At 40.9% G+C, this 144,179-nt stretch overlaps 1 protein-coding gene across 2 annotated transcripts; it reads right to left on the reverse strand.

The window, feature by feature from the left end:
- Positions 1–45,101: 45,101 nt before the first annotated feature.
- Positions 45,102–118,113, reverse strand: Slc12a2 (solute carrier family 12 member 2). 2 transcript variants are annotated; one of them, XM_052155267.1, is made up of 27 exons: positions 117,292–118,113; positions 98,987–99,106; positions 97,975–98,050; positions 97,261–97,356; positions 95,941–96,080; positions 95,181–95,291; positions 93,838–93,946; positions 91,256–91,383; positions 91,072–91,156; positions 89,669–89,820; positions 86,655–86,762; positions 85,313–85,436; positions 84,418–84,519; positions 83,087–83,242; positions 81,850–81,949; positions 77,602–77,713; positions 75,466–75,606; positions 70,893–70,999; positions 61,514–61,593; positions 60,158–60,283; positions 57,751–57,798; positions 56,397–56,519; positions 55,017–55,128; positions 52,021–52,107; positions 51,080–51,215; positions 50,591–50,658; positions 45,102–47,953 (listed from the first exon to the last, which is right to left on the reverse strand). In XM_052155267.1, exons 1-27 carry the CDS (start codon positions 118,018–118,020, stop codon positions 47,818–47,820), a joined length of 3,612 nt encoding a protein of 1,203 aa, XP_052011227.1. In that variant the 5' UTR covers positions 118,021–118,113; the 3' UTR covers positions 45,102–47,817. The 2 variants fall into 2 exon arrangements, with proteins under 2 accessions (XP_052011227.1, XP_052011226.1); XM_052155266.1 differs by having other exon boundaries at positions 45,102–47,976; positions 117,292–118,104.
- Positions 118,114–144,179: the final 26,066 nt, after the last annotated feature.

Consider the following 144,179-nt stretch of genomic DNA (forward strand, 5'->3'; position numbering starts at 1 on the left):
AAAATATTGTCCTCCTGCCAGGCAGTGGTGGCGCACGCCTGTAATCCCAGCACTCTGGGAGGCAGAGGCAGACAGATTTCGGAGTTCAAGGCCAGCCTGGTCTACAGAGTGAGCTCCAGGACAGCCAGGGCTATACAGAGAAACCCTGTCTCAAAAAAACCAAGTCAAAAAAAAAAAAAAAAGAAAGAAAGAAAGAAAGAAAGAAAGAAAGAAAGAAAGAAAGAAAGAAAGAAAGAAAGAAAGAAAGAAAAAAAAAAAAAAGAAAAATATTGTTCTCCTAAGGTTAGTACATTGTCACCAGGAGAAAGATTTCAACACTCAGGAGTAAGAGGCAGGCAGATCTTTGTGAGTTCAAGGCCAGTAAGGGTTCTGTGGTTGAAAGTATCTGGAAAGTGGCCGGGAACTATAATAAAGGCATAATTGGCCTGGGAGATGTCTCGGTGAGTAATAGCTATGGCTATGAGAGCCTGGGGATCTGAGTTCAAAGCCCCCTGTAAAAGCCAGACATGGCTGCACATGCCTGTAACCCCAGACATGGCTGCACATACCTGTAACCCAGAAGGTGAAGACAGACAGATCCTGGAAGCTCACTGGCAACTTAACAGAGACAATGGGCTTCATGTTCAGTGAGAGACCGTGGAGAGCAATAGAGGGAGGCACCTGAAACCCTCTCTGCCTTCCAAATGCGTGTGCACAGATACATGAACACGTACATGCATATACCACACACATGCAACACATACCTTACGCGCGCACACACCCAGCTAGCTGTTACATCTTATTTACTCATTTAACTATGTCTTTCTCGATGCCGCCATTATATGAGAAAAATAAAGCTCCACAGAGTCATTTCTAGGAATAGTCACTTTTATGATTTTTCAAGCTTCAGGCATAAATTTTGTTCACTACATGATTATATGCAAACAGAGATGCCCTTACCCATGGAAACTTAGGTCCTACACCCTGAAGCTTTAAGAGAGAAGAGGTCACGAGAGTTGCCCACGTGGTCGCACGCACGGAGCATGGTCTTGGTCTATCACTGCTTTGGTGATTTTATTCTTGATTTTCTCTTGTCCATGTGGCCTCATGAGCAGATATCCCCGCTCCTTGGGTCCCGTTCCGGGCCTTCCTACCTAGCAGCAGGACTTCTGAAACTGTAGGCTCTCCCTTGTGATATTTGTCATATAACTACTAGAGTTAGTTGAGAGCCGTGCCCTACCACCAGCTCCTCGTTGGGTCAGGCTGGGCTTGCTAGAGCTTCCAAGGACTTCCGGGTTCGCCTTGTATAGCTCCCAGTGCACATCCAGTTCCTTCCCAAGGAACTAAGTCACAGCATCACATTGTTTTAGCACCACCAAAGCCATCATGTACTTATTATTGTTGGGGGTGGGGAGAGAGGGCCTTTTTTTTATGCATGTCACCTCGTGGGTATTCTCCTAAGCTCTCTGACATAGAATATACCAGGATCTGGATTCAGATATTCTTCTTTATAAATACACAGCCCTAACTCTTTTTTATTCTTATTTAAACCCTTTGTTCTTCTACTGCAAACTCAGGTTAGGTAAGGATACATTAATCTTGTAGAGTAGGGGATGAGGTGAGTCAGGGCTGGTTGCCCTGTTGCTTAAGGTGCCTATCTATGATTGAAAGACCACAGGGCTGAGTTCTAAAGGCAGAGTGCACTGTCTTTGTTACTTGGTTTCTTATGGACATTCCCTCGCTTTTTTCCAGACAATGTCTGGCTCTGGTCTCAGCCCAGCTGGCAGGGATGTGGGAGTTCAGGAAGGTGGGAAAGGCCTGTCGATACTTCATATGCCCCTCTGCTACATTCGTTTTACATGACATACACCCTAGGTGTGACCTGCAGTGTTCCAATTTTCATTAAAACTTGCCTGCCTAACAGTCTGATTACGTTTGGCCCTGAGTCATCTTCCAGCCACGGTGTTGTGGGCACAAGCTATCTGAGCACAGTAAAGCTGACTGGGAAGCAACAGGCACAGGCCACACACCCCTGGCCTGAGGCAAACTACTTAGCTCCCCCCCCCCCCCAGAGTCTCAGAAACCCAAGCCTTCCTGCACAGCAGGGGAGCAAGAATGGAGACCAAGAGCCAAGTGGGAGGCTGGCCCTCCCCATGGCCTGTCCACATCAGGATGGAAACCCTGCCAGGATCAACAGTGTGGCTCCTGGCAAGAGCCCTGCTCAGTTCCCTCAGCTTTGGTCACCAAGAGCCTTGTGCTTTTTCTGAGGTGTGGGTTTAAAAACTGATCTCCTGAGGCTTGGCACATAGCTGAAGTTCTTACAGAAGAAGAGATGGGAAGCTGACGCCTTTCTTCCAGGGGGTTAGGAAAACAGAGCCGCCCAGTACTCCTGGGAAGGATTCTGGGATAACTCACACACCTGTGCATCTATCTCCAAACACAACCGTCGGGGATGTGGAATGAGTCTTGGAAATGTCTGCTCTGGATGGTCTCTCGAGGACCTACCAAATGGAGCCTTTCACCCCACAGTAAGTCCAACGGAGAGCTGCCCCAGTGATGCGCTCATCATTTCTGTTGTGCATTCTGCTTTCCTCTAAGTTAGAAAAGACATTGTGGGCAGGATTGATCTGGGCTTAGAAAATCTAAATAAATAATGATCTAGGTCTATCCGACCTGATGGAAATACAGGTGTAGAATCTTACGCAGATGACGTGAATCGATTTTCATAATTTTTATCACAATAGTTTGCGTTTGCAGTTAATTGTTCCATTATATGATAACTATTTGTTATGGTTGAAGGTAAGAAGAGAGAGAGCTGGGGAGACAGCTCAGGAGTCAAGTGCAGATTGTTTCTGTAGAGGACTGGAGTTTGGTTCCCAGCACTCACATTAGAAGGCTCACAACCACCTGTAACTCCAACTCCAGGGGATCTGCTGGCCACTTCTGCTTTCTACTGCTACCTGCATCCACAAGTGCATACGTATACACAGACACATGGGGTAGAAAAGAACTTGACCCTGAAGAACCTTTACCTCCTTTCCATTGAAATATGACCATGCTGCCCCTCCCTCTGACGGCTTTGCAGGAAAATTCCAGAGCCCACCCTTGCTTCTTCACTGGGTCTCACTAAGTCTGTCAGGTCACGATGCTATTCTATCAACCACAGGTTCTGGTGTTGCCCTTAACAACTCTGTTAAATCTAGGGACTGGAGAGATGATTCATTAGTTAGGAACATTTGTTCTTCCAGAGGATCGGGGTTTGATTCCCAGCACCCACATGGTGGCTCATAACCATCTATAACTGCAGTTTCAAGAGAACCAATGCTCTCTTCCTGGCACTGATACACATAGTGCACAAACATACATGTAAAATAAACATAAAAGTTAAATTTAAAAACAAAGGCGTGGAATTGAAAAAAAAAAGGAACAGAAAAGAAAAGGAAAGGGAAAGAAAAAGAAAAAAAGAAAAGAAAACCTCAGACCTCATGGCTTATGGCTCTCAGGTCTGGATTAGTCACGGTTATCTTGGGCAGGCATACTTAGGAAGGGAACTAGATCCTTGAAGCAGGTTAAGGAGAGGCAAGTGGACAAGAGAGCATAGACAGTCTTCTGTGCTATGGTGGATTTAAGGGTGCCTCCTAACCACCTTCTGCACCAGAGTACTTTGGGGGACACAGCGATATTTTGTGATCCAACAGCACGCATCACACTGGGTAAGGTCGTCTGTTCTGAGAGGCCTGTCTGTAGGGCACAGGGGAGGACCCTGAGTGTGATGGAAGAAAGACAGTGAAACCTTAGACTGGAGGGGCCGTGGCTGTTGGATTATGAGAATAAACAATTCCGGAAGCATCCTGGATCCAGTTGAGCAGCAGAGAGAGTCTCATAGGCCACTGTGGAGGCTGCCTGACTTTTTCTTTAAAAAGGAGACAATAGTTCAAAATGGCCTCCAATGGACCATCTTCCCATCTTCGCTTCCTGAGCACTGGGATTCCAGGGGTGCTCCCCCACGCTTAGCTTTTAGTTCCTTCCTTCTCACTACATGTACCTAAGAGATATCCAGCCATCATAGTTGAATCTTGGGGGACACCCTGCCATCACAGCTGAATCTTGGTATCCCAACATCAAAATTGCAGCGTGACTGTAACCCATGTTTCCCATAACCCAGATATTAATGTCTGTGGCACCAGGGCTTTGCCTTATGGTAATGCCAGTCTTTCTAAATGGCCACAATTTTCTCCTAAAATACTGGACCCACCCTTCAGGGTTCTGTCTGCCTGGGCCTGAGCCATGCAGCCTAAGCCTATCACCCTGTCTTTCACCTCTGCTGGGGAATGTTCTCCCAACACTTCTCTCAGCCTTCCTGTTCTTGCATCTGTCTCCTGTTGTGACCTCCTCTTCTACAGAAAAGCCAAGTTTTAAAGACACTTTGAAACTTTATAGACATTTGAGCCTCCAAAGGGGACCTTAGCCAAGCCTGTGTTCTCTGTGCTGGGCCCTGGCCAGCCTCGCCTGTCTCCCTCTCTGTAGAATGGAAACTCTATGGGGTAAAAAGACCTTGACCCTGAGGAACTTAACCTCCTTTCCATAGAAATACGACCATGTTGCCCTTCCCTCTGACAGCTTTGCAGGAAGCTTCCAGGACCCGTCCTTGCTTCTTAACTGGGTCTTAACTGAGTCTGTCAGGTCACAATGCTATTGTATCAATCACAGGTTCTGGTGTTGGGGAGCAGAACACAGACATATGGATCAGACATCCCCACAGTGTTCTGCAGTGGAAGTCTGAAGACTCCAAGAATCCAGATTCATTCTGAGTCTTTAAGAAAGTATATTTGAGCTGGGCAGTGGTGGCAAATGCCTTTAATCCCAGGAGTTGGGAGGTAGAGGCAGGCATATTTCTGAGTTCAAGGCCAGCCTGGTCTACAGAGTGAGTTCCAGGACAGTCAGGGCTACACAGAGAAACCCTGTCTCGAAAAGAGAGAGAGAGAGAGAGAGAGAGAGAGAGAGAGAGAGAGAGAGCAAAAAGAAAAAAGAAAAGAAAAGAAAAGAAAAGGAAAGAGAAAGGAAGGAAGGAAGGAAGGAAGGAAGGAAGGAAGGAAGGAAGGAAGGAAGGAAGGAAGGAAGGAAGGATATTTGAGGCTGGAGAGATGGCTCAGAGGTTAAGAGACTCTTCTAGAGGTCCTGGGTTCAATCGCAAGCAACCACATGGTGACTTATAACCATCTATAATGAGATCTGTTGCCCTCTTCTGGCATGGAGGCATACATGCAGGCAGAGCATGATATAGATAGTATTTTTTTAAATAAAAGGAAAATGTATTTGCTGACCTCAGAAAACAGAGCATTTACCTCTCAGTATCCATTCAACTTTTAGCTTAGTTTATAATTTTAAAATAAAGTATAACTGGTGTCCAAAGTGTTACAGTCAAGGGGATAATCTGAGGTTGAGTACCACGTTGGGAGTTTTATTCATCTAGATTGGTCCATTCTTGTCTTATAGACTCATGAAGCCCTCGAAGATAAATTGAGAAAGGTGTTAGCACTTTGATTGGCTTGGAGAGTCAAGAGACTTCACGGGGCAGCAGCCCTGTGGCTTTGTTTGTCTTCTACAGCTCTTCAAACCCATGCTGTCCAGATGTTTGCAGACTTTTTCTGTATCCATCAAACTCAAGTTCTCGGAGCCAACAAAACTCAAAAGCTTTTCGAGAGCTTCTTTAATCTTCACCCACTGCTCTTAACCAACTTCACAAGTGTGTGCTTGAAGAATTCCTAGCTTATTGACATTGAGGAAGGTTGGGCGGCTGTACTGAGTTCTTTTGGTTTCCAAAGATACGTGGATGAGTTTCCTTGTATAGCCCTTCCTCCTCCCATGGAGGGGAGGCCTGCTGGTTTCTACTGGCACACACCACTGTGCACTCACAATAAAAAGTTATTTGCCTACAAGAAGATGCTGCTAAAAAAAAGAAGTGTTTCTCTGACAGGAACTTACACTTAAGGAATGCGTATTAAGCAAAGCTCAGTGGTGCATACTGGTAATTCTAGACACGTGGGAGGCAGAGGTAGGGAAGTCTGTCACGTATGGGTTTAATACCAGCCTGGAGAGTGGTTTTTAAAAGTGACCATTAATTCTCATATGGTGCAAGTTTCTAAGAACTAATTTTCAGACTACAAATATGATTTAAATTTACACTAACATCTTAAAAAGAATAGACAGACTGTACAATGTATGCACCATTATTTTACACTGTACATACATACACACATATATGCACACACAAGTACATTTAATATGTTATTTTGGGTAGGGTATAGAAGGGTTCCTTCTTCCTTGTTTGTGAAATTTGTGTGCTTCATACGTAGACTCTGAAATTCCTTCTGAAATGGTAAGCTGCCTTTGTTGTGACTGTCTTTAGCAAAACATAATAATTTTTCTTTGTAATCTGAGGGCAGGAAAGAGGCCACTGACAGCCTGAACACTCTGAAAGTCAGTGTCCTTATCTGTAAAATGGGGATAATGGTTCCTACTGCATGATGTCAGGTGTTGGGACCCACCGGGCACAGAACCTGGCTCTTCATAAACGCAAGTAAGGGAAGGATGAATCAAAAATAGTACTCACTTTGCTGTGATTATTAGTTCCCCAAACTTGCTACTCTTGAAACTCTTTTGTTTTTTATTTCTTGTTTGTTGTCTTTCCCTCTCCCTGTCCCCAATGCAAAATCTGGAGCAGTTTTTCAAGAGAAGTGTTTCTTTCTTTCCTGCCTCCTCTGTTGAGTTCGTTAGATAAAGCAAATGCTGTTGGTTAGCAAGAGATTCCTCAGCAGCCTCAACGCTACAGAAAAGCGCGGTGAGGGGGCTCATGAGAAGCACAGCGGATTCCTCTGCTTTCGGTGGGATCCAGTATGAATTTTTCCAACCCAATAGAATGGCTATTTAGCCAGACACTGTCTTTGCTCAACAGCAATAGCGGCTGTTTCCCCAAAGACAGGAGCAACACTGCCATCTACTGTTCACATTAGCAATTGCCGAGCAGAAACGACCTCCCCCCCCCCGCCCCGCCCCCATAAAAACCAGTAATTCCAGTTCTATTTGTATTCCAGAGTAAGTCCTGCTGTACAGAAACTCCGTGCTTAAAAATTCCATGGAAGTCCCTCCGCTGGCTCTACATTAAGTATAGACAGTGATTCCATCTGGTCAAATGTCTCCCAAGTTGTCTAAAGTGTATCTAACCTCAAATACCTGCCTTTAACTTCGGTGCACTTTGTATCGAATGGCCATTTGAATGTGTTGTGCTGCCTCTACTCCGCAAGTTGGGGAGTCAGGGGGTGTCGGGGAGGTGGAGAGAGAGATACTGAGAAGGGAACATTGGTGACCCTAGCTCAGAAGGGAATCGTCATTCTTGAATAGAAATAAGAGCCTGTAAAGATGGGCTCAGTCCCCTGACTCAGTCCCGTGGGGTCCCAGGACAGCTAGATGACAGCAGTGACATCAACTAGAATGCTCTCCTCTGCCTTCGAGGTGATCTACTAATGCATACTAACAACTGGCAGGCGCTGGACTTTTGGGTTTTTATTTTTGTTGAAGCAGAATTCCATTGTCTTGGGATGGCCTCCTCTGCGCTACGTAGCCTAGGATGACTTCAAACTTCTAGTCCTCCTTTGTCCGTCTCCCAAGGAATCGGGATTACAGGTGTGCTCCCATACACCCATTTTATATGGTGCTAAGCGTTGAACTCAGGGCTTCGTGCAGCCAGGACAAGGCATCGTCCAACTCCGCTACATTCCCAGCCCCAAGCCGAGCTTTTTATTAACTGTAAAGTGGTTTTGGAAGCATTTTTCATGAAAGGCACTTTGCAAAGTCAAGCGCTGTACTAAGGAAGAGGGAGGCTCCGTTCTGTGTTGGTCTGCGTGCATACTTGTCCAGCATGTTATTTTTCCATCACCTCACGCTGCCCAGGAAAGTATCTTTCATCTTGGTATGGCTCCCTTCCACGCTTCAGTGCTAGATGGGTCCTTGGTGGGCTGTTCTGGCCGTGGGCTGTGTTCCTCATATACTAAGCAAAACTATAGGAATTCTATATAATCTGGGAGGCGTCAGCTCATTTTGCACAGACAATAAAATAATATAAAGTGCCTTTAGCTCATCCCGGAATGGACTGCACACCCTCTCACCAAGAACAAGGCCCCCTTTCAGTCCACAGGCTTGAAGCAAGGTGACTTGCTCAGAGTGGGAATTCTCACATCTCTGAAACTGTGTTTGTCTCCACTGCAGGACCAGATGGCAGCCCTGAGAGATTCCAGCTTCTTTTGGGGTCATTTCCCTCCAGGAATCGGCATCAAAGTGGTCAGGGTACACTCTCCAGAGAGGTGGCATCGTTTCCTTTAGACCCGCACGGGGGACTTTCCAAATCAGAATTATTAGGGAAAACAGGGAAGGGAACACCAGGGGGAAGTGCTGCTAACACCTGATCCACACATTCCCTCCTCCTCCTCCTCCTCCTCCTCCTCCTCCTCCTCCTCCTCCTCCTCCTCCTCCTCCTCCTCCTCTTCTGCTCATAATCACTCACAGACTTGGACCTTGTGGGAACCGAGGGGCCGCTTCGACTCACACAGCCCGGGGAGCAGAAAACCACAGAAGCCTCATCCAGACCCTGCTTCTAGTATGATGGAAATTACATTTTTAAATCTGGGAAAATAATTTGAGAACTGAAGTCAAACACAATCTTACCAGTATTTTCTGATCTGCATTTTTTTTTTGCTTTTGTTTTTGTTTCGTTCTTTTGTTTGTTTGCAATTTTATGCTTTTTTTCCCCTGCTGATAGCAAACGGAGGTCTATTAAAAATCTCAGGTTGTGGAGCTATAGACAGTTCAGAGTGCTGGAAAAGGGGCTTGTGTTCCATCCTGTCTCCAGAGCCACCACAAATAATCTTCGCAAACTATCCATATGGCAGGGAATTCATTTAAAATATACAAAGAACTCCAAAAATTAAACACCTAAACTCATCCACTCAATAAATGAATAGTTTTCAAAAGAAAAAATCCAATTTGATGGAGGCTAAACAGTCTTAACTACTTTTGAGGTACTTGAGGCCCAGTAGTGGGTTTGATTACCAGCACCCACACAATAGCTTACAACTCTCTGTAATCTTAATCCCAGGGGATCAATGCCTTCTTCTGATTTCTCCTGGCACTGCACACATATGAGACATGGCCTGTTGCATGCAGAAAAAAAAACACCCATATACTAAAAATTAATGTATTAAATTAATTAAAATAAAACCACAATTCAAAAAAAAAACTTCTTTGAGATCCCATGTCACCCCAATCAGAATAGCTAATGTCAGGAAAATAACTGAAAACAAATGTTGTTCAAGATATGAGGAAAGATGAACACGCACACGCACACACACATGCACACAGACATGCACACACACCATGAAAGTTGATGGGGACTATGAGGGAGCAGAAAGATTTAAAAGTAGACAAGAGCGGGTCATTAAGGAAGAAAGACAAACTATCACATTTCCTCTCATAAGTGACATATGGATTTAATTGTATCTATGGGGAGGATATGTATACATTTACATATAAGACTTGAGAGTAGAGGGGAACAGTTGGAGTCAGGAAGGAACCTGAAAGAGGAGTAGGAGGGACGTGGCATGGTGGGATAGGAGCGAATATGAGAAATATACATTTATTAAAATTTCATGATGAAACTAATTACTTATTCCATGTGTCAATCAAATACTAAGAAAAATTTAAAAGCACTTCTTTAATCTTTGTGCCTGTCTATGCTTAGGATTTAGTTAGATCGGTTGGCTTCTGCTTTTTACTTTATTTGTTTTGAAGCTATGCTATTTAATGCACGTACATTCTAGTTATGTCCTTATTTATGCAGTTGTTAGTCTCATGGGGCATACTTATTTTCCAGCTTCTGAGAAGCATCAACACATAACACTGCAAGACGCACCTCTGGCGTACAGACATAAAAAACATCTGCATAGTAAGTTAGGGAGACTGTCCATCACCCAGGTTAGTTAGCATGTGTGGGTGTCTGTGGTGGGAACACATAGGAGTGTTGTCTCAGCAGACATCACACCACAGTGCAGTACAGAGAACATATTCCCATGCCATGTCATGCCCCGGGACCCACTCATCGAACACCTGTGTGTTTATACACTTTGACAAACACTTCTCTCTCCCCCTGACTTTTGCGTTATGAGTCACCATTTTTGATGTTTCTGTGACTTTTGCTTACTTTTAAATTCCACAGATAAGTTAGATAATACAGTACTGGGTTGTTTTTTTCTGTCTGATTTATTTCAGTTAGCATAATGTCCTTAAGTTGTCACAAAAGGGCTTTCTTTTTAAATGTCTGAATATTTCGTTGTATATGCCACAGCTTCATTGTCTGTTCATGTGTCAACAAACCCCCAGAACGTGTCCTTACCCCGGCCACTGTGAGCCATGCTGCCTTCATCATTACAACATCATTACCATGAGTCGTCTCTCATTACACATCATATGACTGAGTTTACATGTGTCCTAGCCAGCACACGCTCTACTTTTAGCTGGAATACAGACATCTCTTGAAGATAACCATTTGCTTTGGAAATGCATGCTGTTGGGTGCATGGGAAGTTTGGGGTTGCTGGATGTTGAAGAAATCGAATCTTCTATGAAGACCAAGCTGCTTAATTAATTACTCATGCTTCATCCCCGACAGCTTTGGTATCTGACAGTACCGGGCTATGGAAGACGCTTTCTTCCGACTCTGAGCTAGACTCTTCCTCCCTTTTACTTTGAGCATCTTCCATTGTGATGATGAATGTCATCTCTGGTTAGACGATACTTCCTTAAGAGCTTCTTTCTCCAGGTTTGCTTGTTGGTTGGTTGTTTTCTTTTGACTGGAGGAGTCTATCTATTGAGATTTTGTATAACTGCAGCCCGGTGGGTGTTTCCTATCTGTCCCCCCACGGTTCTTTTTGCCCTTCTTTTACTTTAAAGCTTCCTCGACTACTTTTCGGATTTAATTTGTTTCTTTTCTTTTCTAATTCAGAAGCTGTCCTTTATTTTAAAGGTTTAAGTAAACTCGGTATTTTCTTAAAAAAAAAAAAAAAAAAAAACACAAGACAGAGAAACAAAACAAACAAAAAAACCCACTCAACATCAGTGCTATCGGTGAGGTGACCAGGTCTTGGTTCTTTATTCAGATCTAAGCCATTCTTTCTGTGTTCTTCCTTCTGTCTTGAAAACACTCCAGAATTTTCTTTTGTGAAGACTGCTGATGGGAGACTTTCTTTTCTTTTAGTCTGTTAGTGCCTGTACTTCATCCCTATCCTTAAAAGGTGTTTTGACTATGTATAGATTCTAGGCTAGCACCTTTTTCTTAACACATTAAATATAGTCAATTATATGTGTCTGTGGCGGCTGTGAAATCATTGCTCCTTTCCAGGTTGGCTCCCTTCCTCCCTGTCCCCAAGCTGCTTCCTTCTTCTATTTCTCTCTTTTTGTCTTCCCCTTTAACCTCATCTTCTTTCTTCTTCCTCAATTTAAAAACCCTTTAAACTCATTTTCTTACTCTGCTTTGCATTTTTGAATGCCACGACTCTTTGCTGACCGACCCTGTCCTCTCCAACCCCGTTTCCTGCTATTTCAACACTCCTAACAATGTGTCTGGCTTCCCCATTCTCCCCTCCAAGTCTGGCAGTCTTTGTCATTATTTCTATCTCTTGTCTCTGCCCTGGGCTCTGCATATATATGTATGTATATGTATATGTATATGTATATGTATATGTATATGTATATGTATATGTATATGTATATGATGTATATGTATATATGTGTGTGTATGTATGTGTATGTGTGTGTATATGTATATATAGCATATATACATATATATGTAATATATATGATATTTTTGGACCTGTCCTGCAGGTTACTAACTGTGCTCCCCCTTCCCCCACCCCACCCCCCCCACCCCCTTTGCCCCCACACTCCCCTCCCCCCTTGATCCCACCATCTTTGATGGATCTTCAGTAGCACCTACTACCCTACTTAAAAGTCTAAAGCAGTTTAGTAATTCAAGAAGTTCTGTTCTTTATGAACTTCTTTTCCTAAAGTTTTCTGTTCCCTGGAGGCTGTCTTAGATTATCTTTTTTGTTCAAAAAAAAAAAAAAACCACAAAACAATAAAAAGCTTTCCTATTCTAAGTCTGAAACTTCTGCAGGAGATTCCGATGCGGTTCCATGTCCTTTGTTTCTTGAAGCTCTAGCTGGTGGGCCAGGGTGTAGTCAGTGTTCTCGGGAGAGCCGTGTATCTGTAATCCACGGAGCGGTAAAACTGAACAGCCGCCTTTTCCTAGCATTCGTGGTATCAATATTCTGACATAATGGTAAACAAGTTCACAGATGGAGACTTTTAGACCACGTGGATATTGTACGTTTGGATTGCAAAACCTTGTAAAGATGGCTTTTAGCCTGTAATTTGGATTTTGTTTCTCGTTCACTCTGGCCAAGCAGTTGTCTTTCCACAGTTAGCAGTTGGGAAGCTTCCTTCCCGCTTGTGCTCTCTGAGGTCTAAGCCGCCTCTACGCCAGACTCCTGTTCTGAATGAGATTCGAGCAGCATCTGCCATCCCGTGTACTGTGTGTGCCCCTGAAAACTGGAGCTCTGGCTGAGCCTGCGCCTTTTTCAGATAAGCAACCACAACCACAATCTCTAAACTACATCCTACTGTTTAATCTCTCTCTCTCTCTCTCTCTCTCTCTCTCTCTCTCTCTCTCTCTCTCTCTCTCTCTCTCTCCCTCTCTCTCTCTCCTTTATATATATTTTTCTTGTTTTTTGGATTTGGTTTTTTCGAGACAGGGTTTCTCTATATAGTCCTGGCTGTCCTGGAACTCACTCTGTAGACCAAGCTGGCCTCGAACTCAGAAATCCGCCTGCCTCTGCCTCCCAGAGTGCTGGGAATACAGGCGTACGCCACCACCGCCCAGCCGCTTAGTTGCTCTTACATGAACTCAGTGTGTATAGGAAGTTCTAACGTTCTAGCGTTACGTTTTATAATCTTAGCTATATTAATGCATGAAGTGCTAGCCCTCTTATTACAATTTGTGTCACGGTTTGTCTCTTCTTTTGAGACATTTGGTTTTATTTTAAAAAATTATTTTTAAATAAAAATAGATTTTCTTTCATACAATACATTCTGATTATGGTTCCCTTCCCCTGACTTCTCCCAGATCCAACCCACCTCCTCACCCACCCAAATCCAAATCCTCTCTTTGTCTTTCTCATCAGAAAATAAAGAGGCATGTAAAAATAAAAGAAGATAAAATAAAAACAAACAAACCCTAATAGGACAAAACAAACAAACAAAAAGTCAAAGAAAAAGCACGGGGAAAACCCTACACATAGATACAGAAACACACGCATGAGCATGCTCAGAAAGACAGCCCATAAAAACACAAAACTGGAAACCATAATACCTGTAGGGTAAGAAAAAAATGTGAGAACCTCCTCCCTCAAAAAACTCCAAAAATACTATTGAGTTCATGGTGGGTTGCCAATCTACCATTGGACATGCTGGTCTAAGAGTGTCTGTTATACCCAGTGAGACCATGTTGGAGAAAACAAAGTTTTCATTTGTGAGTGGTTATCACTTGTAAATAGTTTCTGAGTTAGAGATGAGAGCTCATCTCCACTGCCCCTCTCAGCACTGGGACCCGAATGGCATAGACCTGTGCAGGCCCCGTGCTCACTGCCACCATTTCTGTGAGTTCGTATGTGCATCAGCCCTGCTGTATCTAGAAGGACTTGTTTTCCTGGTACTCACCACCCTCTCTGGCTCTTACAATCTTTCCGAGTCTTCTTCCATGGGATTTCCTGAGGCCTGATGGGAGAAATTTGATGGAGACAATCCATTATAGACCAAGTGTTCCAAGGTCTCTCTCTGTCCATTGTCCATTTGTGGGTCTCTATCTATTGCAGGGGGGTGCTTCTCCAAGGATGACTGGGTGAGCACTGATCTATGAGTGTAGCAGCATAGCACTGGGCGGGTGGGGGGGGTATTGTTTTGTTGCTACGGTTCTTTAACAGAAGAGTAGTTTGAGGTGTTTGTAATGGTTTTAAGTTTTCGGGTGACCAAGGTTCAAGGTTACACTATTGCCAGGAGCTGAAGCCCTCAGCATCTTTACTTAAAGCTCTTGACTTCTTTTGTACATTGTCCTTCAGAAAGAAAAATCGCTGAGACAGATTATAAGATAGTAGCTTTCGTTCCCACACAGAGCCAATGCTTAGAACGTGCCTAAACTATTGGTAGACACTGTTAGCACTGTCATGTGGCTATCAAGATAGCTATACAAACAAATCAGACTCAGTAGGAGAACGTTAGCATATATTATTTTCATATTGAGATATTTTCTAACCAACTTGCGAAGAACGCCTTCAATTTGATTTGTTTTTCTTTGAATTTGTACCAGGGAAACCCTCCGTGTTTGCTTACTGGCATGAATTGGTGTTTAAATTCCTTTGCTATCTCTAAATTGACTCAATGCTTGGTGATTTCTCAGGAAAAATCAGCATTCTTGTATGCAATAAGCATCTCACAATAGCCAAAGAAATTCCTAGTAAATGTTCAGGAATTGGGTTACAGAAGGCAAGAAATGACCTTTCCCTTTTTCAGAAGCAATAGCAGGGTGTGAAGGGTTAAATGAAGGGAACCACAAACCTGCCTTGTCTATGTCACTAAACAGAATCAAGCATGTGCTAAGTTGAATTTGAGGGTTAATCCATGGCAGTAAGGTTAACTGAGAACTACATGCAGGGGACTATGGGATAGTGGTGCAGAAAGCAAGGAGCCTGCACTCTTGGGCCTGCATCAGGAAGAATGGAGGATTACCTCCCTGAGAACAGAGCCTGTCGTGTGTCTCAGGCCCATGGGACAAATGATAGGAAAAACAGTGCCCCTCCTACACATACACACACACACACCACACACACATATACACACATACCACACACCACACACCACACCACACACACACACACACACACACATACACACACCACACACCACACACACACACATATACACACACACCACACACCACACACCACACACATATACACACATACCATACACCACACACATACACACACATACACACACACATACACACGTACCAACTTTTCATTCACAAGAAGCTAGCTGCCTCCCCTGGGAGTGGCAAAGGCATGAATTCCTACAGGGGCCTGTGGCTATCAGTTGTTCTTGGACCTAACTCAGCAGTGGGGACTCCTTGCCACAGAGCTGCCTTCCAAGGGTGAGCTGTGGAGCCCGACCTTGCAGAAAGCTCTTAACTTAGTTGGTTGTCACGGTGACCGGAAATGCTTGCCAGCCTCTGGACTTAGCATGAGTGTCTTTCTGAATGCCCTCCTGCTCTGAACTCTGGACCTCCTTGCTTAGTAGCAGACGGTGCTCTGAAGACCATGTGCAGTTTGGCTTTCCCCCAGGAACTAAACTCTGCTTCCTCTGCCCTCTCTTTCTCTCCTCTCTGCCCTCACTGTACGTGCCGTAGAGAGGAGAATGTGGGAGAGTTTTCCTCTTTTAATCTACAAGCACCAAAGTCCGTAGACAGGTGCAGGGCTTCTATTCCTGCACAAACATCATGACCAAGAAGCAAGTTGGGGAGGAAAGGGTTTATTCAGCTTACAGTTCCAAATTGCTGTTTATCACCAAAGGAAGTCAGGACTGGAACTCAAGCAGGTCAGGAAGCAGGAGCTGATGCAGAGGCCATGGAGGGATGTTTCTTACTGGCTTGCTTCCTCTGGCTTGCTCAGCTTGCTTTCTTATAGAACCCAAAACTACCAGCCCAGGGCGGGCACCACACACAAGAGGCCCTCCCTCCTTGATCACTAAGAAAATACCTTACAGCTGGATCTCATGGAGGCAATTCCTAAACTGAAGCTCCTTTCTCTGTGATAACTCCAGCCTGTGTCAAGTTAACACACAAAACCAGTCGGTACAACAGGAATGGGTTTCTGCTTATCAAATAGACATTACAAAATTTTGTCAGCTGTGTTGTAGTCATGTGACAGCTCTAATAAAATGGAGTTTCCTAACCGCATACATTGTTATAAATGGCTACACAGCATCTGTCCTCCGTCTCTCCCACGACCTCCGCTCCTTTCCGTGAGCCCAGCCACTCACAGTCTGAGAGCCCAACTCCTTGGCTTGCCCCATTCTGCTTGCTTATGCTCCGTCACCCTCCAGCGCGGGCACGTGAGGAAGAGTTAAAAGAGCATGCATTTGCTTTCCAGTCTGAAGCAGAACTGAGGGTGTGGCTCCTGTTCCTCGGTGCACAGGACTGAGACGCCATCTATAACCCTTCTTCCTTCCACGTGAAGCAGGTGCTTACACACTGGGCATAGTGTCCTAACCCAACTGGCCTGTGAAATGTGGCTGAGACAGTATTTAGGGCCAGAGAAATAATGACCTACAGCAGAGAACAATCACAAGGAAAAATTTCAACATTCTGAGGCAAAAAAAAATATTAATAGACCTCCCTCCTGGGAACGGCTGCACTTAGGAGTCTGCCAAGGACACCACACACTGCTCCATTTCCTTTGACTCAGCTTTCATAATTATATTTAAAATACAATATCGAACTGGGCATCATAGCTGGGCTGGGCTGCCAACCTCTCATCACTGGGGCTGCTGCTTACCTTCTGGTTGCGACTGACAATGCATTTTCTCCTGAGGATTATACGGTTGTCATTGCAGCTATGGACTATCTAAGATTGTCTATGTATTCTCCTTTCTGCTTCTCTTGCTTTCAGTTGTCCTAACACTTCTTGGTTCTCCTTTTTCTTCTATGTTCTTTCCTGAGAACATAATTTCCAGCCCCGCTGACTCTTCTCATTCACAGAGAGGCAAGGAGGAAGCTTCTAATCCCCCATCGTAGCCTCTGGGGAGAGTCATTGCTTCTTCATATTTAAAATGCATGTTTAAAACTTAAAGAAAAACAAACCATCTTTGCAGATGACTTAGCTGCCCGGCCTGGGCCTGACAATCTGAGTTTGGTCTCTGAGGTCCACATGGTGGGAGGAGTCTACTCCCAAGGGTCCACCCTGCAGCCATGGTACACACACACCCCCACCCCCACAAATGAATAAGTGAAAGCACATAAAATACTCAGTGTGCACATCTCCCAGTGTGAAAGCTCTTTATAAACAGTAACAGAAGCATTTCTTCTCTCTAACATTGGGTGAAGCCATTTATAACACAGGCTAGTATTGTTTAGCATTCCTTCAATTCCCAAACCATAAATCCAGCAGAATTAATGGAGAAGAATATTGGTTGGTTCTACAAAAGTTCATCTGAGAGAGGAGAGAGAGGAGAGAGAGAGAGAGAGAGAGAGAGAGAGAGAGAATGTGCGTGTGCAACTAGAAATGAATTGTGCTAACCATTTTATTCAACATGAATAAATACTTCTAAGCAAATGTTAACAACCACAAAATTCTAAGCTTTTATCACCCAAATCACAGCATGCCATTTAAACAAGGTAGAGATTCTAAATAAATGGAAAAAGAATCCATGCTGTAGTTGGAGATCTAGGTTCTGATGGTGTCATATTGCACTGGCTTCTGCTAATTACGTTTTTGCAATTGCCTTTAACCATCTGGTTGTTTCTGGTGTTGGCAGGCCTCTGGGGACTAGTTACCCCATCCCCACCCCCCTCAAGAGCAGGCCTCTCGTTGATTCTGGACTTAATGTGGTTAAAAGGTAAAATTCCCTAAACTGGTCCACACACAGATCAATGCGATCTTTATCTGAATCTGGTTAACATCTGCAGAAACTGACACAGTCTAAAGTTTAGTAGGAACTTCAAAATAGCAACAATAGCAAGAAACCGTCTTTAAGAGAACAAACCGAGTAGGCACACTCATACTCACATTTCCTGATTCCAAAGCTCATGACCGTGAGCTCTGGCTCCCCGGGACAGAGTATTGAGAACACAAGATGGGAACACCATCCAGAACCAAAATTTACTTAGGCTTTGGTGTTTAGAAGGGAGTTGTTGGCAGCAGGGGGTAGGAGTGGTGGAGTGGTTCACCTTGATCATTTGACAAATTTCTAAAAAGTGGTTTTTAGAGATGTGCACAAAACAGCTTGAGATGAAAGAAATAAGGATGTCCCACGAGTGGGCCTGGAAAGACCCATTTGTCAGTTCCACAAAAGGTTTTAGCATGTGGCGTTATCTCCCTCAGACTTGTTTTATGAGGAAATTGTCAATGAGAAATAATCTCGTAGGACTGTCACCTACATAAATGTGAAAATGTAGCAGAGACTCTCCCCTCTATCTGCAGAGTCCTAGGCTTGTGGCCTCTGGAGGCAGCATGTGACGATCTGAACCCTGGTCTCTCAGAATGCCCCACCTTCAGTAAAAATGGCAATTCCTTGGGTTGGGTTAGATTGTGAGACTGCACTACCAGGAAAGCTTGGCACCCAGCATACATCCACTCATCCATATCTCTTCCCCTCCATTCATTTGAATGGTAAGGAGTAGCCAGGCATCCTATGGTAAGTTCACCCCAAGTGGTCTTTTAAGCAGAAGCAGGATATCTCTTGAAGTTAGGTGACACTGATGTCCAGGGAAACTGGACAATGTTTCTACTCTAAGGAAGACAGATGGGTTAGGACCAGGGAAGAATGGGGATGACAAGAAGGAATGGAAGAAGAGAAGGAAGAACTTCTAGTCCACACCTCTACCTGCCATCACAGATCTGTACCCCACTCCCCAGCCCACAGGAATGGGCTGCCACTTGGGAGGCCTGTTCCCACCTGGGACAACGAGGTGAGATACCCACACCCCAATCCCCAGCCTACAGCGGTCGTGGAGTCTGCCCCATCATTTCTGTGCTCCATCTTCCAATCCAAACCTCTACCCATAATTGAGGATCTGTATTCCCTGGGCTACAGCTCTGCCTACTTCCCAGGAGACCTGCTCTCTTAGGGGGTGGGGTAACTAGACCTCAGAGGCTTGCTACTCAAAGAGACTACCAGGCCAGCAAACACCAGAAACAACCAGATGGTTAATAACAATGCAAAAACATAATCAGCAGAAACCAGTGTGATATGGTACCATCAGAGCCTAGCTCTTCTACTACAGCCCAAGTTATCCTAACATCCCTGAAGAGCAAGGCTGTGAGCTAACATACCTGAAGATCAGAGAATGGTACCCATCACCTACCAAGAACATATCAAAAATATCATTCATCATGATCAAGTAGGGTTCATCCCAAGGATCCAGGAACAATTCAATGTATGAAAATCCATTCAATATAATTCACCAGATAAGCAAACTAAAAGAACAAAATCATATGATCATCTCATTAGATGCTGAAAAGGCCTTTGACAAAGTCTCACACCCCTTCATATTAAAAGTCTTGGAGAGATCAGGGATACAAGGCACATACCTAAATATAATAAAAGAAATATCCAGCAAGCCAGTAGCCAATATGAAATTAAATGGAGATAAACGTAAAGCAATTCCACTAAAATCAGAGACAAGGTTTCCCACTCTCTTCCTATCTATCCAATATTTTATGTGAAGTTCTAGCAAGAGCAATAAGATAACAAAAGGAGATCAAGGAGACACAAATTGAAAAAGAAAAGGTCAGAGTTTCACTATTTGCAGATGATATGACAGTATACAGAAGCGACCCCAAAATTGTATCAGAGAACTCCTACAGTTGACAAACACCTTCAGCAAAGTTGCTGGATAAAAAATTAACTTGAAGAAATTAGTAACCCTCATTTATTCAAATTATAAATGGACTGAGAAAGAAATTAAGGAAGCAACACCCTTCACAATAGCCACAAATAATATAAAATATCTTGGTGTAAGTCTAATAAAGCAAGTGAAAGACCTGTATGTCAAGAACTTCAAGTTTCTGAAGAACGAGATTTAGGAAGATATCAGAAGATTGAAAGATCTCCCCTGCTCATGGATAGGTAGGATTAACATGGTAAAAATGGCCATCTAACCAAAAACAATATACACTTTAAATACAATTCCCATCAAAATTCCAACACAATTTTTTTACAGACCTTGAAGGAGCAATTCTCAACTTCATATGAAAAAACAGAAATCCCAGGATAGCTAAAAAACAATCCTGAACAATAAAAGAAGCTCTGAAGGAATCACCATTCCTGATCTCAAGCTGTACTACAGAGCAACAATAATAAAAACTGCAGAGTTGGTACAGAAACAGACAAGGTAATCAATGGAATAAAATCAAAGACCCAGAAATAAACTCACACAACTTCGGATACTTGATCTTTGACAAAGAAGCCAAAACCATACAATGGGGAAAAAAAGAAAGCATCTTCAACAAATGGTACTGGTCTACCTGGATATCTGCATATAGAAGAATGTAGATTAATCCATATGTATCACCCTGCACAAAATTCAAGTCCAGGTGGATCAAAGACTTCGATGTAAAACTGGATACACTAAATCTAGTGGAAGAGCAAGTGGGGAACAGCCTTGAACTCACTGGTACAGGAGACACCTTCCTGAACAACACCCATGGCTCAGGCTCTAAGATAAACAACTGATAAATGAGACCTCATGCAGCTGACTGAAACAGATGCAGAGACCCATAGCCAAACATTGGACAGAGCCGGGGAACTCTTATGGAAGAGCTGGTAGGAAGATTGAGGACCCTGAAGGGAATATGAACTCCACAGGAAGACCAACTGAGTCAACTAACCTGCATCCTCCAGGGTTCTCAGAGACTGAGCCACCAAACAAAGAGCCCACACAGGCTGGACTGAGCCCCAACCCCACCCCACCCTACTCCACCGCAGCAGATACATAGAAGATGTATCTATGCAGCTCCATCTTCGTGTTGGTCCCAACAACCGGAGCAAGGGGTGTCCCTGAGGCTGTGGTCTGTCTCTGGAACCTGTTCCCCTAACTTGGATGCTTTGTCTGGCCACAGCTAAGATAGTACGTGCCTAAGCCTGCAGAGACCTGCTGTGCCAAGGTCGTGGAGTATCCACCCTCTCACAGGAGAAGAGGAAGATGGGGGAGGGACTGTGTTAAAGAGGACTGTGAGGCAGGGTAGCGATCACGATGTATAATAGATAGATGATAGATAGTAGGAAGGGGGAAGGGGAGAAAGATGAAGAGGGGAAAGGGAGAGGGAGAAGTCAGAGATGGGGAAACAGAAAGGTGGAGGGGTGGATGAAAGGGAGAGGGGGTAAAGAGGAATGAAAAGAAGAGGATAGAGGGAGAGAAAGAACGGAAAGAAAGAGATAAATGAAAAAACGAGAAAGTGAGAGGAAAGAAACAAAAGAAAAAGAAGAGAGGAGTATTAGACAGGGAGGAGGGACAGAAGAACAAAGAGAAGTAGATAGGAGAAGGAGGGAGGAAGGGAAGGAGGGAGGGAGGGAGGAATGGACGAAGGGACAGAGGGACAGAGGGACGCAGAGGGGAGAAATTATACCAGAAAGTCTTCTATTTGTATTGATGTAAATCCCTTGGTCCCCTGGACAACTTTCAAGATGCAGAGTTAATATTCTCTGGCGCCACACGGGGGCGCCCCTAGCAGCGATTCAGAGCTCTTGGTCCTCTAAACTGGTGGGTAGAGATTTGCAACCCAGAGAGCCTGTGAGACCTGGTGGTCAAGTCCACACTCTGCAAGCTCCGTTTGGCCAAACTAAAGACAAAATGGGAAACAAAAAGATGCTTTTAAAATTTTAAGACAAGGGGATGAAGAGATGTGTCAGTCAGCGGTTAATAGTGAATAATGCTCTTCCAGAGGACTGGAATTTAGTTCATAGCCCACATCTGACAGGTCACAACTGCCTGTGACTCCAGCTCCAGGGGATCTGACACTCCCTTCTGGACTCTGCAAGCATCAGTACCCATGTGCACATATCCACATGCAAACACACTTATGTACTAAATATATATATATAGTAATTTAAAGTAATTTTAAAAGTAAATTTTTAAAGTAATTAAAAATAAACTTGAAAACATTTTAAGTCATGCACATACCCCCAAAACATGCTGTGTGCCTCAAACCATGAAACTTAAGAACTATCACAGAGAAGGCAGAGAGAAAAATTTAGAATTACAGCTATAGTAACCCGAAAATAGTGATGTGAACAGGAAAGAAAAGGGAAAGATGGAGAAGAGAAAAGAAAAAAGAGGAGAGAGGGAGGGGGAGGGAGGAAGGGAGGAAGGAAAAGAGGGGGGAGGGAGAGAGGGGGAGGTGCATTTTGCTGGTGTGAACCTGTGTTGGGGGCCACAACAGATTTAGCAACAATGTCCCTGGGACTGTGTCAAACCTCTGGATCAGCCAGCCTCCTTGCCTTACTGCATCTGTTTTTTTCCAGTTTATCTGTGGTCTTGGCAGCCTACTCTCTTCTGGAGATGAATCCAAGGAGAAAGAGTGGATCTGGGGGGAGAGGGAAAGTGGGGAGGGGAGCTAGGAGGAGTGGAGGGAGAGGAACCTGCAGTCTGGATGTGTATTTTATGAAAGACAAATCTATTTTCAATTAAGAAAAGAAGAGAAAAAAAAAGAAAAGAAAAGAAAAGAAAGAAAAGAAAAGAAGGCAGGTTGAACAGTAACTGAGGATTTGCTTGTTTGCCTTTTAACACAAAGTTTTCTCAGAGAAGTAGGGACTTTTAGGGCTGGATTATCCAATAATCCTCAAAGAACAAAAGCCACCCAGACGCCTTTGAAGGCACCCAAACTTGGACAAGCAGGTAGCTAATTCCTTAAGCAAACACTCAGGCGCCTAACTAAATACTACCTGCCTTCCTTCTTGGCTTGAAGCACTTCAAACCAGGTCCTGGTGTTACTGGAGTTTGGGGAGTCAACGCCCTGCCCAGGGAACCCCAACAAGCAAGGCGAGGTCCTTATACCAGATGCTAAGACAACAACCAAAGATACAAGCAATAGAGAAAGGCGTAGGAAGGAGCCATCCTCAACGAGGATGTTCTGAGAAGGCAAACAAGGAGGTCCAGTGGCCCCCAAGTCCGTTAGGGGTATCAACATGAAATGTGTGTTTAACTAGGGGGCAGGAGGTGTGTATATCTCAGCAGTCGTGATCCTACAAACCACTGAGCAGCCATTGTCTCAGTTCCAGGCTCTCCTGCAAAGTAGCCTAAGTTGTTGGAACTGAGTTAAATCTTTCCCCAGCACAGTTCCTGCTCTGGCTGAAACCTTCGGGCTGCCTATCCACTGGGAGAGGACTTCTGGGGAATGTTTAGTCACCCAGGGTCCATTGATTCAATAGCCTGGCAGCTGAAGAGGGGCTTGAGTGTCTCTTTAGAATATCTACTCTCCTGTCTGAGTAGTTACACCTGCACCTTTCCCTCCTGGGGTCCTCGAGGTCCTGGGAACACCTGGGAACACTTAACTCCACAGACATTGGCTTTACAGAAGCTGGGGCCTGGGGCCCTGTCCTATCTCCCTGACCCAGCCCTATCTTCTCAATTCTCTTAGCCTCTTTTCTGTTCCTCCCAGTTCCTCTGCCCCCTCCCCTGTGTTCTCTCCCCAGCTACTCCCCCCATCCCCCATCTCTGTTCTCCTATTTAGTTCCTTCCCTGCTCTCCCCCATTCTACTGACCTCTCCACCTCTCTGCTCATCTCTGCCCTAGCTCTTCTCTAGTCTTTGAGATCTGGACCAGACAGGGAAAGGGGTTCAAAACCACCCCTACCTTGGGATTCGTTTTGATTTTTTTTTATGATGTGGTGTGTGTGTGTGTGTGTGTGTGTGTGTGTGTGTGTATACAGGTTCTCACTATGTAGCTGTAGCTGTCCTCCCTCATGTGCCATGTAGACAAGGCCAGCCCTGACCTCACAGAGATCCTCCTTGTCTGCCTTCTGAGTGTTGGGATTGAAGGTGTCCGTCATCACGAATAACTCCACCCCTATCTTTTATCGAAACATAAGAAATTGCCTTGGCCCAGCTGGTCTCTGTCTCAGACAGGCCAGCCTGTCCTCCTCAACCTAAATCCTTAAGCACTTGGGTGTTCCCAAGCCCAGGACACTAGAACCGGGGGCACCTGGCAGCATTATTCTTAGATTTTCCTGAGATAGAAGGAAGGGCACCACCAATTCTGGAAGCTCTGCTTTCTCTGTGCGAAACCAGGTAGTGACACAGTGATAGTACTTGGAGGTCAGGGGCTTCCAGGAAGTAATACATGAAACCAGCAGCTGGCTGTTTCCGAGTCCCCGTGTCCATGTCTAGCAGCCTGCAGAGCTTTCTGTCCCAGCCTTGTGAACCTGGTAAACAGAAGAGTTAATCTGAATTCCTAAGGTCCTTCTGTGCTTCTCCGAGTCAAGAGTTCTGACCTTTTCCTCCAACAAGTCTTTTTCAACCAAAACCTTGCTGTGCTGAACCGGGATGTCGACATTACTCGTGGCTATTTATAACCAGGAGGTCGTGACTTTCTCAGAGATGGGACAGTGCCCTGTTCCCTTCCCAGCTTTGACAAGTGACGACGTGACATTTGTGATGTGGCAGTTTTGTAAATCTTTGCGATATTAATTGAACTGATGATTTAGGTAGGTCATATACACAATTAATTACCTATGAGCAGAATGTGAAGCTGCAAATGGGGAACAATGAACCCTGGTAGACAGCCGGTGCCCAGCCCAACGTGCCTTCTCTTGAGCTCCTTGTCCAAAAGCTAACAACTTCTGGGAAATGACGCAAATGAGTTGCTTCTGGCCTTGGCGGTTTACAGTCCCTTCTTCAGACTCTTGTGGGACAGAGTAGGAAAAGAGATTCCGTTTGTTTCTTTTATGTGCATTAGCATTCTGGCTGTATGTGTATCTGTGTGAAGGGGTCAAAAATCCTGGAGTGGCCCCTTGTTCTGGAAAGACTCAGTGAAGCAGTATAGGGCAAAACCAGAACAGGGAAGTGGGAAGGGTTGGGTGGGAAAACAGGGGGAGGGAAGGGGGCTGATGGGACTTTCAGGGAGTGGGGGTCTAGAAAAGGGGAAATCATTTGAAATGTAAATAAAAAATATATCGAATTAAAAAAAAAAATCCTGGAGCTGGAACAACTGACAACTGTGAGCTGTCACGTGGGTGCTGAGAATTGAACCCAGGTCCTCTGGAAGGGCAGCCAGACTGCTGAGCTGTTTCTCCAGCCCCCTCTTTTTAAAATGAGTTGATTTTGTTCATTACTCCAAAAACATGTTTACAGAGTGCCTACTGTATACCAGATACTGTCAGGAACATGAGGGACACCAAGCGAGTGAGCATTCACTAGGTTGTGGTTTATTAGACAGCCCCTTCTTGAACTAGCAGTGTCCTATTCAAGGCTAACATAAATGGCGTATGCTACCACTTAGACACCTTAAATCTGATTCTTTGAAAGCCGACCCATCAAGGTGTTTATCACATTAGGATCCTTAGTTAACCAGACCAGAATAAACAAATGGACCATCACTCAACACAGGGAGGTCCAGAGCCTGAACTCAGTGGGTCCATGCAGGTACCTAGCTTCCATTCTGGAAAGAAAAAAAAAAGTAGGGGAGCAACCCAACCTCATGTGTTTGGAAAGGTCACCTTGCTTTAGCGGCAAAAGAGTTCAGAATGGGAGCAGAATGGGAAGATAGCAGCAGATTCATTAAAAACTGTTTATGCTCACATGAGAAAAATATTGAAACTGGTCAACCTACAAAGCCTCCTCCAGAATTGGAGAGCTAAGATAACTGATGCTTAGTTTCTTGGGTCCACACTTGGGTTTGCTGAATGACCAGCAAAGGGACAACTGTGGAGGGTTCACGGTATAAGGCAGGGTTGGCAGACACAGCTCTGAAGTGTACCCAGCAGGTAGTTGGAAGGCTCTAGGGAGGGAGGTGCCAGATAAATGCTCCAAATGGCACAGCCAGTCTCTGGATTTGATACCTGATATGAAGGTGTGGCTCAGACGATGAATAAAGGAAGAAAGAAATCGGGTGAGGCACTGCACCTGGCTGTAAATTAGAAGTCAGAGTCCACAGAGTGCCCAGTGTGGTCAAGAACTCCCAATTTCCTGTAATTTTCAGAGACATGGGAATGGGGAAGAGGAAAAACGGAAGCTAATAGCAATCACCACTGACTATATCAGTCACATTGGCCTATTTCAACCTATTGAACCACGCCCCCCCACACACACACACAAGAGCCCTCTAAAGGGGAGATAGCATCCTCATGCTAGAATTGAAGAGCAAAGTGCACGAAGGCCAGGGAGCATGTTCGGGTCATTAGGGATTAGTGGGAACAGCATGAGACTGAGGCCAGCTTCCTGCAAAGCTAGCCCAGACTCCGCCTTCTCTCCCAGGTGGGTTCTGGGGTATTCTAATGCCCCACCCCTTACTGCCTTCAGAGGAAGAATGGATGGCCTCGGGTTACAACAGAAAGCAGCACACAGATCTAGGTTGGTGCACTTTATCCTCCTCAGTCCTAAAAGCTTACAAGCCAACTCTAATAATTAGTTCGTCTGCATCCAACAGAACATGGGCCCTCCCAGCATGACCCGAGCCTGATCCGCGGCCTGCTGCCGAGCAGTTGACTTGTGCCATCCCTTTGGAGATAGGCTTAACTTTGATGTTTTGAAATAACTAAGCCTGTTCACGATGTGCAAGACAGTGGGGGACTCTGGGAAAGCAACGGTTATCTCCAGAGTTCTATTGTCATGTGTAGTCATGGGCTTTTTCTGGGATGAGGTGAATAATCATATCCCATGTAGTTTGCATAATTTCGGATAAGTGAGGAACCACAGTAGAAAGCCTCTGATATTCACAGCTGCCATCACAACTGAGAAAAGCAGGGATCGATACAAAATTCTCTCTTTCAGAAAACAGAATCAGATCTTACCAATAAATGGGAAAATGAGTGTGTACCTGGTAAACATGAACATGAAAACACAGTGTCTATGGCTGCATGCTCTACCCAATTACTTCGTGTTTTAACTTTTAGAAAATTTTCATTTTGACAATAAAGATAAGCATTGGAACCATCTCTCCTGCTCCTTTCACACCCTGAGTAACACAACCAGATGTCATCTTCCACAACCCAACAATAATCAGATGATGTTTTCTCTTTCTTTTACCAGTTCCTCCCCACCTCCCCACAGTCTTCTCTAGCACGAATCCTGTTTTCTTTCATTATCAAATGTTTGGTGATCAACATGAGGGCCTTTGGCCCAATAACTCCTGTCACCTGTATGTCTCTCTCTCTCTCTCTCTCTCTCTCTCTCTCTCTGTGTGTGTGTGTGTGTGTGTGTTTGTGTGTGTGTATGTATGTGTGTGTGTATGTGTGTGTGTGTGTGTGTGTGTTATGTCAAGAACTGCAGGAGGATAACTCCAGTGTCAAGAGTGGCCTGGGGCTGAGATGCATCACTTGGCCACAAACCTCCACCCATGAAGAAATGCAAAGCAGGCTAGAGTCACCCTTGTCCTGCACAACAGGTTGCATTGGATTCAACCTGTGAAGATGGCCCTGTCTGAACTAGACTTCCGGCAATGGCCTGCTCTTAATCTCTACTCTGGCAGCTTAGGTACGTGGCCTCTACTGTGTGGTGGGTAAAACTTCCCTTTCCATGGTAACAGCATACTTTTGGCTGTTCTGGAGATCCTACCAGTTTTGTGTAAGCACAGGTGAAGGTTGGGTTTTGTGCAATACAAAGGCCAGGAGGTGATTTTGCCAAGAGCTCCTCACTGAGCAAACATAAGTGGATGATATCAAACAAACGTTTCTCAGTATTCAAAATTCCAGGGGCAAGTTGTGGTCCAAAGTAAAGACTGGAAACTCAAAACATGGGCAGAATCAGAAGGTGCCTGAGACTGGGGACTTCTGGCCATCTCTCCTTCTGGGTAGCCTGCGCTGCAAGCCCCTCTAACCAAAGCAGAACAATCTGGTTGCAACTGGTGGGAACTGTCTGGAAGCTCAGGTGTTTGGCTGGAAGGCAATGCTGTTGTGGATGATCTCTCTAGACCTGAAGAGGGAGATGAGAGGCTTCAAGCCTTCAGATCCTGCCGGGACATGGGATTCCTCACTGTGGAAACTTGGGGTTTACGTATCATTTGAACAATACGATCCCCAAAGTGAGCATCCAGGCAAGAACACCACTCCTATCTCAAGAGGAATTGAGATTGTTACTTCTAGAGCCATATGAATGGCCAGGGTTGGATCCTAGACTCAGTTCTCAGTAGCCACATGAGGGCTCGCATCCATCTGTAACTCTCTCTCCAAGGGATCCAATACCTTCCTCTGGCCTCTATGGATACCCACACTCTCATGCACACACAGTCACCTTCCCACCCACATTCAAATTTTTAAAAAAGATTTTGCTTTAATGTTTAAATTATTTGTGTTTGTGTGTGATATGTGTGTGTGTGTGTGTGTGTGTGTGTGTGTTTTCTGTGTGTCTGTGTATGGGTATGATGATCAGAAAATATTAAAACTCTTTTCCCATGATACAACTGCCGTATTTCTAGCAGAAGAGAAAACATTGTATGTAAACTAAAAATGCTGACTTTATGAGATTTGGCAGTCTTGAATCTGAACTGAAGGGCTTCGGGCAGCATCTCTTGGCGCTATGTAGCGTGGTGGCAAGGCACACACAGTGCACAGCACAGCCGCACCCTGTGTGGTCAGTAGCAAGGCTGCACGGGGCAGTGAGATCCAATGATACAACTGGAGGCCTGAGAGGCAGTATGTGCTTGAGGAGTTAATCTTCAGTGCTTGTGCACGCAGAAATCTTCTGATGTTGCCAAATTTCCCATGATATTGTGTGACATCCGGTGAGGATTGCAATTCAGAGTTTTAGATAGGTATTGCAGAACTGGTCCCTTGAGGGGGCAGGGAACGCAGTTACAACCTCTGAGCTTTGAGTCATTGCTGTGCACACTTGACCAAGCAATTCTGTTAGACATTTCCTTTGGTGCTAGGCATAGATGTGTGGGTTTAGTTATTGTATTGCTGGATATATTAAAGTTACTTTGGTAGCTTCTTTCTACATTATCTATAAACTTGTAGAGCGTCCTTTTAGCATTTGGTGTTTTTGTGTTTTGTTTGGTTGTTTGGCTGGTTTTGGTTTTGTGAGACAGTATCTCATTACATAGCTCCTGCTACCCTGAAATTTACTCTGTAGAACAGGCCTTGAACTCACATAGACTTGCTTGCCTCTGCTTCCTCAGTGCTGGGATTAAAGGCATGTGCCTCCGTTTGCCCACATTCTTAAAGGCACTTTATGCCGGGTTTTATTGACATGAGTTAAGTCTATGTACTCATCTCAACAGTGATACAAATGAAGTCTGCTTCTCCTCACTGCCTCTTTCTCATCACTGTTCATGAGGGATTAGACTGTCTGATGCCGGCTCCTCTTTCTGACCTTCACAAGTTGTGAGGCATACAATATATATAATTGTATTAGAAATCAGTCAAATGGCCAGGACCAAATATATGTGTTGCTGGAATTTAAAAAACAAAACAAACAAAAATAAACCACCTTGACCTTTTCTGTGTGTAGTTTTAATTACTAAGCATTGTCAACTATGTGGGAAAAGTTAAATATACTTTGTGGGAGTTGGGCTAAAACCTGCTCCTAGTTGAAGTAGTAATTAAAATTTTAAAACTCAAATCTAGAATAACATTCCTTGGAGAGAAAATAAAAGATGCTATTTAGGTACGACATTAGTGTTGGGGAATCTTTTTAGTAACTTCACAAAGAAAAAATAAAAAGCTGAGAAGTTTGGAAGCTGTCTAAAGCTTTCGAGTCTTCAAAGCTGGTTTAATTAAGAGTTAGGCTAACATCTGTGGCTGATTGGGTTGTAAATCGATTTCATATTTACGGAATTAGCCTCAACTAATGAATATATAGAGTTTTTCTGGTTTTGGGGCGGGGTTGGAAAGAATAAAAGCCTGGGATTACAGTAATACGTGAGTTTATTAGTGATACTTTTAGAGATGTGAGGAAATGTGGAGGTGTGAAGAGATGGTGTGTAAATGCATCTGGGCATGAAGATGTGCATTTGCATGTGTGCATGTTGCATGCGTGTGATACAGTGCAGCTGTGCATCATAAGACTGTGTTATCTATCAAGCACCTTTTGATTTATATGTAATTTTCTGAATGTTCAGTGAAGTTCAGTTTCAGGGTAATTGACAGCATCAAAGCTGGATCCTAGCAGCCGCCCCGCCCCGCCCCACCCCGCCCCACCCGCAAAAGTTAAGAACTTGCTCAAGTGCATAGTAGCACATACATCTGTGATAATGGGTTGATCTGTCATCAGTCTACCAGGACGCCTCACTTAGGGCCAGTGAGTAGGTAGTGACCCTTTGTCACAATGCCGGTTGCCATGGCTCAACATGAGAAAAGTGTTTCCACAGCAGGCTGCTGCTATCTGACTGAGATCCGTAAGCAGGGTGGCAAGAATTTATTAGACTTAGCGTGTGCAAGTGATAATGTTATATCCTATGTAAGATTACAAATTAGGCTGGCCACAGTGGCTTCTGCCTTCATTTCAACTTTTGGGAGGCTGAGCCAAAAGGATCATCCATAAATTTGAGGCTAGCCTAGGCTACACAGTGAGTTCTAGGCTAACCTGGGATACAGAATGAGACCCTACCTCAAAACAAAAACAAAAACAAAAACTAAAAGTAACACTCACCTAAAATATGAGACATGATTAAGTAGTTTATGGACCACATATACTTTCTATAGGATTATGCACATGCTTATTTGAATAGAGTTGTAGATGTTAGGTCCATTTCTTTTTTTAAATTTTTTTTATCAGATATATTCTTTATTTAAATTTCAAATGTTGTCCTATTTCCTGGTTGTCACCCCCCCCCCCCGAAAATCCCATAAGCCATCTCCCCTTCCCCAATCAACCCTCCCCCACTTCCCCTACACTACAGCATCAAGTCTTTCCAGGCCAAGGGCCTCTCCTTCCTTTGGTGTCTAACAAGGCCATCCTCTGCTGCCTGTGCATCTGGAGCCATGGGTAACTCCATGTGTACTCTCTGGCTGATGGTTTTGTCCCTGAGAGCGCTGGGAGTACTGGGTGCCTCATATTGTTGTTCTTCCTATGGCGTGTTAGGTCCATTTCTACCTCTGGGTCTCCTGTTCCCACAAATAAGACTCAAACTCAAAATATATTTACAAATACCTTGGCCATATAGCTAGGCTCTACTCTGACTAGATGATAACTTAATTTTTTTTTAAACCTACATTCCTCCATGTGGCTGGTCACCTGTGTTCAAGTACTGTACCTCCGTCTCCTCACATCTTCCCAGGCTGATCTCCTTCCTGGCTCTATCCCAGAATTCTCTCTCCTTCCAGATGCTCCACCTTCGATTTCTTGCCTATGCCATGAGCCATGGGCTATTTATTTATTTATTTATTTATTTGAGACAGGGTTTCTCTGTGTAGCCCTGGCTGTCCTGGAACTCACTCTGTAGACCAGGCTGGCCTCGAACTCAGAAATCCACCTGCCTCTGCCTCCCAAGTGCTGGGATTACAGTCGTGTGCCACCACTGCCCAGCCTGGCCATAGGTTTTTTAATTGATGGGTAATGCATTCATACAAATCACAAGATAATCTCTCTACAGGGAACAGATCTGAAATTCAATTAAACATTAACGTATGATTACTTGCACACATAAACTGTTCCTGAGGTAAGGTGCAAGACAGAAGACATTTGTAGAGCTTGTTAACTTATAATATAAATAGAATTTATGTTATAATGTAGTAATGCTCACAGAGTACTCAGGGAGTAACTGGAGATGCATCCTTGATTTGGAAAGGCAATGAACGGGCTTCCTCCTTGACTGACCTACAGAAGTTATTTTTCCACTTTGCTTAATAATACCCAAGTGTTTGCTTCTTTTTGTTTGAGAGTTTTCAGGTGTACTTTTATTTTTTTAATTTCTATTTTTATTATATAATCACAATAAACATAGCTAAAGTCGAAATCAAAGGACAGTAGTGACATGCTCACTTGTGATGTGCAATTATTAATAACTTCACACAGTTTTCAGATCTGAGCTTTCCCAGTGCTAGTGCAAACAAAAGCACAAAATCTAAATTCACTTTATGTTCAAAGGAAACCTAAACTTTTTGGCATCCAAAGCTAAGGAAAAATTTTCTAGTTTATCAACAAAATAAAAAAATCTTCTAAGATATATACAAAATAAAATATCAAATAATGCCACCAATGGGAGATTCATCCCGTTGTTTAGTATGGTTTAATGTAACTAGATAATTCTATAGGAGATCAAAATAATGTAATCAACACCTGGGGTACCCAGGATTTTACTTTGATCCAGGACCAGAATATGAACAATGAAAGAATTGTGATGTGAAAGTTTGTTTCATGTGTATTTTTAAACAGTTAGTATGAGAACTCTTCAGTTTATTGTCAGTGTGAGGCAGTGGCTGTGGAGTCTGCTGTCCCATGCCAATGATTAAATACATGGATTTGATGAAAAATCCTATGTGAAAGCAAAGCGTTTAAAGGAAAAGTGAGAAACCAAGGAATAGAAAAAGTTAATCCAAGAGGAAGGACTTAAGTCACATGTCCATAGGGATCATATCTCTGCCTCTGCCTCTGCCATCTATCTATCTATCTATCTATCTATCTATCTATCTATCTATCTATCTATCTAAACTTAAGATGGAAGAAACTGGTCAAATATTGAGGTAATTTCTATGGGACTGGGTTTATCCCAGGACATGCCGATTAAAGAGTCCCTGCAGGTTCTTCTGGGTCACCCATGGAGCTGCTGCTGTGCTGTTAGTGCTCTGCTCACCCTGCCCATCTCTGCCGTTACTGTCAGCTGCTGGCTGAAGCCACCTGCTTTGCTGGCCACCTGGCCAGCATTGCTGCTGGTGACCTTCCAAGGCATAGCTTTTGAACTATGTCCTTTGTTCTGTTTTGTGGCCTGCTCACGGGTTCATACATACCTAAATTAAACTACTGCCCCTTTAGGTGTTAGAGAAATGTTAAATCAAGAACCTGACTTCTGGGGCTAGACACACGTGGCTCAATAGTGAGAGCACAGGGAGACTAGAGTTCAATTCCCAACACCCACAGCAGGTGGCTCACAACCACCTGTAACTCCAACTCCGTGGGATCCAACTCTCCTGGTCTGCACAGTCACCTGTCCACACAGGCACATAGCCATGACACCCACACATTCCCACACAACCCTGTGCCTCCCACCACCACCATTAAAAATGATATATTTTTTTAAAGGATCTGACTTCAGTTCATAGAGTTGCCCTGCAATTCCCAAAGGGTCAGTATCTGGAAAAGTTGAAAGCATTGCTTACCAGAAAAAGACCAGCCTGTGACTGAGAGTTTACGACTTCCTTAGAGCACTTCTCTGACCCATGGCTCACAGGAGTAGGCCAGGGGGAACCCAGGTTCACACAGATATGGAAGACAATAATGAGAGGGAAGAAAACAGACTGGCACAGCCAACCATGGACTCGCACGAACAGCAGCTTTTCCTCTTGTTCATGAGTTGTTGTTGTTGTTGTTGTTGTTGTTGTTGTTGTTGTTGGTGGTGGTGGTGGTGGTGGTAGTGGTGTTTCAATACGTAGGCTGGGAGCCGGGTGGCTGGGTGGTTCAGCCACACAACCTTTATCTGGAGCCTAGCACTGAACCATGACCAGCTTGAACCTGATCAGAATCCAGATCACATCTGTGAAAGACTAGATGAAAGAAGACATCTAACAGAGACATTTACTAACACCAGTCACTATAAGGTATAACAGGGGGAAAATACCAGTTAGTCACTCCTGGTTTGCTTGCTTCTAAAGAACCACACTCTAAAGTGAATATCCTAAAGACTGCATTCAGGTAAGTCCTGGCAACTAGACTCAGCTTCTTGCTCAGATTTGGTTGAACAAGAACCATTCTTATTTAAAGCAGTAACACATCACAAGATCTATTACTTTCCTCTTTCCAGTCTCTTCCTCATTTTTATAGAGCGCCCCCTACAGGTCAGGCAGGCAAATGATTCATGCCTAACCAATGCCATGAGCAAATCAGAGGGACCACACTTGCTCAGCAGAGCTCACTAATTTCTTCCTTCTTCTCTTCTCTTCGTCACCTCTCACTGCAGGTGTGCCTAACTTCCTTCACTATCAGCAACTTTTAGATTCTGATCCAGCCACAGATGAAGAACTAATACAAGTTTTAATAATTTAATCCATAGTTGTTCTTAAGAGGGAGATATTAGGAATATATGTGTCCATAGAAAAACTACTGAAATGACTCCACATGGGGGGAGAACTGTAAGAAGGAATGATATGTAGGCCTTCCTCTTTGCTAGCCATGATGCACCAGGGATGCAGCATGATTATGCGTGGGGCTGGTCATAACCAACTTGGTTGGCAGCTTAAGTAAGCTTTCCTGGTAGATTCTGGTGTTACCTGGGAACCTTTGTTGGCATCAGTGTTTGAATACATAACACATCTGTGCTGTGTGTTTACTGGGCCGGGTGGGGATCAACTTTGATATTTATGTTAATAATACTAAAATCCCAGGTGTGAGAACATAAACAAAGATAACCTCCACGGATGCATCCAGGAAGCAGGCCACGGGGATAATGGAGACTGTTGTGCTGAGCCTGGGATCATGGAGCTAACAGGAGATGCTGATTGGATCTGCCTATCTTCAAAACAAAATCAGGAAATGAAGTTACCCTCATTCTTCACAATTCTCTGTTTTCCAGAGCAAAATGCAATTGTGAATGCTTAAATTAAAAAAAAAAAAAAAAGGCAAATCTTTGACTATGAACTTCTTGGAGTGAGTGTGTCTTTCCATCCTACTGTCACCGGTGTCCTTTCCCCATTCTCAAATTGTCCTTATCATCTTCTAAATATCTTAGTAGAACATGTTAGGAACTCAAAGAGTAGTCATGGTTCAAGTAATCAGTTTCATTTCCTGCTGGGTGTGATTCCACCTGGATTCAGGGTCCCATGAGCTCTCTCTGGCTGCCTCTCTCAGCCTTCCCTTCCATCCCATCGTCCTATCTTTGCTTCACTCACTAAAGTTCAGAAACACTTCCTATCCTACTTCATGTACTTGGCTGGGGGGCGGGGGCATGATGATTTACATTATCCTTCCTGAGCTCCATTCTGGCCTATCCAGATAGTACTGTTGCAGCCTGCTAGCAGGAACCCCTCCTCTCTCCTCACCTTTATTCCCCGGGGACTTTGCCTCTTGGTGCAGACCTAAGGTCTCCCTATCTACTGCCCCTGTCCCTCTCAGCCTTTCCTACAAGTCTACCTCCATTCCTTTGTGTCACCTGCTGACTCTACAGGGACTTCACAGCCACCACACTTGCCTAGAGTCCAGAGTGGGCAACAGCAATGCAACACAAGATTCACCCGTATTAACGAGAAGCCTGGATAGCCACACTGAGAAGTAATCCAAACACCACAAGTCCAAATGCCGAGATCCCAGGACAACAAACACAACACAAGCCGGAACAGCCAAAACATGTGCATCATCCAGAAGCCAGAAACTTTATTGGAATAATAGGCCCAGAGAAAAGTTACTCAGCTGTAGCACGGGACAGTGACTTCAAAGTAGTTAATTACTAGTATGTTCAAGAATCTTAAAGAGGATAGGAATAAATGCCTCAATGAAGACCATGGACACACAGTTGAGTGAAACAAAAATAATTCAAGGCATGAAAGTATCATTTAACAGAAAAACATAATTACACCAGTAAACAACACTAAAATAAACTAGAAATGAAAATCTTAGGCTGTCAAAGCACAATCTCCCAGGTAGGTCTTGCCAACAGATTAAAAGGCATGGAAAAGAGATGCCCTGGTCTTAAAGATTTGAAGAAATAGATAGCTCACTCACAGAAAATGTTAAATTTAAAAAATAAAAATCCAGTCACAATAATGTCCAGGAAATCTAGAATACAATGCAAAAACCAAACTCACAAATCACAGGTAGAGGAAGGAGAAGAAATCCATACAAAAAAGACGCTGAAAATATTTTAAAGAAGATCATAGAGGAAAATTTCCCCAGCCTAAAGAAAGAGATGTTTAGTGTGTTACAAGAGGCATAGAGAATACTAAACAGAACCAAAAAGACATTGCCCATGAAACATAATAACCCAAACACTAAATGTACAGAACAGCAAAAAGATTCTTAAAAGCTGCAAGGGGAAAAAGATCAAGTAGCAGAAAAGCAGGCCCGTCAGATAATACCTGACTTCTTAAAGGAGACTTTGAAAGCCAGAAGGGAGTGGATGAATGTTTCTGTGAGCTAAAGGACCAGAGATGGCAACTCAAACTATACCAAGCAAAACTATCTGTCATAAAAAATGGGAAAGAAAATACCCTATGATATAACCAAATATACACACTATTAATCCAGCTCTACAAAAGGCACAAGAAAGAAGACTGCAGCCTGAAGAGGTTACATACACTTCAAAAGGATTCAAGGAGTAAATAACCTAAGAACAGAAAATCAAGAGGGGGGAAATACCCATATCACATCAATAAAATAGCAGGAATGTTATAGAAATATTAGCAAATATGGCTTTGGTACTGAACTTGGTCCAAATACGGTCACATGACTCCATCTACCTGCTAAGAGGGATGAGCAATGCAATCATTATTCTGTACTCAGCTAGACGCTGGAGCTGCCCAGTGGAAATAGATGGAAAAGCCATAGCTTTGTAAAAAATAATCAGGAACCAATAGATACTCTTCATTAACGACTTTCAATATTAATTGCTCCAATTTTCTAAGGAAAATATAGACTAACAAATTTGATTAGAAAATAGGATCCATTTCTCTTCTTGAAGAAACACACATCCAAGAAACACACCTCACCAACAAGGATATATATCACCTCAGGGTAAACGTGAAAGAGGTATTCCAAGCAAATGAGCCCAAGAAGCAAGCAGGTGTAGCTATTTTCAAATGTGGCAAAATGGATTTTAAATCTTATCAGAAGAGACCAAGAAGGATGCTACACACCAGTAAAGGAAAATTTCACAGAGAACATTACAACTTTTCATTTACGTACTAAACACGAGGGCACCAAAGTTCATAAAAGAAATACTAATACAGCTAAAATCATTAACTGACCCTCACATAGTGATAGTGGATGACCTCAATACCCTAGACTTACCAATAGACAGGTCATCCAGACAAATGATGGAGTTAAATAAACCCATAAATCAAATGGACCTAAAGTTATCTATAGAACATTCCACCAAACACTAAAGATTATACTTTCTCCTCAGCAACTCATGGAATTGAGCACCTATCAGGACATAAAACAATACTCACCAGATGTAAGAGAACTGACATAACATCCAGAAACCTATCTGACCACCATGGATTAAAGCTGGATATCAATAACAATCAAGGTATACAAAGTATAGAAACTCATGGAAGCTCAACGGGTCATTGTAAAATGAAACCTGGGTCAAGACAAAAGTCAAGAAGAAAGTTAAAAACACTTTAGAATTGGATGAAAATGAAAACACAGAAAACCAATGGGACAGAGAGAAGGTAAGTTCATAGCACTAACTGCCTACATCAGAAAATGAAAGACCTCATAGTAATAATTTAAGAGTATACTTGACAGCCATAGAATACAAAGAAACCTAAAAATAGGACACAGGAAGAAATAACCAAACTTAGCAATAGAATCAATGAAATACAAGCAGTAACCACAAAATAGAAAGAATCAATGAAACAAAAAAACTGGTTCTTTGGAAAAAACAACAAGATTGACAAACCCTAGCCCAATTAAGGAAAAGATGGAGAAAAAGAAGATCTAAATTAGCAAAATTTGAAATGAATAGAGCAATATTACAACAAACAAGGAAATTCAGAGAACCATAAAGACATGCTTTAAAACGCCATATTCTAAACTAGAGAACCTTTCTTAAAAAATGATTTTTTTATATCTATGACCTTCCAAAGTTAAATCATGATGAAATAGACTATTTAAAATCCCATAGTAAAGTAGAAGCAATGATTAAAAATCTCTCAGTTGGAAAAAAAAAAAAAAAGCCCAGGGCCAGATGGATTCTACCAGACATTCAAAGAAGTATTAATGTCAATGCATCTTAGACTACTCTACAAAAATAACTGGCAGGATATTTCCTAATTCTTCTTATAAACCTAGTATTATCATGGTGCCAAAACCATATAAAAGCCAAATCACAGACCAATCTACCTCATAAACAGAGATGAAAAAATTCTCAATAAAATACATGAAAAATTAAATCCCAGAACACATGGAGCAATTATTTACCATCATCAAGTTAGCTTCATCCCAGAGAATCCCAGGTATGGTTCAATATACATAAACCAATAAATATTATTCAGCACATAAGCTGTTTTAAAGACAGAAAACGTACGATCATCTCATTAAATACAGAAAAGACATTTGACAAAACCCAACAACATACCTTCTTGATAAACATCCTGGACAAACTGAGACATACCTCAATATAATAAAATAATTTCTAGCAAGCCTACAACCAACATGAACAAAAACCAGAGAAACTCAAAGCAATTTCACTAAAATTAGGAACAAGACAAAGCTGTCTACTCTTTCCATACCTATTCGATATAGTACTTCAAGATTTAACTAGAGGAATAAGACAACTGAAGATTAGGGGACGAAAATAGGAAAGAAATCAATTACCTTTATTTACAGATGATACTATTTTATACATAAAATATCATAAAATCCACCAGGAACCTTTACATCTAATAAATATTTTCAGCAAAGTAGCGGGACACAAAATTAACTCACAAAAATCAGTAACCTTCCTATACACAAATGACTGACTGAGAAAGAAGTCAGAGAAACAGTACCTTTCACAATAGCCTCGAAAAATACAATAACCTTGGGATAACTCTAAGCAAATCAAAGACTTGCATAATAACAAATTTAACATGTTAAAGGAAGAAGTCAAAGAAGATATCAGAAGATGGCAAGCTCCTCTGTGCTTATCAGTAGGATTAGTAGTGTGAAAATGGCCATCTAACAAAAGCAATCTACAGATTCAATGCAACCCCATCAAAATTACAATGAAAAAAATCTTTATAATTTTTTTTAAAAAAATTAAAATCTTTAATTTTATATAACACATACACGATAGGTAAAATGATCTTGAATAATAACAGACTTGTTGGAGGTATTTTTATGCCATGAAGTAACATCTACAGTGTAAAGAGTGAGTTCTATCTTGTTAAGTAGGTAGCCAAAGGACTCCCAAGGAGCCTCCAAATACAACATGGTATTCTCAAAGCTACTAATTCCTCTGTAGAACCTGATGAAAAGCCCTATCACTGGAAGCAAGTTATCAAACACAGAAGTAGAACTGGCGCCTAAGAAGCAGCTTCACCTCACTGACTAGCACTGAACTCTTGGCACTACTGTAGAATGCTAATCACTATATCACCTAGCTAGCAAATACTGACACCTACGACAGCAACCTGCCTGCAAGATACACTGGTATAGTAATGGCAAAAGTGTTATGGGAATGATCAGTCACTTGATTGGATTTAAAGCCCACTCAGTGAGATGAAATCTATACCCTGACACTCCTAAAGTGGCCAAGAACCTGAGACTAGATAGGTCATGAGCCTAGGAGAAAGCCTAAGACTATTACTTTGCTAAAGGAACACACCAATAAAGCAACTAATGACATACTGCTGTGCCCATGGGTCAGTGTCTCCTTCAACCCTCATCAGTGAAGTGTCTTCTTGCAGTAGATGGGAAATGACACAGAGAAGCTTCTTGCAGTGAATACTAAATAACAGAGACCCACTACTAGGAAAAAGTGCAGAGAACTCGGCCCTAAATGAGATGCCTTTATCAAACCCTACCCTTCAGGTCTCCAGAATCTATGCACAAGATGGGGCAGAAAGATTTTAACAGCCAGAGGTGATGGATGACTCAAAAGAAACACTGTCTTCCAAATACAACTGGTGCAAAAATGAACTTATAAACTGTGGTAGCACACACAAGCCCTGCATAGGTTCAAGCCAGATGTGATCCCAGCACTGAGGAGGAAAAGCAGACATGAGGTCCCATTCCTAACAAAGAAGTTATTTGCAATTGATAACCGAAAGGGAAGAACAGTTTCCTCTAATAGATCACAGTATATCAATCACACTCCAGAACAGAGGTTCTGGCCAGCACAAAACAAGCTCTGGATTTGTGTGCGTGCTCGTGCGTGTGCGTGTGTGTTTTCAATTTATTTATTTATCCTGCTGTTCTGTTCATTGTTTTGATGTTTGTTTTTAATGGGTATTTTGTTTTGAAAGAGAAAAATAATGTTGGGTTAGTAGAATTGTAAGAATCTGGGAGGAGTTGGAGGGCAGAAAAACAAAATACTAAAAAAGAAAAAAGAACCTTGGGCTTTTTGGATATTCAGCATACCCAGTGGTTTTCAGCCTTCCTAATGCTGTGACACTTTAATGCAGTTCCTCAGGTTGTGCTGATCCCAACCATAAAAACATTTCCATCACTACTCCATCACTATAATTTTGCTATTGTTATGAATTGTAACTATCTGACAGGCAGGACCGATCCCAAAGGGGCTGCAACCTACGGCTTGAGAACTGCTGCCCCTAAATGCTGCTCATTTTCAAAACCAGATTACTGCTTTTACAACTGGTTTCATTGGATTTAAAATGTAAAAAGGCAAGCACGCCTTCAATCTTCTTCCATGCCATTCTGTAAATATGAAAACTGCCTTTTTAACTTTAATATTATCTTTCTGTATGTCTGTTATTAAAGATGAGAAAGTTGACTCTAAAGTTAGCCTATGAAATGATTTTTCTTTAGACAAAAGTACATCTTCTTCCAGGGCAGAAATCTTAAACAATTTTCTTTTTTTTTAATTTATTCGATATATTTTTTATTTACATTTCAAATGATTTCCCCTTTCCTAGCACCCCCACTCCCAGAAAGTCCTTAAGTCCCCTTCTTTCCCCCTGTCCTCCCACCCACCCCTTCCCACTTCCCTGTTCTGGTTTTGCCCTATACTGCTTCACTGAGTCTTTCCAGAACAAGGGGCCACTCTTCCTTTCTTCTTGTACCTCATTTGATGTGTGGATTATGTTTTGGGTATTCCAGGTTTCTAGGTTAATATCCACTTATTAGTGAGTGTATACCATGATTCACCTTTTGAGTCTGGGTTACCTCACTTGGTATGATGTTCTCTAGCTCCATCCATTTTCCTAAGAATTTCATGAATTCATTGTTTCTAATGGCTGAATAGTACTCCATTGTGTAAATGTACCACATTTTTTGCATCCACTCTTCTGTTGAGGGATACCTGGGTTCTTTCCAGCATCTGGCAATTATAAATAGGGCTGCTATGAACATAGTAGAGCATGTATCCTTATTACATGGTGGGGAATCCTCTGGGTATATGCCCAGGAGTGGTATAGCAGGATCTTCCAGAAGTGAGGTGCCCAGTTTTCGGAGGAACTGCCAGACTGATTTCCAAAGTGGTTGTACCAATTTGCAACCGCACCAGCAGTGGAGGAGTGTTCCTCTTTCTCCACACCCTCTCCAACACCTGCTGTCTCCTGAATTTTTAATCTTAGCCATTCTTACTGGTGTAAGGTGAAATCTCAGGGTTGTTTTGATTTGCATTTCCCTAATGACTAATGAAGTTGAGCATTTTTTAAGATGCTTCTCCGCCATCCGAAGTTCTTCAGGTGAGAATTCTTTGTTTAACTCTGTACCCCATTTTTTAATAGGGTTGTTTGGTTTTCTGGAGTCTAACTTCTTGAGTTCTTTATATATATTGGATATTAGCCCTCTATCTGATGTAGGATTGGTGAAGATCTTTTCCCAATTTGTTGGTTGCCGATCTGTCCTCTTGATGGTGTCCTTTGCCTTACAGAAATTTTGTAATTTTATAAGGTCCCATTTGTCAATTCTTGCTCTTAGAGCACATGCTATTGGTGTTCTGTTCAGAAACTTTCTCCCTGTACCGATATCCTCAAGGGTCTTCCCCAGTTTCTTTTCTATTAGCTTCAGAGTGTCTGGCTTTATGTGGAGGTCCTTGATCCATTTGGATTTGAGCTTAGTACAAGGAGACAAGGACGGATCAATTTGCATTCTTCTGCATGCTGACCTCTAGTTGAACCAGCACCATTTGTTGAAAAGGCTATCTTTTTTCCATTGGATGTTTTCAGTCCCTTTGTCGAGGATCAAGTGGCCATAGGTGTGTGGGTTCATTTCTGGATCTTCAATCCTGTTCCATTGATCCTCCTGCCTGTCACTGTACCAATACCACAACAGAAAACCCACATACACGTGGAAATTGAACAATATTCTACTTAATGATACCTTGGTCAAGGAAGAAATAAAGAAAGAAATTAAAGACTTTTTAGAACACAATGAAAATGAAGACACAACATACCCAAATCTATGGGACACAATGAAAGCAGTGCTAAGAGGAAAACTCATAGCCCTGAGTGCCTCCAAAAAGAGAATGGAGAGAGCATACACTACCAGGTTAATGACACACCTGAAAGCCCTGGAACAAAAAGAAGCTATTTCACCCAGGAGGAGTAGAAGGCAGGAAATCATCAAACTCAGGGCTGAAATCAATCAAGTAGAAACAAAGAGAACCATAAAAAGAATCAACAAAACCAGGAGCTTGTTCTTTGAGAAAATCAACAAGATAGATAAACCCTTAGCCAGACTGACCAAAGGGCACAGAGAAAGTATCCAAATTAACAAACTTAGAACTGAAAAGGGAGATATAACAACAGAAACTGAGGAAATCCAAAAAATCATCAGATCCTACTACAAGAGCCTGTACTCAACACAACTGGAGAATCTGGAGGAAATGGACAATTTCCTTGACAGATACCAAATACCAAAATTAAATCAGGACCTATTAGATCATCTAAACAGTCCCATAATGCCTAAAGAAATAGAAGGAGTCATAGAAAGTCTTCCAACCAAAAAAAGTACAGGACCAGATGGTTTCAGTGCAGAATTCTATCAGACCTTCAAAGAAGAGTTAACACCAATAATCTTCAAATTATTCCACAAAATAGAAACAGAAGGAACACTACCCAATTCCTTCTATGAAGCCACAATTACGCTGATACCAAAACCACACAAAGATCCAACAAAGAAAGAGAACTTCAGACCAATTTCCCTTATGAACATCGATGCAAAAATACTCAATAAAATTCTTGCCAACCGAATCCAAGAACACATCAAAACGATCATCCATCATGATCAAGTAGGCTTTATCCCGGGAATGCAGGGTTGGTTCAATATACGGAAATCCATCAATGCAATCCACTACATAAACAAACTCAAAGAAAAAAACCACATGGTCATTTCATTGGATGCTGAAAAAGCATTTGACAAAATTCAGCATCCTTTCATGCTTAAAGTCTTGGAAAGAACAAGAATTCAAGGCCCATACCTAAACATAGTAAAAGCAATATACAGCAAACTGGTAGCCAGCATCAAACTAAATGGAGAGAAACTTGAAGCAATCCCACTTAAATCAGGGACTAGACAGGGCTGCCCCCTTTCTCCTTATCTTTTCAATATTGTACTTGAGGTACTAGCTCGGGCAATTCGACAACATAAGGAGGTCAAAGGGATACAAATTGGAAAGGAAGAAGTCAAACTATCATTATTTGCAGATGACATGATAGTCTACCTAAGTGACCCAAAAAACTCCACTAGAGAGCTCCTACAGCTGATAAACAACTTCAGCAAAGTGGCAGGTTATAAAATCAACTCAAGCAAATCAGTGGCCTTCCTATACTCAAAGAATAAACAATTTTCTAACAAATGCTTCAGCAATATTTTGATACAATTTTACTGAGAAATCAGTCAGGCTTTTAATCCAAGGATCACTCACCCTATTTTGTGGATCAAAAACAGTTTTAGCTTTTAGTTGTGGGTAGAGCATATTGGACATTTGGACTCATATGCAAAAAGCTGGGAAATGGGTCCCAGCATTTCAGGGACATGCAAGGACAGCAGCCTGAGTTAAACCTACACACCGAGGATGCGACAAGTCCACATCTTCTCTAGAATGATTCTGAAGTCTTATTTTGCCATCAGATTTATGAAAACAATTAGACTGATTCACATGCTCCACCCAGTCACACAGCTTAGCTGTTAACACACCTTGTCTATTTACTGTCTGAACTACCTTAACAAGACAGAATTAGCACATCTAAGGACGAATGGCATGGCCTTTACCATGGGCTGCTTCGGGTTCTAACTATCTCCTGGTATATATTAACAAGTGCATACCAACTGTAACTTCCCCTCAGCAAGAATGAGTTTCTACTGGTTTCTGTTTAAAATGTCATAGTGACTTTTGAATCCTTAAGTTCCCAAAGATCCGAGTAAAGGGACACAAATGGGAGCGTACTTGAAATAAAGACCGTAAGTGGATGCTTATACTTGGTCTCAGATCTTTGATGCAAACTGGAACAAGCATCTCTCTGCAGCTGTAATGTGAATGCTAGACAGCCTTGAAGGGCAGGGTGGGAGGGGACTTTGCAAGGCCTGCTCTGTCTCAGATGTCTCACTGAACAGCAGTGAATGCACAAACCCCCAGTTTTGACCAATGTCTTTAGCAACTTCTAGAACCTTTAACAAACTTCGTAACTGCTCTAAGTTGCTTTCTTAGAAGCATGTGTGACACACTGAAGAGTCCAAATGAGCAAGGGGAAATGCTTTGTAAAACTGTAAATTAGTTTACCAAAATAAAAAAACAAACAAAAAAATCCCAGGAGGAAAAAAAAATCAACTTAAACTTAAGGAACATGACTCCCTTTCAACTGTTTAGTTTCCCCCTGAAAAGTATGGCCCCAAATTAGGAATCAGGAAAGCTACAGCATGTTAAAAGCAATCATACCGTGCTATAAACAATTCAGTGAAAAGTCAGAAGCAGCAGTCAGCCTTTGAGGACCAGAGGTAGCAGAGCTCACTCCACGTCCCCAAGGCCACTTCAGACTCAGACATGGAGTGTTAGTCACCTAAGTGACATGAAATCATAGGGCTGGCAGAGACGGGGAGAACCAAGAGCAGATATTAAAGTTTTAATGACTCCACCTCCTTTATTGCAGTAACTTCTATACAAAGCAGAACTGCAATACTCAGGGTTAAAACATTACAAAAGCATTTGTGACAGGTACAGTACAGTATTATCAAAATATTACATTTTCAAACTTAGCAGATGATCACCAGAGCTCAACTCTTTAAATTATTTCCATAGTCTTAAAAAAAAAAAACACACACACACACACACACATCAGAAAGCAATATGAAGAGTGTAAAGAAAACTTAAAGCACAAAGGAAAAGATGTAACAAATAAATATCTGATTTAGTTACCTGTTAATAATCAACACCAACATTCTCTTTGAACCCACTGAATTTTTTACCTATTGTAATAATGAGCTCAAAGGCCACTGCATGATTATTTTTAAGTTATTATCAATGATTAGGACTAAAAAATAATTTGGCATCAAAATAATCAAAACTCAACATAAAATAAAAATAGCTTTAATACTAGCTAGCATCTCTAAGAATTAATCGTTGAGAGTTTTCACTTTGGAGTACTACTGCAACCTTGAGAATGTCTGACCGGCAGCTAGTGTTAGCCAACGTAATGCAGTTTTTAAAAGTGGAAAGCTGCTGACGTTATTTCACAGAGTCTCACCCTCCCCGGTAGGTGCATCGAGATCCATTTTGTGTACTTTAAACACGAGTATGATGTATGACATTTAGTTTCTGTAGTACAGATCACAATGAAGTTTCCTGAATGGGGGGAAAAAAACCTTTAAAAGTAAAAGGCAAGTCAGTGTACCTGTGCACATTTCAAGATGGCAGCGTTCATCCCAGGCCCTGGCATCCATCCAGAAAATGCACACACGATATGGTTCTCTAATGTGACTCTTCTATACTGCCCTAAACTCTGCAAAATTTACAATAAATGGAATATCATATTATGCTGTAAGAAAAACCTTTTTTTTTTTTTAAAAAAAAATCACTTTACCTTGTTTTCTTAATATTCTGAATGGAAGTAAGAAGATATCTGGCTGGTATTGGTTCAGTCTGCTGTCACGCAGCACAAATACCGTATGCGCTACTGAGAATGCTTTTCTGACACTTCCCTTAAGATGATTAAAGTCTGTGAACGTTCCCCACCAAAACTTACAGACCATCTACTTGTCAGCCCTTCACCTAACTGGATAACTGTATGAAGTTACACTATAGTCTTCAAATGGTCTTTGTCCTCCGTGAAATCTGTAATGTCTTGATCTGACTTAAAAGTTTACTTAAAAAAAGAAAACTAAGGAAAAACTAAAACAACAACGAAAAATCTGTAACCTACCAAATCATGATCACTTTAAAATCTGAAACACTGGCAACATAAATTTCATTACATATACACATATGCACCTGTGTATGCATAACATACACACATACAGACATGTAGACATGAATCCCTTGAAATGTTTGTAGAAAATCCTTCCTTGAAAACTGAGAAACTTCACATTGACAACTGTAGATAAAGCTTTCAGGCAGCACATGTGCACATGCGCACTGTCAAGTGCACGCACAGACAAGGTCAAACGCACAAACTGGCAGTTTTCTTTAACACAAGTTTTAAAGTATTAAGAATGGATTAAATTTCAATGTTCAGAATAATCTGTTCAAACCTGAGTGTAGTAAGACTAAACGTACTTGATACTTGAATAAATTAAGCCTAAAACCATTTCACTAAGAAAACAGTGGTCCATTTAACCATTGATACAATTTTAATCTTTTTTTTTAAATAAAGGATAGCATAGGACAGTGAAATCCCCATAGTGTTTATTGAAATGTTCTATTAAATGACATTGCTTTGTCTAAATTTCCTCTAAAAATACCTGTTAGCATGTCTTAAAAGTCCCTCACATTTGAGAGAAAATTCTAAATTAAAAGAGATCTTTTAAAAATAATACAAATGATCTCAAGGTTTTGCTATCAAAAAAAAATGTGATTTTTTTTTTAAAGCATCATACATGAAGTACTGGGTAAATCCTCAGTAATCTCTACAATTTAAAAAAAAACATAATTCTAATTGAAAGTTAGAAATGGTGGTATGGGCCTCTTTTTCTTAGCTCTACATATATATATAATATATATATATATATTCATAAGCCTAACCTTGGGCTCCATTTTTTGGATATTTTCCCCACATACTTTATTAGTTTGTCCTAATCCTCTTCAGTATCTAACAGATACTTTTACAAAAGTAATACAAAACACACAGTTCTCAACACTAACTGGTTGATGGGAAGAGAAAAGCAGTGTCTACTTAGGATGACAGAGATTAGAAATAAAAATAATATCTGAAGGCAGAGTTTAACATTCTATAAATTTACAAAAGACGATAGATCTATGGATGAAATTTGGTTAATTTCAGAAGGCACCTCAAGGCTAAAGGCTTTTTGTACTCCTTTCAGCAATCAAAAAATAACACACTCTTATTGCTTTCAAGTAGCAAAGGAAAACTTTACTCTCATGAACTTCAGTCCAACAAGAAAGAATTAGCAGTCATTAAGATTGAGATCTGGAGTAGACTAAAACTGAAGTCTCCGTGTATCTATCAATGGAGCAACTTTCCATGTGCTTTCAAATAATGAAGTGTAGTGAAACAGTCCCAGTTCGCCACTGTGGTGTTGCGGTGTTACTGATGATTTAGTCACTTTGACGAGGCACTGAAGTACCATTCTTAGAGAAGTCCATGGTGCAGAACAGTTAAGAGTAGAAGGTGAGGACGCTCTGATGATTCCCACGAACTAGGAGGATTGGTGGCAGGTCCTTAGAGAGAGCTTCCAACCAAGCCATGTACAGAGCACTGGACACAGCACCCTTCCGTGCAACTGGAAGACTCCTAGGATCAGAGCGAGAAAGATGCTGAGGAGAGAATGAAGCCATTACTGATTAGGTCCCAGTCCCTGTGATGCTGTATTTCTGAATGGAGAGACGCCACATAAATGCAGCAGTGACTTCTTACACACTATCATCTCACTGTTTCCCGGTTTCCAGGTCTGAAAAGATTTTCAAACATTTGTCCATAAGACTTAAGAATCTGTTTGAACTTCAATACCTAAAATGCATATTTAGTATTAATTTCAAACTTTCCCTCCAGTAAGGATTCTTTAGAAGAAAGATGTATAACTCAGAAAATGGAAGTTATAGATGAAAAATGAACTATAATTCTATTAACTTTACCTTTTCTTGTGAATTTTAATTTCTATCTATAGAGCATGGTAGTGACGTTTTGACCTATAAGGATTCATTCTAAATTTCTATGGTTTTCTGTCTCTTTCATTACAGAAATCTACTTACCAACAACATAAATTGAAAATGTGCTTGGTTACCCTAACAGTTCTTTAGTGTTATAGAATTTTACCATTTGTCTTGGTTTCTAGGTGCCTGAGCTTTTCTTTTCTTTTCTTTTCTTTTCTTTTCTTTTCTTTTCTTTTCTTTTCTTTTCTTTTCTTTCCTATTAAGGAACACAGGATTCGGAGCCGAAGAACTCCAGGTTTAAGTCATCTCTACTTAACACAGTCCGTAGAGGAACAAAGACTCAGCAGGCACTGACACTTACATCTAATTCAAAGACAGCATCTGAACAGAAAGCAGCTGCAAGGGAAACATGGGGGCAGACTCAGACATGGACTGCTACCCCAAGTTACCCTTCTAAATAACGAAGAGTTATCTTTACGAGAAAGTTGTCTGGGATCCACATTCTACTACGAGGGCCCTTTCCCGTGCCACTCACACCTGTGGCCTTGCCAGGAAATTAAATATGAACATGAAAGTTCAGAATAATCAAAAAAATTACTTAGATTAATTCAAGGGTATAGTGAGCTCCTTATCCATGCATAAATTGCTAGCTCTACATCAAGAAAGCAATTATATTTTAAAGTTTGGGTTTTTCGTTGTGCAGATCATGTCCTTCTGATTAACTCCAAGCACTTACTAGCCAGGCCTTGCAGACTGACAGGCAAAGGCCGAGAGCTGCTCCAAGGTTAAGATCAGCCAGAACTATCGATGAAAACAAAGCACAGCAGAAGATACACACACCAGCAGTGGTGTGATCATATGGTGGGAACCGCCACACCGACTGATCTAAGGCCTGCTCCAAGGGAGGGAAAGCGTACTGGAGCTGTGAACAGGGTTAGAAACAAGGCTGGGGATGTCACTGGTCCTAGTGGGGTACCTGCTTCTATTGTTTTGTTAAATAATCATGTAGTCCATCTGCCTTCTAAGCATGTTTACACCCGCAGTTGGTGCCACCCTCAGCTTTGGTCAGGGGTCTTTGCAGAGGGCAGTATTTAACGCAGACTCACAATTTATCAAAGTGCCTAGTGAGTGACCGGGTTCTCAGGCATAAATGGCATCTCTTAGCAGAGTGTGCCCTCCATGCTCTATCCAGGACTTGGAGAGCACTGAGGAAGATGGGGCAGAAGGATGGTAAGAACCAAGGGACAGAGAGGAATGCTGTACAATGTTACTTTCTGGAAACAACAAGGTCATGTGCGCACACTCACGCTGCTGTCCTCATCTGAGTAGTCAAAACTCTAGCCTCAATTGTGGAGGGACTCGCAAGGCCCACCCCATCTCAGAAGCTACTGGCAATTAAGGGCTGCTTTAGAAGAGAGTCTGTGGAAGGTTGTTCATTAAGAGTAGCAGTAATTGGACTCAGTGTCTTATTTGAAAAATGCTCACACCTCATAGAGCTTAGAAGAGAATTTACTACCACTATTTTTATAAACCAGTCAATTTCTAACTACATCCTAAATACTTATGCAACTCACTTATGAAAAATGAAGTTTCTATTTGTAGCACATAAAAAGCATTACAGGAATTTACAACTGCTCATAGTGTGTAGAAGAACTGAATTTGGGGTACTCAATGCCACTTGATACATCTGCTCAGGGAACATGGCTAGGGAGGGATAGAAGATTGTAAATGCTAGAGGCCCTGGATGACCGCTGTGAGCGAGTGTATCTGACAGGGACAGGGAAGCTGTGTCAGGACATCAGCCCCGACGGCGCTAGCTGGCCGGCCAGTGTGGATGGGAGGAGTTTCATGAGCCATCACCCCAGATGAAGAGGCGAAAAGGCTAGAAGCTAAAAGATCAGTCTTCTCGGGAATAAGCCCCTTATTCATTAGCCAATTGCAAGTGGTCAGCCTTAAAAACATGCATCTGCATGACACTAAATGGACTCAGCAGTGTATGTGATAACAACTTTTATAACAACTATTATTTAATTTATCATAACAATAATAATTAAAGAAAAGGTCACAAATCTGAGGGGAAGCAAGCTGGACATGTGAGAGTTAAGAGGGAAGAGAGGGAAGAAGAGAATAGTATAAACACGATACTCAATATATTAAAATCTAAAAAGAGCCTCTGAAGAGCCACTAAGTACTATTACCACAGTACTTATTCATAGCAAACACAGACACACAAATGCTCCTTCATAAATAGCCTAAACCTTATTCCAATAATACTTACATGACAATTATATTAGCTGTGCTTGAATGCTCCTTTAATAATTCATTTAACCTGATCTGTCGATATGTCTGAAATAAAAAATGACAGAATGATTTCTAAATATCCTGCAATTAGAATTTTGAACAGTGTAAGGCAGATTATAACTTAGTGTACAGTGTGTACGTCTATGTAGCTATGGGCTAGATCTTTAGCACTACCAAAGAAGAAGAAGGAGTAAAAGAGAAAGAAGAAAAAGAGGAAGAGGAGGAGGAAGAGAAGAAGCAGCAGCAGCTGCTGTTACCACTATGGTTTATAAAACAAACGGCAAAAACAAAAATAATTTTCTGTAATAAAATAACATTTAGAAATATACTGGATGCTGCTTCATTCATATATTAAATGACCTTAATGGAAGTTTAATTTACAAAGAAAGCTATATTAAAACACAGCGCTTGGAATTCACAGCAGCAGTAACTGTACTGAATTCTATGTACGATTAGTGAAGAGTACCTTAGTCTTATAAAGCTCAAGCTCGTTGTCTGTGATCCGCCAAGGCTCATCCTCTTTCATCTTATCTGCGATGTCCTGTTCTTTATCATCTTCATGAAGCCTGTACGGCTCGACCATGTCATCAAAAGCAACAATACTTTAAAGAGTAGAGAGAGTACCAACAAGCTTATTTTGCATTATGTATCAAGGATATCTTAAATAGTAAACATATCTTGTATACAAGATATCTTGTAACAATCTGTATAATTTAGGTAAAAAGCAGTAATTCCCAATCTCACACTGAGCAGACAGCTCTGGCCTGTGTCAGCCCCTCAACCTAAACAGTGTCACCTTAGCCAAAATGATTCCTCCGAATGATACATCAAATACAACTTTGCTCAAATAGCAAATCATTTCCAAATCAATGGAAAACATAATTCTCATTCTAACTCTGTAACTTATTCAACATATGCCTAAAACTAATTACAATTATATCTAATAAAATATGCACAGACTAACTGCCTCTTTGTGTTATTTTGCAGGAAGCCAATCCTAGGAGTACAAACTTTCAATAAAAGACTCTTAACAACGACGACGACGACGATGACTATAGGAAAACTCTCAGATTTTCAGAGCAAAGGTAAAGAGTGGAAGCTCATGTGAGAAGCCGCAGTCGGACGTTCTCACTGACTGTGGGCAGGACATACCTGAAACCTAAACCTATCCAGAACTTCTGTGGCACTAACAATTTTCAGAAAGCAGTAAAGAAGTGAAATCCCCTCTGAAAACTAAGAATTCCTAAAAGCTTGCTCTGGTTTCACTGGCAAGCCAATTACCATGTGGTTTCAATGTAACTCAGGGCAGAGAAAAAGCACAGGTAATCATTTTAAGTCAAATTATCTGCATCTGCACAGGCCACTGGAATTGGAAATGTATACAGAATAATTTATCCAACAACTTACTTTTCTTTTTTTGGTTTGGTGTTGATATCTCCTAGGACCATAATATCAGAGAAGTCTATTCGGAACTTACTCAGTAAAGTAGCCATCCTATGATAAGAAGAACAGAAACAGACATGGAAATGATGTTCACTAGCATCCCCACTCCCTACATATGTGCTAAGTTGAGTCAGATGGACAGTCTATCAGCTGCTTCACAAATTTCCTGAATTAGCTCTTACTTTGCATTAAAAAAAACAAAACATTGCAATTGCCCAAGTAGAGATGACTATAGTCTAGTCATCTCCCTGCTTACTATACATGTGGCTAATCTTCACTGCATTGGGAATCACTTAGGAGACATACTTTTGGCTGTGTCACTAAGCAAATTTCCAGAAAAACTGAGCAGCGATGCTTCTGTTTCCTGGCTGCAGAAACAATCAGCCCAACTGCTGCATACTGCAGCCCACGTACCTTTCTCCTGTGATGGGCAGTCTCCTTGGACTGTGCGCCATCACAAGCCCTCCCTTTTCTCAAGGTGACATCCAGGCACCTCCTGGCAATGAGAAAGTAACTAATACAGCACCTAACCGTGGGTGCGTAAAGAAGGCTATCCATGACGACATACGCCAGCCAGCCAGCTTGATGAGGCATAGCCAAAGCATACTGAAAACACACTTAATAACAAGAAAGCCTTGTTTAAGTTATTTTTGGGTTATTACTTATTAGATTTATCTTAAAGCCCAAATAAAACCTTCAAAGCCATGTTTAAGCTTCAGTTCATAAAAGAGAAAAAGTTCGTGGTATTGTCTTTGGTGACGGTCAGGGAAAGTACACCAAGCCTGACACTTGGTAAATAAAGACCATGAACAAGGTCTGGGTCGGGAGTCATGGAATCCTAGGAGTAACAACAAGCTGAAGCACCCAAGCAAAGCCATCAACAACAAAAGGCCCCATGTTTAATAAAAAGCTTTAAAAAGGAAAGAATGACAAGTATTTCCTACACAAGTCATTGTTGAAGTGAAAATACCTAACTGAATTCTAGTATATCTTAACTACAGTCTGCTAAGTGTTACAGAACCTACAAGACTAAACTTTAAGAAAAGTGAGATGAGTAGTCTCTGTGCCCTCCCTCCAGCCCATGAGCTGGAAATTCAGACCCAGGTGCTAGCCAAGACCGCCCACCTAGGGTAGAGCGCGACCAAGGTGAAGTCCATCATTCTCCAAGGACCTGCAGTTGCCAGAGAGGAGCCAGCCACCTGCTGAGCAATCAGACAGGTTTTGGGAGGAGTTCCCAGCCTTTGGGGGGAAGGGTTTTCCCCCACCTTTAAAATTGGTTGGACAGATGGCTCAGTAGTTAAGAGTACTGACTGTTCTTTCAGAGGTCATGAGTTCAAATCCCAGCAACCCCATGGTGGCTCACAACCATCTGTAATGAGATCTGATGGCCTCTTCTGGTGTGTCTGAAGACAGCTATGGTGTACTTAGATATAATAAATAAATCTTTAAAAAAAAAATTTGGAGCCTTGATTAGAAATACATAGTCTTGGCTCGTTATTTCTTTCACCCATCCATTCTGTTTCAGCCTCAGCTTTCCTTCCAGGTGACCTTGGCTACAGGCTCAACTAGTTAGTTAATTCAGGAAAGAAATGTGCTGAAGAGAGGAAAGGGGGAGACACACTCATGCCTAGTGCTGAGAACGGAGCTAGGTTCAAAACAATGAAGCACTTTGTTGTGTAACAGTCTCCTCCCACCTTGATATACTCTATCTTACAGAGAAGTGTTACCTTAAGCAGGAAGGTAACCCAATAACTTTAGGAAGTTCCTGAAACTGACCATATTCACTGGGTTCCTCTCCCAAAGGAAGCAATAAAGTCACTAGAGTCACCCTCAGACAAGCCAAGCTGCAAAGAATACTCTGAGACCAGAGAGCCAGTTGTTTGGAAGCAGAAAGCAGCTAAGCTGCCAGGATGAGGTTTAGACCTGAGTTTCTTGCAAAAGGCACAAAAAAGGCCACTCTTCAGCCACTGACTGCCTGCAGGCTGTGCAATGTGCTCTAGGTTTCACAGCTTCTGTGAGTTGTCACCATGCTGGAGTGGGCTTTGGCAATGAAGCCATCTTTGAATCACTTCTCTTGCCCTGCAAGTAACCCTTCACCTATACTCCTGTAAGTAACCCCAATAAAACACACTGGATCACCAAGTTGGACTTTGGTGGTATCTGTGTGGCCATATAATGGAATTGCTATATGGAGTGAGTAGATGTGTGTGTGTGTGTGTGTGTGTGTGTGTGTGTGTGTGTCTCCCCAGGGAAAGTCTTGGTGCACAACACATTTACATAGATGAATGAGGCAAATAAAGAGATATATACACAAGAGATAAAACAAGTTGACCAAAATACCTGAAATCCCCAAGATGAGAACAGCATAAAAAACATATTTGGAGTGGGGACAAGATGGAAGGAAAGGAGGCAAACCATCAGAAACCCCCACAGCCACAATGCAGCACTCACACTGTCTAGAAGCGGTTACAGGGTTGTGGGAAGATCAGTCAAAACTCTCAGACTTTCTACACGAAACTGGGAGCAATGTGGGGTAATACCCTGTGGGAAAACGGTCAGGAGAGAAGCACCAGAGACCACTCATGGCAGTGCAGACTGACAGGCACATGAAACAGTACGCTGAACTCCTGGCATCTCCAAGTCCATACAATTTCTCCATATATAAAAAGGCAATTTCCATATACTTTCTCTCAAAAGATTAAAGATCTGCTTCCAACATCTGACAGAGTAGGTATTAGTAAAGACTTTCTAAAATGCCAATGTGTTAAAATATAACATGTAGGGAAAAGTATGTATTTATAACTTAAAGCATGCAGGTTAAATTAAAGAGAATGATGTTCCATTTAATGAGACTTTTGCAGTGTGATAATTACTTCAGGGGCCGTGTAGTTTTTATTTTATCATATCTATATCATGATATGACTATTTGATTAATGTTCTCTAACTTAAAACAAACTTACGCTCTCCGGTCATGGTCTATTCTGTTTATTTTTCCACCAATGAATACTCGGATCTTACAATCTTTCCACTTTTTCTTGGTAGTCAGAAGATAGGGTATCAACAATGTCAAACCTGAATTATAAAAATATAGTAAGTCCTTTTTGAAATGCTAATATTGCAAACAAAAGAATTAGTTTCAACTTGGTCTCATAAAACTACAATTCAAAATAAAATTCTTTTTCTGTCTTCCCTTGACAAGTGTGTCAGGAAGGGATGTCCAAGAGTTGAGGTTCAGTCCAAGAACTATAGTTCTTTATGTAAGCAATCAAATCAGAGGGTGGCCTAGGCAGTCAGAAAATTAGCTGCATATAGAAAGGGAAAGGAAATGAATACAGCCTAATACAAGCAAATTTCACACTGAAATGAGAAAGAGGAAAATAGAAAAGGTTGGAATTGACTTTGAAGCTCTATATAGTACATATACATTATATATTTTCCCCAGCTTTGTCCACTGAGGAAGCCTGGTAACAAAGTATTACCCAAGAAGCCAGAAGCATCTTGCTTCTTCTAAATACTACTATTGACTAAAAGGAACCAAGAATTCTTGGATAAAAAGTTCTTTCCAGGACAAGGAAGGGATAAGCCTAGCATGCCATCTTATTTCAGGAGGAAACTCCCAAAATGCATACCTTTTGACAAACGAACACATTAAGTCAGCCTAGGGAAGACAGGGAAGATCCTGCTGGATAGATGTGAAAGCCAAACAAGTGAAATGATGACAACACATTATATCCTTTTGGATAAAGTAAGAATCAAACTTAAAATGAAGAGACAAGCTCTTCGTTACAATGAATGCCAGCAGCTGATGAGGAAGGACTAATGGGAGTGAAAATGTACCATGCAGAGCCACAAGAGTCAATTCAGAAGCGCGAGTGAGAAGAATGGTTTATCTGCAGAACCTCCAAGAAGCCCTACCACATCTGTAATCATAAAGAGGGTAAAGCAACTTTTCAGGGGATAAGCCTGAAAAAAATACACTTAACTCAACATGACACTCTTGGTGAGACAAAGACAGAAAAGCACAGTACTACTTCTCTGTCACAGATTCATAACCTGAAGCTGACTGTGACCAATCTAACTGCATTCCAAATTGAATGACATTCCATAAACTGGTCTATAATAGTTAATAAACGGCATAGTCATAAAGTTCAAGGAAGAGCTAAAGCATCTGCTACATGAAGGACCCTGAAGAGACATAATTCTCACACTGATTCTTATGCTGTTTGAGAATGCTAGTAAAACCTGAATGGGCCAAACACATGAAAAACGCATGACATTTCTTAGCACTATTCTTACATTTTCAGTAGTTCTTTATAAAATAAATACATTAATGGCCTTACCTCCATCATCAAAAAGCCACCAGACATCTATAGTATTCTTCCCTTGTTTTTTCTGAAACTGTGTGCTAGCTTCAAGAAGCTTTTGGTCAGCTACATTTAAAGGCACAATGGGGCCTTTGGATTCTGAAGGATTAAGCAAAAAATTATGATATAAGGAAGTAAATGTTAAATCTCTTTTCACCTTATTTGTAGAATTTCATAGCATTTTAAAATTCAGATATTTATATGCAGATAGCTGTATATGGCTTCCATCACAAGCCTGAAAGAGCTTATAACAGATAATGTGAGTATAAGAAAGTTCTTTTTGTTTTACAGTAGGCAAATTCATCCAAATTATCCTAATGTCTAATATTTTGGTGAATATGCAGGAATCCTAAATACCAAACAATTACTAAAAAGGCTTAATTTTTTTTTTTTTTGGAAAATTATTTTAGGCTAACAAACCAAGCTTTACACTTGGAGAAATGCTAGCCACTCTTAGCAGGGAAATGTGTTCATTTATCATCTGTCCCCTCAATATGGGATGCCCAATTTTAAAGCCATATAACTACATCTTTCTCTGAGTAACAGAAAGATGGTGGGAACTCCTTAGAAAGGATACAAACTTGCTGCATGTCTGAAAGAAGTTCCCAGTTACATTTCTAGGAATTAAAAAAAAAAATCAGCATTGACTCTGTGAGCAAGCAAATGACTGTTATGAAACTCCACTAGCACAAGTTTAAAAACAGAAAGTCACAGAAGGAACTCTGGTCATCTTCCAGAAGTCCATCATTCACTTTTCATGCTGCCATGATGTAAGAAACATGACAAATGATTTTGCATGATGAAATATGGCTACCAAACCACACTGCTCCATAACTCTCACCTCTCTCTCCTTCTCATAAAATTCATGTACGCTGACATGACTGTATCTCCCAAACGCAGCATGACTGTGAGAAATATCGCAATTTTTGAAACAAAAAATATATTAGTATCAAAATCGAGAATTTGGCTGGGTACAACTGATGGTGAAGAATGCGAGTGACACTGCGCAGAGACCTCCTCCAGTGTCTGCTCCTCCTCTCAACCATGCAGTGTGATCACAGAAAACCAAAGCAAAAACCCTGCCTTTCCAGGCTTGAGTGTTTCAGAAACACTATGATGGTTCAAAGACCGAAACCACAGCTTGTCCCAGTGATATTTAATGCTTTAGATTGAACAATATTAATTTTGCTAATCTGCATTTAATAGATAACTGTAATATCACCTCACCATGGAAATTAAAACTAAATTAAAATAAAAGGAAAATAACAGGGTTGAATTAAAGAGTTAACAATATGAAAAAGAATAAAATAAAATGATGAACAATGCCTGCCTTTTTTCAACAGTGGCTGAGTTGGAGTCTTGCCATCCTCTTCCTCATCTAGATTATGTTTGAAAAACACAAAATATGAAGTTAATTGCCTGTATAATCATAAAGTTTGGAAATGTAAATAGAGCACATTATAAACAAGACAGTGTGAAGCAACAGTCCATGAGAAATAATTAAGACTGAAAATCAGTTATTTTTTCATACTGAGTGTTTAATATTTTAAAAACATATTTTCTATAAACCACACAGAGTGAGTGATTAACACCCACTCTGAACTTTTATTTCTGCAAAACTATTCAAAAAAGCCAGCAGATTTTGTAAACTTTAAGCTTTCATACTTGAAATTAGTTGACAATGTCAAACTACAGTGTGTATAATGGAAGCATGACTTTGAGCTGTCATCTCCGCAGAGAATACATAGCCTTAAACACGTCACTATGTCTACACAAAACTAAGAGCACCTGGTATTCGTACAAGTCAATCTGTACTTGAAATATTAAGGAATTTAATCAGAGATAGAAGTCTTGTATGTAAATATCAGTTTATAAAGGAGTGATTTTCTTCAAATTAAGTTTGTGTACATATGCATGTATGCATACATTTACCAATTTGTGTTTAAATATTCACCAATTTGTTTTCTGGGGTAATTAGTTTTCCTAACTCCTTTTTGCCCTGAATGTAATTTTTGTTGTTGTTGTTGTTTAAGGCAAGCAAAACTCAAGACTTAGGAAAGAAAGAACATCCTACCATGGGATCCTGAGTAAGATTCTCTGGCTGCCAATGGTATCACATACACTTTCCTAGCATGACCCAGAGCCACTTAGTTAAGGCCTTGCTTTCTCATTGGTAAAAAACATACCTACCGCCTAAGGCTGCAAACTTTCTGGCATTGATTAAATGAGATTAGGACTGGCACAAGTCAAGCAATTACAGGATATTCCTTGTGTGTGCATGTCCTTTTTTATACTACATGCCTCAGCAGGCAAGACAGATAAAACTAAATACTGTGCCTACATAACTATATTATAATGTTCCAAATAGTGAAGTTTTTATATAGTATCCACCATTCTTATATATGCTGATTTTGAGAATTTGCCAAATAGTAAACAGAAAATCAAGCTATGTAACAAATTTTATGTATGTTATAGAAAAATAACTAATTAAGCTATAAATATTACTTATAAAGTAATAATTAATATCTGCTTTTGAAAATATAGTGATAGGTAGTTTATAGTCATTTAAAGGAGTTTAAATATCAAAGACACAACTGCATTTGACATCACTTAAAATATTACTTATTTATGCGGGTGGATGAAAGTCAGAGGATAACCTGTAGGGGTCAATTCTCTCCTTCCACTCTGAGGGTCCCAGGGAGCAAATTCAAGACTTAGTGGCATTTTTCCAAGTGGGCCGCATTCTTACCCACTCCCAAAATGAGAAAAAAAAAATTGGGGAAATGCATCTAATTTTTTACAACAGAGTAGAAATGTACTAACCTAGCTTCCTATTGTTTAAAAATATAAAGTTGCAGCATACATTCATAAGCTGATGTACATGTTACTATCTACCTAGATGTGATAAAAAGTAGCTTCAAGAAAATGATCAATGTGACTGCACACATTGATTCCTCATAGACTACACAGAAAGGGTCTAGAGAAGGGTCAAAGAATGTACATATAAATTAAATAAACACAGAAGAATGAACAGAAAAGCTTATGAAGTATAGAGACAATACAGAAAAGAATACTAAAGCCACCAAGGACTGAAAGAGGACATTTGTGCAGGCCACGCTTTCTGCTTCTACACTAGGCAAGTTACACAGGAAAGAAAAGACTAAACAGCAACATTAATGCTTTCAAATAATCTAAAAGATAAATTGCACAGAGACATGGTTTGTCCAAGGCTATCAATTTCATGAAAAGGATAGCAGTCATCTTAGAGAAATCAAAGCACACTATGGCTTGATGATTTAGTGCAGATTTCTTTCCTGTTGCGTATCAGCTGGAACAGGACAGATGGAGAGAGAGTGAGGGCGGGAGAGTGAGATTCGGAAGTCATCCCTCTCCCTACAATGTGATACACAGTTCCAGATGGAATTATCTATAAGCCTCATGAAAAAGAATGTGTTCTTCACATCTAAAACAAAAATACTTAAAGCAAACAACTAAAGATCATGTTAGTAACTAATCAATTAGCATGACTTCTTTTTTACTTATTTTAGGCAAGCAAATACTTCATAATTGCTACTCAGTTTGTAGTCAATTTTGAGGTGCAAGTTTTACTTGGCCAACTAGAAACAAACAGTTCTAGCTTAAGAAAAGAGACTTGGTCTTACATATTATACATGGAAGCCAATCGCCTCCATGTTGACATACAACTGTTAATAAAACCCTGTTTGAATGAAGCTTACCTTTCTGTGTAATAGGTTTTTCACCAGATGATTTGCAAGTATCTTGATCTGACTTTTTACTGTAATCCACATTTACTACCACATCCTTGGTACCAGGTGATTTTTCTTGTGAAGATAATAATTCTTCTACAGATATGAAAGTATTTAAAACAGTATCAGAATAATATTTTATTTATTCAAAGTATCATGGTTTAATAATTTAAAAAGATAACCAGTATTCTTTGTGACAACTGATCTCTTAAGAAATACCTATAATGTTTAAAATGACTATCCATTTAAATATGTCAACCACAAGAAGCTAAATTAGATTCTAGAGAGTTAAGTAGTGAATGAGAAATTCAGACAAAGAATATAGTAGGCAAAAAGATGATATGCAGCCTTTCAAAAAACTCTACTATCAAAAGGAGTGATAATACAGAAAGATGTAGAGTGGCAAATGTTCCCATGCACAGAGGGCATCGCCCTAGGGACTAGTCTACAGCTACAGAGTCAATGTCCGAGGTTCAGCCTTTCAATAATTGCAATGCAGGGACCAATTCTTCTAAAAGCATTTTCAGATTTTGGTCAATAATAAGTAAATATTTAACTTCTACTATAAAACATATATAAAGAAAAATATGATATGAAATTGATAATCTGTCCATAACTGCCATCATTGATGTATGTGAATGGAGAGAAATGGAGTCATCATTAAACTCAGGGTTATGAGGCTTTTCCTCATCACTGCTCACAACAAGCCTATGAGGGCTGTCACTGGGCACTGACAGACAAGTCACCAAAGCTGCCCGGCTATAAAATTCTGGAAAAAGACAGGAGGTTTAGGAAATATCCACATGGACCCAACACCAGATCTTAGCAATGGACAAGGTTTTCAAAAAAGGACTTCTTAATGTTTATAAATGAATAAGGTTTTTTTTTCCCCCTTTTTCCTTGAGACAGGGTTTTTCTGTGTAAAAACCCTAGCTGTCCTGGACTCCAATTTGTAGCCCAGAGATCCGCCTGCCTCCCAAGTCCTGGGATTAAAGGCGTGTGCCCCCATATCTGGTAGAAGATAGTTTTTAAATATTTCAGTCATATTCAATTCCCAGTAAATGACAGAACTGAATAATGTGGTTTTTTTTTTTTCCTTGAGGGAAAGGGAGTACCACTTTAAGCTATGCAGTGTTAATGGGTACGAGTCATATTCTCTAACTCAGTCACTGTTATAAGAGGCTCCATGACCCAGGTAGGGAATGCTAGGGCGCTGAGGCAGGAGTGTGTGGGCAGATGGGGAGAAGACAGGGAGTTTCTGAAGGGGAAACTGGGAAAGGTATAACATTTGAAATATAAATAAATCTTACGCTAAGGAGTACTTACCTTGTCCTTGGAGGTGTGATATATCCAGTCCTTCCTTTAGGCGGATAACCACAACTCCATATTGTATGTCAAAAGCATCACTATAATGGAGGGAAGAATCACAGTAATTGTTTATGTTTTGAATAAAATGAAGGGAATCACAGCTAAAATGACTTTTAGCTCTAAAGGTCTGTTTTCTTTTATATGCTCTGAAAATCAGTCAGGGAGAGATGAATCATGTTAGGTCCTAATCCCACCGCACCTTTCTTCTATAGCACCCTTGGAAACTATGTAAGTGTGCATCGGAGTGATGTGCCACAAGATGCTCTGGTCAGGAACTTATGTATACATGACTTCATATGCCATGTAGCCTAGGTGTGGCTTAGCTTTCTGTACCTACTCTCAACAAAACCACCTTACTTCCCATGATGCACACCCACCATAAACTATGGTAGCTGACTCATGTAGCAGCTTTTTAGAGTAGGAACAGATTTGTTTGGCTGTTTTGTTTTTAGATTTTATTTTGTTTCTCATTATGTGTCTGTTTATAGGCATGTGCACTTGAGTGTCTGTGAGCACAGAAGCCAGAAAGATTGCAGTTATAAGTCACCTGACGTGTGTGCTGGGAACCAAGCAAGCTTGGGGCCGCAGGAAGAGCCGAGGTCTTAACCACTGCACCAACTAGCTCCCTCCAACAGTCTTATCTCGTAAGGAACTACGACAGAAAACATCTATTACAGTAATCCTACTACAATTACACTTAGGCATTTCCCTTTTGAATTTAAGATAAAGATGAAAATGATTTGAAGATGAAGAAACGGGTTCTACTGAGAATGAGAACAGACTTTCACATATGCAAACATTTCTAAGGATCGTATCTATGAGTGTGAATGTGTGTGTGTGTGTACAGGCACTTGTGTCATGTCTGTAGAAATCCAGAAGGCCATACCAAGTGTCTTCCTCAATCACTACAACTGTTTGAGTCAGGGTCTTCTGATGAACCTGGAGTTTGTCGATCCAGCTAGAGTGGCTGGGTTCTCATGGAGTGGAGGCTGCCAGGGACTCTCCCATCTCCATGTCTCCAAAGCTGGGATTCTGTAGTCATGCTGCCATGCTCAGTTTTCTTATATGAATGCTAGAGATTGAATTCAGGACCTCATGCTTTCACAGTCAAGCACTTTACCAACTGAGCCATCTCCCATATGTACTCACTAATAAGTGGGTATGAGAAAAATAGTCCATAGAACTCAAAAAGGTCAACAAAATGAAGTGCCCAAGTGAGGATGCCTCAGTCCCACTTGGGAGGGAGAAGAAAGCAATTACAAGGAGGAAGGAGGGAAGGAGGGAAGGAGGGAAGGAGGGAGAGAGAGAGGAGAAGGGAGGGTCAGACCTGGGAGAAAAAGTGGACAGGACTGGAGGGGAGATAAGTGGGGGAAAGGAACTTGATCTGGTATTGGATGAGGGAAAAGGACTGAAGCCCTGAGGTCCAGAAGAAAGAATGGAAACAGGCAACCTCGGGAGATAGGAGGTAGGAGGGACCCTCCAGAATGCAGCAGAGACCTGGGAGGCGAGAGACTCTCAGGACTCAAAGGGAGGGACCTTAGATGAAATTCTTGACAGTAGGGAGAGGGAACTAATAGAACCTACCTCCAGAAGAAAGACAGGGCATCAAATGATGGGGGGGGGGGCATTCCACAGTCACAACTCTGACCCATAATTGTTCCTATCTGAAAGAATTACAGGGATGGAAATGGAGAGGAGCCTGAGGAAAAGAGCAACAGGCCCAAAAGAAGAATCCAGCTCAAGGTGAGGTCCCAAGGCCTGACACTATTCATGAGGCTATGGAGCACTCACAAAGGGGACCTAGCATGACAGCACTCCGGAAGACCCAATAAGCAGGTGAAAGAGTCAGATGCAGATATTTGCACTCAACCAATGGACAGAAGTAGCTGACCCCTGTGGTTGAACTAGGTTGAAAGAAGCTGAGGAGAAGGGCAACCCTGTAGGAGGACCAGCAGTCTCAATTTACATGGACCCCTGAGATCTCTCAAACACTGGACCACCTACCAGGCAGCTGATATGCACCAGCTGACATGAGCCACCAACACACTTACAGAGGTCAGCCAGGTCTGTGTTCATTCAGAGATGATGCACCTAATTCTCAAGAGACTGGAGCCCCCAGGGAGTTTAGAGGTCAGGTGGGATGAGGACACTCACGTGGGGATAGGAGGGTGGGAAGGAATGTAAAAAAGTAAATTTATTACAATTTCAAAAAAAAAAAAAACAAGAATAAATTTTACTTTTTCAAAGTTAGTTTAGAAAAGTCACTGTCTGGTCTGAACCTGTGCAGTCCAAGCGTGCTGTCAGTCTCTGCATCAATCCTACTGAGCCCGGGTGCTGCTCTCCTTTCCTCTCCTCCACACGGATCCCTCTGCGGCCACAGGCCTCTCTGAGCCTTCAAGGGAGGTTCTGATAGTCTAGCCATTCAGGGTTGAGTGTTCCAACATCTGTCTAAGCAGGCTGTCCAGTTATGAGGCATCTATGTCAATCACCATCTACTACAACAACACCACTCTCTAGTGAAAATTGAGCTCTGAGACAGCAATGACATGAGGAGTCATTTTATTGCTCTTTCTTTGGCAGAACAATAGTACATTTTTGCCTAGGGCTCAGGACCTATCCAGTCTCAGGTTTTCAACCAGGCTCCAGGGCAGGCCTCATGAATAGGATTGACCGGCCAACAACACAAAATGAATTCTGTGGTTGAGGGTTTTTGTTGTTGTTGTTGTTGTTGTTGTTGTTTGGTTTACTTTTCATTTCATATCTTTCTTTTTTTGTTGTTTTTTTAAGTTTTTTTTTTAAGGGAATGTCTTTCTTTTTTGAGAAAGTAAGTTAAGGTTACTATGCTGTGATGAAATACCATGACCAAGGCAACTTGAGGAGAAAGGGAGGTTTATTTTAGCTTATACTTCCAAATGACAATCCATCACTGAAAAAAGTCCAGCCAAGACTTACACAGGGCAGGAAGCTAGAGGCAGGAGTTGATGCAGACATGCATGGGGAGGTGCTGCTTACTGGCTTATTCCCCTCAGTTTGCTCAGCCTGATTTCTTAAGTCCATCAACCCAGGCATGGTGCTATCTACAAAGAGTTGGACCTTCCCACATCAACGTCCTACACTCTAGTGTATAGCCTGATCTTGTGAAGGCATTTTCTTAACTGAGGTTCCCTCCTCTCAGGTAACTTTAGCTACTGTCAAGTTGACATAAAATTATTCAACATAAACTTGGGTGAGGAAGGCAGGAAGATTTGTGAAGAATTTGAAGAGGTTAAAGGATATAATGAAAATATATTACATAAAAAATTTTTAATTAAAAATAAATTTTTAAAGACATTATAAGAATTTAGATACAGCAAAACCTTGAAAGTCTCTCTAAGCCCACACTTTGAAAACCAAAAAATTGGCACTGTCAGCTATTAAGGACAATTGCTGTTCTTACAAACAAAAAATAATGTATAAAGTATAACAAAATCTGTCCATCTGTCCATGCGTCCATCCATCCATCCATCCATCCATCCATCAATCCATCCATCCATCCATCCATCCATCCATCCATCCATCCATCCATCCACACATCTATCTAGAGTGGGAAAGAGATAATTTGGTTTCGTTCCTGTAATTAGTTAACTAAGCCATTGTAAAAATAAAAATAAATGATTAATAGACATTACTTTCAACATCTTGAAGGATCTAATTCTAAAGAAATAACCAGCTTGTTAAGTAGACAGTACATCAACATAAATCAATTACTAATTTTCTTTAGAGAATGTCAGGAAATAAATTTGGAGTTTACTGTGAATAAAACACTTGGATATTTTTGCTATAAATTATCTTACATATTGCTAATAAAAAGATATAAAGGATACCTCAATTACGCAAATATTTAAAACATTAAATCATTAGGGAATATTTATGACAAAGACCGAGTAGTATCATTACTTTAAGGCTTAGTCAGGAGAATATCACATTCAAGGTAAGAATGGTCTACTGATCAAGTTCTATGATAATTAGTCCACCTCACTGCTCTTGAGCCTTGTGGAAACAGTACAGAACAACACAGCACAGATCAAACTTTGGTAGCTCATGATTTAATCTCCATTTCTACTGTCTTCCTTTTCTGAGTTACCATAAATAAACATGCAGAGTACAGAACTAGGTAGCTACAAGGAGATTCTCCTCACCAACTAACTAGAGGGCACAAAGTCCACAAAATCACCTAACAATTCAAGGATTCTTGTCTGTTACCTATTGCATCACCTCTGATCATTTCTTGAAAGACTTTTCAAATAAGTTATGAAAAAAAAATCTATAGACATAGCAGGAATTCCAGTAGAGAGAAGTAAAGTTACAAGTAAGTTACAAGTAAAGTTACAAGTAAAGTTACAAGTAAAGTTAGTAAGTTACAAGTAAAACTGGCATCTGAATTCCATATTAAAACCACTGTGCTAAAGACAAGATTTTCTCCCTGGTGTTTTTGCTTTTTTTAAACAAATAATATTGTCTGATGATATGTCACAATGAGAATTCTCAATATAAAAATTTATTGAGCAAATCCTAGAATACTAGAAAAAGGAAGTACTTTTCATATTTTAACAACTCTATCTTGCAAAACCCAAGAAACTCTTATTAAAGAATTCAGTTCTACAAAATCATTGTTAAGATTAAATGTATACACAAAAGTCTATGAACCACAGAGGCAAAGTAACCAAAGAATAAAAAGAGCATACTAGACAAGCTCTAAGAAGGAAGTTAAAGTGATGTCACCAAGCTAAGCTGCATGGTAAACACTGCAGAGGAAATAAGAACTGTAAGCTCAGAACAACACTTGAAGTGGAAAAGACAAACAAAGTACATGTGTAACTGCAAACACAAATATAAATGGGGATGAACCAGAGACCAGCAGCAGAATTAGTATAAGTGGGAACAAAATCAAAGCTCTGCAGCCTCTCAGTGTAGGACATAATAAATACCTTATTATGTTATAACTGCCTTATAAAGCAACACTCTGACATCTAACTCTGCTCAGTTATAGCTATGTCATAGGAAGAAGAATATGTGGTTACAGAGAAAGCAGGGTCCATACACACCACTGCTGTATAGTTCACATCTGATATATCTATGAAAGGTTTTTCAGGTGTGATGAGAAATAAAATTATGAAATTCACAAGTAAACTGATGGAGCTGGAAACACTCAACCTGAATAAGGCTAACAAATCCAGAAAGATAAACATGGTACATGCTCTCTCATTTCTGATGCTACCTTTAAATATTCAGATATGCGTTCTATTTTTAATACCCTAGAAGTCAGGAATTTATTAAGAGAGAGGGCACTGGGGAAGACTGGCCTTCAAGAGTGCAGAAACAGATCACAGTAGTATAAAATACAATGGGGGACAACAGAATGAGATGGGTGACACTGCGGTGAAAGATGGGAGGCAAGGCAGAGGAGGGGATCTGGGGAGGAAGAGCTACAGTTAAAGGCAGTTTTGAAAAAAAAATCATTTGGAAACCTGCTATTGTAGAAACGTCACAAAGCAGATACATATACATAGATAAAGAGGTGTAGGCTGTCCTCTCTCTCCATATCTTTTCAATATAGTACTTGAAGTTCTAGCTAGAGCAATTAGACAACATAAGGAGGTCAAGGGGATACAAATTGGAAAGGAAGAAGTCAAATTATCACTATTTGCAGATGACATGATAGTCTACTTAAGTGACCCCGAAAACCTCCACCAGAGAACTCCTTCAGCTGATAAACAACTTCAGCAAAGTGGCTGGTTATAAAATCAACTCAAGCAAATCAGTTGCCTTCCTATACTCAAAGGATAAGCAGGCTGAGAAAGAAGTTAGGGAAATGAAACCCTTCAAAATAGCCACAAACAATATAAAGTATCTTGGTGTGACTCTAACCAAACAAGTGAAAGATCTATATGACAAGAACTTCAGGTCTCTGAAGAAGGAAATCGAAGAAGACCTCAGAAAATGGAAACATCTGCCATGCTCGTGGATTGGCAGGATTAATATAATTAAAATGGCCATCTAGCCAAAAGCAATCTACAGATTCAATGCAATCCCCATCAAAATCCCAACTCAGTTCTTCACAGAGTTAGAAAAAGCAAATCTCATATTCATCTGGAAAAACAAAAAACCCAGGATAGTTAAACTATTCTCAACAACAAAAGAAATTCTGGGGGAATCAGTATCCCTGACTTCAAGCAATACTACAGAGCAATAGTATTAAAAACTGCATGGTATTGGCACAGTGACAGACAAGGGAACCAATGGAATAGAATTGAAGATCCAGAAATGAACCCATACACCCACGGTCACTTGATCTTCGACAAAGGAGCCAAAAACATCCAGTGGAAAAAAGATAGCCTTTTCAACAAATGGTGCTGGTTCAATTGAAGGTCAGCATGCAGAAGAATGCAAATTGATCCATTCTTATCTCCATGTACTAAACTTCACTCCAAGTGGATCAAGGACCACCATGTAAAACCAGACACACTGAAACTAATAGAAAAGAAACTGGGGAAGACCCTAGAGGACATGGGCATGGGGGAAAAGTTCCTGAACAGATCACCAATAGTGTATGCTCTAAGATCAAGAATTAACAAATGGGACCTCATAAAACTACAAAGTTTCTGTAAGGCAAAGGACACTGTTAAAAGGACAAAACGGCAGCCATCAAATTGGGAAAGGATATTCACCAACCCTACATCTGATAGAGGGCTAATATCCAATATATACAAGGAACTCAAGAAGTTAGACCCCAGGGAACCAAATAACCCTATTAAAAAATGGGGCACAGATCTAAACAAAGAGTTTTCACCTGAAGAAATTCGGATGGCCGAGAGGCACCTTAAGAAGTGTTCAACATCATTAGTCATCAGGGAAATGCAAATCAAAACAACCCTGAGATTTCACCTTACACCAGTCAGAATGGCTAAGGTCAAAAACTCAGGAGACAGCAGGTGTTGGCGAGGATGCGGAGAAAGAGGAACACTCCTCCACTGCTGGTGGGACTGTACAATGGAAATCAGTCTGGTGGCTCCTCAGAAAACTGGACATGACACTTCCGGAGGACCCCGCTATACCTCTCCTGGGCATATACCCAAAGGATTCCCCGGCATGCAATAAAGACACATGCTCCATTATGTTCATAGCAGCCTTATTTATAATAGCCAGAAGCTGGAAAGAACCCAGATGTCCCTCAAAGGAGGAATGGATACAGAAAATGTGGTATATTTACACAATGGAATACTACTCAGCAATTAGAAACAATGAATTCACAAAATTTTTAGGCAAATGGCTTGATCTGGAAAATACCATCCTAAGTGAGGTAATCCAGTCACAAAAGAATACACATGGAATGCAATCTCTGATAAGTGGATATTAATTAGCCCAGAAGCCCTGAATACCCAAGGCACAAATTGCATAACAAATGACTCCAATGAAGAAGTATGGAGAAGGTCCTGATCCTGGAAAGGATTGATCTAACATTGGAGGGGAATATAAGGACAGAGGAAAAAAAGGAGGGAGGTGATTGGAGAATGGATGGAGAGAAGGAGGTTTATGGGACATATGGGGAGGGGGGGATCCGGGAAGGGGGAAATCATTTGGAATGTAAACAAAGAATATAGAAAATAAAAATTAAAAAAAAAAAGGTGTAATGAGTACCTACAATGGGGGTAATATCCCAACTAGATACCCCATTCTAACAAATAATCCAGGTACAAGATTGGATTACCATTTTTTGAGCTGTTAGCCAATGGAGTCCTTCAAGTATTACAGGCTAATAAACTTCAGAACTCGATGCTAAAAGCCTACTGCTAAAACACCACATACTTAAATCACAGATCATGAAGGCATCAAGCTGGTATTCACATGCAAGCCTTTCATCATTACTGGCAGTGTTCATGGTGCTGGAAGGTTCTAGGCACACTGCTAAAGGAGAAACGCAAGCCTCCATCTCACCCAGCTATGATGCTTGCAAGCTACAACAATGACAAGATAATGTCCACTTGTGCAAGAGCAACAAAATGTTATGGGAACAACCAACCACTTTCTGACGGGATTTAAGTCAAGACTTAAGTCTTAAAACTTAAGACTTTTAAGGTCTTGTCTATGGAAAAGAACCCATAACTGACTCTATTAAAAGGACCAAGGAATTTATGGTTCGACTGGACACAGGGCCCAGGAGAGGTCCATTCTAGTTTGTTTAATGGAGTGATTGTTGAGTATTAAAACTACTTCTAATGTCTTATTGCTGCACCCACAGACCAGAGCATCTTGTATCCTTCATCAGAATCCCCTCCTTGCTGTAAATGCCCGTTAAGAAACCCTAACTAAAAAAAACCAAAAGACTGGAATGCTTAGCTCTAAGTTGGACATTCACGTCACACCCTTCACCCCAAGACTCAATCTTTGCCAAAGAGAGGGCAAAGGATTGTAAGAGCTAAAGGTAGTGGATAACTTCAAGGAAACACTTTTTCAAGACATAATAGCACAGATAGATGCACTATGAATTCACAGTGATTGTGACAACATGCACAAGTGACAGCCAGAAAAAATCCCAAGACAGAGGATTTGGCAGTGGCTGGCAGAGGGAGTCTGGATTTTGTGATGCCACCTCCTGGTAGACTGAAAACAATAGCTGGAAAAGGGGAAAAACAGAAGTCATCTCAAAACTGGGTGGGAAAGGCTGGTAGAAACAGAGTTGAAGGGAATGAATATGCCCCAAATATACTGAACTGTCAAATAATTAATAAAGATATAATGACAAAGGAAAGGTTAAACTATTTTATATATACAGAAGCTGTTTTGTAGATTTCTACCTGTACATTTACTTAACTATTTGTACATATTTGTCTATGCTTTGTGTAAAAAGAGAGATCAGTATTTTGCTAATAGATCCTCATTTTGAAACCTAGACAGTTCATGGGTTCGTTCATTTTTCTGCACCTATTAAGAAAAGACTATGGAGGGACCCAAGGCTCTAGCCACATATGTAACAGAGGATGGCCTTATCTGGCATCAATGGGAGGAGAGGTTCTTGGTCATATGGAGGCTTGATGCCCCAAAGTAGGGGAATGCCAGGGTAGGGAGCCAGAGTAGATGGGTGGGTGGGTGAACACCCTCACAGAAGCAGGGGGAGGTGGAAGAGGTAGGGGGTTTGAGGAGGGGAAACCAGGAAGGGAGGTAACATTTGAAATGTAAATAAATAAAATAACCAATAAAAAAAGAAAAGATGACATAAAAAATAGCTTAAAAAATGAGTGAATGCTTTTAGAATTAGCATTTTTTCTGCCAAGTACATGATAATTTAGAATATACTTACTGAAATAAGTTTATATACATATCCACATCCCTCATATCTGCTTGTAACCAATCTTTCTTAAATCCGAGGACAAGTGTATTTGGTTTCATACGACCAAGTCCCGCAGCCTAAAATATATAAACACAACTTCAAATACAGACTATTTAACAAAATAATTTTTTAAGTATTTTTACATTGACAGTTTTTCTAATAAATTATAATATGAAATTAAATCGTAATTCTCTTATTAAACAATAAAAGTAAATGTTACAATGAAACTCTTAAAAACATCTAAAGTCACTTTTATGTCTTAATGACAAAATTATACCTTTGCTAACCAAAATAACATATTTAACTAAAACAATAAACAGTGTATTCATCTACATGACATGTCTGGAGCTTTGAATTTTACCAGCTGGAAACTTTGAGCTCTTTTAACTATGCAAGTATTTCTTCTGAAATCTCTTTGGTTCCTCCCATAACAATTCAAAACATTTTTCAATCTCCCCAAAAGCTGCACTACATGGTGGTGCCTGCCTGTAATCCCAGCACTCAGGAAGCAGAGACAGGCCTGTCACTCATGGGTGTGAAGCACCCTGGTGTACATATAGTGGGTGTTGTGGGCTACATATTACAGAAATTGTGATAAGGGCTGAGGAGTTAGTTTGGTCAGAAAGTGGTTATAGTCCGAGCATGAGGATCTTCTTCCAGCTCTCAGAACCCATGTAGAAAGACCAATGGTGGGCAATAAATACAGGCATTTCTCTGGGACTTATAGGCCAAACCAATCTACATCAGTTCCTTCAGTCTTGTAAATGCCAAGGGATGCAGCAAGCACTAAGGTTATTTCAAGGAACAATCCTAATTTTTAAAACATCTATATCATTTTATATTCACAATCAAAAAAGCACAGGGCCTCACTTTTCTATAATCTCACTAACATTTTATATTTTTAAAATGGTATCTATCCTAGCATAATTGACCTAGCATATTGTTGTTTTGATTTCTAATGCCTTTATAACTAAGGATGTTGAACAGATGTACTGATACATCTGTTCATACATATACTGATACATATTTTATTTTTACCTAACTCTTAACAATTTCCAAATTTCCTTGTAGCTATTTTTAGAAGATTTTTGTTGTTGGTTTGGCTGTTTGTTTTACATATTATAGATATCAAAACCTGTGGTTTGAACGAGAATGGTCTCCATAAGCTCACACATACAAATGCTTTATCCTCAGTGGGAACTGTTGGGGAAGGATTAGGAGACTAGCTTTGTTGAGGTGTGTCACTGCAGGTGGGCTTCAAGGTTTCAAAGGTCACCTTGGGCCCGTTAGCTCTTTCTCGCTTTATGCTTCTGAATCCGGATATAAGTTCTCAGCTCCTGTTCCATCTCCTGCCTGCCTGCGTCCAAGCTCACTGTCATGACAGGCACAGACTCGTCATCTGAACCCACGATCAACTGCTTCTTCTGTAAGGTCCCTTGCTCATGGTATCTCAACAGTTACTAAGTTACTCTGCTACTAAGATAAAACTCTATCAAATGGAAATGTTCTTCCTTTCAGTAATTTGTCTTCACTTTCTTTACAGTGTCTTCTGCAGGAAACACCTCAATTCCGAAAATACCCCATTTATTTGTTTTAAGCTTCATCTTTTTGATGTCATAACTGAGTCCACAGCCAGGTCCCAGGTCCTGAAGTTTTAAGCCCTGTTTTAAGTTTTATGATTTTAGCTCACATTTATGTTGAAGATATATCTTGGTTGATTTTGTCTATAATTTAAGTGACATCTTTAATTTTTTTTTTTTTTTTTGCAAAACATGAGTCAAATATTTATCACAGGCCAGGCCATGTGCCACTGCCCTATGTATTTGGGATAATTAAAGAACAGGAAGTAAAGCTATCCTACAACCTTACATTTTTCTTAAACTTGTTCTCATGTACATGTATCTTTCTTTAGGAGATTAAGATTTTGCTCAGTATTTAAAACATCCTTCCCTTAAGGGATAATAAGGACTATATTGTCGTCTTCTAAGAGTAAAACAATCTGCTGGGTGGCTTAGCCATGGAGTCAAATACTTCTTTCCCAGAGTTGTGAGAAAACCAAACAGAGCAAAGCATGACTTTCAAGTATGACAGTTGTTTAGCAACTTGTCAAGCCACAAGACGGACAGTAACTTATCGATGGTACTAAATCCTATCAAGGTCATGTTCTTGAAAAATGAAAAACTATCATATGTCATAATCCTAGTATAATTAAAATGGTTTGGGTTTTGTGTGTGTGTGTGTGTGTGTGTGTGTGTGTGTGTGCGCGCTAGGGAACTGAACTCAGGATCTCACATAAACTAGAAATGCATGCTACCACTGAGCTGTAGTGCCTTAAAGCTCTAATTTTATAAAATTAGGAATAAACACCTTATTAGATACTCGAAGTACTTAGGCTTTCAATGGCATTACTGCAGTAACTCCCTATAGGATTATTTAATCTTTTTCATTTCCACATGTATCTCTCTCACCTTCAATCCTTTACGGAGGGTAGCTATTATGAGAGAAGTATTTCCAGTTTCCACGGAGGAGTATGTACTTAACAAAGTAGTTTACTACTGAAGAAATGACCTTTCCCCGAACATACTTCACTAGGCCTCGGTCTGCAGACTCCCCCATGGACGGCTGTGCCTCACCTCACAGAGCAGTCCCCTACGCTTCCTACACACACCAACCTCCCTTCCACAGTGAGCCTTCCCTCCCTCTCACAGTGTTATCTTTAGATCTTTAGCACAGTTCTCTGTGCACGTTGTGCCAGAACTCAGTGACCACAACTGCAATTTCTGTGTCAGTTTCTGTGTGTCATCACAGAAGGAAGAACAGACTGTAGGGCTTTTCATGTTTGTCTTCAACTATTAAGTATTTCCAAATACTATGGCTAGCTACATAAACTGAACAACAGCAAGAGAAATTCATTAGATTCAAAATCATAGAGAAAGTAAGTATATGATTATATGTTTGGGGGTTTGTCTACTTGTCTTTATTGTTGCTTTTCATTTTTTGCTTTTTCTGAGACAGGTTTTTCTGTAGCCCTGACTATCCTGGAAATCTGCAGACCAGGCTGTTCACAAACGTACAGATCCACTTGCCTCTGTCTTGGGCCTTACCACAAACCTATTTCATTGTGACAGAGAAACAGAAATCTGTGAGCTAATGAGTTTTAAGGAAGAAATTACTTCATAAAAATTATTATATACATAGACAACCCTGGCCAACCACTCTAAGTGCCTAGAACATATATTGCATAGTCTTCTTTCCATGTGAAAAGGTGTCTGCGTGAAGCCTAGTTTTGTTCTCTAGTGGAGAGAAAGAGGAGAAAGAGAGGAGAGTGAGAGGAGAGAGGAGAGAGAGAGAGAGAAGAGAGAGGAGAGAGAGAGAGAGAGAGAGAGAGAGAGAGAGAGAGAGAGAGAGAGATCCTTAAACTGCCAGGCTCTTGTCCACGGATTAGGTAACAGTTCAAACTGCCCCACTTTCTTTGCATGTGCTGAGCACAGAGATGCTGTTATTACTCTAGCTTTCCTCTGATTCCTTTCACTCCTTTCTGTTTTACAGCCATGGAAGCCTTGTTCTTACCATGTATCCCAGGCTGGTCTTCAACTAACAGTAATCCTCAGCATCCCAAGCTCTGGGATTAGAAAGGAACACACCAACCCTCGGTTCAATAAGGCTTCTGAATAGTATTTGTAAGGACTTACTTCAAACCTTTTTCACAGACAAGCAATTATTACAGATAACCCTTTTAAACCACTTGTATCATACAGTGAATTTTCTGTGTAAGTGGCCTCTCTTCTATTTTTTTGCTATCGATTGAGTTACAGTGGTTTCCATATAACAATGTAATAATTACTTAGCAACCCTACTCGGTGCCTATCCTTCTTAAAGACTATTATTGATCATCCTGAACTAAGTTCTACCAAGTACTACAGGGCAGGCTAAGGGCAGCGCTGGGAGCCCCACTCTACCCTAACAGACAGCTTCACAGTAACAGCTGCTTCTACTTTTAATGTCTGGCTGGTTGGATTTTAAGATTAAAGTGGTAAACATTTTCTCAATTTATAATTTCCCTATTACCTTCTGGACCTACAGTTCAGAAGTTAGGTAAATAGTTTAGTCCAAAACCCATAATAAGAAAGCAATAGCACTAACACTTAAAACCCTGACTTATTCTAAATTTCCAATTTGCTGCCTATAAATTACATAAAGTGAAAGAGAAGTCTAAACTTAGAGCTAGCAAATAAACAGAAATACAAAGGACAAGAACTTTTTGAAAAGTCAAATAAAGATAGCAATGACTCAACATTTTAAAAACAAACCTAGTGGGTAGAGGAAGTGAGAAAGAGCTAACAGAAGGGACTAACAAGCAAAGGCAACTTTCAAACAGGCCTCTGTGTCATCCTGTAACACAGAACTTCTGTAGAGTCCTAAGTTACAAAAAAAAAGTAATTTAGAGATATTTTTAAATGATATACACTTATATTACCATGAAGAAAGACCTAAAGAGAACATAAGAGCTTTAGTCACATGTGCCATGTGAAAGGCTCATCACCTGCATCAAGTATTGGGCACCTTCTCGCAAGTCATCTGCGTGAACTGGAGCATAGAAAGCCTTCATTTTGTTTTTAATGAGCCATCGCTGATATCTGGCTTGATCAATGGACATCTCTTTCATAGCTTGTCTTCGGGGGCCCTTTAAATTAAATTATCAAGATTTTTACTTAAAACACAATCCATTTTACACAAATCCACATACAAAAGCCACTCTCTTACTCTAGTGCGAAGGAATGTGCTTTTAAGCGCTATGATGAGGAAAGCACAGTCACAGCGTCCTGTCCCCTGGGAAGGAATTCTAATAAGTAAGATTATACAAAACGGGGGAGCGCTGCTGCTGCTGCCTGGACAAGGGAGGCTGCAAATAAGATTTTAAACAAAGTATTTCAATCCTAAATTAATGAAAGAAATTTGCAATTACGAAAATGGAAAAGAGATTACACAAAGCAAAATAAAGTGTGCTATTTCTCTACAGAAAGTTTACTAGTTTGCTTTTTGTTTGGTATGGTGTCTGGGTTGTTAAATCACAGTAACTTGAGACTATCATTGAAAAATCAAAGGAAAACACATTCTTCTGCTCCTACCTGAAGCAAGTGAGCTTTGCTAACTCAAAATTCCATTTTTATCCTTTTATGCAACTTATAAAATTTGTTAGGCACAGATATATAATAAATACAAACATTTTCAAGTATTTAAAAATATTTGTCTAAAAAATAACTATGTAGAGGAAAATACAATCTTTCCTAAGCATGTTGCTCTTTTGTAGCATCTTGGGCTCCAAGCACTAGCTTCAAGGGATGAGCTAGAGACAAACTGGAAAACTCTCCCTCCCCTAACCAAGTCAGTGCTGACACAAGCCTGTGCGTATGGATGCCTGTGGCCTGGGCTCTGCAACGCAGAGCAACTGTCACAGGCAGTGCAAACCATGCTCAACATAATTCCTGGCGCCCGAGTAAGGGGCAGTGCTGAAGAAGGACGGCACTCTAGTTTTAATTTTCTTTTTTTTTACCCCCCCCCCCCCACCAATGGCCTATCATTTGTTACTTTAAAGGCTTGTTTTTAACTGGACATAGATTTAGAAATAGTTCTCAGTGAAGATAGCCTACATTTCTTGGCAATCTGCTCCTCACATATTTCTTGGGCTTCCCTTCATTCTCTTGGCCAAATGGTTATTTAACAAACTCTGCAACCTCCTCATTCTCCTAGTGTTGTTTCTTCAGAGCAAAACATGTGCCCTTGTGTCACAGGACATATGCAGTGACGTGCTGAGTCCTAGGTACTTTGGTCTGGGCTTCCCAGCATCTTTGTTTGATTTCTACTAACACACTGGCAGACATCATGCCGTCATCATCATCTTTAGAAACCCAAAACATTTTCAGGTTTTGAGAGTAATTATCCTCAAAGAATACCCCCCCTCCCTCCTTCCCCTCTTCCTCATAAGCAAGTTGAGAGCCCTCACACCGCCATCTACAATACATCTCAAGCAGACTTGAGCTTCTGCAAGCCCTCTTTGGCCTGTAACAGGAATGCTGCTTGCGCAGCAGCAGGCACCTCAGTTGTGCATCAAGCCGCCTTGCTTCACAGACAAACTCTGCTGTGTCCACCAATGCTTTCGACCACAAACCCTTCCACAGTATCAGCAGCTACTTCTATCACCATGTGCTCATCACATAAAGTACCAAGTTTGTAGTTGACTACAACGAATTTCCAACAGCCAATTAGGAAGGAGATGTTAAGTTTCATCTTAACACAACTGACAGGAGGTATCACAAAAAAGGTGGCTAAGGAGGAGCCACCTTAGTTTCTTATGCAGAACAGGTGAGGCATAAATTCACAATTATTTTCAATATCAAAAATTATTTAAGAAAAAAAATGCACTACCCTTTGGGGTGAAAACATATTATTTTAGACATTTTACTTAGTCCTGGTTAAAATAACTAAAGTTCAAAATATCCAGATCTTTTTAAATATGTTATTTTGCAACTGTTTTTTTAAAAATGGTATTTTGAAGGAAATATCTCAAAAAAAACCTCTACAGATCTGTCTAGTGATTTCTAATCTAGAAGGCCTATTAATCACAGTCCATTTGATGAGTCAAAAACATTTTAATATAGAAAACAAGGCTGATACATACCATATGCACATGGCCACAGATCATCAAACCAACATTTTTCGTGAAGTCATGGACAAGATGAAGTAAAGCAGGCCGTGAGTTTGGAGAGCCTGTCATCACAAGACACTGTGGCCTAATTTAAAATTAAAAAACAAAACAAAACAAAAATAAGAACAGTTTGAAATTTTTATGTAGTTTCTCTAAGAACAAAGCTACACAAGAACTTTAAAAACACATCTTTAATCCTTCCAAGGGACCTAAGTTCAGTTCTTAGCAGCCAAGTCAGGGGCTACAACTGCTTATAATTCCAGTTGGCCAAAGCCCCCAAAGTCACAGGGCACATGCACAAACATACATTAAATATAAGCAACTGTTAAAAAGAATGCAAACCACACAAATGGTTCTGCTAAAAAGATGCTTCAAAATAAAAATAAATAACAACAAAAAAGCCTTATACCAAATATGGTACCAGATGTCTCTCTACAATAACAAGCAATGCTACTACGTTTCTCGGAATACTACAGAAATCACCATGTTGTTTAAATAGAATAACAACTTTTATCTTCAAAGGTCATAACTGTCCCAGTCACTTCATAGATCCTACAAAATTTACTGAGCACAACTAACCCATAAATAAAAATAAACAAGTGAGTTCCATAGTGACACAGACTGCATGGATCAACCATCCATCTCATTAAGCTTACTGTTAAGACTGTTGGATATGTAAAATCAAATACAGCAGTTCGATCTATCTAGTCCAGTTAGTTATACTGGGTTAAAATCTTTTAATTCTAGTTAATAACGAAAAATGCCAAAACTGTACCCAATTATCTATATAGACGTGAGAAGTTTAAAAAAATAGATATTTTAAACTATTGTTTTTTGGTTGAGCATGGTGGTGCATGCCTTTCATCCCAGCACACAGGAAGCAGAGGCAGGCAGATCTCTGAGTTCGAGGCCAACCTCATCTACATAGCAAGTTCCAAGACAGTCAGGACTTTAGAAGGAAACCCTGACTTGACTTGAAAAAAAAAAAAAACTGATTTTCACTAACTAGAGGTAATCAATCTTCTTTATAAGCCAGTATTCACTTTATTCACCAAAAATGATCAATGAAATTCCTTAAGTTTGCCACATCTATAATTAGACAAAGACTTGACTAAGCTCCTAAGGTAAGGACTGAAGAAATACTCAGGGGGTATACTTCAGGAGCACTCCCTTTTCTTACAGAGGACCACAGGAGGGTTTCCAGGAACAAGGCCTGCAGAAGAACACCTTTCAGGTTGTAAGTTTAAAGTTGGCAACTGAAAACAGCCTGTCATTTCAGAGGATTTGATGCCCTCTTCTGATCCATACACATACATATAGGTAAGAATATACAAATACAGAAAACTAAATAAATCTTTTTAAAAAATTAATTCTAACCTAGATACTTTTACAGTAGCCCTTAAAATAATAAAAGTATTAACAAAGACTTTTAAAAATGCTGACTTATTTAGCATTTTAGTAAAGTAGGTCACATATCAATTCTTCTTGAGAGGGTGGCTTTGGAGTAATCAAAAGCCCAGGCTGCACTGTGCCCTCTTCTGACTATCTGTATGCTCCTCAGCTTCTGCAGGTGGCATGATTTTCTAGCTACAGAACATGGCCCTCTCAGCTTCCTAGAATACAGAAGCTCTGAGTACCTTACAACCGCAAAGGTGTTCCTTTTCCAGGCGTCACAAGTTACAAGTGAGTTAGAACAGGGAGGTACTGATCACTCCGATCACAACTACAAAGCATCGTCTAGGGACCAGCAGGAAGCCAATACCTAAGGATGAGGGGAGCCAAACGACCAAACCTGCCACCTGTCATGAACCATCCTTGCCTGGACATCTACCTATGCCTTTCTTATTCAATTAGTGCATTTGTAAAAGCTTCCTGAAAGGTAATTTAGAGTCTCCTCTTAACAATATAATTCTGTTAAAGTTACAGAATCACAAAACCCACAGAAAATACACCTGAGAGTAAAGCACCAAAATACTGACAGCTGTAAAGCAAGCCAAGGAGTGAAGGAGGAAGACATCGTCCTGAGACTCTAGGTGAGAATGGAACACGATGGAGCTGCCGACCTAACTGCAAAGGCAGCAGCATGAAGCTGTGTCAGGGAAACCAAACTCAAGAACCCTGGTCTCCTGTGTACATAAGAAGCAACAGGCAGTGCCAAGCCATTTCCACCACTCTGAGGGTGCAACTGCCTGCGTCCGCTCAGCTAAAGAGGCTTCTGTGGTCTAGACGTTGAAAGGAACAAGGGCAGGGTCAGCAGTCTAGAAGAGGAGGACTCAGAAGTCGTTCATGGGCAAAACTCTGAAAGCTCCACCTCCTTCCCGACCTGGCTCTCAGAATTCTGGTAACAAGGACACACAAACAGCTTAAAATATTCATTTCTGAGAAACCTAATCAGATAAAAAAGAAAGCCTTTAAGATGTCTTAAATTCCCCAAAGAATGAGCAAAGCCATGTTAATCTACATGGAGGACGTGATTGGCAGGCCTCAGCACCAATGCGCGGACAGCTTCTTTGATTGGCAGGCCTCAGCACCAATGCACGGACAGCTTCTTTGATTGGCAGGCCTCAGCACCAATGCACGGACAGCTCCTTGATTGGTAGGCCTCAGCACCAATGCATGGACAGCTTCCTTGCCAGGGAGCATCTGCACTGCAGATGAATCCAAGAACCCAAACTGGAGAGAAAGGAATTAGTGAGAAACTAAAAGTAAATCTAATATTTGGGAACACTAATGAAGGCTGAGATAGATACAAACTACAATTTAAAAAAAGGAATTATTTGTTCTAATAAAACAAAAATGCCAAGAAGAAAAAAGTGATTTACACAGTGCCCACCTTGTTTAAAGTCATAAAAATATAAATGCTAAATTTGAACTAACCAAAGTAACACCATAAAATATATTGGAAGTGTAAAAAGAGTACACCCATGTGCTACAACAAGAGGGACGATAACAGATAAGCAAGAATGAGAACTCACAGCAAGAGAAGCCGCTGTATGAAGTCCATACCCAACAAGGCCGCAGCGAAGCCTCTGGAGCTCAGACGCTGCTGCCCGTGGGCGAGAAGGCGGGCATGGAGGATAAAGTAAGCACTGGGTCTCACCAGAACATTACCAACTTTCCTCTCTGTGCCATGTTTATTATGATTTCCAAAAAAAAACAAAAACAAAACAAAAAAAACCCCTCACATGCCTATAATCTCAGGACTCGGGTGGGATTGGGGTGGGGTGGGAGAGTGGATACAGCCAGAATCCTTGCAAAGTTTCAGGTCAGTTGGGCTATATAGATAAGTAAGTAAACAGCAGAAAACAAACTGGGAATAAAAAAGAACTTCAAAAAAATCCAATTATAAGTACATGTGAGTTTTTGCTGGTTTAAAGATGTGACTTTTGTTCATATCTTCATTTATGTTACACAACTCATAAGAGAATATTTTCTATTTTTTTTGTCATACTTAACATCAAATGCCCAGAATATGCAAATACTAAAGACTGTCTACAGGGCTTGTTTTCCTCCCTCCCACCCCTTCGCGTGCACAGCTATGATCTCCCGGGACTCTTCACTCTAGGAAAAAGGCACAGTAGATAGGCAGGCACCCAAACAGCACTACGAGGAACTTTCAATCTTTTCAATCTTTAGTCTTAATACAATTACAAAAGACATATCTAATCAGTCCTATCTAGCCAGGCATGCTGTGGTTACCTTTAATCCCAACACGCAGGTAGCAGAGGCAGACAGATCTGAGTTCAAGGTTAGCCTGGTCTATACAAAGGGAGTTGCCAGTCAGCCACAGCTATACAGTGAAAGCCTATCACCCTCTTATGGGAGTCAATTCCCAACACCCACATAACAGTTCACAACTGTTCTAACTCCAGTGGGATCCAGGGGATCTAATGCCCTCCCTCTGGCCCCTGCAAGCACCAGGCACACAAATGTTGCACAGACATACATGCAGGCAAACATCTATACGTAAAAATGTTTATAGAAACTTATAAATAGGTATACAACATGAATGGTTACAAAGAGAAACAAAATTATGTCTTCAAATGACAATTGCAAAACTTATAAAACCATTTACGAAAGAAGGTAACTTTTATATGATTTGGTTTTGAATAACTGCTCAAGACCATCTAAACAGAATATTTTGTACTCCTCCATACAGAATGTTACTAAAGAATAATAGGTTTAAGAATGACTGACTTAGCGAGCACAGTGGTCACTTACCTAAAGTTTTTCACATGGTCCTCCACCCCAGAAAGACGAATTGAATGCTGCAGTGCACTGAGGTAAGTCAGTGCTTGTGTGGAGGAGCCCCAGTTCACATCTGTGGGAAAAAGGCATCATGTAGGGTGATACCAATGCAGACAATTCAAATCATGAGACCGACAGCATACTGAACATTTTCATGTTAAAAATGTAAAATAAACTATTCTTCAATAACCTCACATAATTCCAGGATATAGTACAGCAGACTATATGCCTACTGTTCCATTTGAAAAAAGGAGTAACTTAATAAAGGCTTGACGATGGCACTGCCAACATGTGCACATAACTCAAAACAATCTCCTAACAACAGCCGAACACCTAAAGGAAAGGGGCGGATTACAGTACAGTAAATACGGTCAAGCTATTTCAACATGAAAGTGTCCTTTCCTACTGAATAAAAGGTTGGGCCTTATATGATTTTAAACACATTAAAGTATGTTTAATAGGTATTTTAGAGGAATAACTGATTCTAAAAGTTGAAAACATAGTTCCTTTGTCCATTCATTCTAGAGCCTCCATCTGAATCCAAAAGCTCATCATTTTATATCCGGATTAAAAATGCTCCATCACTGTTTAAAATGACTGACTGTATTTTAACTATTCATCTTCTGGTTTAACCATTGGGTCAAAGTTTCCTAACTTTTTTTGACAGATCTTTTTTCTGTATTCTGAACCAATCCTAATAGCACTTACCCTCATAATCTAGACATCATAAATGTGGAAAATGGTAATCATTAACTCTCAGTTTAAGAACAATTACATTTACATATTTTGGAAAATATATATCTTTCCAACACTTGAATTCCATGCTACATAGCAGTTCTAAAACAAAAAGAAGCAATTTATATACATATTTGGGTAGTAGCTACTCCAGTGCTACAAACCTGGAACTTTCAAAGAACAAATTTAAAATATACTAAGTACAACAGAATGTTAGTATATTATTTTTCTTAAAATAAGGTTAGTCATAATTAGTTCATGGGTGAGAATGAAATTCTATAGCAATAAAACATTTTAAAATAGTTCTTTGACACTAAAAGTCTAAAAAGAACAAAAAACTTATTTGGAAAGAGGGTATTTTAAATTTTACATGTGACACCTTTTCAAATATACAAAGGATGCTTAAATAAGAAAAGTTACATAAAAACTTGTCGACATTTCTAGCTTAAAATACTATAAACAAAAGTCCACTGACCTGGTTTTTTGTAAGTAACATAAATGTACAATCCAAGAACAATCCCATATGTGAGCAGTGCGGCCCACCAGTTGATGACAAACATCACTATGCAGCAAAGAACAGCTCCAATAAGGGAGATCCACATGTTGTAATACTTGAATGCAGGGCGCCATCCTAACAGCGACAGAGGGAAACACCTCTCAGATTTCTCTCTGCCTTATATAGTAGTGAGCAATTATTTATAAAATAGCTTTCTTTGTGGCTGCACCACACTCAGATGACTTTAAGTATTAAATGCCAGGGTAATCCCTAAAACAGTATAAAGTCAATGACTGTTGACAATTATCATAACTGGTGGTGAATTCTTAATGACTGAAAACAGTATTTTTCTATTACTGCTTTTCTTAGACCTTTAGTCAATACAATCTTTTAAAATTTAAATCAAGCTACCACAGTGAAGACTAGAGAAGCAGCATACAAAGGAAGGCTTCATCCTGGTGAGGCTCAGTAGGGCAGCGGTACTCTTTGGTCTCTAACATGAGACACACTCACCTGCTAGTGGATATGTAAAACATTTCAAGAAACCTACCCATCTAATGAAATCTAGGTGTGAACTCACTCACAGCTTTCCATTTGCTGTTTATGAACTTAAAACTACTCATAAGATGATGTTTTAAACTTGTCACTAATAGCTAAAAATATTTTAATTACTTCAATAAATGTTTATTTTCAAGGTAAAACTGAGGCTCAAGCATGCATGTTCACACTTCCTTCTTGTGAGAACTCCACGGGGTTTAGCCTGATCTAACAAACTTAACTGCTTCTGTACTCTCTACACATTTACTGATTCTCAACCCTTGTCTGTTCATAACAAAGGCCCCACAGTACTTCTTCAGTTAAAGAAGTTCCCTGACGCTAGAATCCCACAGACCTCACTGTGTAAACACATTGGGACTGCGACTCAGGCTCAGGGGAAAACTGTGTGCTCATCAGGCATGAAGCACCAGACTCAATTCAGCACCAAAAGGAAAAATATTTGGAAGTTTATTAAATAAGGACAATGCTCTGAGAACTAAATCAGGTAAGCAAATAGTAAAGACACTTTTACAGTAGGAAATAATTCTTTAGTATGACAAATGCCACTGTCCCTGTTCTGAAGGCAGTGGCACTGAGGGGAGTGAGAGCTTGCCATCAGTGCCCTTCAGGATAGGGACCTGGAATTTGACTAGCGGAAAGAAAACTCTTTAATGAACTAAACACATACAAACCAAATTTTAGAATCGTGAAACTTTTGTTTCCTCTGAAATAAAAGCTATTAATACATACAAATTCTTAAAATGTAAGATCACCTGGAGATTTTGCAAGCGATGCATGGAATACTGAAAAGTTGATTAAGGCATAAGATGCAAGGAAGAAATTAGAGATAATTGGAGCAATAACATTCAATTCAGCTGCAAAAAAAGAAAAAAAGGCGATTTAATTGTATTAAAATTTTTGAATTTTGAAATACTTATACTTTTTAAATAGCATCATAAACACCCTTAAATCTACTACAGACTGATACTTATATCACATATCCCAATTGATGGCATAACTGGACTTTCAATCAACTAATCTGAGTGGCTACACAAATTCTTTAGAAAGTCTCATGTTATCTTAGCAGTAACGGATCTGTACTCTATATATGTCAGTCAAAGGCATTACCATTCTTGGGCACACCAGCATCTTCTTCCTTACACTATCATCATTAAGTATTTTAGGTAAAGGATATTGTGATAGTGCATGCCTATAATACTGGTCCTTACAAAATAGAGGCAGGACCATCTGGAATTCAAGATTATCTTTGGCTACAATAGTAAATAACAAGAAGCCAGACTGTGCTACATGAATCAAGGAAGGAAGGAAGGGAGAGAGGGAGGGAGGGATGGAGGGAGGGAGGGAGAGTAGAAGGAAGGAAGGAAGGAAGGAAGGAAGGAAGGAAGGAAGGAAGGAAGGAAGGAAGGAAGGAAGGAAGGAAGGAAGGAAGGAAGGAAAAAAAGAAAAGAGAAAAGAGAAAAAGAGAATGTAATTCCTTGTAGCCCTAATTTTTATACAATGGCAGCAAGTTTAATAAATAATATCAGACACTACTATCTGTAATATTTTACTTGATAGCAAGGTACATTTTGTTAATAATTTAATAGTCATGATTACAGATAATACTATAAACCCGAACCTACATGATATACCATTCACAGAACTAACCAATTAGGATGAATCCAAGTGCAATTAGGAATGTTAAGATGTAACCACGAAGAGGTTCATTATTTTTCCCATAACCTTTAGCAAACATCTGGAAAGCTGGGTAGATATTGTCCTTACATAGAGCCTAACCCAAGGGGAAAAAACACAAACATTAAAACAAAACACATGAAAATTAATATGTACAAATTCGCAAACAGCTAAAGCAGGTTAATCAAGAATGAAGCCCAAGTCTCTCATTTCTGATACTTTTGCTACCTGTCTCTCAGAGCTTCGCCTACAGACTATAAAGGACACGTAAACAGTTCAGACAGCTGAAGGCACTTGGTTTGTAACACTGCTAAAGATTTTGTTTGTATTGCCCCATCCCATGTTAAAACTCTACTTATGAAGAATCAGAGAAGCAGTCATTCAAATATAGTACAATAAAAAAAAAAAACCCTAAAAGTTGGCATTGTGATACAGAGTACCTACAGCTTTAAGAAAACCAACTCCAAATCTGAAACTTAAAAGATTAAAAACCTTAAGTATAAAGTTTCATTGCTTTTCTTCAAATCTTAATAGATATTGCCTTAAAAATCATACTGGACACCATTACTATACTTTCTGGTATAGAAAGTATACTATACTTACTGTACTAAACTTTCTATAGTATACTATACTATACTTTCTAAATACAGTATTAAGAAGGCTACAAAAACCAAAATTTATCTGATAGAGTTATTAAAGCAATTTCCTAATCAGTCTTAGGTGCTTTAATGATCACTACGAGAAGCAATGTTCATCCTAGCTATCACTACATCTACTGTAATTAATGTAATATGAGCCACATAAAATATTTAAATTGGCATCATGTTAAATGAAACCATTATTTACTAGTTCTAATTTAGTCTTACACTGTACTTCTAATACCCGACAATAATCCTAAACTTTTAACTATGCCAAAACACAAATCTACTTTTTTTAATCCCTAAAATATTTATTTCTATCATTTTCAATTATATATGTGTGTCTGGAGTTATAGCAGATTATGTACACCCAATATACATACTGGAAGCTGAATTTGGATTGTCTGCATGAAACTGTCCTGCTAAGCAATCTCTCCAGACCCTCCCGTCATCCTTTCTAAAAAGACATTTCAAGGCATGTACCTTGACAGTAGGAAAATGCACAATGTTCGTATAGACCTACATAGCATTTATATAAATAAAATTTATACCATTCTTGATATATGTATATGCAAGCAAACATATGAGACTGAACAAGATAATTTTCTGAAAATAACAATCTAAAATTTGAGATATTATTTTAACATTTTCAATAAAAATATTATGAAAATATTTACCTGAAATATTTTGGGAGCACTCACAAGAGATGCTAGTGCTGATGAAAGTGTGGCTGAAAAGATACCTGCAGAGATCAAGGGTGCAAATCCTGACACCATGCTCATCACCTTAAATAAATGACAGAACAGAGTAAGAAGTAACAATTTGAGGTTTCTAATAAAGGAAAGTAATACAAATCACATCAGTGTCCTATGCTTAGTATCAGAAAATACTATGTAAAGAGCCAACTAGACTTCTGACTTTCCAGTTTAATATTTTCCCTCAGCACTTCCTAAAATTTAATGGTGAAAAGGAGTAAAAAGGACATAGTGACACTGAATGGAAATAGTGGTTACACCACTGTTGTCCACAGCACACAGCAGTAAAGATGGCAGGCAAGATGACTCTCCAAATGAAGCACTGAGTGGAGGAAAGGAATGGTAGTATGAGTGCACAAACTGCATAAACACAGTGATCAAGCCCAGGATAAACACAGGGCTGGAAGACATCAGGTATGAGGAGCTTTGAATGACAAAAAAAGAGGCAATTCTCACACTTTGTTCATCATACAATGCATATGTCAAACGTTTCACAGGAAATCAAAATAAATATACAAGATAAAACATATGTAATTCAAAATTTAAAACCAGTAAGATAGCCTAAAAGCCTATCCTTCCTTGGGCATGAAGTCACTTATATATGGGAATCCGCAATTGAAAGCAGGGCTTGCTTGTATGGATCTCCTAGCAGCCCTCTGTGGGCGTCTGAATGAGAAGGTCCCCACAAGCTCACACATTTGCACTCAAGGTTCCCAGGTGATGAAATGTTTGGAAGGATTTGGAAGTGTGTCCTTTTGGAAGCCATGTGTTACTGGGGTGGGCTTTGAGTCTCAAAAGGCTACACCAGGCCCAGTGTCTGTCTCTTTCTGCCTGCTGTCTGAAGATCAGGAATTAAATCTCTCAGCCGTCTCTAGCAACATGCCTGTCTGCATGTTCATCACAATGATAACAGATTAAATCTCTGAAACTGTAGGCAAGCCCCCGATTAAATGCTTTCCTTTATAAATGTTGTCTTGGTCATAGTGTCTCTTCAAAGCACCAAACATTCAGGCAGCATAAGCTACACCCTGCCTAGTTATAGTCTATTGACGATGCTCACTCTCTACACAACACATGACTTATACAGGAATGCCCCATCACCACCATTTTGTATTTTTTCCCCACAGCATTATTATAAGTTTTACTTATTTAAATTAAATCAGAGCTTGACTCAAATGAATCTGTAAGAGAGCTCATAAAGAACATAGCTTTTTCTCTCCAGGAAACACACAGAAATCTGACTAGCACTTAGGTTGCTCTGTAGAGGCCAATGTTTGTATCTTTTATCCACAATATAAATGTCAGAGTTTCAGTGAACCATTAAATTAGTATGACTATTTTTATTTCTACAATTTGCCAAATCTCGTGACTAGAAAATACAAATTTGTATTACATAACTGAATCCAACACTTACAAACTATAAATAAATTGCTTGAAACTATACAATGGAATATAAAATGCCATCAAACTGCACTTTATTTAGAAACTTTATCTATAAAGTTGTATTATGAAATTTTACATATAGTAAATAGTAATATAAGTTCCAACAATATGCAGATCCTCGCTATTCTGTTAATTATGTTTTGGTAACAACATTTCTATATTTTCACATGGGATCAAGTCCATATTCTATACAGTTTCTGTTTTGTATTACCCTCTTAAATCTATATATGTATATGCTTATTTTGATCATCTTAGAACATTACTTACCTAGGTTCTAAAACTAATACATCTGACCTAGTAAACCTTCACTTGGCTGTGCTCTTTTTCCTGTGTGTACTATCAGGTACTGTCCAGGTTGTCTTGAGACAATCTGGCCTGAAATCTGCATCAGAAGAGCTGGGCTGTCTGCCAGTAAGCCCCAAGCATTAAGTTGTCTCCCCTCCTCGGCTCTGAGATTACAAGCGTACTCAACCACAATCAGTTTTGTTTACATGCTTTCTGGGAAGCAAACTCATGCTCATGTGCTCCAACTAGGATTTGCTCATTTAACATCTTAACAGAGGTAAATAGTAATAAAGAATTAGCAGTCTCCAAAAATGTAAGTCTCTAACTTTTATGCATCTATTCATAATTAAATTCTCTTGTTAAATGGTGGTTTGATACAGCTTGCACCTATATAGACCATACCTAATTAGTTAGTATTAATATTAATACCTGAGTGTATGTATGTGTGTATATGTGTGTACATACACACACAATGTATTGAGAAAAGGTATCATGTAGTCAAAATTGTTCTCAAAACTTGCTGCGTACTTAAGGATGACCTGAAGCTGGTGATCCTCCTAGTCTACCGCCCAAGTTCTAGATTACAGGCATGTGCCTCTTCACCCAGTTTGTGTGGTGCTAAGGACTGAGACCAGGGCTTGTAAATGCCAGACCAGCATCTACCAACAAGCCACATGTCCAGCTCTATTGATCATTATATCCTAACAGTATATTTATACATAAACAATGAGGGCACTACTAATTACTAGGAAGCTTAAATTGCTAGAACTCTGTTGGAAGAAGTTAACCTGACTTCAAGACTTACTATATACTAACTACATGAATCAGGACTGACACGGAATAGACAATAGGACAGAGCAGACAGAACCCAGAAAGAGACCAGACAAAAAGACGTTTATGAAAGATGCTTGTTTCATGGCTTTCTAACGTAGTATAAAATAATAAACCCATGTGCTACACGTATATTCACTGTACACTACTAGAAAAGTGTAACTCTCATGGGCTTTATTTTATTCATGAATAGTTTAGAGTTTATTTACTCTTTTGTGTTTTTCCCATTTGCCTACTTAGTGACAGCAGAGTTTAGTAGGGGGGGGCAAAAAGTAACAACAGTCTTCCCTACTGTACAGGGACATTCTGAATGGCCAGATTTCAGGTGGTCTAACCCCTAAATTCAGAATTCTTTATAATATAAACTCAATGCTCACCTGGAAGTTGTTCATTAGCCCATAAGAACAAGGATTGCTTTCACAATATGAAAAGTCAAAGTTTAGTTTACAGGCTGCAGAAGTGCAGTTTGTCAGCTCTGTTGTAATGGTGTCATTAACATTCCCAGTGGCATCCCGAACAACACAAGAACCTGAAGCACGAGGAACAATTAATTTATATCTGCATTCCTCTTAACATTACATATCCAATCATGAAGAAATCACAGAACTGTCTAGGAACACATTCATAACAGCATATGCTACAATTACACATAGCTTTTCTGTGAATGAAGTAAAGAAGTTTTGGGGTGACTAAAATTTAAGTAATAAACTGAATCTTCTATTAAAAAAAAAAAAAAAAAACAGTGTGTTTCCACAAATGCAGGAAAACCTTGTACAAGCATTTCAATGCCTAGATGGAGCACAGAGCACTTGGCTGCTTTTGTTTCCCTCTACCTTTCAACCATGCTGGCCAAAGCACCCTTCCCTCTACATGCACCTGACAACAGGGCAGAGCTTTCACTGGCCCCCTGGCACCAGAAGGGGTGGCCACTGCTTGTTTAGCACAGATGGAATGAAATGAACATGAGGTCCAGCAACCAGAGGCTCAGACATGTCAGAGATATGCTGTTAGCAAGAAACCATTTTAAACGTTCAAACATAATCAGTTCCTCCATTAGTTAAATTAAAAACAAATTTTATTTAGCTCAGCTGCATAATATAAGCATATTTGAAAGTCTTAAGGAAATATAAATTTTGTTAAATGAGTATGCTTATATACATAGTTGTTTTCTAAACAAATTTCAGAATTATGTATTAAGAATATGTTATAATATCAGGGAGGAGGTATGGGATATGTAACAGTCAGAGAGTGGAACGGGGAGAGGGATGAAGACTGGACTGTAAAAAAAAGAATAAAATATAAAAAAAAAACAAAGAATATATCATATCCAAAATCACTTTTAAAAGGCAATTGGCTCATCAGTTAGCATTTCTAACTTTTTGTTCAGTTAAATTTCAAAATTACACTAAGAGATAACTATAAAACTTGAAAATAGAGTTCTGTTGCTACTTCTGAACAAAATTTTTAAATGCGGTAAAATTGCAGTATTCTTACTAAATATGCATGGAAACAGCTTATGAAACTAATAAATTCAGAGCCTATAATTTTGTCTGAAAATTAATAGATACATGCAGAATAGGGTTCAAGTGATTTCCTTGGCCTCCCAATTCTTTAAAATTTAATTTAATATTAAAGAGTAATAACAATAACTAAATTAACAAAGCAACTATGACTTAACCAAAAATATTAGAACAGTAAAGGCAGAAAATGCTGTAATAATACTTAGGCCAGGAATATCACAAAAATCTCTGAGACACATAAAGAAACAAAGGCTATTTACCTACAGACACTGCAATTCCTATGTAAACCACTGTAGTAATCAAAATGGCTAAGAGTGTCCCTTTGGGTATGGCTGACTGAGGATCCTAAAAGACAAGAAGACATTTTTGGTCTATTTTTAGAAATACATGCATGTATAGCATTTTTTACATATCTGTAATGATACAGTACTTCATAATACTTACTGCAAGATCACCTGAGATATTTGCTCCAGCTAGAATACCAGTTGCAGCAGGAAAAAAGATTGCAAATACAGAAAAGAAAGTCTCTTCTTCTCGAAAATCCGGTCCAAAGTTCTCATTAAATATTTCAGCTACAGAAGACAAAATATTTTGGCAATTACTAGACAGTAAATAAGACCAAAATAATTTAGGTTAAAAGTAATCAGTATATATGGTCTCCACACAATTGCTCATTCTTATTTAATGCTAATTCAGTTATCAGTGTTCCTGTTTTCTGGTATGAAGGAATGGTTGGTAATCAAATGGTGATCTAATCTTTGTTATATCCTATTTTTTTTGGTAACTCTTACCAGTAATTTAAAGAACCTCCAAACTTAATTGTTATTACTAACTCAAACAAAAATCACATGTAGATTACTATCCTACTCTCCCCAAAAGAAAACAAATCAACCAAAACCACACCGTCTCCTAAGGAAGCAGGTGGGAGACCTGAGACCGCTGGCCCTACTCCCTACTACCATGCCCACCAACTTTCAACACAGCTGTCCCTATTTCCTGAGCCAGATATTTTTAGCTAAAAATTGAAACAGTCTATAGGAGCAATTAAAAATTAAAATGTGACAATCTCCTTAAGTTTGTTTAAACTCTGAGACACCAGTTGGCAGGCCAGGACCATGATAACTACAACTATGCACTGAGAGGAGAGTGTGGTGGATAGCTCTTCTGTCACCTTGACAAAAGCGATGCTCATCTGAGAGAAGGGAACCTTAATTAAGAAACTGCCTCCTCCACAAGCCTGTAAGACATTGTCTTAATTACTGATTGATTGGGGAGGCCCTAGCACATTGTGGGTGATCCCATCACTGAGCTGGTGGTCCTGGGTTGTGTAAGAAGACAAGCTGAGCAAGCCAGCAAGGGGCAGCACTCCATGGCCTCTAAATCAGCTCCTGCCCCCAGGTCCCTACCTGGAGGTCCTGTTCTGACCTTCTTGGATGATGAACATTAATATGGAGCCAAATAAAGCCTCCCCCACCCCCAAGCTGCATTTGGTCATGGTGTTTCATTACAGCAATTGTAGCCCTAAGATCCAATCAGCTAATAGCTTTCTGGTTTCCAGAAGACCATCCTGGAAGGGCTTGTAACAGAGCCTCTGGCCTTCATCTCTGCTTACCGTCTTTCTCTCATCTCTTCTCCTTTATTCTTCTCAGCTTCAGACTAACCCTCCTACTAAAATGAAATTTCCATTTTCCTTTCATTTACAGTACCACATGGAGTTCTGTCACCACATAGAGCAAATAGAAGTGTAAGCCAAAAACCCTTTCCTCTCCAACTTGGTCACAGTGTTTCATTGTAGCAACAGTAACCCTAACTAAGACAGAGGGGTAAGAAAAGTAATAGAGCAATCACTGAGTTAAAAGCAGAGCATCAATCTCATAGCCAACAAAGAAAGCCTTTCAAAAGGGAAAATGTGACTAAGGACGGAAAGGAAACAATCTATGCTGTTCTATATCACTGTGACTTCACAGGAGCCCGCTCAAGGGTTACTAATGAAACTATTTGGTTAAAGTCGGATGGAGGCAAGGCTATAGACTGTCTCAAAGTATCACTTATTAAATGGCAACTTCCCAAGAGGAAAGCCTCTTAGTCATGACATTAACAAAAAGATAAAAATTAAAATGATAGTGGGGAAGATCAGATCAGGACCCTATTCTGGGTGCTGAGAACACATCACTTACCAAGCTAATGCAAACAGAACACCTGGAGAAATGTCCCCACCCATATAACAAGTATCTGTAATCTTGAAAACTGTCGGCATCACAGAAGACAAAAAAGCTTAATGAGACTGAAGATTACATAATGAGTCATGATTTTGTTTTGTTTTAAACAGGAAAGAAAAACAAATAACTTCATGCAACTGATTCTAGACTGAAACACCAGCGGTTGCTATTAGGAGGCCATAAAGACTGAAAAGCATTTGTGCACACGTGCATCAGATCAAAGGCATGCTTCCTAACTGCTACTTTCTTTAGTAGATAGGAGCTGAAGAATTTAGAGATTAAAAGTCATGATTTTTGCAACTTCTGTCTGCTTTCACAATCCATAGCACTTTTAAACTATTAGGTTTAAAACGTCACATATCAAGTAAAATTTTAATTACTGATAAGACGATATAAATAACAGATTCTATAACTTTATCCAGCCTGATGACATCATAGACAGTTTAGAGTATGTAAGCCCTAGGATGTGTGTGCAACACTAAAATCACCCACCCATACCTGTTCCCCATTCCCATGAAACCCAAAGCTGGGCACATGAGCAGCGCTGGCTCCCCTCCTCTGTAAAAATGCCTTCTCCACATTCTACCCCTGCTGCTGTTAATATCCAAATACAAAAGATAAAAATGAAAGTGATTTTACTCTAATTGTACAGCCTTTATATAAAGAGGGCAAAACCTGAATTATTAATTAGTGTGAATCACCAGACCAAACACAATTACAGTATAAATTACCTAAAAAGTACTAAATTTAGTTAACAGCACAATGCAGTAATTTGCACTTAGGAAAGTATTCCATCTTTTTACTTACATTTATAGCCAAAGAAACCCTTGGGCTTCTTGCTCTCCAGTGAGATAAATGTTCCTATGACGAAATCAGCAATGGCCAGAAGAAGAATCACCAGAAGGACAATCTGAGCCTGTGGTTTTAAACACTGAAAATCACAACCTTGTCTCCTATACTCACTTCCATTACACAGATAATTTGTCTTATTTTGTCTTTCTGCCAAATGTCTTAAAGAATGCAAAGTATTCAACTGGTACTCAATAGATGCTGTTACACGAAGAACAGCTCTTAAAGAACTCTATTAAAGATCGATGCAGTGTCGTGAACCCAAAGCTTCCACTTGTCAGATAATCTACAGACAGAAGGATCACAAGTCTATGACTAGTTCCAGCTCTGAGATTATTAGTGAGACCATGCCTCAGAATGTTCAATTATGGGTAGAATCATGCCACCCACTTAAGCCTTAAGACTTAAAACAAGTCCTAAAGATGGGCAAATCCCCACTTAAGCCACAAACTTTTCATTCTATACAATTCTCCATATTCCTGCCCAGACTACCATCTTGGGATGGTCAAGAATATGTTTGTTGCCAACACAAGTTTCGTATCAGGTCCAAATATAATGCTGTATCTGTCTGCAACTGTTCTAAGAAAGAAGGAAAAACAGAAAGACATGCAGTGTCATGGGGCAAAGGGGACCAGAGGGGAGAAAGCCTGAAAGCTATCAACTTTTCTCCAAGGTTAGCTTCCCATCAAGTCTCGGTAAATACTGTCATCTGTGCAAATAACTTTTTAAGCAGCATTTAAAAATATGATTATTATGGAAATGGAGCCACTTGTGCCACAGCATATCTTGGGTTCAGGACACTGAGGAGGTTGGGGCCCTCCTCCTTCCACTTTGGATTCAGCTCAGACCATGGGGCTCTCTTCTATAGCAAGCACCTTTATCCACTGAGATGTCTTACTGGTACAGGAAGAACTTCTTAAACAATAATTGTGTCCCAAGAAGGATGAAATTATAACTTCTTCAATAAAGTCAATTTTTACAGTTGTAAATAAATGAAAGAATGAGATACACTCAATGGTAGACAGACTGCCTATCACACAAGGCTCAATTCTTAAGCACTCAAAAACAAGCATGCAAAGAGAAAAGCAGTGTTTAAGTGGATTTAAAATGAATCATCTTCAAATATATCATTTTAAATGCCAATATCATAAACTTCTATAAAGTTCTATGATTTATAAAATCATAAACTTCTATAAAAATGGCCACTTTTCCACCAGAGTCTGAGCACATTACAGTTTGAGTGTCCTAGAACACTGGCTGTGTGGACTAAATGCAACAGCTCGCTCTCTGTCACAGCTCACCTTTGCTTCCCACTCCATTCCAGCCACTGAGATTCCCAGCAGAATCACTACTGTAATGGCTCCAATAATTCGGATGTCATTGATTTCATCTATCATAAGTATGGAATGTTCCTACAAAGGAGACATACAATGAGCAGCTCTTTACACACAGACACTGCATCGATGCTCATTAAACCGATGGACAGAGGTAGGTATGACGATGTTTGTGTTCCCAGTACTTGAAAAGTCAGAGGCAGAACTATCAAAATTTCAAGACTAGCCTGGTGTATACTACAAGTTCCTAGCCAGCCACACTGCAAACCCTGTCTCAAAATCAAGAGAAATAAAAGAAAAAAAGAAAAAAGAAAAAAATACTAATTACTATTAGTTGTTGTTCAAATAATATCTTAGATGTCTAATATCTTATTAAATTACTATTACAGGTATATCTGATATGGAACCAATAAATCAAAAAAGGAATTACCAATCAAGAAAATTATAATCTGACTGGTACTGTTAGGTTTTATAAAATGGCATCATCAGAAATGTATTCTATGTTTGATATAATTAGTGAACTCATGTTTTAATGGTCTTTTATGATACAAGGGGGATAAAGAATAAACCCTTATACTATTGTCAAAAGCCCAGTTCCTACTCCATAAGCAATATTACTTTAAGAGTTAATAATGTAGATAGCATGTTTTAAAGCTCACATAGATTTAGACGAGTGCATGTGTATCATCTCAGTGGGGATTGGCGAACAAGTGACAGGTCCAATTACCTTGAGCAGCTCCACCACAGTCTCTGCAAATCCAACAACATACATAGCCACTGCCACTGCATTGGCAAAAGCAAAGATCAAGCCAATCGCACCGCCAAATTCTGGCCCTAGACTTCTAGAGATTAAATAGTATGCTCCTCCTAGACAAAGATTGAAAACCAGTTAGGGTTTTAATACCAATAATTCTTGTAATTATATCAAGGAATTCACAAAGCAGATTCAGCCAAGTAGGTGAAAGTATTTTCATAAAGAAATGCATCAGAAGACTGGTATCTGAGATGCTGTGTTTACAGGAAGTATTGTAGTGAAAACTGCCTTAATAAAACAGGAACTTTAGACCTGCCTTCTGTACCTTATATAAAGCTTATAATTAGAAGAAAGTTCCCTATCATAGAAAAAAACTATGGTACTTCATGCTTGGTAATACTAATAATACACAGCTAAACAATGGATTTAAAAACCATAAAAAAAAAAAAAAAAAAAAAAAAAAACCTGACCACCAAGGATAAACTGATTTTACCAGTGCAGTACCTTTTGTCACATGTAGCAAAATGTTAAGTTTTCCTCAATTTCTGTGTTTTGGCTTTACTGATACCCAAATGAGGAGATTTCCAATTATTTCAGAAAAAACTTTTTTTCGTTGTAGACATTTGATATCAAGCAGCACAATCTTCTTCCAGATTAAATTTTGCTAAAATATGAATATAACTATTTCCTTTCTAGTCTCATTAGCCATATAAATAATGAAAGTATTAACAGCAATGGTACATTCATCAAGATCATGTATGTCAAAACCATGGTACCACCCCCAGCCTTTAGGCCTCAAACAGTAGTTACTATTATCATATGATCTTAAATCTTAACAAAACTGGACCTTGCCTGACCCTGTTACAAACCCAGCATGTGACAAAAGGTGCTCAGCAATTCTCTGACTGACTGAAGTACAAGTAAAATACACTTCATCTACCCCACAGAACAGCCAACTTCATATTCATTTCAGATGTAAGTTCAAAAACTACAATTCACACAGTGGTCATTTTAAAGGGTGCCTGTAGCAGTCATCTACTTTTGTCGTCTGTATTCAGCTGAAGACCGAAGAGGCTGGTCTGTGCAATGCAAGAATGCAGGTCTGAGAGATAGGACTGAGAAGCCGGATTATTTAAGGGCAAGAATCCACAGGACTCTAGCAGTATGCCAAGTGTAAGCTCTCAAAAACACAGACAGGATTTACAGGAAAAGGTTCTGGGCACTAAGGAAGATGCAGTGACTTAAAAAGCATGACCATGTCTTTCGGGTAGGGCCTGTGCCAGCTGGGCTCACCTCCTCTCACAAACCCATTGGTAGCTATTGCTGAAGTAGACAATCCTGTGATAGTTGTCACAACGGTGGCCATTGCTATTACAAGGACGGAGAGACCTTTAAAGGAGAAAACACAAACACAACTAAGAACCTTATTTATACTCCTAAACTTGTCATCGCCTAGAACTGGCTGGGCTAATACTGAAGTAACATTATAGACTGGTGTTCTGAATGAGAAAGGCCCCCACAGGCTCACATATCTGAATATTTGGTTTCTAGTTGGTGAACTATGTGGGAAGGGTTAGAGGTGTGGGCTTGTTGGAGGATGTGTATCACTAGGGATGAGCTTTGAAGTCTCAAAAGCCTATGCCAGGCCCAGTCTTACTCTCAATGCATTCTGCATGTGAATCATGTAATGTAAGCTCAGCCACTGCCTGCTGCCATGCTCCCCACCATTAAGGTCATGGACTCACCCCCTGAAACTATAAGCAAGCCCTCAATTAAATCCTTTATTAGCTGCCTTGATCATGATACTGTTTCATGGAAATAAAGTAAGTAAGTAGGCACAGGCAATAAGTTACCTAATTTTAATATCATTTCTGGGAAAAATCAATATTATGGAAGTCAATTATGGTCACAATCTACCTAAAGGGCAACACAACTCAGTCAGCAACTGAGAAAGGCATACAGCTATTTTACCACAGAGATCAAGTGGTATGAGGAGGCTTCACTCACCTATTCCAGCTTGACCCACAATCCAGGACAATCTAATGAAGAGCATCACACCCCAAATGTTTAACATACAGCGTACCTGTGAGAGAAAAGAGTTTGCACCACAGATAAACAATGCAATTAAAACATGATACAGCAATGAATATTAAACAAGCCAAAAAGCAAAATGCACTTATTAAAACCACAGGAGTTTTGAAATCTAAAATCTTTAAGTTTGTCTTAAGCTTACTATTAGCTGACGTAATTAAGTGCAATGTAAATACGTTTACAAATAAATGTGCTCACCAGAAGTGTAGGAAAAAACCACTATTGTAATTTCACTACTTTTTTTGTTTTGATTTTTATTTTGCAGACAGGATTTTTCTGTGTAGGCTGGTTTTCCTGGAATTCACTACAGAAACCAGACTAGCCTTGAACTCAGATATCCCCCTGCCTTTGTTTCCAACAGCTGGGGTTAAAGGCCTATGCCACCAGGCCTGGATAAGACTATAACAACTTTCCTTTGTAAGTTTTGCATGTGTATTCAAAACATCTGTGATAAACAATTAAGGTAGAGTTCAGTATTGCATACACCAATGTCAATGGGTCACATGATTTTTGAAAATTTTAAACTGAGTATGACACTCTCACAACGTGGGCATGTTAATTTTTTTATTCTGAGTTCCTGTTTGTACATTGTTACAACTGATTCAGCACTTAGGAAGCAGAAATAAAACACTGACCACAAAGTTCAAGGCCTGCCCAGTGAACTTTGCATATTCTAGGCCAACCAGAGCTATATAGCTAAGACCCATTCTACCAAAAATAAAATTTGTGACTTTACAATATTCAGATGATGTGTATAATTAATTAACATTTCTCCCCTAAAAACAAACACACAAGGTATTAACTGGGTCTTCCATAGTATTCACAAGCAAACTGTTAAAGCAGAAAACCAATAATTCTCTTGAGCATATCGACTAAGTTTTCTAATCAACAAAATGACTGTAACCAAATGGAATCTATGCATACATACTAATACACCCTTGATCCAGCCAAACTTTACAACTCCTTTACTTTCGGCAGTGTATGTGACCACAGCATCTCTGGTTGGAGTACTTTCTTCTCCATTCGCAAAGCCATCCTCAAAAGGTTCCTGGTGACAGAAATATGAATGCAGAATAAGAATTAGATATAAGGAACTGGGGAAATGGCTCAGTGGTTGACAGTACTGTCTGCTCTTCCAAAGGACCTGGGTTTAATCCCCAGCAACCACATGGCAGCTCACAGCTGTCTGTAACTCCAGTTCCAAGGGATCTGGCACCCTCGCACCAGTGCACATAAACAATTTTAGGTAAGAATTAGATGTAATTTTGAATCACTTGGCATGACATGATCTAGTCTGAATTAATAGTGACTGCTTCCTACCTGTGGCTATGGGTTATGGTGGGGTTGTCCGGAAATTCCAACAACTCCAAGGATAGCCTATCCCAGTTCTAGATAATCCTGAGCTATATAGTAAGAACTCAAAGATGACAGGCAGACAGATTCGCAGAGTTCCCAGATCCATTCAGAAATACCCTCACACGGACCCTTCCTGTTCTTAGTCACCAGCTCTACAGACTTTACACAAATCACAGAGTATAGTCTCACTTTTCTTTCTCGGGTAAAGTCCCATATCTAATCCTGCAGCTCTTAAGGTTTTCTTATTCACGACCTCCCCTCTCAGCTCTGTTCAGTCCTTACTGGGACACAGGCCTGGCATCTCCAAACTAGTATTACAAACCTTCATGAGAACATGATGGGCAAACAAATGGAAATGGCTTGGAACACAGGCGCTCAGTCTCAAGTCAAACCTTCACACCTCACTGTGGTTCTTACTTCACATTCAACCCCAGATAACAAAACGCAGCTAGCATCTTCACTGGTTCTTTAGATGGACAAAATCCAGTTTTTAAATCTAATTTTTGTGCTTTAACGTCTCTAAGTAAATTTTCTCTTGCCACTGGGCTATTGTTGCTCTTCTCCTTACACAGAAGCTGGTGTAAATATGGCAACTCGTTAGTAGACGTTGACCTTAACAGGTGTGTATAGAAATAGCTTTTCTTTAAGGTGGCCAGATGTTAGTGCATCATAACTGCAATTCCAATTGGACGTTACGCGCTGTTAAATGCTTCCCAAACAGCAGAGGGTCAATGCTGATTCCAAACAGAAAAAAGAAATTCTTACTCAATTTCATCAACCCCCCCTCAATTATTCAAATAAAATCACAAAAAAACAGGCCTGCCTGGCAATTTATTAACCTTTTTTTCCAGTTTTCACTCTGGAATATAAAGGCATCTCTTTCCATCCCTGTCATAAGAAAACTGAATATGTGTGTCCCTAATCAGCTACTTTTCCCAAAGCTAAATAGCAATGTGGGTGTCTTGAACAATGTATAAGTATGCAGGCATCCAAAAATGTTTGCTGTGGGTGCTTATCAGAATTTCACATCAAAGCTGAAGCCTAGCAATTATGCTGGTCTCTATAGTTTGAATACAGTAAATGACTATTCAAGAAACAAGTATTTTCTAGCTTGTATGAAATATCACTTATAAAACTAATGGTGCGATCATAGACAACAAAAATTCCCTTCTTAATCATTATCTAACAACTCTTTTAAAAGTTTTAATTATTGATCTCCAAAATACAACTAAAGCTAGGTACAATGGTGCAGACACAGGGTCTCTTTCTTTGCTGCTTCATAGGACAGGCTAGCTGGCTCACAGGCCTGCGGGATTCTGTCTCTGCCTCTCATCTCACTGAAGGAACACTGGTATCGCAGACACACATGACCATGCCTGCTCTGTATGGGTACTTCAAGGTCAAATGGCGAGCTACCCACAGCGCCACCACAGGAGAGGGCTGCAATGAGTGTTAGGCATGAACTGCACAGTGAACACTGGGCCAACCATGGCTAAAAGACAGACCCAAGGCCATCCAACCGACCGACATCAAAAGTTAAACAAGTAAGTGTACTATCTGTGGCTGAATTAACAGACTAAAGTGTAATAAAACTGACGTTGGAGCTAAACTAATTTCCAGAAATAAAAAGAAGCTAGCCTTTATTTTGGTGATGTTGGGTGTTGGGTATTCACAAGACTCTACTACTGAGCTATATCCTCGGCTTTGGGTTGTTTAATATATGAGCTTCCAAGGAATAAAGAAATTCTATCTACCCTCTATCCACCTGGAAAAAAAAAAACTTAAATAAAAACCTCACAAGTTAAAAAAAAGTTCAATTATGAACTATGAGTTAGGCCAAGACAAAAGTACAAAAATGATATCTTCAATATTTACCATCTTTTCCACGATAGCAGGTGGAAAATTTAATGACATGTTAATGAGGTATATAAAATTTAGTATTATCCAAGGAAATAAGCTTTCAAAAAGTAGCACTGGGACTCTGAGTTTGAGGTTGCACTGAAAATAAATTCAGAAGAGAGAGAGAGATAGGAAAAAAATGGAAAACATATATGTAAGCTACACCTAACATTAAGGATTTCTCATAAAAGAAACAGACCTACTAGTGAGTCATATTAAACTAAAAAAGAATATGCAGGCATGTTTATAATTAATTCTAGCACTTGGATTACAAGGGAATTATTAATCTACAGTTGGCCTGGACTATAAAGCAAAATTCTATTTAAAAGGAAATGAGAAAAAAAACACAAGTGGAACGTGTAGACCAGGAGACAAGAGTCTACCAGGCACCTTAAGAATTCATGAATGGAACGTAGAAGAAGGGCCAGGACAAACAGCCAGTAGATGAATATATACATGGAAACAAAAAAAGAGAAACATATCGAGAGAAAGCATGGGCAGATGAGTACTTTTCTAAGGATATAGAAAATACCAGAATGGAAGAACCTCCCATGGTTATTATTTCTTTGCAGGAAGTAGGAAAAGGAAGTTTTTTTTGGGGGGGGGGGGTTGGTTTTGTTTGGTTTGGTTTGTTTGTTTCTTGTATATTCAAAGGTCTCCCTCAACCAGGGCCAAAACTGGGGTATGTATATGGGCGTCCATCTTTGCCTTTCACCTTGTTTGAGACAGGGTCTCTTTGTCAGGCTAGCTGGCTCACAGGCCTCCAGGGATTCCGTCTCCACCTCCATCTCACCAAAGTAAGGAACAGTATCACAGACACATGTTAACACGCCTGGTTTGTATGGCCTTCAAGGTCAAACGGTCAGCTACCCACAGAGTCAGCTTCTTAGCCCCCAAATTGATTTTTTTTAAATGCCTTAGATATAAATACATTTTAGACTTATTCCTGGATGTATACATCTTAGAAACAAAAACTCTACTAAGACCAACTTGTCTTTTGTTTTACCAATGTATGTATTTCAATTCTACTGGCTCTGAAAGAAAATATTCCTTATTATGGCACCGATTTGACGTAGTGATTTTTTTTTCCCATCATATAGCAAAAAAAAAAAAAAAAAAAAAAAAAAGCCCCAATCTATAGTATAAGATTTACCATACAGTAGTCACAAAATATATAGTACAAAGTTCCTACTAAAGAATTGAGCTAATTCTTCCTAACATTAAACTAGCATTATGTATTTTAAAGACAGTCTACAATAAAACCAGATTTAAAAAAAAAAATGAATAAAACTGTACCTAAGGACAAATATATGCCCAAGGGGTTTTTTCCCCTTAATTACAATTAAAAACCTTAACACCACTTTAATTAGAACTATAGCATACGATAAAGGGAAGACTGTCTTATATGCATGCTGTTGTTAATGCATGCACACTAATCTACATGCCACTGAATTCCTTTTGTACTTTTGAATGAAGTGTCCTGCAGGTTAGGGGACCTTGCACAGGTTAGGGTTCCTTCTCCCAGCCTCTGGAGTGCAGGAATCACAGGCCTATCCCACCATGCTTGGACTTCTTAAATTCTTGACACTCTTCTATGGACTACCCAGTTATAAAGTCCATAAAGTTTTCTCCTCAAGTACACAAAAGAATAAGATAATCTTTATGTCAATCCTGGATAAAAATATTACTACCAAGGAATGTTGACCAGGGATGAATTTGGATTCTTGAGATAGAGTCTGGTCATGTGGTCCAGGCTGGCCTCCCTCACACTCAACCATCCTTTTACTGTGGTCTCTCATGTGCTGGATTATAGAAATGAGCCACCATATTCACCTACCAAAACGACTTTTGTCACTTGCCCCTATGCCCCACCAGGAAAGGCATTGAGACTGAGAGCGCAGCCCCTGGGAACAGCAGAAACACTATTAGACTTCAGGCAATGCTTATTATTGTCATAAACTCATTTTTAGTGCAAACTTCAGCCTGCTTTTTGTTTATTTGGTTGTTTTGGTTATTTGTTTTCTTTTTTTTTTTTCTTTTTTGGGTTTGGTTTTTTCAAGACAGGGTTTCTCTGTGTACCCCTGGCTGTCCTGGAACTCACTCTGTAGACCAGGCTAGCCTCGAACTCAGAAATCCGCCTGCCTCTGCCTCCCAAGTGCTGGGATTAAAGGCACGCCACCCCCGCCCGGCCAGCCTGCTTTTTTAAAAGAAGTTATCTTTACTCAGTGACTTTAGGCATAATAGGCACAGATAATAAACCTCTCAACCTGGGTGGAAGAAGGTGTTTAGTTGTCTTTCATTTTAAAGAACATTCTAAAGTGTCTCTTCAGGGTTCAGGAAATGCCATGACACTGTCTTCAGAGTAACTTACGGCCATCCAAATATCAATACCTTTTAAGCAGGGCAATGGGCCAACCCTTTAATGGTGCCAATATGCAACAAGAGTCCAAAGCAATGCTGACATTCTTCCACCCTTTGCAGGTCTGGCACTTGGAAAGGCAGTTTCTGGGCATAAATGCAGCCTTATCCTTTCACTCATTCACTATCTTACAGTCAGTCACCATGCTGGGTACTTCCCAACCCTTTAAGGTATGATTTTTTTTCTTCCCAATTAGGGACTAGGAAAAAATAGCAAGTCTTTACCATCACTGGAGACCTTTTGCACATTCAATGCAGCCTCCAATAACTATTTAGCCCTATCAAAGGTTACATACCTTTTCTATTTACTTTTTACATTAAAGCTCCTCTCTGAGAACTGGTTTCCTCATTTAAATGGAGTTAATAATTCCTATCCACCAATATCATGTCCTGGAAGGCTTTAAGTGCTCTACATAATACAACAGACATATATGAAGTAGATGAGATGTTTAGCTTTGGGAAATTGAACTGACACACCAGGATTACAAAACCATAATTTAAGCATCAATGCCACATTTCAATTGTGACAGTCAAATCTATAGCTAGGCATTAATTTTTTTTTTTTAAGTCAGCATTTTAGTGGGGCAGTAGTCTTTAGGTGACCTAGCTTTTTAATTCCTGGCTACTCTTCAGGAAGAGAAAATGGACCCAGCTGATCCTATGTGAGTAAGGGTAGCTGCTTCCCTGAACTACAACATGCATTGGTCCTGGTCAATTCTGCTCAAGGTGCCTGCTTAGAAGCTCTGACCCATCCCAACAAGAGAAGATCAAAAGCAGGGCCCCTCAGCACTCTTAATTCCTCTTAGATATGATCACAGCTGAAATATATATGGATCAAATCTCGATGGGTTATGTGGACAAAGAATAAGCCTGCTTTTGGGCAAACAGATATTTAAGAGAACACATTTTTTCATTTAGTATCACCTATTAAAAAGCTGAATTATAAACTAATATATTATACCTTACACAGAAAATAGAAGATAATAAAAGGCATCCATCTAACAAATGCACAAGGATAGCTCTTTATTAAAGATGAGTAACGATAATAAGAAAGTTGCACATAAAGATTTTTAATTTCAGGAAGTCAAATTATGTGTACCGGAGAGCACAGAGTGCATTCTCCTGACATGGTGAGGGATGTTCAATACTCCTTTCCATGAGAAAAGAGGGAAAGGATTATCATACTGAAAGCCTTTCTCAGACTTTATTTGTGAAATAGAAGTCTTGAGTCTAGTCACGATTGTACTGATGTACCATTTATATGGTATATCAAATCTTATAAATAATAACCTAAAGGGACAGTAAAAAAACTTGAACAGGACAAAAATGGAGAACAAAGTACTCTAGTAAATACAAGATAATAGCTACTTAGAGGAAAAAAGGAAATTTAGAAGTCAGAACCAGACCCTTATTTAGGTTATCTATTTTCAAATTACTCTGGAGGTCACACTATCTAAATTCTAAACACTTCAGGCAACTGTAAGTCACTAAAAGAGACAAAAATCTAATAAGAAAGAAAAATACACATAAATAAAACAAAACAACCCCTTTTAAATATCATAAATTACATGTATGCTAAAGACAAACAAGATGGAGAAGCCAAAGTAGTGAAGCAAGCTGCCTTCCCAGCTGCCCAACGCCCACCACTGCTGAAGCCCTCCTCCTCTGCTGAGTCCTCCTCCTCTACTGAGGCCCTCCTCCTCTAGTGAGGCCCCCTCCTCTGGTGAGGTCCTCCTCCTCCTCTGCTGAGGCCCTCCACCTCTGCTTAGGTCCTTCTCCTCTGGTGAGGCCCTCCACCTCTGCTGAGGCCCTCCACCTCTGCTGAGGTCCTCCACCTCTGCTAAGGTCCTCCACCTCTGCTGAGGTCCTCCACCTCTGCTGAGGTCCTCCACCTCTGCCTCCAACTATTAGGTTCTTTGAAAATGCAGCAGGAAAGGGTTGTTCTCCGCATTACTGCTGCAAGGAGGTTAATGGTCATAAGAACTGGTTTCTAGGCTGGGGAATAACCTGGCTCTTCCGAAATTTGGGGAGGGGACCCTAGCAGAGACTCCAATCCAGAACAACCCAGGTTTACTGTGTAAACACCAGATTATTCTGTGCTAACACAGCAAGACACATACTTTTATCAATAGGAAACAAGACACAATGACTACAGATCGTGACAGACCACTTTCAGAGAAGGAATCGCTATCTACACGGTATAATCCATCCAGGAAGGCATAGCATGTATGCTAACCTAACTGTGGAGGCTACTTTGATGGGTGCACGTCAGTCACACTGTCCGATGTTCAGCATCTGTGTTGGAGTGAGCCCCTCACGCTTGGGTCTCCTTTCATCACTGCTCCCAGTCCTTCACAGCGTTCCCATTCCCTGTACACTTTCCCATCGCAAGCCTGCCCCCCAGGCCTAAAGTGTCAAGAAGGCTGGGAAAATACACGTTTTTATTTTCTTTCAATAAATTATTCTTTGAATTTGTCATTAATTTTTTTTAAATAAATAGTATCTGACATGTTTAAAGATAAACATTAGACTGTTAACAGAAGGGAAATTCTCACACTTTTTCTATCAAGCACACTTTCTTTTTAGGAATGAACGGAAATTCTAATTTTGAGAATTCTCTAGTCAAGTCTTCAGAGTTTACTGCCCAATGAGACAAGCAGAAATGGACATGAAACACGATATACACATGCCACTTATAAAGCCAAAGAAAGTTCCCATAACTTTTTAAAACAGAGGCAGCTATCTACTAATTTTCTTTGAAACTCCTCCCCTCTAATTATGCTCAAATTAAGAAATTACTGCAAGTTCAAATCAAGTATTTAACTGGTGCAATTTGACTTTAACTGATAAGTTGATTTTTGTTTTGTTTAATGAGAAATGGTCTCACTATGTAGACCAGGCTAGCCTTGAACTCAGGTCTGCATCTTCTGTATCTGGAGTGCACAGATTAAAGGCATATGCCACCACTTCCAACCTAAAAATGGGTTCTAAACTATTTTCTCCTAAGGGTCTTTCAGCTTGAGCTCCCTCTGCCTATATCTTAAAGGGACCCAGCACCGTCTTGAACCAAATCCGAGACTGAATCTGTCTCCATACCTGAGTTAGTCACAGAACTTTCTAATGCTCTTCTAGTTCCTTCCTAGCATACATCACATGCTGTAACTTCTGTGTAGACAGTACTCAGATTTTATAGTTCAAGTACTTGCCTTAACTCTTCCAGCCTGATTTAAAACAGAATGTCTGAAACAATAAAGACTTTTCCTGCCATTGGTACCACAATGTAGCAAATTAACAGTGAGTTTTATGATTAACCCATTTTCTAAATAACATCCTGAAATACTACAATGTGGTGAAAATTGTCAGCTCCCAGTCAGGTCTGCTCAGATCCCAGTCCTTATACTCAGTGCCTATAGAATTTAACCCCCTAAGAGCTTCATTTCAACACCTGTGAGATGGGACACTGTCACGGAATGTTTGAAAAGACAAAATTTTAAAAACTGATAATTTTATACATCATAAAATTTTCATACCAGCTAATAAATAATTTCAAGAGGGAAAAGCTGGCATTTGCAGTTGTGTATCTCAGGATTTCATCACAAAAGCTTGGGCTAGCCTTGAACTCACAGCCTCTAAGTATTGGTTATTATTACTTTAAATAAATCCAAAATAATACATCAAATATATGAAGGCTCATCAAAAAACTATTTACATCCTAAAAATATTTTGGGTGCTACAATACTAATAAAAATCCTTAAAACATCAAAATTTCTCATACAATTTAACAGCATCTGCTTTAGTCTATGCCAAAATGTTATATCTAGAATAGCTTACTTAGCAGTTAAAATATATGTATACATATGCAAATTCAGATGTCAAAGTAGGGGGCTTATTCTAATAATTATTCTAACTTTTTAGCAAGTATTAGCTAATTATATCACCCCAAAGCGACCAACACTTCCCATCCGTGCTGTCGGTGATTGGTGTATTCAGTGTAATGCTTCCCATACAGACTACGCTTTCAAAACAGAGTATTGTTTTACACAAACCCAGTTTGCTTTGGTTAACAATGCTCTATTAATATCCAGTGGAATTAATGCAAAGCTCAAAACTCAAGTGCCACAGATACAAGTGGACAGTGTGGCCATGTGACTTCACAATGAACCAAGTCAGAACTGCTGATCCAAATCAAAGAATTCAGTCCTGGAACTAGCTCTGAATGCTCTTTACCAAAACCTCAAGACATGAGTTACAAAAGAATGTTTCACAAAAAGAAATAACACAAGCATTACTTCAAATCCCACACAACTTGCTAATGTCAACTAGGAGCTTAAGACACCATAAACAGAATTCCCAGGAAGCATATACCTTCTGTCAATGCAAAGCAGTGGCATGTGTAACTTTATCTCTAATTGTTTAGAAGGAAGACCTAAAAGTTAGCAGCAGAACTAAGCACTGGAAAAGTAATATGCACAGAAACCCATGAGTGTCTGACAGCACTGGGTGTTTGATGCGATTCTCACAGCAGCGGATGCTATCTTCTGTCTGCTTTCCCATTTTCAGTTCACTGGAATCACAGATGGCATATCCTTCTTCTGAAGATGTAGTAAGTGGGATGGTCAAGAACTTAAATAACCGCTGACTGCTCAAGAATCACCAACTGATAGCCAACTATTTGCACATAGAAAAGAACCCAGGGGAAAGTGGGGGAAAGGCATAGAACAAAGGGGGAACAGATCTATGCACCTGCACCACTAAGAGCACATGTTTGCTGCTTTTTCAGTTCTCAGTCTGTGGCATACGTAGTTAATAAAGAAGCTACATCAGCCTGAAGTAACAGAGCCCAAAATGAGCAGAAAATTGGAAAATTCATTTGATTTTCTAGAAAAAGGAAAATAAGAGTAAGGGTAAATCCCCATACCTGACCTGGCCCCCAAATGAAGAATAGTAGAGGAGAGTTCTGGGAGCTGAACAACAGTTGTTGGCACAGGCAGGTAGAGAACAGAGACATCAGTTATTCAATGACGTCTGAGCCTAGCAAGGTGCACACAGCTGTGATCCTGGCCTGGGCCTCACAGTACATTCCAGCTCATGGTAAAATACATAGTGAGGCACTGTCTCAACAAAGAAAAGAAAATAAATTGCAGAATATTAAAAATCAAAATTCAGGGTCACCACAATGTATTATCTACATATTCATTTCTCTCCTCTGCAAATTAATAAATGTATAAACAGATGAGAAAAATGTTTCTCATTCAAATGTGATAGGGACCAAATGTTCTCTTTAGAATGGAAATATTTAAAACTATTAAGGAATATTAGGAAAATATTAAGGACTATTAAGGAAATCAACAGTAAGTCTTGAGTACCAACAGAAATCTGATAAAGAAATTATCACAATATTTAGAAATGATAAAGTCATTGAATGGACTTCAGTTCAGAGTGGAAATGACAGAAGAGAAAAGCAATAGATAAAATAACTAATTTACAGTTGCAAGAAACACCTAGGCAAAACACAAAGGAGGATACCAGCAGCTGCAGCCTGCTGAAAGCTAAAGGCCATGAGAAACTCTTCAGTCCTAACGAGTCACCCACCCTGACTTCCTGCCAGCAGCAGTGGAAGCCAGGAACAGTGGAGACACTGAACAGCACACTCAAAGGGTGAAAGAGAACCGGTCCACCAAGGCTCTATTCTGCAAAACTATCAAGTATGAAATAAAGACATCTTAAAATAAAGATCTTATGTCATGGGACCTTGGTTCTATTGCAAGACATTCTCAAGGAAGGAAAGCAACATCAGGTGGAAGAATGCATTTCTAAAAGCTGAAAAAAAAAAAAAAAAAAAAAAAAAACCCAGGAGTCATTCTGGTCTTACTTTTTAATAAAGCTGTGTGACTGTTAAAAACAAGTACAGCAGTGCACTACTGGGCTTACCATTATATGGCAATGGCAAAGGCACCGAAGAGAAAGAGGCATTCCATCTTAAGATTCCAGTGTGTTAATTGAATAAGTTAGCAGAGCAGGTACCACTAGCCCCATGCACAGTAAAAATCTTAGAATCTTAGTTACTTTGTAACATCTTGTTTCAATTTCCTATTCTACAGAGGGAGAGTCTTACAAACTGCTACAATGGGCCAGCCTGGTCTACAGAGTGGGTTCCAGGACAGCCAGGGCTACACAGAGAAACCCTGTCTCAGAAAAAAATAAAATAAAAAATTGCTACAATATGAAACTGTTAAAGTTTCAGTTCCAATTATTTAGTAGCTGCAATTTTCTAGGGTTTGCCTCACTATAAAACTGATTTACAGAATTATATTCTGCTGACTCCACCTAACCCTGCTCTTCCCAATTCCTGCCTACTTCCATAAATAGCAATTCCATTCTAAAGAACCATAACATTTCTCTTTCCATACACTTTGTGATGGTTTGTATATGCGGGCCCCAGGGAGTGGCACTATTGGGATGTGTGGCCTTGTTCAAGTAGGTGTGTCACTATGGGCTTGGGCTTTAATACTCTCCTCCTAGTTGCCTGGAAACCAGTCTTCTAGCTACCTTTTGAACAAGGGGTGGAACTCACCCTTTCTCCTCCACGTCTTTCTGGATACTGCTAGGTTCCTGCCTTGATGATAATGGACTGAACCTCTGGACCTGTAAGCCAGCCTCAATTAAATGTCATCCTTTGTAAGACTTGCATTGGCCATGCTGTCTGTTCACAGAAGTAAAACCCTAACTAAGGCACACTTAATCCAAATTATAGCAAAATACCCATAATTCTCCCTTTAAAAACACCTTGATCTGAACCTCTGTTCTACCCACCATCTGACCTTCAGTCTTAACCTCCTTGGTCACACCATCACATTCCTATCTCACTCTCAGGTGCCTACTTCTGAGTCTAGAGCATCCATCCTGGTATTTGCATGGGACGATGAGCCCTTTCTTTGCTACTGTCTTTCATTAAGACCACCCCCAGCCACTCTAAAGTGGTACCTAGCTGCCATTTTCTCATTCTGCTTTAGTTTTTTCACTTTAGTACGTCTGTCTGTCTAGCCTAGTGTCTGTCCTGTGGCTTTTTTTTTTTGCTCACCACTATCTGTACCTGCCACACACAGAACAATGCTGCTGTTGATGTTCACTAGGAATTTGAAGAATAACTGAATTTACAAGCACTTCACTCAGCAAGGAACTAATTCAACTTGTATTTCAGACCTCCCAAACACATTAAAAAATATATGATGGGAAATCACTGCTAGTAAAGACACTAACCCCATGAGAACTGACTCAGCTGACATCTTTCAGGCTCTAGTCTCACAGGACAGGCATGAACATAAACCAATGAGACGTGGCATCAGGTGTGACTGACATGAACAAGGCTTTTTGTTTGCCTCATTTCAGATCCCCAAATTTGTCCTCTTTTTACCCAGCTAGTCATCTATTAGGAGAATTAATACAGAAACCCAAAGTCAGACTACAGTAGCCAGTAACATGAACTTAGCAGGTTGGGGCCCCAGCAAAACTGCAATTTGACTTTGCCGCATGCAAATATTTATCAGGTCCCACTTTTAATCCTATCTGGAAACTACTCCCAGATACCACCCCAGTTTTGACCTATTCTTGTTCTTCCAGGGTGACTTTCAAGGAACCACACTATATCTTGAAATAATTAGTAGGGCATAGAAGCATCTCAGTGTTCGAGGCAACTGTTCAGGGCTTTACTTACAGCCCGTTAAGTGTCAGGAACGGCTAGGCCTGATATAGTCAGTGAGCAGATCTGTACTAAGTCCCTAATCTCTATACAAAAATTAATGAGACAAAAGATGATTCTAGTGAGGGATTAATTAACAATTGCATCATCTCAAGCATCCTCCTCCTCATTATCCTCAGGATGTCAACAGGCTGAAGTGATGATGGCGAAGTCTCTCTCAGCAGGTCAAGCATCTTACAGCAGGTCTGAGCGATAGCCAGAAATATGTGATAAAGAGAAAGACCCTGAAAAAGGCAGTGTGAAGCTATTCAGACAGAAAAACAAGTATCAATTCAAGTATAAAACCATTTTTTAGTTTCTATGAGATCATTTTAGTACCAGTAAAGTGTGGCAAAGATGGATTTCTTAGAAATAAAATGAAAAACAAAAACTCAATAATGCAATAGTGTTGCCTCCTTTCTTCCCTTCCCCTTTTATCAATGAAAAAGACAAAATGAGGTGGCATTTAATGATTTGGTAACATAACATCTCCAAAAGGATTCTAAGCTTTGGTCTAAGAACTGCAAAGGTGATATTACAAAATATATCTCCACTGGAAGAGGAGAGGTGGGGTGAAGAGATGGTTTAGTAGAGTAAAAAGGCTGGATGTGCTAGCCCCATGCTTGTAATCAAAGCTGGGACTCAGTGATCAGCTAGCTTACAGCCTGATCTGTGAGCCTAACCCTTGGTCAGTCAAAGTAAAAGGTTTCTGATGAACAGCACACCTGAAGTTGACATATACCTGCAAACCTGAAAATGTTTCAGCACAGTGGTCCTAACTGTAACTACCAAATACAGCCATTGATGATGATGATGATGATGATGCTTTAAATCCAGCAGCAACAGACTGTTTACCACCTCATGCTTGATAATTATACTCACAATCACAAGCATAAAAGTCATTGATACTTTTCTGGTACTCTCTACTTTCTATTTCTTCCGATAGAAGAAATTGCTACTTTGATTGGGGATGTAGAGGGAGGCACAGCAATTCCTTTTTCTAGAAAAAAAAATGTCAATTCCAGGCATCAATTTTTAGAGTTTCTACCCTTATCAGAGAGTTGCACTATTAACTCGGTCTGGCCTGGAACCATCTAAACAGCCATGACTTGCCTGTACCAAAGGTGCTTCTACTTCAGCCTCCTAGGGCTACAGGCATGTGCCACCACACCTTGCATAGTGTCTGCCTTCTTTAAAACTCTTTTCTGGGGAAGACCCTTGAGGACATCGGTACAGAGGGAAAGTTCCTGAACAGAACACCAATAGTTTATGCTCTAAGATCAAGAATTGACAAATGGGACCTCATAAAATTACAATGTTTCTGTAAGGCAAAGGACACCATCAAAAGGACAAATTGGCAACCAACAAATTGGGAAAAGATCTTCACCAACCCTACATCAGATAGAGGGCTAATATCCAATATATACAAAGAACTCAAGAAGTTAGACCCCAGAAAACCAAATAACCCTATTTAAAAATGGGGTACAGAGCTAAACAAAGAATTTTCACCTGAAGAACTTCGGATGGCTGAGAAGCATCTTAAAAAATGCTCAACTTCATTAGTCATTAGGGAAATGCAAATCAAAACAACCCTGAGATTTCACCTTACACCAGTCAGAATGGCTAAGATTAAAAATTCAGGAGACAGCAGGTGTTGGAGAGGGTGTGGAGAAAGAGAACACTCCTCCACTGCTGGTGGGGTTGCAAACTGGTACAACCACTCTGGAAATCAGTCTGGCGGTTCCTCAGAAAACTGGGCATCTCACTTCCGGAGGACCCTGCTATACCACTCCTGGGCATATGCCCAGAGGATTCCCCAGCATGTAATACGGATACGTGCTCCACTATGTTCATAGCAGCCCTATTTATAATAGCCAAAAGCTGGAAAGAACCCAGATATCCCTCCACGGAAGAATGGATGCAAAAAATGTGGTATAAATACACAATGGAGTACTATTCAGCCATTAGAAACAATAAATTCATGAAATTCTTAGACAAATGGATGGAGTTGGAGAACATCATCCTAAGTGAGGTAACCCAGTCTCAAAAGATCAATCATGGTATGATAAGTGGATATTAACCTAGAAAATTGGAATACCCCAAACATAATCCACACATCAAATGAGGTACAAGAACAGAGGAGTGGACCCTGGTTCTGGAAAGACTCAGTGTAGCAGTATAGGGCAAAACCAGAACTGGGAAGTGGGAAGGGGTGGACGGGAGAACAGGGGGAGGGAAGGGGGCTTATGTGACTTTTGGGGAGTAGGGGGGGAGGGCTGAAAAGGGGAAATCATTTGAAATGTAAATAAAAAATATATGGAATAAAAAAAAAAAAAAAACACCTCTTTTCTGTCCTCCTAGGCTGCTAGAAGTCCCCAACACAACTTTAGATGATCTCCAGGCCCAATAATCCTGGACCACACTTTCTGTTCCTTTAGTAACACAATGTTTCATAACTAAGGTAACTCATTCAGTCTCACACACATACCGAGACACACACACACAGACACACACTCTTACTTTCTGACACACTCCATGACTCGTAGGTGTCTTACAAAGAATACAACTAGATTTCAATTGAAGATTGCATTTGCAGCCACACCTTAGAATCCTTTCTCTGGCTAATAAAGATGTTCAAATAAAATAGATCATGCACAGAACCGTTGAACAGCATCCCACTACATTTACAGTACAATAAACTGGCCACTGAACAGAGCACAGTCCTCACTACCTTTATAAATACAGTCTTTGTTCTGGAATGTTGATCCACCATCAACTTATCTTTCAGGTCTCAGCCACAAAACCACACCTATCTCCTTCCCAAAGCCCATTTAAAACTTTGGTCCATTATAACCTGATATTTCCTTTTGATGCATTTATTTGTTATATAAATAACTATTATTTGTTGTGTGTCTCTGTGTGCAGGCATGGTATCCGACTTGCTACTGTCATCCATCATCTCACAATTACAACAGTCACCCCTTCCCCAGTCAACAGCTCCTAACTGGGAAGCCATCAGCTCTTCTTCCTAGAATGGCTAGGTAATACAGCAAAGATTTTACATGTCCCACCTCCCATCTCCTACCCCTCCCACCCCCCTTCAGATATTAGGGGAAAGAGTTTAAAGGCCAGTTACAAAAGAGAACTAGCCCTTGTTCCTAACAAGTTTGTAGAGCATCTGCCTTTTACTTCCAGTGGTTTTCCATACCTCTTTGCACCTGTTACTTAGCTCACTGATATGAAAGCACTCAGCCACTGGAGTATAGACAGGACAATCAAACAAATTCTAAATATCACTATTCACTAAGGGCTAAAGCATTAGAAAAGTGTCGGTCAATCTACATGGACCGACTTCCGCAGCAGCGCACCCTTCCACAACACTGAGCAGTGCTTTTGTGCTACTTAACATGACAGGTATTTAACCCATCGCTGCGATTATCTTCAATATTTGCTTATGAGTTAGCTAACACCAACACCTTCTGGTTGCTACGCAGAATCTGTGTAGAGGCCGGGGGTACGCCCGTAGGCAGCGCCTAACCATCTAGCGCGAGCTGTGAAAAGGAAAGGCTGAAGGCTTCATGACAGCCAGAACTCTGCATTGAGCATTTTATAAACTGTATCCATCTAATGAGGTAATGAAGAGAATCTAAAATTGAAGTCTTAAGAGTTTAGCCTTGTACTTTGAGGAGCCAATGTTAAGGAAACCAAAATAAGAACCACATTTGGCAATAATATACATTCTACGCACTCAGCATGGCCATGGACCATTATTTCCACTGCATATTTTCCTTAATCTTCACCATAGATAATCCTAGAAAACTGAGAGAGCTGGGTTTGAGGACTTGGGTGACTTTTTCAACTACGAAATAACTAATAATGTGTCTATTTTTCAGATGTTCAAAACTGAACAAAACCACCAAGATTTGAAGTGCACTGTTACTGACAAAATGTAAAATAGCAAAAACTTTCAGAAGTTTTTGACATGATACCTTTTTACTTAAATTCTACAACTTATAGGTATACTGCTAACTTTGACTTTACTGAAGTAAATCTGAAACATATTGTATAGAAACTCTGAATGCTAAAATGCTCCAATATCATTTATCAACTCCATTACTACGTGAGCCTATAAAGACTTAGGATAAGAAAGAAAAGAATGGATATGAAAAACTATGTATGAATAAATGATCCAGAAAGTGATTAGCTTCTGATATGACAAAATACAACAACAGAATGGTAGTATTATCTAAGGCTACATGATGTCAATCTTTTATACACTCCATAAGCCTTTGAGGGCTGGGGCCTACTCATTTACTTCAAGACTATTACTTTGTCAAACACAGAGACAAATGCAGTCTCGTGACACATGAACATCAGTCGAATCCGATCACAGAAACTTCTTCACAGGGATCATTTCAACCTGTGGTACCAACTCTGAAGTCACAGAATTCCATTATGGACTTGCTTGGCATCTGCCTCAGATGTCAAGTAATTCAACTCATAAAAGTTAAATATTAATCAGATCTCAAAAGCATCAATGTTATCTTCAAATAATTATCTGAACCCGGAGGAAATAAAAGCCTTATGAGACCATAAAAAAAAAAAAAAAAAAAATACAGTAAAGTCAATAAGAGTGCCTGAGAATGGTTTTCTATTTGCAAGGGCCCCAGACTATTTCTCCAGACATCCTTGAGGGGGGAAAAATAAAATTCCCGAATTTTCTTTTTTTCTCTAAAGATTTACCACTATCAGTTTTGTTTTGTATGTTTTCAATACAGCCCTCTTTTAAAGATTTATTTTATGTGTATGAATGTTTTGCCTGCATTCCCCCAGGATGTTACCCATATGCATGCTTGGTGCCTGTCAAGGTCAGAAGGCATTGATCTCCCCAGCAGTGGAGTTCCAGATGGTTGTGAGCCTCCTTGTAAGCGCTGAGAACAGAAAGCCCGCTGCTTCCCTCCAAGAGCAACAAGTGCTCTTCTGAGACATCTCTCTACCACCCCCGCCCCCATACAGCCCTCTCTGCACCAAGTTTACAGACAAAAACAAAAGGATCATGCCATTATCGGGCACAACTTTTCCCAAGATTTGAGACGTTGTCTATACTCTCCAGGTCTGGAGGCACACACCTTTAAGCCCAGTGCTGGGAAGCAGATACTGATGGATCTCAGTTCCCAGCCTGGTCTATTTAGCAAGCTCTAGGACAGCCAGTGGTGCATAGGGAGATCCTGTCTTGAAAAAGAATAAAAAGGAAAAAGATTTCCACAGCCCTCTGCATATTTAAGATTGCAAAAACTGAGCTTTAATAATTAATAGACTACAAATACATGCTATTAAGGCTTTCCTTCAAACACCAACCTTTCCACTCAGGACCTCTAATGGATATACATAACCATACACTACAATCTAAAAAAGAACCCAGATGGTAGTAGGTTCTCTCCACCCTGTCTCAAGAGAGCCTTTTCTAAACCTCTCCCACACTCCCTTCTCTGGTCCCTAACATGTGTAACCCAGCGAGGTGGCACATCGTCAAGACTGGGTGAAAGAGACAGTGTACACAAGATATATAACTGATTGGGAGAGGCCGCTAAGTGCCGCCTCTGCTGTATCACGTAACCAGCCTAACCCGCTGCAAACTTTTGAAGGATTAAGTTACATTCCGCTGCAATTCCACACTTGACAGCTGAATCCAGAGATGCCAGCGAGTCGTTCCTTGGGTCTTGCGCTGCCACCTCACCAAGGGAGAGTCAGTGGCTGCATCCTGAAACCAGCACACGCCAGGGCATGGGGAGGGAGGAAGGTCTGGGAAGCTGGAAGCTCACCTTTTCCAGCTCATCGTGGAGCTCTGCCAGGCTGGGCCGGAGCAGCTTCTCGCCCAGCTGCGCGGCCGTGTGCCGGTAGTGGTCGATCCTGGGCACCGCGTCCATGGTGTTGTGGCCGAAGGTGCGCAGGTAGTAGGTGTTGGTGTGGGTGTCATAGTAGTACTGCTGGTGGTGTCCACTGCCACCCCCCGAGTGCAGGCTGCTGCCCTCGCTCAGCACCGTGTCCCCGCCGTTCTGGAAGCTCACGTTGGGCCCTTCGCCACCGACCCCCGCTGCATCCGACAGGCTGTCGTCCGCCGACGAGGAGGCAGCCGGGTCCACGAAGTTCACGCGGAAGCGGCCCTTGGCTTCCTCGCTGCCTTTGGCCACGCCACTCTCACCGCCGGCTTTCCCGGCCGCGGGGGTCTCCTTGCCCGCCGCCCCGGCCGCAGCCGCAGCCGCCGCCGCAGCAGCAGCAGCCGCGGCCCGCCCGGCGTTCTCGGAAACCGGGTCCACCTGGAAGCGGCTCTGGCTGGGGGTGGGCCCCAGAGGTCTGCCCAGCCCATCGCCCGCCGCTGCGGTTCCATCTCCGCGCACCCCGCCGCCGGCCTGGCTGCCAGCCGTAGCATCCTCACGACCGGAGGGCACGGCCGTGCCGGGCAGGTCCACCCCAGCGGCAGTCAGCGGCGCGTCCCCATCCCGGGCGGGCCGCGGGGCGCCAGACGAGGGCGCCGCGGGCCCGGGCTCCATCGCTGCCTGACGCTCGGGGACCTGCGGAGCCGGCGGGTGGACGCTGCGTACAGCGCGGCTCGGGTCCCTGGCCGGCGCTCCCGCTAAGGAGCCGGGGTGGAAAGAGAGTCACAGCGCCGCTACACACACCCGCGACACGCTCGCCGTCAGCCGCCGAGTGCCCGCGAGCGCGGCCGGCCCCGCGGTTTAAAGGCGCGGCGGGGCCGCGGCGCTCGGTGCAGCACGCGGGAGGCGGGGCCGCTCAGCCCGCCCCTCAGCCCGCCCCGAGCCCTGCGCCGGCCAGCCTCGCGCGCCCGACCCTGGAGAGCGCCGGCCTCCGCACCGCACCGAGCAGGCGCGGCCGCACGCGCCTCCGCGCCGACCTGCGCGCCGCCGCCCCTTCCGCCGCCACCGCACGCTCCGCGTCCTCCCTCAGTCCTCCCGCCCGCCGGGCTCTGGGCCGGGCCGCCGCTGATGCACCCCCAGCTGCACCGACTCTATGGACGCCTCTCGCTTTTTCTTTTTTCTTTTCTCTATTTTTTTTTTTTAAGTTCTAAACTCGCAGTACTTGGGGCGAGCCGGCGAGATCTCGCGAGATGCTGCCGGGCCTGTGGGCGGTTTCCCTTAGGGCGCGTGGTACCCAGGCCCGCGGCGCCCTGGCTGCGGGTGATGCTGGGGGCTTTCCTGTTGGGCCTGCGCGCGCTTCCGGAGGCGCGGGCCACGCGCGCTCCCGGCAAGCCCGACGCGCACCCCGACAGGGCGCCCTGCTATAGAGCTTCTTGCCTGCGTTTTAAATTTGCATAACCAAAGAGTAATTCTAGCCCGCGATGCGGTGGGTGTGTCAACACTTGGGTGACACCTTTATTTTTAAAAGCTGGTGTTGGAAGGTGAGGAGGGAACTTCATTTCGAGGTTTGATGACATTTTTAACTTCGGTGTTAGCACCCGAATACAGTAACAGTAGCAGCCAGTGATACAATGACTAGTTTTCCATTTCGCTGCGGTACTGAAGAATTCCTTGGCTTTTAACAAAAAACAAAAACAAAAAAAGCCACTCCTGCTCTGCAGGCATATTTTCGCTGGAAATAGAGGACCACCTGTTTTCCAACTTAATATCAGTATTCCCCTTTATCAATCTCCCCAAAGACCTAAGTGAAAGTGGGTGACCACAAGTAGTTTCCTCGGTCATTCCCTGTTATGCCTGTGTTTACTCTATTTAAAGAATAGTTGGAATAAACACCCATTTTGTTATAGTTGTTGTTGAATACTTTAAGCAACATCAAAGAGCCTGTTTTTGCAGAAACGAAAAGGTGTTGGGGGAAAAAAGCAGCCAGTGCCGGCTCCCCCACCCCCACCCCCCACCCCTGTGATCTTAATAATTTATCAGCTGTATTTTCTGTATTTTAAAGATGATAACATGGAAAAGAACAGCTCTTGGGTCAAACAACAAGGTCTTCTACCATCCCCCTCGCTGTCCCTCCCCCCTTGAACTTTTCTAATATTAACGGAAAATCAGAAGAAGCCAGGTTAAAAAAAAAAAAAAAGCATGTGTTCCTCAAAGCTGTTTACTTTTCTACCAGGGAACTGCTGTGTTAGTACCAGCTCTGTATTGTGTCTTTCAGGCTGAAGCTAATGTGTAGCTGTTAGAATTCAGCATTAATTTACCTAACAAATGTCGAAACACCTGCTATGAGCTCCCTGTGTCCTTAGGATATAGTTAAATCCATCTCATGGGTGTCCTGAGAATCGATAAGCTAAACAGATAGATAGCCTGTCTATCAGAAGCAGATGCTAAGGGACAGGGGTGGGGTTGTGTGAGATTGGAATGGTAAGCCTTCCTTAGGATGATATCACTGAGGTGATGGTTGAGTGAGAAAGTGTATTATGCAAGTATTTTTGAAGGATCTATTCTAAGAGAAAACAGAAGCACCAAAGCACCTTAGTGGGAGCAGGCCTGGCATGGAGTTGTATCCAAGGCATTTGGACTGGAGCTTCTCAAGAGATGGAAAGAATCAAGGGCCACCAAGTCAGAGTTTGAGGATGTGGGAGATATGTCAAGTCTCTTGCTGTAGGATATACTCTGGCTTTTACCTTGAATGTAATGCTCAGGCTTCCTCAGTATACAATGTTGCCATTTTGTTGCCTAGGAGAAATAGGCTAAGCGGTAGAACCCATATATGGTGTAAACAGTGTAAGTTTGAGTTTTACAGTGATCCCTCAATGTTACCAAACAACCCATTTGTCCCTCTAGTTAACCAACATAGAGGACCCATGTAACTGTTCTGTAGGCAAAGAAGTGGCAGAGACAAAGAACAACTGTAAAGGTGTATTAGAACAGGCCCCCAGTGGACAGCGTGGCTTTGGCCACGGTGGTTAGTAGTAGAAAGTGGGGTCGGTGAATGGATGGGAAAGAGTAGCATCTGCGGCTGATATTGCAGAGCAAGAACCCATGGGCCTTGACCTGGGCAACTGAAAAATAGTGGAGTTTCTTTTTTTTTTAATTTATTGATATATTTATTTACATTTCAAATGATTTCCCCTTTTCTGGACCCCCACTCCCCGAAACTCCCATCAGCCCCCTTCCCTCCCCCTGTCCTCCCACCCACACCTTCCCACTTCCCTGTTCTGATTTTGCCCTATACTGCTTCACTGAGTCTTTCCAGAACAAGGGGTCACTCATCCATTCTTCTTGTACCTCATTTGATGTGTGGATTATGTTTTGGGTATTCCAGGTTTCTAGGTTAATATCCACTTATCAGTGAGTGCATACCATGATTCATCTTTTGAGTCTGGGTTACCTCACTTAGTATGATGTTCTCCAGCTCCATCCATTTGCCTAAGAATTTCATGAATTCATTGTTTCTAATGGCTGAATAGTACTCCATTGTGTAAGGAAAATCCACCAAGAAGAACTTTCAATTCTGAACATCTATGCTCCAAATGCAAGGGCACCCTCATTCGTAAAAGAAACTTTACTAAAGCTCAAAGCACACATTGCACCTAACACAATAATTGTGGGGGACTTCAACACTCCACTCTCCTCAATGGACTGATCAGGAAAACAGAAACTAAACAGGGACACAGTAAAACTAATTGAAGCTTTAGACCAATTGGATTTGACGGATATTTATAGAACATTTCACCCTAAAGTAAAAGAATATACCTTTTTCTCAGCACCTCATGGTACCTTCTCCAAAATCGACCATATAATTGGTCACAAGAAAGACCTCAACAAATACAAGAAGATCGAACTAATCCCATGCCTCCTATCAGATCACTATGGTGTAAGAGTGGTTTTCAATAGCAACAAAAACAACAGAAAGCCCACATACACATGGAGGCTGAACAATACTCTACTCAATGACACCTTGGCCAAAGAAGAAATAAAGAAAGAAATCAGAGACTTTTTAGAATTTAATGAAAATGAAGGCACAACATACCCAAATCTTTGGGACACAATAGTGGAGTTTCTAAAGTAAGAAGAGAGGGAAGGGAGTAGGTTTGGATGAGATAAACAGCAGGAGCTTAGAGACATCAAAAACACATATAGGAACAGTGAAGAATCACCTGGAGAAGGTTACGGTTGCAAACTGAAGTTCTAAGAGAGAATACAAAATAGAGAAACCACACTTGGAAGGGAGTGACGTTTCCATAGACATCTGAAACACATCTAGAAATAAACTGGCTCACAGAGCATTTCAAGCGAGGGACACAGTGTGGACTAAAACCTTCCTGGAATGAACTTGGCCCAGTGACCTTGATGTCTTATTACAAGGATGAGAGACGGTCAGAGTAGAGGACAACATGCCCGTGTTTATATATATATATATGTGTGTGTGTGTGTGTGTGTATATATACATATATACACACCCAGGGGATATAGAAGGGCACATGCCTCTTTAGCATACTGGAAGGGAAGCATGAACAACGGGTTTCAAGATTCCATCAGTCTACTCCAGGCTGAAAACATCAGTAGCGACCACTTTAGAAAGATCTATGTCTGGGACACTGGGCTAAACTCTTTACATCACAGTCTTAATCGCACAATACTATGAAGAATAGAGCAGCCTTACCCCTATGTCATATGTGATAAACTTAAGTTAGGAAAATGAGTAATTCCAAAACTCAATGACTAAAGACAGAAAGGGGAGGACCTAAACTATGAGAAGAACACCAGTCGAAGCCATTCTGAAGCAGGACCAAAGTGAGCTGAGTATACTGAATTATGTAACAGCGTTGAGCATTGGCCAGGGGAATGGACGTGGAAGTCGGTGTATTTCCAGGAGAAAGAATCAAACCGCACTCATGAAACAAGCAGAAAAGCTGTCAGGAGGTCTCTTTTAGGTAACTGTCAGTCATGTGACCTTCCAGTCAGCCAGGTACCAGCCTCATAAAAACGGACTCATCTCCAGGGCCATAGAGGAGACCCCTTGCACTACCTGTCCTTTTATCCACCTTCTGCCAATAGCCCAGCCCTTCACGATGTACTCTCAACAAACTTAGCAGTTTGTACCAAATGTGCTCAGATAGGGAGCTAGATAGTTCTTCTGTTGTTCTACCACACTTCTCACATCACAAATGATAAGCGTCTGGTTACTTTTGTTGTCAACTTGCTACAACCTAGAGTCACCTGGGAGGAAGGAACCTAATGTGAAGAACTGCCCAGATCAGATTAGCCTATAGGCACGTCTGTGGGGCGTTGCCTGGATGCCTAAGTGTTGTAGGGGTGCCCAGCCCACTGTAAGCAGTAACATCCTGAGGTGGGTAGTCCTCGGCTGGAAAAGAAAGCTTAGCTGAGCGTGAGCCCCGGGAGTCAGCTACCTAGCAGCATCTTCAGTGGCTCCTGTAGGACTTCTTTTGGCTATAGTTTCCCTCCCACTTGGGAGACGATGCTATGTGAATAGCAAGCAGTCCTGCTTTGGGGGTCCAGCCTTGAGTTCCTTCTCTCTATGGATTGTGATCTGGAAATGTAAATCAAGTGCACCTTTCCTCCTTAAATTGCTTTTGGTAAGAATGTCTTACTTATCAAAGCCGAAGAAAGGAAACCAGAACACTATACTCTAAATGGAGCCATAAATGCTGGCTAGGAGCTTTACTCTGCAGAACTAGAATAAAAGTACAGAACCACATTGAACCTTTCAATGGTTTTGATGCCAGGTTTTGCCATGGCCCAGGCTGGCCTAGAACTCACTGGATAAGACAGGTTGTCCTCAAAGTTGCAGCAATTCTTCTGCCTCTGCCTCCTAAGTGCTAGGGTTACAAGCATGAGCCATCACCTGGCTTCATGTGGAACCTTTAAAAAATGTTTTTATTCGATATATTTTTTATTTACATTTCAAATGATTTCCCCTTTTCTGAACCCCCCCCACTCCCCAAAAGTCACATAAACCCCCTTCTCTCCCCCTGTTCTCCCATCCACCCCTTCCCACTTCCCTGTTCTGGTTTTGCCCTATACTGCTACACTGAGTCTTTCCAGAACCAGGGGCCACTCCTCCATTCTTCTTGTACCTCATTTGATGTGTAGATTATATTTTGGGTATTCCAATTTTCTAGGCTAATATCCACTTATTAGTGAGTGTATATCATGATTGATTTCTTGAGTCTGGGTTACCTCACTTAGTATGATGTTCTCCAGCTCCATCCGTTTGTCTAAGAATTTCATGAATTCATTGTTTCTAATGGCTGAATAGTGTACTCCATTGTGTATATATACCACATTTTTTGTATCCATTCCTCTGTTGAGGGATATCTGGGTTCTTTCCAGCTTCTGGCTATTATAAATAGGGCTGCTATGAACATAGTGGAACATGTATCCTTATTACATGCTGGGGAATCTTCTGGGTATATGCCCAGGAGTGGTATAGCAGGATCCTCCGGAAGTGACGGAGTTTTCTGAGGAACCACCGAGACTGATTTCCAGAGTGGTTGTGCAACCCCACCAGCAGTGGAGGAGTGTTCCTCTTTCTCCATATCCTTGCCAACACCTGCTGTCTCCTGAATTTTTAACCTTAGCCATTCTGACTGGTGTAAGGTGAAATCTCAGGGTTGTTTTGATTTGCATTTTCCTAATGACTAATGAAGTTGAGCATTTTTTAAGATGCTTCTCAGCCATCCGAAGTTCTTCAGGTGAAAATTCTTTGTTTGGAACCTTTAAAATTAACACACACACACACACACACAGACCCTGAGCCAGTGAGTTCAGTTAGACAAACTGACAGTCTATCTGGTTGTGGTTTTGTGTTTTCACTGACTAGCATTAACCACACAGACAAAGTCAGCCCGTGTTTCCCTTGAGAAATAAGGTGATTATCCTATCAAGGGAAAAAGAAAACAGTCGCCCTGGAGAAGCTTGCTTATGTTGTAAACCCGATTTTGTTTTCTTACCTCAGTCCCATTCATGTTCTTCTTTCATTACAAACATTGTAAATATTTCCTAGTCAGTACTAAACATTAATCGAAACCTAATAACATTATCCTTTTTCAAGGCACAATATTTAAATTCATGCTTATCCCTTTTAAACAAATAACCCAAAGCTACCTACCTGTCTGTCTCTCCGTCTATTTACCTATCTACCTATATATTCATCCATGTATCTGTCTCTGTCTCTGTCTCTGTCTCTGACTCTCTCTCTCTCTCTCTCTCTCTCTCTCTCTCTCTTTCTCTCTCTCTCTCTCTCACACACACACACACACACACACACACACACTCGGGGAGAGAGAGACAGAGAAGAGAGACACAGAGACAGAGAGACAGAGAAGAGAGAGATTTCCAGGCCTGGTGTACATGCCCAGGAGGCAAACGCAGGTGGATCTCTGTGGTCTACAAAGGGAATTCCAGGACTTTACACAGAGAAACTCCCTCAAAACAAAACAATAGCAAAGAACTGATACTTTATTCCAAGAAATGGCCATGAGGCAACCCTTTTAAATAATGTCTTCTATGTCTCTTTTCTCTTCGGATTGGGGTGTGGGGGTGGTATCTGTTTAATTCTTTCCTTTGGTGCTATCAAGGGTATTTAAACATTTTTTATTATCCTGGAACTGATGTTTGATGTGCTTTTGTTTGTTTCTTTGTTTTTCTCTGGTAATGAGTTTTTAAAAGTAGTTCTTAATTCATTATCCAGCTACTTCATATAAAAAGCTCAAGCTGTGTCTACACTGTATGTGACTCTTTCTTTTTTGTTTTTTATTTGTTTGTTTGTTTGTTTGAGACAGGGTTTCTCTGTGTAGCCCTGGCTGTCCTGGAACTCACTCTGTAGACCAGGCTGGCCTTGAACTCAGAAATCTGTCTGCCTCTGCCTCCCAAGTGCTGGGATCAAAGGTGTGACTCTCTTATTTGCTTTCTTTTTAAACTTTTTCCACTGGTCTCTTTAAGACTAATAGGTGTGTACTCTAGAGACTAAGGCAGAAGGATCCTGAGTTCCAGAACAACCTGGCAAACACAGTGAGACCTTCACATAACAAAACAGAGCTTAGTGGGCACTAATACACTGTAGAGGCTTCATATGTAACTACAATATGCTATAGACTGACCCCAATATGCAATTAACAGAATAAACCACATTCACTGAATTGCACTAGATTTTCAAAATGATTTGTAATACATGCATTGCCACTTACAAGGTAAACACCTGTAAAATATTATAAGTTATGTTGATTTTCATGTGTGTGTGTGTGTGTGTGTGTGTGTGTGTGTGTTGTATGCATGTCTCACTGCATGCATGCCTTACGGGACAGAGGACAACTTATGGGATTTGATTCTCTTCTTTCACAATGCAGACATGAACCCCCTCTTTAATGGTAAAATGAGTATATCTTTAATGTGCTGTAATTTAAAGATAATTCCCATATAATATTTTCTGATCATGCTTTTCCCCTATCCAAGTTCTTCCAAAAGCCTCCCTACCTCCCCACCCTCTCCCTCCACTCTCCTCACTCTCTCTCAAAACAAACAAGAAGCACACACACACACAAATAATTCCACAAACCCCACAAAACTAGAAACCAGAATATACAAACAAAAGACCAAAGGCCATAAGATAACAAGAAAGAATGCCTAAACAAAGCAAGATGAGACAAAAAGTCTATAAAATTCCACCTAATGTTTCTGTGTTGGCCAAATACTCCTGCACATTGTGTCTGCTCTAAAGGGCAGTTAATATACTTATTGAGACTCCATTGGAGAATCCCAATTTTTCCTTTGTCAGTGGATATTAACTGCAAATGGCTTCTTGGTTAGTGGTGGGAGCCCAAGGCAACTTCTCCCTCTCAGTCTTGGGACCCGATCTGGCTCAAACCTGTCCATTCTCTCACCGTCTCTACGAGCTCGTAGTTTTCGGTCCTGCCCTGTTGCGTCTGGAAGGCACTGTTTCCATCATGTGTTCCATAACCACTGGCTCCTTCCATCCTTCTGCCTCCTTTTTCCCAGGGTTCCATGAGCCCTGAGGGGGTTTGAGGGAAGTCCCCCAAGGTCTCTCACTCTGCACATTGTTAGTTGCAGGCCTCTGCATTGTCCCCATGTACTACTACAAGAAGAAGCTTTCTGATGATTGCCAAGTGAGGCGCTGATCTATGGGTATAGCCAATATACCCATATCATTATTATATTGTACAAATGTATCAATATACTTGGATCATTATGTTCCTTGGGCAGAATAGTTTGGGTTTTTGTTTCCCTAGGCTCAGATTCATGTCTACTCTAGCAGTGTCAGGCATGGATTCCAACTCATGAAGTGGGCCTTAAATCCACTCAGAGAGGGCTTGGGGACTTCTACCTTCTTTGTGCTGCTATTGCCATAGGAGATCTCACAGGCAAGTCACAGTGGTAGGCCACAGACAGTCTGATTGATGACCTTCCTCCTCTAATAGCATGCAGAATAAAGTATTTTGAGAACTAGGCAGTGGAGGTAAAGCCTTAAGTTAGGCCTGCCTTCTCCAAACACACGCCTCTTCATGAGAACCCCTACCCCATGCTTTAAGGACTGAATAAAGCAATACATTCCCTCACTAAGCTGCATACCTACATGTCCTTCACCATTAATGAAAAAAAATTTAATAGTTTAATCTACTAGTGCATTCCTTAATGATTAATCCACTTTCCACCTCAAAAAAAAAGTCACAAATACAATTCAGATATATTTTTATAAATGTTTTAAGAAATCCAAAATGCCATGAACATGAAAAGTATCTTTTTTTTTTTTTTTTAATGCTAGGCTCAAGCACAGGTACCGACGCAGGCGAGGCAACATTCCACCCCTGAGTTACCCTTCCCGGCATTGGAAAGGATCTTAAATGGGTGTGAGTAAACACTTTTTTAAAAAAGGAAGAAAAGAAAAGCTGGGCGTGGTGGCACAAGCTTTTAATCCCAATGCTGGGAGGCAGAGACAGACAGGTTTCTGCTGAGTTAGAAGCCCAGACCTCTCTACACAGTGGAGGTCTCTCCCAGACAGCCAAGGCTATGTAGAGAGACACTGCCTAAATAAATAATAAATAAACAAATAAATAAAATGAAAAAAATGTAAACTGGAGAGGCAGCTCAACAGTTAAGAGCACATGAATACTCTTGCACTGGACCAATTCCCAGCACCAACAAGGCAGCTACCGGCTGTCTGCTTCTCCAGTCTTCTGGCCTCTCCTGTGCACTGCATGGATGTAGTATACAGACATATATGTGTGTGTGTGTGTATATATATATATATATATATATATATATATAACCCATACATATATGTACATATATACACATATGCATATATGTATAACACCCATACACATAAAAATAATATATAAAATGTCCAAAAAATAAAAAAATAAGACTTTAGCGGGGCATAGTGGCATATACTTTAATGCCAGCACTCAGGAGGCAGAGATAGGCAGATCTCTATGAGTTCCAGGCCAGCCTGGTTCGCAGAGTGAGTTTCGGAACAGCTACATAGTAAGACCTGGTCTTAAACCAAAACGAACATCCTATTTAACATGTTGTAAAGATGACATTTTTCTTTAGTGACACACTAAATCATTTTTTAGCCATACTGCTGGATATGTAAGTCACTTCAGTATTTTAGCCAACTCAAGTTATTATAACAAACAATTCATATTTTTGTTTCTTATTCTGACCAAAGATTATGGCAAAAAAAAAGTATACTAATTTCCAGTTTTATTTTCTGGATGATTTCTCCTAGTGAGTCAATTATGGAACCCAGTTTCTAAGCATATGTTTTTTTTTTTAAATCACTTTCTTCTGTGTTTTCCAAGTAATTTAATGTTTCATTAAATGTAAGGCAAAACTATTAGGTTTTATATTACAGTTAAAAAAAAAAGGAAGCAAACCCCGCTAATGATTATGAGGGTAAAAACAAGCTTGTAAGGATCAAGTAATGTTTTCATTTTAAAACTGCGCTATCATGGACAAAGAAATGGCACAGTTCATAGGGTCCCTCACCACCAAACCCGATGACCTCAAGACTTAGGTTGCATAAAGTAGAAACAGAAAACTGACTTGCAATTTGTTCTCTGACCTACATGAGTGCACGCACACTCACCCACCCACCCACACATAAAAAATTCTTTTAGTAGGCTCTTAGGTTGATGTTGTAGCTTGGGTTGATGTGGTAAAGGACTTGCCCAGCACACATTGGCCCTGGGTTCAGTCTTCTACATGGAAAAAAATGGAAACAAAGGCCAGTATGTCCCTGAGTACCGACTCTTTCAATTGGTGGAACCTATGCGAGTTAACCATAAGGAATCACATATAATTCTAGCACTTGGGAAACTAAATACAGGAGAATTACCACAAGTACCAGACCAGCCCGGACTATGTAGTTCCAGGTCAGACTCAGCTGGCTGTGGTGTAGTGAGAGCCCATCTCGAACAAAACAACAAAAATATCCAGCTCAGGCTGTGTGTGGAGTGTTGGCACACAGGCACAATCCTAGTTCTTCAGAAGGCTCACACAAAGGGTGGTAAAATTTCAATGAGCCTAAGTACAGACATTCAAATCAGAATGGCCCCCAGAGGATCATATTTTTGAATGCCTAGTCACCAGGAAATGGAATTCTTTGACAGGATTGGGACTAGGAGTGGGCTTGGAAGTTTATTTTGAAAATGTATTTAGCTGGGCGGTGGTGGTACACGCCTTTAATCCCAGCACTTGGGAGGCAGAGGCAGGTGGATTTCTGAGTTCAAGGCCAGCCTGGTCTACAGTGTGAGTTCCAGGACAGCCAGGGCTACACAGAGAAACCCTATCTCGGAAAAAAAAATGTATTTATTTATTTTATGTATATGAGTAGATTGTAGCTGTCTTCAGACACACCAGAAGGTGGCATCAGATCCCATTACAGTTGTTTGGAAGCCACCATGTGGTTGCTGGGAATTGAACTCAGGTCCTCTGGAAGAGCAATCAGTGCTCTTAACCACTGAGCCATCCCTCCAACCCAGCCTAGAGGTTTTAAAAGCCTAAACCAGGCCCAGTATTAATCCTCTTTCAGCCTGCAGGCCGGCAGGATGCAGCTCTTGGCTACTGCTGCTCTAGTATTGTGTATCCCGCCCGCCGTGCTCCCTGCTGTGATAATAGACTAAGCCTCCGAAACTATAAGCAAGCTCCCAATTAAATGATTTCGTTCATAAGATTTGCCTTGGCTATGGTGGCTCTTCATAGTAATAGAACAGGGATTAAGACATTGAGCTATATAGAGTGACTCATACCCCTCATTAAAAAATCGACCTTTATTATAATTAGTTTCTAAAAACATGAAATTATAGGCTATATATGAAACACTTCATTTAAGATCCCAAGTAATTAGGCACTTATTACTTATCATCTTATAAAAGTGATGCAGGGTGATGTTTTAAGTTTTGCAGTAGTAGGAATTGAACCCTGGGATTAATGTGTGGTAGGCAAGCACTCTACCCCTGAACTATTTCTTTAGTCTACAGTATAGATGTAAAATAGCCATTGGGGGTTGGGGGTGGGGAAACGAAAGGAAAGTAATGCTTGCAATGATGTCACCTAAAAATAGCACCTTTTGGTTTTGATATAAAAATAACTCCTTGTATGTTTTCTGGTTTTTAAAACTTACCAATGATATGATCCTTTTTCCACAGAAAGTGAAACTGGATGTCTTACAACTGCACACTCTCTATTAGTTTCATATCACTGTATCATTTAGATTCACTAAATCTGTCATATCTGAACATTTATTTCCTTTGTAAATAATAAACCAAGTTGCATTTAATGTCTTTGTGTGCATGTCCTGCCCACCCCCTTTCTTCAGGCCTGCCTCTGTTGGCCAGCCAGGTCTCAAACTCCTGGGCTCAAGTGAGCCCTCTGCCTCAGGCACCTGACTCTCCTGACTATAGGCAGACACCACTATGGGCTTTCATGACTTTCTCCCTGATTGATTTTTCCTAAAAATAAATTCCTAGAAAAAAAAATGACAGGATGTGTATATTTTAAAACTTGACATACATTGCAAAACTCATTTTCAGAAAAGTTATTCTGCTGGCATTATGTCTGACTCTTGTTTCCTACGACCCTTCCAGTTTCCAAAGATGACCGCCTTCTCATCCTGAGACGACTTGATCAGCAGAAGATATTTTAATTTTCAGATCTTAAAACTAGTGGTCTAAGGATGTGCTGTCTAAAGTTTATTAGCCTCACTCCCATCCCTAGGTGGAACACATCCTAGCTACTCAGGCGAGGTGAGATCCTTGGAGTTCAAGGACATTTGGGACAACAGAGTGGCCCCAGGAACTATGCCTTTAGCAACTATTTATGTATCTTCTGAATTGCCTGCTGATGCCTGAAACAGACATTTGCTATGTCCTGAAACTCTGGCTTCCATCCTGTTTTCATGCAAGCCTATAAATGCTTTTTTCGGTTCTTATTCTTGTTTATACACTTCTGTTCCCCCACTCATTCAGTGGGGTGGATGATTACCTCAGTTTCGGAAGAACAAAAATTAAAACCTTGCCTGCCCCAACCAAATTGTGAGCCATCACCAAAATGTGCCAACCTGTCTCCGTCATGTTTCGAAGTCTGGGTGGTAAGATGCAAAATAAGACAATAAGTCAATTTGCTGTAACTGTTACCTCCTCCTGACTCACCGCCTCCTCCATAGGGAACTGCTGTGCCTGGGGTGGGCCAGTGTGGGCGACTGGCTGGCTGACTGTGAGAGACTACAAAGGCCTCGGCTGCCTGGGACCATTCAGAAAGGATACAGCAGTGAGCACCCAATGGGAGTGGCTGAGGCCTCAGCATCCTCCAGTGTTTAGACTGACCCTCTGCAAATCCCGCCTTGCTCTCTGGTGAGATACATCTCCTGAGTCTCTCCTTCCTTATCCATCTCACTCTGCAACCAGGGACTGACTGACTGCCCATCTGGTTCTGGTGACAGCATTCAGAAGACTGTACAGTTGTCCTCACAAGACCTTCTGGAAGTTCTCCCGTCCTCCTTGCACCTGGCTCTTTTCCTTTAGCATTCCCGAAGCAAAACCCATCTAGCAATTTGCCCTGTTTTGCATTAAGCAGAGCTGGCACTCAACCAAGAATCTGCATCTGTGCCTCTCTCACCCTCCCTCCCCCCACCCCCAATCTCGGTCTCTCTCTCAGCACCTTACATAGAAGGTGAGATGTTTGTTTTGTTGTTGTTGAGGTGTTTGTGTGAGCACAAACTTTTCACCTGGCAATCACGTGGCCAGCAAAGCCCCACAGGTTTCTGGAATTCTCCTATAATGTTGGGTCCTGCCAGTAAGAACAAACCTATTTTAAAGGGTTAGGAGACATTTGTTTAATACTTAAATGCTTACTATTAGCAGTGATGATTAGGATAAATATGGAACTGAAAGTATGCTTATAACTGCAAAGTGAGAGTGTGTAGCTAACATTTTATAAGGATTTTCCCCAAGCCTTGGATAATATTTGTGTGTGTGTGTGTGTGTGAGTGCATGTGAGTACGTGCATGGGATTATGCATGCATGTGTATTGTCAGGGGTAAAAATTGTTGGCAAGAATGCGGAGAAAGAGGAACACTCCTCCACTGCTGGTGGGATTGCAAGCTGGTACAACCACTCTGGAAATCAGTCTGGTGGTTCCTCAGAAAACTGGGCATGCCACTTCCAGAAGACTATACCACTCCAGGGCATATACCCAGAGGATTCCCCGGCATGCAATAAGAACACAAGCTCCTTAATAAGGAGAGTAAAGAAATAGAGGCCGGCCATGACCATGTGGAGAGAAGGGGGAAGGGGGGGGAAAGGGAAGAGCCCAAGAGGGCAAGAGGCAAGACAGAGAGCAAGGAGAGTAAGAGGGAGAGGAGGGGCAAGCAGACCCTTTTATAGTGGGCCAGACCTACCTGGCTGTTGCCAGGTAACTGTGGGGAGGGGCATACCTTACTGTTGCCAGGTAACTGTGGGGTGGAGCTTAGACAGAATCCTAACACCTGGTCCTTTACTTGTTTTTCTGTTTTTAGTTTCAGATAGGGTCTCCATATTGTCTAGGCTGGCCTTGAACTTCTCAGACAGCCCAGATGGCTTTGAATTTATGATTTTTTCCAATTTGGGTCTCCTAAGAAGCTGTGATTACAGGCTTGTACCACCAGATTCATCTGGTCATACATTTCAACTCTCAGGTCCTCTCAGTACAGGCTAGCTATATGGTACTGGTGGTAGAAAAAGAGGAGGAGGAAAGGTTTACAGTTGGCAGACACCCACATTCTATAAGAGTGATACATTGTAAAATGCTAGCTGCATATTTTCACTTTATAGTTATAAATACATTTTCTGATCCTCGCTCAACATAATTACCGTGATAGAATATATTAGTAAGATTAATAAGAGAACCTGGCAGTTTATGAGATAAATTTATCATGAAATGTAATATCCTTGAAAAAGATTGCTCTGTATCTAATTTAGGAATGAATATTAAAAATCTAGTCCTGAAAGAGGAATTAGAAATTCTATCTTCTAACCTAAATATAACACTAATTCTTGGGACTGGAGTGTGTCTTCTCTAGGGTGACTTAGACACAGTTCCATATTTAGCCTCTCTGTGCTTTATTTTTGGATTATTAATGTGTAAACCTTGGAATTCTTCCTACAAACTTATGCATGGCTCTGTACACCAGTGCAAATTATTTTTTGGAATTGTACAATATTAGTCTACAATTCTTTGATTTAATGTTGAATGGTGTGATATGCTCATTGAGTAGGTAGTTTGGTATTTGTTTGTTTTGCTTTGTACTGTTTTTTTTTATTTTATTTTACTTTTGTATTCTGTTGCGTTTTGTTTTGGATTTATTGAGGGAGCTTTCTAGTGTTGTTGGCGACTGAACCAAGGCCTTGGACATGCTAGGTACATGCTCAGTCATGGAACCATAGTCTTGGTCCTATTTTATTTTGTTTTTATTCTTATTTGGTTTTCTTTATATCTTGCAACAGGGTTTCACTGTGCAACCTAGGAAAATCTTGAACTCTGGATTATCTTATCTTGCTTCTGTGGTGTGTAGGTTACAGGTGTGTAGCAGTATAGGAGTGTTTAGAACATGTATGTATATTTTGATTAAAATTATAAAATGAACACCCATTAAAGTCACTATTTAGTCTTGAACCATATTTTCAGATGCCCAAAAGGGCCCCAAGTTTGCCCCTTCAAGATAATATCTCTCCTTCACTTGCAGAGGATAATCATTTTCTCAGTTTTACTATCATGATCCACAGACACACGACGGATGCATTTATACCGCATGCTTCGTGTTTCTTCTCAGAAAGTTATGTTGTCCTAATTTTTTCCCTCTTAGTGATCTGCAAAACTGGTAGATTAAAGAAACTAATTTTTCAATTAGTTTTTATGGCAAATATTTTTCCAATTTCGATGTTAATAGTTTTGCATTTTGTTTTGTGACTTTCTTGTATGTTAATATTCTTTCTGAGTCTTTTCAGGTTACACACAACATTCACATTGCTTAGAAGCCAAGTTTAGGAGTTGTCATGTGTTGGGTAATAATGACATACACTGAATTATAAATTAGTTCCCTGCCTTCTCAAAGTCTGTGAGAGCACTCCTAGAAAGAAACTCCTAGAAAAAAAGATGCTTGAGTGTTGTGAGTGTGAATTGTCAAAACAAAAAAATATTTACCACTTAAGTTACTTCTGCCTCCTCCCTTTAGTCTTCCAAAAAATCCTATAGGTGGAAAAGTTTTATTACAAAAGAACATTATCTGGCGAGGCATAAGAATCCCTCTTTCCAACGCCCCTTCTAACCAACTGCGCTCATCTTACTGAAGCCACTGTATCACAGGGTCACTTCACCATGAGCCACTGGCTTGCAATAATGACATTAAGTTCATTTTTTTGGGACGTTTTCTAAGCTTATTTGCCTTAACCAGTAATAACAATTGGGTGTAATGGCACAAACCTGTGATTCCAACACTGGAAAGACAGAGGCAGGAGGATTGGAGCAAGTTCAGGGCCAGCCTATTGAGACTGTCTTAAAACAAACAAAACAATCCTATATTGTTATTTTTATAGAATACTTGAAATATAATCTAAGGAAAACACTTAGGTTTATATATGAGTTGGTATTTAGTGTGTAAGAACAGTCTCTGTGACATGGTTCATGTGAACCTAGCCCCTGCTTAGTTCTCAGCAAAATGACATCAAGTAAACCCACCACGACACACTGGGCAAACCTAAATAGTAACACCGAGAGGTCTCAGAGAGCAACCAGCCATGCAAGTCATCTGAATTTCTTAATATGTTCTGTTTTTTTATCTGTTGTAAAGCTGTTTACAAATGGCCAAGTCAGATTAACTAGTGAAAAATCAGACCTATTCTGCCACTTTGTATCAGCAGACTGAGGACTGAAAAAGTTCAGATCCGACTTGGTCAGTTGTCAGCATCCAGGTGGCTGGTCCTCCTCAGGGTTCCTTTAGCAGCAGCAGGGCATTCAGATGAGAGCCTTTCATACTAGAATAAGGGAAGTCTGCTGACCATCCCTGTAGTATGTCTACAGAGGATCTATTTTTACAATGCTTAGTGTTTTCAACAAAGCAACTTGTTAAATAGGCAACCAAATGCTGGTTGTAGACTTGAAAAACTGGAGAATTGTAAAAACTATCTTAAGGTCTACACTCTTCTATTTATAATGCTTCGAGGAGACTGCTTAGTCTGGGCTGCTTCTAGAAATTAGCTGATTACTTTTTCCCTTCCTTTTCTTTCTCTTTCTTTCTTTATTCCCTTTTCTCTTCTTCCTTCCTTCCTTTCTTTCTTTTCTTCCTCCCTCCTTCCCTCCCTCTTTCTCTCTTTCTCTCTTTCTCTTTCTCTCTCTCTTTCTCTCTCTCTTTCTCTCTCTCTTTCTTTCTCTTCTTTCTTTCTTTCTTTCTTTCTTTCTTTCTTTCTTTCTTTCTTTCTTTCTTTCTTTCTTTCTTTCTCCCTTCCTTTCTTTTTGATATAGATTTCTCTACGTAGACCAGGCTGTCCTATAACTCACAGAGATTTTCCTGCCTCTACCTTCGGAGTGCTGGAATCAAAGACGTACATCACCGTTGCCTAGTGATAATTACTTTTAACACATTAAAAAGTCTTCTTTTCTGTCTCAAAAAACGAAATCTTCTTACAGTGTCTAACTTTCATCACATTCTTTGGAAAATGGAAAATTTGGTCTGGTTGCGGGTTCATCCTCTTTCTCTCTGGATAATGAGGGTAGACAGATGTGACTGGCTGCCTCAAACACCTGCTATCTTGACTTCCCCAGGGTAGCTCTTAAATTGTGAACTGAAGTAAACCCTTTTCTCCCTTGAGCTGCTTGTGCCATGGTATGTTAATCACAGCAACAGGAAAGGAAACTGAGGCCGCTACATATCTATGTCCTTGTAGGGTTCTGTGCTTCTCACAGACAGAGACACGGACTGGTAAGCCAAACTCTCTCTTCTCACATGTATAGTAAAGAGCCCCAGAAGACCGAGATAATAGCTCCCTGCTGGTTGAGAGCAGGTGTGTGCGTTTATGTCCTTTATGAAGGCTGCAGAGTTCTGAGCTCAGGATTTCTTTCCCACTGTGCAAGCAGGTGTCTGTCACCTGGATCCCTCCCTCCCTCCCACTCCTTGGGGACCACCACGTGTAACCTCAGCAGATGGCCCCTGATGCTGTAAATATAATGTAAACTAGTCCATATTTTCTGACCCCAGATTCTCCTGTCTCCTGCCAGACCCATGACTCTGCAGTGGCCTAACTCGTCAGCTTGCAAGACAAGATTTCAGAACCTTCATTGGTTGTGACCAGACGTAGGCAGCAGGCATGACACGTTTCTGTAGAAGGACAGACAGATAACATGTGGCATCTTGTGTGAGCATCTTTGACTTTTGTCCTATCCCTTTAGAACTTAAAAGCCAGTCTGAGTGTGCAGGCCATACGAAAGCAGTTTAGGGGTAAGATTTGTCCCTTGGGCTATACTGACCCCCACTGTAGATTCCTGGCCAGAGGGCTGCTCCGCTGTCCCTGGCATTTCCCAGAGCTCTGGGTGTTAGGACTGTTGGCATTTCATCTAGGCTCCACCTCACAGTTGCCTGGCAACAGCCAGGTGAGCCTGACTCGCTATAAAAGGGGGCTTCTTGCCCCCTCCTCGCTCTTGCTCTCTATTTCTCCTGCTCCTTCCTCTCCTTGTCTCTCTCCTGGTGCTCATGACTCGCCTCTACTTGGACTCCTCTCCTCTCCCCTTCCCTCCCCTCCCCTCCCCTCCCCTCCCTTCCCCTCCTCTCCTCTCCCCTCCCCTCCCCTCCTTCCTCTCCTCTCCCTTCCTCTCCCCTCCCTTCCTCTCCTCTCCCCTCTCCTCCCCTCTTCTCCCCCTCCTCTCCCCTCCCCTCCCCTCCTGTCTCCTCCCCCTCCCCTCCCATCTCCTCCTCTCTCCCCTCCCCTTTTCTCCCCTCCCATCTCCTCCCCTCTCCCCTCCCCTTTCCTTTCCTTCCCTCCCCTTCCCCTTTCCTCTCCTCTCTTCCCCTCCCCTTTCTTCCTTCCCCTCTTCCTTCCCCCTCCCCTTCCCCCTCCCCTCTCTCTTCCTCTCCCCCCTCCCCCTCCCCTTCCCCCTCCCCTCTCTTTTCCTCTTCCCCCCTCCCCTCCCCATCCCCTCCTCTCCCCCCTCCCCTCTCCTTCCCTCTCCTCCTCCTCCCCTCCCCTCTCCTTCCCTCCCCTCCCCTTCCTACCCCCTTTTCTTCCTTCTCCTCTTCCTATTTCTCCTCCTTCTTTTTCTTCTCTCTCTCTCTCTCTCTCTCTCTTTCTCTTTCTCTCTTTCTCTCTCCTTCCTCATACCTCAGAGGGGAGAAGGGATGTCTCCCCCACACCATACTACACCTCCACCAAACATATTCCTTCCTTTGTTTCTTTTTATAAAACACAACGACTTCTTTTCTCTTTAAAATAAAAGCAAAAACTTTTATTCATTCTTTAACAACTTCATACATGTTTCCATTGATCCCACCCACCCCACCGCCTCATCGCCTGTTTTCTCAGGAAGAGGTCGTATTTTTATCTGTGAGAGTTTTAGTTTGTGAGAGCAGAATTTCCCAGACAATAAATATTGGGTCAATAGTATCGATGTGTTAGACCAGTGTTTCTCAACTTGTGCATCCAGACCCCTTTGGGGAGGAGGGGTTGTCAAACAACCTATCACAAGGGTCACCTAAGACCATCAGAAAACACATATATTTACATTTTGATTCATAAGAGTAGCAAAATCATATTTATGAAGTAGCAACAAAAATAATTTTATGATTGGGAGTCACCACAATATGAGGAGCTGTATTAAAGGGTTGTAGCACTAGGAAGGCTGAGAACCACTGTGTTAGACCATTTTAACCAACTTTCCATCTGAAAACACTTAAGATGTTTTTTAAAGGTGTGAGGATTGACTGGGTGTGGCGGTTTGCACCTCCTAATCCTAGTCATCAGAAGCAGATGGATGTCTGTAAATTGGAGGCCAGCCTACAGTGAGCTTTAAGCTATATAGTGAGTCCCTATTGAAGAAGAAAAAAAAAGGTGAGAGGGTATCTCAGAGTTAACTCAGAAAATATGGGAAACTGGGCTGCTTTTCCCCAGGAACAAAATGGACCAGCCTGGTCAGGGCTTCCTGCCTGCTGTGTAGTTAAAGGGACTGATGAAGTCTAGGACCTGTTGGTCAAGAACCATGATGAACTGCTTGTCCAACACTGAACACTGTGACCCAAGGGTTACAGCTTAGAGGGCAAGGAGACATGTAAGGATTGACATCCTCAAGCACTGTTACTAGCTTTATGCCATCTTAGACTCTGCAAGCACACAGATTTAAAAAAAAAAAAAAAAAAAAAAAGACCTTCCTGGAGAAATAGCTCAGTGGTTAGAGCACTGACTGCTCTTCCAGAGGTCCTGAGTTCAGTTCCCAGATGGTGGCTCACAAACATCTGTAATGGGATCCTATACAAAGACCCTCTTCAATGCAGAGTGGTAACTTGGGGAATCTGGCTTTTCTTTGCTGTGGCAGTTATAGTTTGCTTGCTTGTTTTTTGTTTTGTTTTGTTTTGTTGTTGTTGTTGTTGTTGTTTTGTCTGGGAAGATTCTTTGCCCCCTAATTCAGGGTTTGTCAGTTTGAAGAAAGATGGGCTGGCTGGCTGGCTAACTGGTCCACAATTCCTGTGAACACAGGTCCTGATCTGGCCTTGAACTTGATGAGCCAGTCCATCAGCAAGGGCATGACAAGCAGAAGAAAAAAAACCACCAGGCTTTGACTCAGGTCAGGAGTATGAGGAAGACACCATCTTGGAAGGTCACCATCTATCATGATTACCTAGTCATGGCCCTCTCTGTCTGTGTGCCTATCGGGGAATCTAACTCACACCCCAGGGACACCATACCTGGGGCTGTACATATTTATCGGTTTACAAGAGGAGGAGAATCACAGGCGTGTGATTACCAAGTAGCCAATATAATCAAATACGTATCTATTTTTATGGAAGGTAAGATGACTGGAGAATGGAGAGTGTCTGAGGGCTTGTAAATAAAGACTGAGAGAAATTAAAAGTTTGAAAAAAGGCTAGAATCTGAACCTGACATACAGGCATTATCTTGATATGGGGATTATTTGGAGCTAGGCAGTGAGATTTCCAGAGGAGATGGGAAATGGGAGCTCAGGAGGGGAGGGAAGGACTTTCGTTTCCTTTCTCAGTTTGGTCTTAATGCACATAAGGGGACTGCAGAACACTCCTGTTTCTCTTATAGATTACTCCTTGTGCCCCCAAATACCATATTTAGGGGGTTATTCTAAGCCTTGACCATATCTATATAGCATCAAAATATGCAAAAACTAAATTTGTGTAAAGATCCCATCTCTGTTATAGAGCAAGCACATTTAAAAATATATGCATGTGATCGACAACAACTTACAAGTTTCAAACAAAAATTTCAAATTTAGGATTGTGTGGATCTGCACACTTGTGGTCCTCAGCCTTGCTCTTGTTCAAGAGGATTCTGAGTTCCAGATCTGCTAAGCAAAGAAGACCCTGCCTCAAGAACAAACAAACAAAACCACACGGCCATTTCATCTCCAATTAAAGTTTGTTTGTTTGTTTGTTTGTTTGTTTAAAGAGAGAATCGCCCTATTGTTCTGTACTCCATAAGCCATAGACAAATACAGTTCTCTTAGAGCCTCTTAATCTGCAAGGTAAATAAATTAGGCTACTTTCATGAACGCATGAAGAAAGTCAGCCTGTTTATAACCTCTTCAAATACCCAGGGAATGGCTTTTCTAGTATCTCCCAGATCTGAAACTGAAAGCAGCATCTCATCAGCAACATGGGTGATGCCCTGAAAGGAATTGTCTATAAGATGCACTGAAGTCTCCCAATCTCTGAGGTTGTCTTCAGATGTAGCTGCGTCCATGTGTGTCCTGTAGTCAAAATGGATAGAACCCAATGATAGACTACATCCCTAGCATTCACAAGGCTCCAGAGCTTCACACACACACACACACACACACACACACACACACACACACACACACAGAGTGAAAGAAGAAAGGCTCTCTTTTCAAAAGCCAAAGAGCACCTGTGGGGAATTCGAAAGCTCTGACTCACACACAGTCTTTCATGCAGAACGTCTATGTAACTTTAAGTAAAATCAGTTTGCCCAGGGTTGCGGCCATGTCTGCACTCTAACTCACCAGCACGAAGATGTTGCTGTTGAGTATCCCGGTGTGACTTCTGCTCAACCTTTGGGGCAGTCCAAATGGCATCTTCTCTTTCATTTTTGGCAGGAGTATGTTTGTGTAGGCCAGAGCATAGCAGGTTGAGTAGCAGTGACTAGGATCAAGTATTCTTGGAGCTCAAGCCTGCCTGCTGTTTGTCAGGGGTGTCTGGAAAGATCACCTTCTTGGTGACTTAAGTTTCTCTTACTGTAAAAGAAGAAGATGATGTGTTGACCAACTGCCATTTTCCAGCTATACCATTTAGAAGCTCACAGAGTTACGCAAGTAAACATTAGGAATGAAGAACAAGGAATTTAGCCTTTGTTGATCATATGCCTTCCTGGTGCTTGGTGACCATTAAAATCACTTTGGTGTATATTGAGATATACAAATGGACAAGTTACAGAACTCACAAGCAAATACAATGTGACACAGCCTCTTTAGTGGCCAGCCAGGTAAGCTAAGTGAGAGACCCTGAAGGAGTCCACCGTCAACCTAGACATGTCAGTGCTCAGTTGATGATTGCTGTCTTCAAACTCAGGACCAAAATGCGAAAGCCACATATAGAACCACCCCCACACCGCTGAATCACAAGGGGGTTCCCATTTCTGCTTAGCCTAGAGCCCTTGCTTCTCAAGCAGTTTCCAACAAGAGCATACTGAAACTTCCCTTTTCTAATTATTATTGTTGTTGTTGTTCCCCCTAACATGGAACCCTGCCTGCTTTTGAGTCTTAATTTATGCCAAGCATAAAAATGGTGTCTGATTTCCTTATATGACAACCCCAGGGGGAATTACTTATGGCCTCTGATTATTTTTATTTCGTGGTCTTTATTTCCTTGCTATCTATCCTACTTTGCTTTCTGTTGCTAGGAGAAACACCACAATCAAAAGCAAGTTGGGGAGGAAAGGGTTTATTCGTTCTTACAGCTTCACAGCCCATGTTGAAGAGAAGTCAGGGCAGGCCCCCAAGCAGCTACCTGGGGGCAGGATCTAAAGCAGAGGCCATGGAGGAATGCTGCTGTTTGACTTGCTCCCTGTGGCTTCCTCAGCTTGCTTTCTTATACAACCAAGGTCTACTTGCCTGGGAGTGGCACCGCCCACAATGGGCTGAGTCCTCCCCCATCATTCACTAATCAAGAAGATTAGGCTTGCCTATAGGCCAATCCGATGGAGGCATTTTCTCAAGTGTAGTTCCCTCCTCTCAGATGACGTCTAGCTAGGATCATGTTGACAGAAAGCTGAAGAGTACAGTATCTGTCCAGCTTTAAAAGTAAACAATAACAACAACAAAAACTCTACACTTTCAAATAGACATCTATATTTACTGTTTGGAAGTATGTACATCAGTTTGTGAAATTGTTTTCACTTTGTTTTTCAGTGTTGGGGATGAAACCCAGCGTCTCACTTATATTAGGCAAGTGCTTTGCTGTTCTTCTGTATGCCCAGCCCTGGGTTGTGGAGTTTTATAAACAAACGCACATAGACCCATACATACGTCTGTGCTTTCATGTCCTGTCTTCTTCCCATGTCAGCTCTGTGATACTCTTCTTGAGCACCACAGGCTAAGATAGAGCTTTGAACCTGTAGCTCACTTTCTACCCCTCACCACCCCAGGACCTTCCTCCTTTAATCCTTCTCTCTGCTGTAGTTGTATGACCCTGGCTAGTCCCTCCCTAGAGCTGCTAAGAATAGGCAGTCCTAGCTGCTTCCCTCAGTGCAGGTCGCCTGGGGATGCCTCAGTTTAGCCTGTCTTGTGTATCTTCAACTAAACTTCGTCATTACTAACGTGTGACAAACTGCAAGTCTTACTCATGCTGGATTCTTTCATCTTGAGTCAAGTTTTCGGTTGTATGTAAAGAATTTTTTCCAGTGAGAGCACATGTCAACCTTAGAAACCGGTTTGTGAAGGAAGTGAGATAAAGTTAAATGCTTCATTTATCTTTGCTTTTCTTCTAATTAAATAGTTTGGGTGAATCTTGCAGTCACCCAAATAAATAGTGTCCCTCCCTCGTATGTAACAAGACATTCAGAACTGAGATGCCTGATGGCAGGTGTAAGAGTTACTTGGTTTGTTTGTGTTGTGGTTGTGTGCGTGCGCGTGTTTCCAGGGGTGGGGATTGAACCCAGAAACTCTCGCATGCTAAGCACGCACACACTCTTTTGCTCAGCCACACCCCCAGCTCTGTAAGAATTACCTTTAAGATCTGAACTTTGGGCCCAGCATGTGGTGTATGCCTTTAATTCTAGCATTCAAGAGGCAGAGGCAAGTGGGTTCTTTATGGGTTCCAGGACAGCCAGGACTACATAGAGAGACCCTGTCTCAAAATCTTAAAAGAGCAAAATGCTGTGAGGTTTGAGGCTGGAGGTGGTATGGGGCTCAGTAGAAGAGTGACTTCCCACTATCCTGGCCCCTGGTTCATCCACAGCACCACAAGAAACAAATATTGCCATATGTAATAGCTGACAGTTTGCATAGGCTACTGTGGCCTCTAGACCCGGTATAAATAATTTACTGAAGTACTATAGTATAGATTCTAGGGTAGCTTAGTCCTGCATTTGAATCCTTACTCTGCTTCAATGAACTGGGGGAGTTTCCTGAATTTGAGTCTAACTTATATCTATAATGGAGAAGAGATTACTTACTCCATACAGTTTGTGATGGAGGAAAACATTTCCCTCCACCCTCATGATAACTATTTTGGAATTGTTAATTAATTAATTAATTTTTATGTTTTTATCGAGTGACATTGTTCAGGTGGAAATTTATTTACATGCATGTTTGTAATGCATATGTGTTCATGTGTATGAATGTTTGTATATCTTTGTGTGTGTTCATGTATTTATGCAATATCAGATATTCTTTTCTCTTGTTCTCTGCCTTATATTTTGAGGCAGGGTTTCTCCTTAAACATGTGGCTTATCAATCTGGCTAGCTTAGCTTGTTAATGAACTTCAAGGAGTCAAGGAAACACTTGTTCAGCATTGGAGTTACAGTCCTGTACCATTTTCCCTGGGAAGCTAGGGCTCTGAATTTAAGTTCTTCTGCATGTACAGACTTTATTCACTCTTTACTGACAGCCATCTCCCTAGCCCTGAGATTATAATTTAGATGGGGAAAAAAGACAAGATAATAATTTAGGTGTTTATTTTCCTGTGTAGGAACACAGAGAAAAATATGAGTCCCTAGAGAGCAAAAGATGAAGACTTACATGCCTAACTTCAGAGAAGAGGAGGAAAGAGAGAGAGAAGGGTACTTTGGGAAAAACAAGTAAGTAGCCAAGGGAACAAAGGAAAGAGAAGATTTGGGGTAGTGTTTGTTTTTACAGGTGTCAGTGGTCTTTTCTGTGTCTGGCCAGTACAATTCCCTCCAACAAGATTTATGACAGCCTTACATCTAGGAGTTTCTGCCTCTAGTCAGATAAGGGAGTCTCTGAAAAGAAGTTCTCCTGCATCTGTTGAATCTCAAGTGTCTGTAGTTCAATCTGTGCACCCATCTGGAGTCTCATGAGAAAATTCGAGGACTGATGTGAGGGTAACTAAGGTCACCTAGCTATGCTCTGAGCACAACACCCTATAAATACTTGCTTTTATTTCTGATATTCAAACACTGAGCCTTCTTCATTGATACTGAAGTTGATGAGAAATGACGGTGAATTCTTTGTCCTACCTCAACCAACATGCTAGATCTATGCCTCTTACTGGATCAACATCACCTCTTTAGATGCTAAATCATCACTGTTTGCTCATGTTTTAGTTATGGTCTCAGTCTAACTTTTCAAACTAACTTATTATAGGTGTTCAATCCATTGTAGTCATCCTACGTAATTGAGAAAATTAATGTCTGCTAAGATTTCTTCTCACCTTTCCTAGTTTCTGTCTGACTTCTCATGAATGACACTACAGGGTGTCATTCAAGGGTTGGCTGGCTGTTTTTAACCTACAGTCTTTACTTTGTTTGACTTCTTGACCCTTAGA

Source organism: Apodemus sylvaticus, chromosome 13, assembly GCF_947179515.1.
Source record: "Apodemus sylvaticus chromosome 13, mApoSyl1.1, whole genome shotgun sequence".
Lineage (NCBI taxonomy): Eukaryota > Metazoa > Chordata > Mammalia > Rodentia > Muridae > Apodemus > Apodemus sylvaticus.

Excerpts from the sequence above, each read along its gene's own strand:
- Slc12a2 (XM_052155267.1), bottom strand. The coding sequence starts at position 118,020 with ATGGAGCCCGGGCCCGCGGCGCCCTCGTCTGGCGCCCCGCGGCCCGCC. Across the intron at positions 99,107-117,291 it reads TCCACGATGAGCTGGAAAAG|GAACCTTTTGAGGATGGCTT; the intron begins GTGAGCTTCCAG and ends TTCTGTCACCAG. Across the intron at positions 89,821-91,071 it reads AGGAATTGCAGTGTCTGTAG|GTTCTTGTGTTGTTCGGGAT; the intron begins GTAAATAGCCTT and ends CTCGTGCTTCAG.